Source organism: Scyliorhinus torazame, chromosome 1 (assembly GCF_047496885.1).
Source record: "Scyliorhinus torazame isolate Kashiwa2021f chromosome 1, sScyTor2.1, whole genome shotgun sequence".
Taxonomy (NCBI): domain Eukaryota; kingdom Metazoa; phylum Chordata; class Chondrichthyes; order Carcharhiniformes; family Scyliorhinidae; genus Scyliorhinus; species Scyliorhinus torazame.
The window spans coordinates 407,591,419-407,732,531 of NC_092707.1; the positions used below are offsets into that span (position 1 = coordinate 407,591,419).

Below are 141,113 nucleotides of genomic sequence, written 5' to 3' on the forward strand. Positions count from 1 at the left end.
GGGCCGTGGGCTTCTCTGCCGTGGCCGGGTTCCCCATGGTCCAGGGCGCGATCGATGGGATGCACTTCGCCGTGCGGCCACCTGCAGATAACAGGGCCATGTTCAATAGGAAGGGGACCTATTCGATGAACATACAGGTGGTCTGTGACCACCGCATGATGATCATGCACGTCTGCGCCCGTTACCCGGGCAGTGTACACGACTCATACATGCTGTCGCGGTCATACATCACCGGCATGTACGAGTGACGCCATCCCCGGCGGAGGGGAATCGGGTAGTGTGGCCACAGACCGCACACCATGGCAACAGCCGACCACCCACACCCCCCACCCATCCACCCACCCAGCACCCTCACCCCCCTCCCCAACCACCCCACCCGCATGCACACCACCCCCCCATTGCCGATCCACCTGCGGCACAACGGGCCGGGATCACACAGTTGCCGGTGGACGGGTGTCTATTGCAGGCCATGGAGGATGATGACAACCCGCCCTGCGGTGAGCTCCTGGCTCCACATCGTTGGACTATGTCTGACCCATGGCCACAGTGCCACCATCCACCCGGACCATCCCTGCATGCGGCTGTGACACTGCAGCGCACGGTCCCGTCCTCTGCCCGGGGGGGAATGTTGATGGCGACCCAGGGGGAAGGGGGCAGACTCACCTGGGGCGTGGTAAGACCACCCCTCACACACACACTTGTGCTCAACGTACATGACAACCCCGCATGCTTTGGACAGAGCACAAAGGCAGCTTCTGTAGGTGTAACATTGACTTTAATAACGAAAGGAGTTCATGCACGTGCCCTAGCCCCTAAAACTCATCTGTGCCCTGCACCCGTGCCAACTTACTCAGTGTCTAATTGTTTGGCCTTACGGACCCCATGACTACGTCTACGTGGTTCCCCAGACGGTAAAGCAGAACTGGAGGTGGACTCCTGTGATTCCTGCCCTCTGACACGGGATCCCTTTGGCGGCCGTTTCCTGGGGCGTCCTGGCCTAGATGGGCCAGGCTGCGGCCCGGGCGACTGGGATGGCGAGCTGCCAGCCTGTCCTGCCCGTTGCCCACCCGATGCACCTGGGACGGAAGGGGGGCGTGGGAGAGTCCGAGGTGTCGCGGTGTTCCCGGACCTCCCCTACAGGGGGACCCGGGACGGACCACAGCACCTCCACCTCCCTCGGGGTGCCCGATGGCCCCCAGGACTCTACATGGGTGGGGGATGCCAACGGACTGGCCATCCGACGCCCCCCCGACATCTGGCGCTGCCAGTCCTGGAGGCCCATGCTGGTATCGACAGGGGTCTGCAGGTTTGCTGCCATGGAGCCCAGGGGGTTGGCAAATCCTGTCTGTGACAGTGCAACGCCGGCTCGCACATGGCCACTGGCGCCGATGCCCTCAGCGATGGCCTGCAGAGACTGGGGCATGGCCTGCAGAGACTGGGGCATGGCCTGCAGAGACTGGGCCATGGACTGCAGAGACTGGGCCATGGACTGCAGAGACTGGGCCATGGACTGCAGAGACTGGGCCATGGACTGCAGAGACTGGGCCATGGACTGCAGAGACTGGGCCATGGACTGCAGAGACTGGGCCATGGACTGCAGAGACTGGGCCATGGACTGCAGAGACTGGGCCATGGACTGCAGAGACTGGGCCATGGACTGCAGAGACTGGGCCATGGACTGCAGAGACTGGGCCATGGACTGCAGAGACTGGGCCATGGACTGCAGAGACTGGGCCATGGACTGCAGAGACTGGGCCATGGACTGCAGAGACTGGGCCATGGACTGCAGAGACTGGGCCATGGACTGCAGAGACTGGGCCATGGACTGCAGAGACTGGGCCATGGACTGCAGAGACTGGGCCATGGACTGCAGAGACTGGGCCATGGACTGCAGAGACTGGGCCATGGACTGCAGAGACTGGGCTATGGACTGTTGAGACTGGGCCATGGCATTGAGCGCCTCTGCCATCTGGCGCTGGCACGGGCTCATGGCCTCCTGTGAGAGGGCAGCCATGTCCTGGGCCATAGACGCTGCCTGCACGGAAAGCCCCAGGCCTCGCAAACCGTTCCCCATGTCTGACACCGTCGTACCCATTGCCTCCACCGCGGACGCCACCCGTGCGGTGTCGGCCTGGGTGGCACGCATGACCAGCACCATTCCCAACTCCTGGACGCGGGTGGACTCCTCCACCTGCGACTGCAGCCGCCGCAAGCCGGCCATCACCCTCTTCGCTCGTCTCCGGTTCGGTGGTTGCATCAGATCTATGGGTGGGTGTGGAAACTCCAGGAACCTGGGATCCATCTGGTGGCAGATGTTCGCTTGGGCTGGGCTGCCCTCCGACCCCTCTGCTGCTCCTACCTCCACCTGCTGTACTGGGACGGCTGTGTTGTGCGCACCAGTGAGTGTACCAGACGCCTCATCACTAAAGTGCCCAACCGTGGTGAGTGTTTCTGCGATGGTGGAGGGTGTTGGTGACAGCAGTGGCGTTGTGTCGTGCGCATCGTCCCACTCTGAGTCCATGGCACTTTGGGGTGGCAGTTCGTCTCCGCCCATCCAATCTGTGTCACTGTCCTGTATTTCAGTTTCCTGGGTAGTGGTGTCCTGGGTAGTGGTTTCGTGGTTCGGCTGTGACGGGGGCCTGTGGCTGCCCCTCTCGTCGCTGGGTGGCACACGCCTGCGTCGTCGCACCCGCACGAGAAGTGGGCGTCGTCTCCCTGTTGCTCCAGGTCTCTCCATCTCCTGTGGTCTCCAAGGGGCATCCTGCGGGCGTCGCATGCCAGTGGGTCCGGGTCTCTCCATCTCCAGTGGTCTACGAGGGGCATCCTGCGGGCGTCGCATGCCGGAGGGTCCGGGTCTCTCCACCTTCAGTGGTCTCCAAGGGGCATCCTGCGGGCGTCGCATGCCAGTGGGTCCGCGTCTCTCCATCTCCAGTGGTCTCCAAGGGGCATCCTGCGGGCGTCGTATGCCAGAGGGTCCGGGTCTCTCCGTCCCCCATGGTCCCCGAGTGGCATCATGCGGGCGGTCTGCATCTGCGGGGGTGGATGCCTCGACGTTTGCTCCTGCGATACACAATGAAGCATGCATGGTTAGACACGCAGGCAGTGATCAGGTGATACGGGGGAGGGGGATATAGGGGAGGGGTGATATGGGGACGGGCTGTCTGGCTCACTTGCTAGTACGCCCCCGACCTCTGCATCAGCAACCTCCCGGTCGCCAGGTCCGCCAGCCAGTTCCAGGGCCCTTTCCTCATGTTCGGTCAGTGGCCTCTCATCAGTTGTGTGCACGTTTCTCCTGTGGCGGGGGGGGGGAGGGGGGGGTGGTGGTGGTGGCAGGGGTAAAAGGCAACAGTGTTAGACAGGTATATGAATGCACGCCATCGGTTGCACGTGCATTGCAGAGGTTAAGGTTAGGGCTGGATTCACTTGGGGAAATGGGGGAAGGCGGGATATGGGGGAAGGCGGGATATGGGGGAAGGGGGGATATGGGGGAAGGGGGGATATGGGGGAAGGGGGGATAATGGGAGATGGAGGATATGGATATCGGGCAGGGGGGGGGGGGGCTCACCCTGGCTGCTCTGACGAGGTCGTTCACCTTCTTGTGGCACTGGGTGCCTGTCCGTGGTGTCAGGGCCACAGCGGTGACGGCCTCTGCCACTTCCCTCCACAGACGCCGGCTGTGGCGTGGGGAACTCTGCGGCCGTGCCCGGGATACAGGGCCTCCCTCCTCTGCTCCACCGCGTCCAGGAGCGCCTCCACATCCCATGACTGGAACCTCGGGGCTGAGCGGCAGGCGGCCATCCGGTCGGGGGTTCTGGTCGGGTGGGGGGGGGGAGCAGCGCGTCCTTAATGAGCCGTCACGCCGTGCATGACGCCGCACGGCGTGAACCACGTGAGCCAGCGCGGATAGTGTCACGTCGCTGCTAGCCCATTCCGGGCCGGAGACTTTGCGACGTTTGGGGCGGCGTGATGCAGGTGGGATTTGCGCCGTTTTTGCCGCCGGTCGGCGGACTTTGCGCCGATAACGGAGAATTTCGTCCCAGATTAGGAAGCTAGAGGTCAGTAAAGAGGCAGCAACTAAAGCCAGTAAGGTACTAGATAATAAACTCATTGTGACTAAGGGGAAGAGTAGGCAGGGAGCAGATGATGAACGCAAAGGGACTGGTGGTCTGAGGTGCATTTATTTTAATGCGAGAAGTGTAGCAGGTAAGGCAGATGAATTTAGGGCTTGGATTAGTACCTGAGAATATGATGTTATTGGTATTACTGAAACTTGGTTAAGGGAAGGGCAAGATTGGCAACTAAATATCCCAGGGTATAGATGTTTCAGGAGGGATAGAGAGGGAGGTAAAAGGGGTGGAGGAGTTGCATTACTGGTCAGAGATGATATCACAGCTGTGATTAAGGAGGGCACTATGGAGGATTCGAGCACTGAGGCAATATGGGTAGAGCTAAGAAATAGGAAGGGTGCAGTAACATTGTTGGGACATTACTGCAGGCTTCCCAAAAGCGAGCGTGAAGTAGAGGTACAAATATGTAGACAGATGATAGAAAAATGTAGGAGCAATAGGGTGGTCGTAAAGGGAGATTTTAACTTCCCCAACATTGAATGGGACTCATGTAGTATTGGAGATGTAGATGGAGCAGAATTTGTAAAGAGCATCCAGTGGAGTTTTTTTTTAGAGCAGTATGTAAATAGTCCAACTCGGGAAGGGGCCATACTGGACCTGGTATTGGAGAATGAACCAGGCCAGGTGGTTGAAGTTTCAGTCGGTGATTACTTTGGGAATAGTGATCACAATTCCGTAAGTTTTAGAATACTCACGGACAAAGACGAGAGTGGTCCTAAAGGAAGAGTGCTAAACTGGAAAAAGGCCAAGTATAACAAAATTCGGCAGGAGCTAGGGAATGTGGATTGGGAGCAGCTGTTTAAGGGTAAATCCACATTTGATATGTGGGAGTCTTTTAAGGAAAGGTTGATTTAGAGTGCAGGACAGACATGTCTCTGTGAAAATGAGGGATAGAAATGGCAAGATTAGGGAACCATGGATGACAGGTGGAATTGCGAGACTAGCTAAGAGGAAAAAGGAAGCATACATAAGATCTAAGCGACTTAAAACTGATGAAGCTTTGGAGGAATATCGGGAAAGTAGGACAAATCTCAAAAGTGCAATAAAGACGGCTAGAAGGGGTCATGAAATATCTTTGGCTAACAGGGTGAAGGAAAATCCCAAAGCCTTTTATTCATATATAAGAGGGCAACTAGAGAAAGGATTGGCCCACTCAAAGACAAAAGAGGGAATTTATGCGTGGAGTCAGAGGAAATGGGTGAGATTCTTAATGAGTACTTTGCACCAGTATTCACCAAGGAGAGGGACATGACGGATGTTGAGGCTAGGGATGGATGTTTAAATACTCTAGGTCAAATCGGCATAAGGGGGAAGTTTTGGGTATTCTAAAAGGCATTAAGGTGGCCACGTCCCCAGGTCCGGATGGGATCTATCCCAGGTTACTGAGGGAAGCGAGGGACGAAATAGCTGGGGCCTTAACAGATATCTTTGCAGCATCCTTGAGCACGGGTGAGGTCCTGGAGGACTGGAGAATTGCTAATGTTGTCCCTTTGTTTAAGAAGGGTAGCAGGGATAATCCAGGGAATTATAGACCTGTGAGCTTGACGTCAGTGGCAGGCAAACTGTTGGAGAAGAGACTGAGGGATAGGATCTATTCACATTTGGAAGAAAATAGACTTATCAGTGATACGCAGCATGGTTTTGTGCAGGTAAGGTCATGTCTTACAAACCTAATAGAATTCTTTGAGGAAGTGACAAAGTTACTTGATGAGGGAAGAGCTGTAGATATCATATACATGGACTTCAGTAAGGTGTTTGATAAAGTTTCCCATGACAGGTTGATGGAAAAAGTGAAGTTGCATAGGGTTCAGGGTGTACTAGCTAGATGGATAAAGAACTGGCTGGGCAACAGGAGACAGAGAGTAGTGGTGGGAGTGTCTCAAAATGGAGGAAGGTGACTAGTGGTGTTCCACAGGGATCAGTGCTCGGACCACTGTTGTTTGTGATATACATAAATGATCTGGACGAAGGTATAGGAGATCTGATTAGCAGATGATACTAAGATTGGTGGAGTTGCAGATAGCGAGGGGGACTGTCAGAGAATACAGCAAAATATAGATAAACTGGAGAGTTGGGCAGAGAAATGGCAGATGGTGTTCAATCCAGGCAAATGCGAGGTGATGCATTTTGGAAGATCCAATTCAAGAGCGGACTATACGGTCAATGGAAGAGTCCTGGGGAAAATTGATGCACAGAGAGATCTGGGAGCTCAGGTCCATTGTACCCTGAAGGTGGCAACGCAGGTCGATAGAGCGGTCAAGAAGGCATACAGCATGCTTGCCTTCATCGGACGGGGTATTGAGTACAAGAGTCGGCAGGTCATGTTACAGTTGTATCGGACTTTGGGTAGGCCACATTTGGAATACTGCGTGCAGTTCTGGTCGTCACATTACCAGAAGGATGTGGATGCTTTAGAGAGGGTGCAGAGGAGGTTCACTAGGATGTTGCCTGGTATGGAGGGTGCTAGCTACGAAGAAAGGTTGAGTAGATTAGGATTGTTTTCGTTGGAAAGACGGAGGTTGAGGGGGGACCTGATTGAGGTCTACAAAATTATGAGAGGTATGGACAGGGTGGATAGCAACAAGCTTTTTCAAAGAGTGGGGGTGTCAATTACAAGGGTAATTTCAAGGTGAGAGGGGAAAAGTTTAAGGGAGATGTGAGTGGAAAGTTTTTTAAGCAGAGGGTGGTGGGTGCCTGGAACGCTTTGCCAGCGGAGGTGGTAGAGGCGGGCACGATAGCATCATTTAAGATGCATCTAGACAGATATATGAACGGGGGGGGAACAGAGGGAAGTAGATCCTTGGAAAATAGGTGACAGGTTTAGCTAAAGTATCTGGATCGGCGCAGGCTGGGAGGGCCGAAGGGCCTGATCCGGTGCTGTAATTTTCTTTGTTCATATCCCAGGGCTGAGATGATTATCCCCCAACAACCACCCTTCCTGGTATAACCTCAATTAATGGAGTTTTCCTGGATTCTCATAGAGTTTAATTTGATCAGGACACCTTTATGCCACACTCGGTCAAATTCTCATTAACCTCACGTCTGAAATTAATGTTGCTCACGTTCAGGGCAAAGGCTGCAATGTTGTCTGGAGCGGAGTGATTCTGGCAGGATCCAAACTGAACACTGACGAGCTGGTTATTGGTGATCAAGTCGATGATCCCTTCCGTCACTTTCATGATGATTGGGATTGGCTGAATTGGGTTTGTGTTGTTTTTGTGGGAACACCATACCTGAGCAATCTTTCACTTTGTTGAGTTGATGTCAGCGCTGTAGCTGCACTGAATCAGCTTGCATTGGGTGCTGCTCGCCCTGGAGCAGAGCATTACAGCTGCGATAATGTCTGCACCCTCAGCCTCAACATCATGTTGAATGAATTGGTTGGTGACTGGCGTCGGTGATGTTGGGAACCTTCGTAATATTGAGAGAATGACAGCACATCTGGATCACACAGCTGAAGGAAGGCATCGTCGACCCTCCAGAATTTTCCTGGAGTCTTTGGAAATTTAACATCTCCAGTACAATGCTGCAAGCAAAACCTCAGAGACATCAAAGGTATTAAGAACATTTATTTGGATGATTTTTGACTGTTGGTCAATCAGGTGAAGAAGGGTTTGCCAGTTTGCCAATTGCCAGTTTGGGGGGGGGGGGGGGGGGGGGGGGGTGGGTGGCGGATGGGTCAAACTGAGGGTTGATGCACCTGGTGTTCAATGACATGAGGCTGGGCCATTGGGGGAGGATGGTCATGGATTGGAGCCTTCTGGAATTCACCTCACTAAAGTCGACCAGCCTACCAGGAATTCAGGGACCAATCACAGTGAGACGCACCAGTCATGTGGTTTGTACAGAAGGTCTCATTTTTATACATGTTAAAAATGAATATTAACAATGAACATCAAAACAAGTATGTACAATAGTGAGGGTCAATATTTAACATTTTTCTGATAGCTTCACCTGAGCAAATAGCCAAATAGCCAGGCAACCGCGCTCTCCGACTAACCTGGGACATTGACAATGTCTGGGTTTTGGCGACTAAAACTAACTGAGTTAAATCTCAAGCTGAAAATTAACATGAAGCAATTAAATAATCAAATGTAAAACTGTACACTTAACACAATGGGTCAGTGGTGGAGATTGCGGCCAGCACACATTATTTCTGTTTGAAAAAAGAAAAGGAACTGGGTGAAGGTCTGTATTTGTTAGGAGGCTATTAACAAGGTAAATTCCACCAGGAACACCTCTCTGTGTGTAAATCAGTGCATCCCATTCACCCCATTCCCCATTTTCTGCTGCCTCCCTGGACTGTAAAATATATTGATACATACCACAGTTGAATTAATAGCCACACTCTCCCTATAAAAAGGATATCAAATGTCTTTGAGTGGTCAAAGTTTAAATTATAAACATGAGTCATGAAATTAACCTTAAGTTATGGAGTGAGACACAGATCATTGAATTGACCTACAGATAACAGAAATGGATTGGATGCGGTGTAGCCACAATTCAGTGCTGCGTTCACCGTTGTTCTCTCAAATGCCTGTATTTACAGAGCATTGGTAGAGACTCAGAACAAACCAAACCACTTCACAGCCAGTGAGGTTCTCTTGAAATCCAATCACTATTGCAATGTCAGGAACATGGAAGCCTAGTCGCACTCGGCAAGATCCCAGATCCAGAAATGTTACAACAGACCAGATAATGTGTGTTTAGAGAAGGTGATTGAGGGATAAATGTTGGCTAGAAAACTGGGGACAACTCTCCCAATTTTCTTCAAATCGCGCCTGGGATTATTTACGCTCGACTCGAGGTGCCGGGGGGGGGGGGGGGGGGGGGGGGAAAGAGGCAGGACCTTGGTTTAAAGTCTCACCCAAAAACTGGCCCCTTGCGCCAGGCAGCACTCCCTCAGTGCCGGGCTGGAGCATCAGCCTGGACTGTGTGCTCATAATGGGATTCAAACCCAAACCCTTTCTGTTTGCGAGGCAAGAATACGCTGAGCCACAGCTGAAAGCTATCGATGCAAGTTCTTTGTATAGGTGACTATTTGGATGTGATCATGGAAAATCATCTCAAAATTCTCAGATACACAAGTCGGAGGCTTGATAAAAACAGCGAGGTAGGCTGCGGAAAAATTTTAGGAAGACATGGACAGGTTAGTGGAATGGACAGACTGGTATAATATAGATTGCATAAGTATCGATGAATATACTTTAAGGAAAAGAATGGAATAGGAAGTGAAAATGCAATAGAATGACTTTGCAGATGTACAAATGCAGAAAGCTCTGAAAGTGATAGCGCTGATAGACCAATCTGAACAGCAGGCAATAGAATTTTTGGCTTCAAAATGAGTGGCATAGAGTACAGCAGTGTAGTGATTACACACTACTAGAATTTACAGTACAGGAGGCCATTCGGCCCATCGAGTCTGCACTGGCCCTTGGAAAGAGCATCCTGCTTAAACCCACTCCGCCACCCTATCCCCGTAACCACACCTCATCTTTTTGGACACGAAGGGCAATTTAGCATGGCCAGTCCACCCAACCTGCAGATCTGTGGACTGTGGCAGGAAAACGGTGCACCCGGAGGAAACCCACGCAGACACGGGGAGAACGTGCAGACGCCGCGCAGACAGTGACCCAAATCGGGAATCGAACCTGGGACCCTGGAAGTAACAGTGCTAACCACTGTCCTACTATGATGTCCACCATTAATCCAGGAAACAATTCGGAAACTTGACTTTTTTTTCTTCAAAATTAAATCTATAAATAACAAGTTACATGAGTAAAAGCAACCACAAAGTTCAGATTTCCACCCCCCCCCCCCCTCCCAAGTGATTTCCTCATGTTGCTTAGGGAAGAAACCTGCATCTCTGATCAGCCTGCCAATGTATGAATGCAGGCACAGAATGCGGTTTACTTAAATTGCCCTCTGAAGTACCCAAACGAGCCACTCAGCTGTACTAGAAACCCCACCGCCATCTTCTCATGGCAAATAGGGATGGCCTTGCCTACATCTCAAGAATAAATAATAATGTTCTGAAGTTAGTGATAAATTTGATAAATCACAGCTCAAGAACCGTATTTAACTTTGGAGGCCTCCTTGAGGTGGTGGGCAGTGTGATTCATGATGACGAAACACGATGGGGGGGGAACGATTGTAAAACGGAGAGACTTGAGATACAATACATGTTTCACTCATTTTAAAATATTACATATCATCTTTGGTTAACAAAAAGCAAAAAAAAATTAAAGATATCTCGGGAAAAGTCATTCTCGAGTTAACCATAACTGGATGAACGAGTGGAACGGACTCGAGAGGTTAAATGGAATACTCAGATTCCTTTATTCCTCATTTGATCATCACTGATCTACATCTTAACTAAGACCGGGTGGAGTTCTGTAAACCGCAGTGTGCCTACTTAGCAAAACAAATCAGCGCCAGTTTTGACATTTTCAATTGACACTCTACCCCAACCCAGCTCTAATTTTTGAGGATTTGTTCCCTTGCTCCCTCGAGCAAAAATAGAATCCGTTCCCTCTACCTGTTAGCCATCTTAAGCATTCACTTGAATCATTGCTTAATCTTCGATACTTAAGAGCACATAGGCCTCGTCCACGCAATCTGTCGCCATAATCACTGATCTGCCTCAGCCACACTGAACGACGGAACAGACAATGGCCTACTCCTGTCCCCGTGTCGGAACTGCAGAGGATATTGAATCCACTGTAAATTATAAAGAAAGGTTTTAATAAGGTCACGGGGCAGGGGGGGGGAGAAAAGAGAGAGAGACCGTTTCCATTGTTTGGGACGTTAGTTGAAATGATCACAGACAGCAAGAGGGATTCCTTGTTTGAGAGTGTGCTAAACCTGGTGGAGAACCGGATAAATATTAGAAGCAAAGAAGATACATGGCGAGGTGAGAGAGCAGGGAAGTGGGATTAGTTTTGGACTGAGCTACAAAACAGCTTGGTGGACAGAATGGGATTAATGGCCTCCTTCTGCACTGAGAGCTCCAAGGTTCCTGCAAAGTGCGGAACAGACTGATGCAGTTGGTGAATATAGCTTGCATAACATAATCCATGACTGTGCAGCCAGATAATACCCATTTATAAAAACAAAGTTCACAAGAATTCTCACTCCCGAAAGGTAGCAGAAATATATGAGACATATCAACCAGGAAAAACAGTGGGTAATTTGGCAAGTAAACTCCACAAACATAAAACATTTTGTACAGATTGGAGTGAAGGTTACAAGGGAGAGCGACACAGTGGCAAAGATAAATGATCGACTCAATTCCGGTCCTGGTGGAAATCCCGGGAACCATCCATGTCACTGATACAGATTCTGACATCCCAGCGGCATCTTGAGGAGTTTTGCTGGATGACCTAGAAGGATTGCACCAGTTTAACCTTCCCTCAGGGTATGAAATGAACTGGCTAGAATCCAGTGCAAACTGTTCATCGCCCCTTAGAAGTGGGTGACTCAATGGTATAAATAGACTTTCATTAGTGTACTTAACAACTGTTGTTTAAAGGGAATGCTAAAGCCATTGCTATATAGCATGCTAGGTATAAAGTGAGAATTCACCAGTTAAATTATACTCGATCTGCCGAATCCCTGATTGTAAAAGTCAAGTCAGTTTTTCTCGTTTGCAGCAATACACAGGTTTACCGTTGAACTCTGACACACAGCGCATGGACCACAGTGTAAAGTGCAAAAACAAACCCATTAAAAAGGAAACTGTTTTTTTTTTTGTTCCTTTCTCACAGCATCACAACCTGTGCAGAGCAAAATGTAGCAACTCCAGGAGGCTGAGTACTGGAACTCAGTTGGTTCTGGTGTCTAACAGGGAAGAGAATGAGTCCTTGTTGTATGCAGGGTGGAAAAAAGAAAGTCCTTTTCACCCATTCCAGCTCGTCTTGCCTTTACACCGTTAAACCAACAGAGTCTTCAGAGAGACAATCGCACAGGGGCAACCTGGCAATGAGAACAGAGTTTAATAGTCATTCCATTTCATGAGAGTAAAACACATGGTGGTTGGGCAGCATTGAATGTTCCCCTTACGTTCTGCAGTAATCAGAATTTGCTGCACAGGGAACAAATGGGTGATCCACAAGGAACGCTCCCTTTAGGATCTGTCGACAGTGCATATTGGTAATGTTAATAAATGGATAATTCAGGGACCCAGGCTAATGCCTTGGGGACAGACAGATAGAAGTTCAAACCCCACTGCAGCATTTAAACTCGATTAATTAAGAAATTCAATTCACCAATAATTGACCTACTCCTAATTTGTTCTTTCATTAAAAAAATCTGGAATTGAAAGCTAGCCAAGAGTATAGGTGGCTTGAAACTAACATCAGTTGTCATAAAAAAGAACCCATCTGGTTCACGAATGCTCTTTAAGGATGGAAATCTGCCTTCCTTACTTACTCTAGCCTACATGTGACTCCAGATGTGTTGACTCTTAAGTGCCCTCTGAAATGGCCTATTAAGCCAGTCAGTTGCTACAGAAAATTCTAAAAGCAATAAAACAGGGTGGGCCACCCAACATTGACTTGGGTGCGATAAATGACAACGTCACCATGGGTTCACCTGCACCAGGTAGACTGCAGCAGTTTAAGGCAGCAGCTCACCACAGATTTAAAACCAAGGTGAGGGGGAACTACTTCTCGCAGAGGGTGGTGCACTTGCGAAACTGACTGACCCATAGTGCGGTGGAGCCAGAATCATTAAATGGTTTCAAGAAGGAGACAGAAGATATATTTCTGATTTAAAAACGGGTGAAAGGGATGTGGGGAACAGGCAGGGTGGTGGATTTGGAACCAGGAAGAGATCAGCCATGATCTGATTGAATTGCGGAGCAGGCTCGAAGGGCTGAATTGACGACTTCTGCTCCTAATTCCTATGTTTCTATGAAGCCCACATCCCATAAAATATATATACTTTTTTTTTTTAAACCTTAAAATGGACTGCATAGTGCAACAAGCTGGCCACACACAGGAACCACATATTGGAAGGAACATTGCCAGCAACCTTAAATTAAGGAGTTATATAAATGGAAGTTGTTACAATCTCAAAGGATTGGAATACAAAAACGAGGATGTAAAGTTTCAGATGTGCAGGGCCTTGGGTTCCGTCTTAACTTCAGATCCGGGTACTGCAACTTGAAAGTCTACACTGGCCTCTGTGGGGTCACTTTGTCGATTCACTGGATGATACCAGGGCAGTGAATAGTTTAAAAATGATGAGGAAGAGACTGCACAAACGGGATTTGTATGCTCTGGAGTTTAGAGGTCGGACAGTGATCTGTCCAGGTCACAAGGGCTCATGAAAAGATTGACTGCCGGGTTTTCGGAATTCAATCCCTCTCTGGAATTTGGGGGAAGGAATTGAGGAGAACGTCCAGCACAAAGACAGCCCATTTGGGAAACCAGCATATGAATGAAAATCGCTCATTGTCACAAGTAGGCTTCAGATGACGTTACTGTGAAAAGTCCCTAGTCGCCACATTCCGGCGCCTGTTCGGGGAGGCTGGTACGGGAATTGAACCCGCGCTGCTGGCCTGCCTGGGTCTGCTTTAAAAGCCAGCTATTTAGCCCTGTGCTAAATCAGTCCCATGCCGGTATTTATGCTCCACTCAGCCTCGGGGAAGGACTTTCCACTCCCATTGTCGATGGGCTCAATCAGAAAATCCTGTGGGAGTCCCAAAACGCATCTTATGTAGCAGGATTTCCCATAGCAGTTGTCCCTACACACCCCTCCCCTCCCGTAGCAGTTGTCCCTACATCCCGCCTCCCCGACAATGACGTAATGGGAATCCCAATGTTTTATTTCCTAGCTTATTAGACCATCCCTCAGCCTTCTCTTTTGAACAGAAAAGAGATCAAAGTGGTTCACCCTTTCTCAACGAGAACTATCGTCTTTTTTATTATCCTTCCAAATGTATTTTCAGTCTTGGTTTTGGTCGCTAGCTGTGATCTCTGCTGGTCAGTGCCAATCGGCCAATCATTTGTCCGTGGTGCACCCCTCTGTCAAAATGTTTATCAGCATGCGGAGGAATTTTAACTTGACTTGGGTACTTGGGGAATTGGACTTCACTGTGAGCAGCCAGTGAACTGCAGGTCTCCAATCTTCCGTCAGGCCTGCTGAAAAGGCAGAATGGACAACCCCATCATACGCGTGGGACTGGGCCGTACAACATCAAAAACTGGACAATCACAGGCTCAGTCTTCAGTATGTTTGAGATAGCTGATGCCAGTGGGGTGAAAGAAGTGTTGTACCAACATTGGCTCCAATCTGTCTTGGAGAAGGGAAGGGGCAATTAAAAACAGGAGGTAGATAGAGTTCCAGCAACGGCAGTGACCATCACTAAACAGCCCATGGGTCAAAGCAAAACAGGATCAACTTTAGTAATCATTTTTTGGGGGTGGGGGGGCGCGGAAAGAGAGAGGATAGCAGAGGACACTCGCTCTTCATCCCCTAGATCCAGAGTACTGAACTCGGCCAGTGCCTTCGGGTGTAAGGGCGGAATGAAGGAACACCTGGTGATACCGGAAAAATGTTGGCCGAGGGAATTGGGAATCTTTGTATGTGAAACATAATCAATATGCATGTACACCTCACGGCACCGAGGGCACTCAGTGGTTAGCACTACTGCCTCACGGCGCTGAGGGCCCCGGGTCACTGTCCGTGTGGAGTTTGCACATTCTCCCCGTGTCAGCGTGGGTCTCACCCCCACAACCTAAAGATGTGCAGGGTAGGTGGATTGACCACACTAAATTGCCCCTTAATTGGCAAAGAATTGGTTACTCTAAATTTATATTAAAAAAAATAGAATGCTAGATTCCAAAAAAATATGGATGCTTAGTTGAGAAGTACATTTAAGATTGGGATCAATAGAGTTTTTGGTTACTAAGGAATCAAAGGTGTGGGGATAGGGCAGGAAGGTACAGTTACTGTAGAGGATCAACTATATTGAAAAGCAGAGAAAGCTCAAGTCTCTGTTGCTATTTATTATAATCTCAAAAGAGAGAATTTTTAAATGTTACACAGAATGAAGTAATTCTCCAAATACACAAACACAGAATGAGGAAAAAAGAATCTATGTTTTAAGCCCGGATTGTTAATGAAATCATCCATTTTCATAGCATTGAGATGGATCAGATACTTACCACAGAACCCCAATCGTATCCCTTGCTCATTACCACCAACTCCAACAGACGGCGACAATCAAAATGAAAGCACAAACACTGGCACCAGTCGCACCGATCACTGTACCCAATGGGACTCTGTGAACTGCAAAACAGTCAGACATTGCTATCCCATTCATGTGTAGTTTCAATACCCGAATCTCAGGATCATTTTCTGATCAGTACATCTAAAGAATCGGCTCTTTAAGCAACCACAATGCACTCTGCTGAAGGCCAACAGCAAGGATTCTCATCCTCATTGTGAAATCCATCCATGGTCCCCACCCCCCTCCCTCCCCCGCACCGCCACCCCCACATCTCTGTAACCTCCTCCAGCCCAACAACTCTGATCTCTGCGCTCCTCCAATTCTGGCAACTTATGCACCCCTGATTTAAATCGCTCCACCGCTGGTGACCTGGTCTTCAACTACCTGGGCACAGAACTCAGCAACTCCCTCCCTCGCAGCCTTCTCGCTCCCCCCCCCCTCAAAATCCACCCCCATCGCCTTGACCAGGCTTTGGGTCACTGGTCTGGATGTGTGTCAAAAGTTGCTTGATCATGCTCCTGTGAAGGCGCTATATAAATGCAAGTTACAGATGAACCAGGTATCCTGGAGTTCAGGCTCGGGACCTAGACCATCACAATCGTCTCACTGCTGCTGGAATCAGGCACGTCCGTCTGTGGCCTGGCTGCGAGGTGCAGCTCCTCGCGGTTGGAGAATGTCCTTCAGCCGGAGAGCAGGAAAGAGCATTTGATCTCATTCCTACCTCAAAGCTGATCACAAGTCAGGATCTCCGTTAACGGAGGGATCTGGGAAAATAATCGCTGATCCTTACTTTTTTCTTCCTCCCAAATGTTGCTGACATTGCTGCATCAGTCGAGGAAGTGAGGAGCAATCAATACTGCCCAAAAACAATGTAAAAGAAACAAACAGCTGGTTGTCGCTCCCCTGCGGAGGACCAAGCATGGCAGGATGTAGAACAAAGAATTTCACAACTGCATCAATGCCCCCACAAGAATGTTTTTAAACATGGCAGTTCTTTGGCCTCTGGTTCTTTCGGACATCAATAGCAGCTCCGAGATATGTAACTATCCAATGCAACCGGAGCTTAATTCAACTTCCACTGTTTTGGAATGGGATTATAGTTAATGTTCGATATTGGTCATACTCCAGACACCTCTCGTAAGAGGCTACTTATAATCAAGGCTGCCCGCTGAATAATGTCTTTCAACAGAACCGAAATAGATGCAATTCATTAGAATTACAGAGCAGGAGGCTATTCAGCCCCTCGTGTTGTCCTAACCCTTTAGAAGTGCTGTCCAATTGGTCCCACTCCTCATAGTTCTTTCCCCATTGTCCTGTGACTGTTTACGATTCAAGTATTTAACCAATTCAGTTTGCTTTCACTGCCATTCAGGCAGTATATTCCAGATCATCAGGGCGTGTCTCTAAATAAATGTAGCTTCTCACCCCTGTCCTTGCGGTCAACTATATTACAGCTGTGCAAATTGATCCTCCCCCAAAAAACAGGAGAAACGCATTGATCAAAAGCCAGAATCAAATTATTCAGGCATCATTAGACAGTGCCGCTCCACACCCCTTTATTGCAACATCGTTTGCCGTACTCACTCAAGATGAAAGACGATGACAATCCCTCATCCAGCTCCTGGTTCCATATCGAGCATGTGTAGTTCCCGCTGGGCCAGTTGTCCATTTCCAGCGTGCTCTTCACACAGACACTGCCACCCGTGCAGTTGGTCAGCTCTGTGTGCGAGTATCTGGTCAGGTTCTCCCCTAGTCCGTTTTCCCAGGACACGCTAGGAGCTGGGTACCACCCGGAGGACTCGCAGACCAGCACCACTAGGCCCAGGTCATCGGAAGGTGAATGAATGACGGGCGGCGTGCCGACAGCTGCAAAGCAAAAAGTAAACAATCTGAACGGCGTCACCAAGACAGATGGAACCTTACCTCGTTGGGTCTTCTCCTAACGCCAGCACTGCGGTTGATTTGAGGTTGTCGGGGAACAACTGCTTGGGGAACAATGACCCACTTTATGGCTGGATTGATGGAGTGGCAATAAGATCGGGAAGCTGAGGCGAGACATGGGTGGAGGCAGAATCTTGTTGAGGTTGAGGCTGCCTTCAGCAATGGCAGATTAACTGGGTTGTTGAAGTCAATATGATCTTGGGTTTCACACGCAGGGGCAAAATAAATGATGGTTAACGTTTATGAAACAAAAGATATAAGCCTCAATTCTGGCAATGTGTCCAATTCTGGCAATGACTCTTCAGGAAGGAGAAAGAGCTCAGAGAAAACGCAGAGGAAATGTATGCTAATGAGACCAGGGATGATCGACTTGAGTTATGTGGATATTGGAGAGGCTGCTGCTGTCAGAGAAGATCAATGCGTTCCCAAAATTATTTTGGAATAATTAATGAGATTCGGTATCCTGTGGCAGGATGTCAGACAACACCAATCTCAAATAATTGGCAAAGAATAAAAACAAAGATGAGGTGTTTTTTTAAATTAAAACAGGTCACCCCATCATGATATGGAACGTACTACCTGGATGGACGGTGGAAGCAACCTTCAAATTGGAAACTAGCCTATTATGGGATCTGGCCGCTGCTGGCTAGGTCCATAGAGACCTCGAAAGGGAGGAAATTTACAGGGCTATGGGGGAAAGAACAGGGGAGTGGGGCTCATTGGATGGTTTGTCAAAGAGCTGGAACATGCGTGATGGGACAAATGCATTCCTCCAGTGCTCTACGATTCAATACATAAAAGACAGTAACACTGGTGGGTGCATCAATTCAATGTTTCTAACACATGGCATCACAGGTTTGGCGGATCCTCCGGTCAAATTAAATTCCACGAGGTTTAAAACACCAGGCAGTCTGAAGCAGCAAACAAAAGGTTTAATAAGTAAGAAACCATTTTTTGTTGCACTTTCCAGCGAATGTCCAGCAAAAGAAATTTTTGATATTAAGACTTCCATTTATTGTTCAATAATGTTCTCTCGCCTAAGGTCCTGCCCTCTTAACCGTGCTCTGTAAACTGGTCTTTTGAACTTTTAAGGGCATCAGCCTTAGTCCAGGAACAATTCTCATCTCCAAGTCAGAAAACCAAGAGCCAGTGCAGAATGATCTGGACTAGAAACCAACCTTTGAAGTACACCCAACCACTTTCAATTCATTGATAGTAAATTGTTGATCTTAACAGAGCTAAACTTTCAGGGGAAACAAATTCCTTTTGGCTATAACCCGTGACTTTTTTTTATATACTTCATTGGCTGGCCTGACTGCACTGCCAGCAGAGAAGGCAGGCACAGTAAGTTCCCCTCCATCCCCCCCTTGTAATTCTCTCCTCCACTCTTTCCCCCAACCCCACCTCCTTCAATATGGGAAGTAGTATCAAGGATTTTTATAAAAGGCTCTCATTTAAGGGGAGTCATAGTTCGGTGGGCAACACTTCTGCTGCCCTCAGTCAGAAAATACTCCGGAGACCTGAGCACTCAAGTAGGCCCACAATCCCAGCGCAGTACTGAGGGAGTGCAACACTGTTGGGGGTGCTACCATTCAGATGAGACATTAAACATGGCCTTTGGGGTGGGTGTGAAGGGATTGTATGGCCACTATTTTTTGAAGGAGAGAAATTTTCCTTGGGTGTCTTGGCCAAAATCTCAACCCAACATCATACTGGTCAATATTACATTGCTGCTTGTGGGAGCTTGCTGTGCGTAAATTGACTGCTGCGTTTCCGCATTCCAACAATGACTACACTTCAAAAAAGTACTTCAGTGGCCGTGAAGTGCTTAGTTCATCATGAAAGATGCTGCAGCAATTCTTCCTCACTCTCGTCGCTGTGAAGGAATGAGGACAGTCTCTCTCCACGGGAGCAACACGGCTAACACACCTGGAGAAGCTCAGTGCTGCCAGGTAACTACTTGGCACTCATCCAGTAAACCTGCCCCTGCCTGGAAGCCTCTGATCAGCACCCAAGGCTATAAAAGGAGCCTGATCCATCGGAACTGCCGTCCTATATGCACAGCGTGAAGGAAGACTTGCAATATTCGGCCATTAGAAGGTGGGAACTAACAAGACTACAAGAGTGTTAAAGGATAGGTGGGCTGCAGAGATCTGATCCCAAGCTAAACTGACCTCAACATCCTCATGAATCGACAAGGTTGTCCTTTTCTGCCTCCACAATAGTTCCCATCTCCACCCCTTCGCTCAGCTTGCAAGGCAACTAGACTGTACTGCAGAACGATACCAATGACATGCTTGGAAGTGGAGTGGTGCCTCTCCAGTTGTCTAACCATTGGTTTCTAAACAAGGGGCTAGTTTAGCACAGGGCTAAATAGCTGGCTTTGAAAGCAGACCAAGGCAGGTCAGCAGCACGGTTCAATTCCTGTACCAGCCTCCCCGAACAGGCGCCAGAATATGGCGACTAGGGGCTTTTCACAGTAACTTCATTTGAAGCCTACTTGTGACAATAAGTGATTTTCATTTCATTTCTCGCTCTAACAGGGATATCCGTGCTCCCTCGTGGACTAAAACGAACTACACTTCCCCCGAATCCAGTCCATCTGCTCCTGAAACCTCACCCATGCTCTTGTTGCCTCCAGATTCAATTAGTCCAAGGCTATTCTCCCAACTTCCCTCAATTTCAGCATCCAAAGTTCTACTGGCCAAATCCTAACTTGAGGCCATGTCTTGTTCACCTCCTACCCCTTCAGAATGGGAAGCCTGGGCCAGACTCAGTCCCGCAGAAACAGGCCTAGCCATGACTGCCTCTGAAGAAAGTCAGTCACCAGCCCAACTACAGGGTAACGAGGGAATGGGAAATAAAGAGTCACCCTTGCCAGGGAAGTCCACATCCGAGAACGGAGAAGGCAATAAAAACAAAGTCTAGTCAGAGAACAGCCATATCCATGGACTCGGGCCGTAACAAGGGATTGATAACATTCTGCAACAAAAATCAAACCTTTCAGATCATATGTGCACCTCACAACAATCAACAGGACGATTATGGATTATACTTTACTTTTATCAGTCCAACGAGATGACAGACACAACGCATTCCAAGGCAGAGGCATCATACACATTTTAAATTACCTTGTCCAGATGGGAGCAGCAGTACTTCCAGTTGAAAGTACTCCTCTCCAGATCCCTTCTGCTTTTAAAAAGCATTGATGAATAAGGAGGCAGCAATGTGGCACATTGTGTTAGAGCTCTGACATACGACCACAAGTAATAGCAAAGAGTCTCAAGCCATGATCCCAATCCCACACACGATGATTTCCTGGACTCGCCTGGGCTGCTGTGGAAAGATGCTGGGCGCAGAGTGAGGGAAGGAACACAAACAAAGCCCAGGAGAGGATTTAATTTTGATTTTTAAAATATATATATATATCTGTATAATAAATGCTTTTAGTATCCAAGTTTAAACACTGCTTTTCTCCAATCATGATCAGACTGACACCTGTACAAGAGTTTCTGAAAGAAGCAATTAATCCATTTTATTTTAGTCAACGAAACGAGACTCCCCTATTCTTACCTCGTATACGGAGGAAGACTTGGGTCTGGATCCTTTGTGATCGGCTGGCGACAGAGAGGCTGTAGGTGCCAGAGTCGGATAGAGTCACGTTCCTCAATCTCAGGGACACGTTTCCTTTTGGGATCTCGTTGTCAAAGACCTGGGCCCTGTCTCGGTAGCTGGGGTTCTGCCCTCGGTTCCCGCGGCTGGCTGTATAATTGTAGATTATCTCCGCAGCATCCTCCTTCTTCCAAACGAAAGCCACACTGCCGACCTTATTTCTGGAATAAAGCTGACACTGGATGACGTCATCTTCTCCGGCCTTGGCCATGACCCGCTCCTCCTTACACTTCACTTTTAAACGACCTGCAAGCGACACATTCAAGAGAGGATTACCTCATTGCTATGGAGAACACATCATGAACGGCATTTCCCAATAGAAGCAATGTGCCCAAAACACATCCGAGTACCTTGAGCCGGTTCCATCATTCTTTCAGATTATAACAACAGATCTGCTCCTCCACCCCCCATCCCTCAAGAGATAACTACCCCTCTCGGGAAGTAGGATGATGCAGACAGTGTCCTTTCAAACCTTGGTACATGAATTGGGATTAAGCGTGGACTGAGGGCCAGAATGTGACTGCTGCTGAAGGGTCCAACTTGGTGTGGACCCCACATGAACAACGTTAACTAGCATCTCTGAGAAAGGAAATTGGTGCAGGACGATAGCTCCAAGGGGCTTCTGAACCTTGCAGAGAAATGGATTAAAACTGATCTGGGCAGCCTTGGAAGTTCAAGAAAACTTTAGGTTTCAGCTTTCAGCTAACCGTCGAATAAAACTGTGCCTGATGTGCACAGTCTGGCACTTTTATCAGTAATTGGAGAATGCAAAAATCATCAACAATAATCTTCACCAGAAGCCTCTTCCTCCATCTCCCACCCTGGGCTCTGTCATTACATACCCTGCCATGAAACAGCACTTGTAGTTCAAAGAGCAAACACAATGGGTATGATTGAATGGCCAGTGTGGCTGTAAAACAGCACGCTGCAGCGCAGCGTGGCCAATAGAAGCCGGGAGATCCCACTCCCGGGATCTACCCCAGCTTGCAAAACCGCGCAAGATCTAATGCGATCTCACGAGACGTTGCGATGAAAATGCCGTCCATTGTGGGCGGGATCGCTTTTTGAGGCAAATCTGCATATTGAATCGAGACAGCTGGTCTCACTTTAATGTGCCGATTCCCGAGGTACCCGAGGCGTTGGGATCGCCGATTCCAGAGGTACCCGAGGCGTTGGGATCGCCGATTCCAGAGGCGTTGGGACCTATCCCCTTCGCCTCAGAGACCTCCGGCGAGCGTCGTTTAACACTGGTCTTCATAAACAGGATAGGAGGACTTCGGATCCCCAGGGGAGACCCCCACGAGTGCTATTCCGTCAGGAATCTCTGAGAAAACTGATCTGGTCCATCTTGGAAGGTCGATAAAACGATAGGTTTCAGAATGGCGCTCGTGAGGGTCTCCCAGCAGATCGCAAGTCCTCATGTCTATGCCCTTTGGGCAAGGTGGTACCCTGGCACTGCTGGTGCCACCCGAGCACTGCCAGCCTGGGTGCCATACTGGCCCTGGTAAGGGCATTGCCAGATTGGCATTTCTAAGGTGGCAAGCTGGCATTTTGTGTGCAGCGGTGATCGGTATTGCCCTGCGAGCGCTGGGAAATACGCAGCTAAACGCGCTCGCTGTGGGAATTTGTTCCCATTTAGTTCAATCGCGCCCATCGTTTTGAAATGGTGAATTCCCCTTTTAGCATCCACCAGCTGATAAAGTGAAGTCAAAGATTGTCGGCTTTTGGAATGTTCAACTTAGTTTGGATCGAAATCAGAATGTTGATATCACATCATTGACTCCTTACAGGGGTGGGGAAATACAGAGCCAGTGGTGAGAACTGTTTGTTTCCACCTGCCACACCCTCCAATCAGAAAAAGGACAAATAGACAACAGGCCAGATGTCGAAACAACTTTCAGAGGGAAATAAAATGAACCTTCCACCCTTACCAATGTTTAATTTTTAAAAGATTCGCTCTTGTGGACATTAAAGTGTGTTGAACTCTAGGTGGTGCTCTAGACGAGGGGCTAGTGGCGTTGTCGGAATGACACTGGACTCATGATCCAGAGACCCAGGGTGATGATTATCATAGAATTTACGGTGCAGAAGGAGGCCATTCAGCCCATCGAGTCTGCGCCGGCTCTTGGAAAGAGCACCCCACCCAAGGTCAACACCCCCGCCCCATCCCCATAACCCAGTAACCCCACCCAACACTAAGGACAATTTTGGATACGAAGGGCAATTTATCATGGCCAATCCACCTAACCTGCACATCTTTGGACTGTGGGAGGAAACCGGAGCACCCGGAGGAAACCCACGCACACATGGGGAGGATGTGCAGACTCAGCACAGACAGTGACCCAAGCCGGAATCGAACCTGGGACCCTGGAGCTGTGAAGCAATTGTGCTATCCACAAGGCTACCGTGCTGCCCACTGCTCCATGATCTGGGGACATGGGTTCAAATCCCACCAAGGAAGCTGGCGAAATTTAAATTCAAAGCTAGTCTCAGTAATGGTGACCATGAAACCAGTGTCAATTGGTGCGAATACGCATCTGGTTCACTAATATCTTTTAGGGAAGGAAATCTGTCGTCCTTACCTGGCCTGGCCTACATGTGACTGTGGGCCAGATTATCAGAGTTGGCCAGACAGCTGGTTCGTGATGCAGAGCGAGGCCAGCAACGCGGGTTCAATTCCCCCAGGCTGAGGTTATTCATGAAGGCCCCGCCTTCTCAACCTTGTCTCTCGCCTGAGCTGTGGTGACCCTCAGGTTAAATCACCACCAGTCAGCTCTCCCCCTCAAAGGGGAAAGCAGCCTGTGGTCATCTGGGACTATGGGGACTTTACTCTTACATGTGACTCCAGACCGAGAACGATATCAATGGCCCTCTGAAAAGCTGTGATCAAAGGTAATTGGGGATGCTGGCCTTGTCAACATTAAATAATTTTTAAAAAATCTCTCACAATTTTATTCACACATATGCTGCCAAAATTGCACACTAAAAATCCGACTGGGTGAAAGGAATCTCGACAAAGACCGAGGTTTTAAATCATCTGTCCTAATATCTCGTTACGTGGCTCAATGTCAAATTTTAATTTGACTCTTTTGAACCACATTACAAGCTAACCATTGCTTTGAGAAATGCAACTTATTGCTGCCCAACGCTTTCTTTCTCATTTTATTCAGACTTAGAGAACAGCAATCTGACAGCCAATTCCTCCAGCTATTGATACTGGCGAAAAGAATGTCGTTAGCAGTCAAGAGATTGAGCCAAGATTCAAGGCATCACAGCCAAGCAACTGATTAAGAAATCACTGCTTATCTGGTTTGCAAACATAGAACTTTACCCACACAAGGTCACTCCAGCCATTGTGTCAATGCCAGCTCTCAAAAGAATCATCCACTGCTCTCGCCACCCCCCCACCATTTTCTGAAATGTTTATTTCCCAAGGATCTATCCACTTCATTTAATTAATTGTACACGCCAACAGAAAAGTTAATTAATGGTATGAAGGAATCTGGCTGTCGCGGTACACGTCAAAAAGTTAGTGTGCAGGCTGTGCAAGTAATTAGGAAGGCAAATGGGACGTTGGGAGTTTACTGCAGACAAAGGGGTAGATTATAAAAAGGAGGGAAGTTTTGCTGCGGCTGTACAGGACCTCGGTGAGACCACATCTGGAACACTGCTTTTGCTTCCTTATTTGAAAAAATACATAATTGCATCAGAAGTTCAGAGGAAGTTCACTTGACGCATTCCTGAGATAAAAGGCTGGTGTTATTGAGAAAGGTTCAACAGTTTGGGCCGAACCCGTTGGGAGTTTAGAACAATGAGAGGAGCTATTATTGCAACACACAACATCCCAAGGAGACTTGACAGGGTGAATACCGGAAAGATGTTTCCTCTTGTGATGATGGGGGGTGGGGGGGTGTGAGAGAGAGAGAGAGAGACATGAAAACTGGGACAGTAGGTTAAAAATAAGGGGTCTAAGATGAAGGAGAGGGGGATTTATTTTCCTCTCGGAGATGTAGAGTCTGTGGAGTTGTCTTCCCCAGGGAGCAGTGGGGGCTGGGTCCCTGCATTTATTCAAAGTGGAGTTTGATAGATCTTTGACAGACGAGCAAAGGGCTATGGAACCAGAAAGGAAAGTGGAATTGAGGCCACAACCAGATCGGCCATGATCTTATAGAATGGCGGAGCTGGCATTTTAACGTCCAAAGTAATCCGATTGCTTCCAATTTCCTACCAGCAGCTGGAGGACAGAAGGGAAACGAACACGAGAGAGAGCGATACGCACAAATGAGAAAAAACTGCACTCTCTGTATCGATCCCTATCGCTGCAAAGAGAATAGAAAGTGAAACTATTGAGTTCCCGGTTTTGCATTGTACAGATGACGATTTCTATCAGAACCACAGGATCTGTCAACGTGTTCCCTGCTGCGAGAAGTCTCCATTCAGCAAAGGGGATAAAAAAAACGTTGGGGAGCATTAGCAGGTTGCACAATCGGATGGCAAAATCAATGGACAGGCTTAGAAAAGGACAGGAGGGGAGAATGTTACATTGGCTAGGCAGTGGGTTCCGATCATTCATATGTATTAATTAATAAAAATGTACATCTTTATAAAAACATAGAAATTCACAGCTCGTGCTTCCATATCAGTCAATGCCCATCCTCGATAGCACAGTGAATATCTCTGGACAGCACGAGAATATCTTGTCCAAGTATCCGTAGTGCTGGACAGCACTGGCACAATGGTATTGGCCCTAGGCTGGTGATCCAGATACCCAGGGGAATTCTCTGGGAACCTGGTTTCTGAATCCCACCCACCATGGCAGATGGCGAAATAAGAGTTCAATTAATATCTGGAATTAAAAGTCTAAAAGGTGACCTTGAAACCATTGTCGATGGTCGTAACAACCCATCTGGTTCACTAATGTCCTTTAGGGAAGGAAATCTGCCGTCCTTACCTGATCAGGGAGACTGCAGACCCACAGAAATGTGATTGACTCTTAAAGACCCTCACATGAAGCAGGTCAGCAAGCAGTCCAGTTGAGGCTCTTTACAGGTCAGGGATTTAGGTCCCATTCCTGAAGTATGAAATCCAGACCAACACTCCCATTGCAGTAGGTCAAGAGTCTTTCGGACAAGAAGTTAATTCTGCTCAGGCACTATTTTGAAGAGTTCTTCCCAGTGTCCTGGTCAAAATCTATCCCTCAACCAACCTCATTAATGCAGATTATCTGATCATACACCATGACGGGAGCTTCCTGTGAGCGAATTGGCTGCTGCCTTTCCTGGGATTACAAGCGACCTCATTTCAAAAGAACTTAATTTGCTACAAAGCACTTTGGGATGGCCCAAGTCGGTGAAAGGGCATGATATTAAATGAAACTTCTTTCCTGTATTTGTGGCGGCCTAGTGAGCTTTGACCAAGCTTGATGGGCTGAATGGCCAACTCCTGCTCCTATTTCTCATGACCTTTATCTCCAGGAAGTGCTCCCTCCCTGACAGCATTGGAGTATCATGCAGTAGAGATACAGTCATTCACCTCCATTGTGTAAAGTCTACTCTGTGGAGCATCACAACGCAAGTTGAAAGTTAATTACCACTCGCGATTGCAACCTCATTAGCTAACCGCTCCCTGACAACAGAGTACGAGTTACATTCGTGCTTGGCAGGTCTCCGTTACTCTGCATCTTGGCTATGCTATTTTGATTTCAAGGCGACACTGCACTGCCCAGCTCAGAACATAAACCTATTTACATTGCTACAATTAGCAGTCAGCAACCTCCCCTATGCCCACGAGTCTAATCCTTGCGCCTATTTATGGACACTCAAAACCCACAACATAGTTACGGAAACTACACCACCCATCCGAATCGTATATCTCAAATAGCAACCAGAATGTGAGTGAACTCGATATTGAAAAGAGAACCAAGAATTAAAAACCAAATGTTAAGCTTGCAAGACAGCCTTTGAAGGGATGTGAAATAAATCGGTCTACAGTAAACCTGACTCAACAGTTAAAGAATATTGTAAACCTACAGGCAATGGGGAATATGTAAAGTAGTAAGAGTCAAACGCCCCACTGGTGTATTTAAATAACAATGTCAACAAACAAGGTCAGAGTCAGTAATTAAGCTAAAAGAAATGGATTTCACAAAAACAAGGTTGAGGACAAATCCTGGACTGTGAGAGTGATAGAAAGCAATAGGATCTAAAGAAGCAATAAAAGGGGCAAAAATTGAATAAGGTCTTAATGTCTTGCTGCAATTATACAGGGCCTTGGTGAGGCCACACCTGGAGCAGTGTGTCCAGTTTTGGTCTCCTTATCTGAAGAAGGATGTTGTTGCTCTAGAGGCAGTGCAGCAAAGGTTTACCAGGCCGATTCCTGGGATGGCGGGACTGATGTATGAGGAGAGATTGAGTCGGTTAGGATTATATTCGCTCGTGAGGGGCAGCATGGTGGCACAGTGGTTAGCACTGCAGCTTACGGCGCTGAGGACCCGGGTTCGAATCCCGGCCCTGGGTCACTGTCCGTGTGGAGTTTGCACATTCTCCCTGCGTCTGCGTGCGTTTCGCCCCCACAACCCAAAAAGATGTGCAGGATAGGTGGATTGGCCACGCTAAATTGCCCCTTAATTGGGGGAAAAAAAATACTCATGAGGAGGGAATCTCAGAAACCTATAAAATTCAAACAGGACTGAAAAGGGTAGCTAGATGCAAGAAGGATGTTCCCGATGGTGGGGGTGTCCAGAACCAGTGGTCATAGGATTCGGGGTAGACCTTTTAGGACAGAGATGAGGAGAAATGTCTTCACCCAGCGCAAATTGATAGCAAGTAGTGATATAGGATCGGAAGGCATAGAATCTCTGTGGTTGGAGATGAGGAATTGCAAAGAAAAAAGGACCCTGACGGGAGTTACATACAGCCCCCTAGCGGTTGTCAGGATGTAGGGCAGAAAATAAATCAGGAGATAGAAAAGGCACGTAAAAGAGGCAGTATTACAATAATCATTCAATAAGCAGGTGGACTGGGAGCATAACTCCAAGCTTGGAAGAGAAAAAAAACAGCTGAGGAATTAATTCGACAATTAGGAAAAGGTGAATTTATCCTGTTAAAGATTCCCTACCATAGGGAGCGTTTGAAGGAATCCAGATAAAGTCGAAGAGGAGAGGCATTGTGTTGATCAAGTGAGATGAAGTAAAACTAGCGTAGAGTGCGAACACTAGAATAGGCAAGTTAGCTCATGTAGAATGGTGCAGCACGGGAGGCAGCAATTTGGCCCGTTACAACTGTGCTGGCCTTGGAGAGAACTATCTCATTTGTCTCCGGGACCTGGGTCTTTCCCCAAACCCTTGCAAGACATTCCAATATATTATATATTTCTAATCATGTTATCTGATGCCGACTCTTTTGCAGACACGCGCGCACACACTACATCTGTGTACCCAGATCAGTCACCAACCACGTTGGGTGATGTTGGGGGGGGGGGGGGGGGGGGGGGGGGGGGTGGGGGGGGGAGAGGAGAGATATCAATCCACTTACCCGCTGCAGTCATTTCAGCAGCTGCCAGTAGAATGAGCGTGTGGAGCAGGTAATTCATTCTAAAGAAAAACACATCAACAAAAACAGTTACAAATTGCATTTTCCAGGAAACTAAATGACACTCACAACCAGAAAATGCTTCTTTACTTTTCTATATAGAGAGGCCTCACAACAGCATGCACACGTTTGTTAGAGCGATTGATATTCAGACCCTCACCCTCCTCGGACATCCCAGGTTGTGTACAATTCCCAGTGTGGCCAGGCCCTGGGGTGATTTGGCCTCCACAGCCTTCTGCGGCAAAGAGTTCCACAGATTCACCACCCTTCGGCTGAAGAAATTCCTCCTAGTTTAACAATAGACAACAACTGGCCCACCTGATCTGGTGTCAATATCGAAGTGGGCTGAGAGAGAAATTCTCAAGAGAATGGAGTTTAATTCTAGATAGTGAGGCAGTGAAGGATTGAACTGGGCCCAAAATACTTTATTTGCAGACACCAGCAAAACGTAGACCACCTAAGCCACCTCAGCTCGATTTAAACGTGGTGAATCTGTGGAACTCTTTGCTGCAGAAGGCTGTGGAGGCCAAATCACGGAGTGTCTTTAAGACAGAGATAGATAGGTTCTTGGTTAATAAGGGGATCAGGGGTTATGGGGAGAAGGCAGGAGAATGGGGATGAGAAAATATCAGCCATGATTGAATGGCGGAGTAGACTCGATGGGTCGAATGGCCTAATTCTGCTCCTATGTCTTATGGTCAGAATTCCTATCCCTTGCCTAACAATCTATCAACCCCAGTCAAGCCCTAATCGATTCCCAACATGCACAAACTTTTGCAGTGGCAACAAAGATCTCAGATTTGTGTGAATGAGTGTTTGCCCATTTCACTCCTGAACAGACCTGCTCTAATGTTAAAGAGCGAGCATGCCCACACTGCCTTCTGGGTAAAGAGCGAGCGTGCCCACACTGCCTTCTGGGTAAAGAGCGAGCGTGCCCACACTGCCTTCTGGGTAAAGAGCGAGCGTGCCCACACTGCCTTCTGGGTAAAGAGCGAGCGTGCCCACACTGCCTTCTGGGTAAAGAGCGAGCGTGCCCACACTGCCTTCTGGGTAAAGAGCGAGCGTGCCCACACTGCCTTCTGGGTAAAGAGCGAGCGTGCCCACACTGCCTTCTGGGTAAAGAGCGAGCGTGCCCACACTGCCTTCTGGGTAAAGAGCGAGCGTGTCCACACTGCCTTCTGGGTAAAGAGCGAGCGTGCCCACACTGCCTTCTGGGTAAAGAGCGAGCGTGCCCACACTGCCTTCTGGGTAAAGAGCGAGCATGCCCACACTGCCTTCTGGGTAAAGAGCGAGCATGCCCACACTGCCTTCTGGGTAAAGAGCGAGCATGCCCACACTGCCTTCTGGGTAAAGAGCGAGCATGCCCACACAGCCTTCTGGACTCTTTCCCCCTCCCCGTACAGGACGCTGTCACTGTAGCGGCTGCTGCCGGTTACACTGTAGCGGCTGCTGCCGGTTACACTGTAGCGGCTGCTGCCGGTTACACTGTAGCGGCTGCTGCCGGTTACACTGTAGCGGCTGCTGCCGGTTACACTGTAGCGGCTGCTGCCGGTTACACTGTAGCGGCTGCTGCCGGTTACACTGTAGCGGCTGCTGCCGGTTACACTGTAGCGGCTGCTGCCGGTTACACTGTAGCGGCTGCTGCCGGTTACACTGTAGCGGCTGCTGCCGGTTACACTGTAGCGGCTGCTGCCGGTTACACTGTAGCGGCTGCTGCCGGTTACACTGTAGCGGCTGCTGCCGGTTACACTGTAGCGGCTGCTGCCGGTTACACTGTAGAGGCTGCTGCCGGTTACACTGTAGCGGCTGCTGCCGGTTACACTGTAGCGGCTGCTGCCGGTTACACTGTAGAGGCTGCTGCCGGTTACACTGTAGAGGATGCTGCCGGTTACACTGTAGAGGATGCTGCCGGTTACACTGTAGCGGATGCTGCCGGTTACACTGTAGCGGATGCTGCCGGTTACACTGTAGAGGATGCTGCCGGTTACACTGTAGCGGCTGCTGCCGGTTACACTGTAGCGGCTGCTGCCGGTTACACTGTAGCGGCTGCTGCCGGTTACACTGTAGCGGCTGCTGCCGGTTACACTGTAGCGGCTGCTGCCGGTTACACTGTAGCGGCTGCTGCCGGTTACACTGTAGCGGCTGCTGCCGGTTACACTGTAGCGGCTGCTGCCGGTTACACTGTAGCGGCTGCTGCCGGTTACACTGTAGCGGCTGCAGCTGGTTGCACTGTAGCTGCTGCTGTTTCCAATCCTGAGACTTGTGAATGAGGCCAGTCATCCATCAATCACACTAATCTCAGTTCCCCATTGGTCAGCTGAGCCGTCAATTACCGTGGTGCCACCCTTAGAAGTGCGGAATCTTTCAAACCCGGCCCCAAGGCTAACTGAGGAGCCAGCTGCTTTTTGGTGGCTGGGCTGTTATCTGTGGTCTTTGATCAATGGAAGCATGATATTGTTCCCGTTAATCTTTAAAGAACTCGCCCTGTATTGAATCTGTCTGTGAAGTGGATTTGCATATTCCACAGGACCAACACTGGGCTGTAATTCTCCACATAATAGGCACCACCTGGGTTTGGTTTGCAGCAAATAATTTCTGTACGAAGCGGTCGAATAATGTATTGACCTTGAGGTAACCCCAGTTTTAAAAACACCACAGGGCCATCCAACTCGAGATCGCTCATGCAGGACACATCACAAAACAATCCAGGAACAGTACAGAAACAAAGAAAAATCTGCAGCCTGAAAGTATTAGAAGCTTTCTAGACCCTTAGGTTCCCCATTTATTGTTGAAATTCCGAAGAGTACATTTACAAATTAAATCTTCAAGGTTAATATTCTGCGGATGCTTGCTCAATAAACAAGTTGTGAAAAGTACTGCGGGGAAGAACATCAGAGGAAACTGACTCATGACTTTCAAACCCACGATTCAGTGTCCCTGTGGGCTGCTCACACAGAAATTGCCCCTCAGATTGTGTTACAGTGTGTGTGTATATATATATATATATATATATATATATAGTGTTGTTAGGAAAACAAAGGTAGTTTTAAGGGATTTATATTGATAACTATGAGAAAAGCTTTAAAAAAAAGCAATGGGGGGCTAATGTTAGAAAGACATTTTGAATTTGGTTTTAGCTGAATTTGTTTTGCTGTTGGTTTGGGGAGTTTGAGGGGGAATATCTCACTCAGCTTTGCTGGAAGAAACCCATACCATGGAATAATGGTTAAGGAAACAAGCGAGGAGAGCTAAAGTTCAGCTAGTTAAGGAAGTCAAAGAGCTGAAGAAAAGTTTCCAAGAAGCCGGATGATAAAAGTACTAGAACAGAGGACTGGTCAATATAGGCAGAGTTGAGAATAAACTGAGTTAAAGAGACAGTTGCTCTTTAAGATTTAAAGTGGGGAAAGCAGATTTCAGAAGCAAATCAAAAGTTTGATGCCACTTTAATACAGTCTGAGAATCGATAGTTAAAGCAATTGTGAGGACAAAGAAATGCTGAAGTGGGAAGGTGCAAAACCTGGAAGCAAATCCTTGATGGATGCCTCGGAGGGAAAGCCTTTTTAAACAAAGATTTGAAAATGTGTCTTTTTGAAAAGGGAATTTGAATTCACTCGTGTAGATGCCGTAGTTCAGTGAGACATGTCAGCTTCTGGGCATCAAGGCAGCATAGTGGTTAGCACTACGGCATCATAGCACCAGGTTCGATTCCCGCTTGGGCACTGTCTGTGCGGAGTCTGCACGTTCCCCCCGTGTCTGCGTGGGTTTCCTCCGGGTGCTCCGGTTTCCTCCCACAGTCCAAAGATGTGCAGGTTAGGCGGATTGGCAATGATGAATTGCCCTTAGGTTAGAGGTGGTTGTTGGGTTACAGGGATGGGGTGGAGGTGTGGACTTAGGTAGGGTGCTCTTTCCAAGTACTGGTGCAGACTCAGTGGCCGAATGGCCTCCTTCTGCACTGTAAATTCTATGATTCTGGTATAAAACTCATCTGGGGGGCATTTTGAGGATAAATCCACTAACTCGTGTTCAGAGCAGAGTGTGCATTTGACCATAGTCCGTAAGTGCACTGACTATCTACTAATACTACCTTTAGCTTAAGATATACTTTATAAACTAGTGTTAACCTTAAAATCAGTGTATATCAATGAAGCTAAGGGGGGAATAAAGGAGTATTGTACCGCAATCAAATGTTCAATAAATTATTTTTCCTTGTTAAAAGTAATTAGCAATCCTGCGACTCTGTTCCTCCATGTTTTGTAACAAAAAAGTAAAAGTTAGTCTTTCGAGCCAGGGCTCCACACTGGGATCTTCCTGTCCAGTTATAACATCAACTGGGATTGGAAATGTCTCGGTGTATATCGTGTTAGGAAATAGATAGTCACGTAATATTTTTATTTGTGTGTATTAGGAATAAGTTTTAGCTTCAAGTCAATTTACATTCTTTATTTTGGGACTTATAAGGTTAAACCTGGCTCTAGTTTCATTTCAGAGTGGAATCAGCGGGTCTGGAGCTCTTTGTCTGACTTGTATTTTTAATGAGGTTTTATGACTCTTGAAATAGCTTAGGGAAGTTAAAGACAAAGGCAAAGGAGGGGGGGGGGGGGGCTGTTTTGTTGCCTAGTAATGGAAATCCAGACAGGGGAACCCAGAGATAGGACTGCAATGTTAAATTCAGTTGATTATTATGTGCCAAGGTGAAGGCAGAAGTTCGAATCTAACTGGACACACGAGCAGACTGATGTGGAAAATAAGTTGAAGAATCTTAGATGAGTGGCTCTAAGTTTAAAGTAACACTGAATGGTGAGTAAGTTCTGGACCTCAAAAGGAGATATTAAGCTGTCATCAGTCGACTGGGAGAGGGAACAGCGAAACAGCAGATCCTAAAGGAAAAGGAAGGCACTCCAGTCCAAGAACAAGAGTCTGGAACAGATTCTGTTCACTGAGGTTAGGAGTGAGGAACACAGGAAGGTTCAAAGTCGGAAAGCTGCAGGAAGCAAACTTAAAGCAAATGAGTCTGTGAGAAGCCCGGGGTCCAAGGAGACAACTGAAGGTCTGTAACTCCTGACTATTGCCTGTGGAGCAGTGGTGTTCTGTTGGTACAGCTGAGTACCTGAGAGTGTGTGTGGAAGGCAAAGCCTGAATGCACATGGTGATCCAGGGGAGAGGAACATCAGAAGGAGAGATGGAAACCCTGGAGGTGGATCACTGTGGAAAGCACCTGAGGGAAAACATTGGTTGGGAGAAGATTCAAAAGCAAAGAGTAGAAACCCCCATGTGAAAGACAGTGAGACCAGTTCGTTCACTGAGAGAAATGTCTGGGGGAAGGGGGGGTTGATAAGAGATCCATAGCATCTGTTTGGAGTGACAGCTATCACTTGGTTTCAGAGTGTGGTGTGTCTGACCACAGGTCACCTATTGGTTTATTGGCCTGTGGGCTTACTGCGATTATTAAGAATACAAATTGGATTTTGTAACTTCTGTTATCCTTACAAATCTATAAAGGTATAGTTATGGGTGAAGCAGTAGTATATTATTTAATCTTTTGTTTAATAAATGTTTTCTTTTGTTACAAGTTCATTGGCCGATTTCTGTGACTGTAGCTGCCCACCCCGTTTGAAAACAACAAATAATAAAAGTTGGGATCTATCAAGCTGGGTTCCACCCTGAGATCTGACTTTTCCAGCGATACCATGAGCTGGGATCATTTCAATAGTGGGTGTGTGTTACAATATAAAAAGTGTAAATGTTCCCACAGTCCCAGAGGATCATAGGCTGCTTTCCCCTTTGAGGGGGGGCAAGCTGACTGGTGGTGATTTAACCTGAGGGTCACCACACCTCAGGCGAGGGGCAAGGTTGAGAAGGCGGGACCCTTCATGTGTAACCTCAGCTGGTACAGGAACTGAACCCACGCCTGGTGGCGATGCTCCACATTACAAAGCAGCCAATAATGCATGTAGTGAAGGAAGAACATACACTTCTATTCTCTTTTCTAAAACCTCTGGATCCCCCAAAGCACTTCACAGCCAATGAAGTACTTTTCAGGTGTAGCCCCTGTTGTAATGTAGGAAATGTGGCAGTCAATTTACACACAGCAAGATCCCACAAATAGAAACGAGATTTAAATTGATTACCTTATTAAATCGGGTTAATTTGTCTGCAATTCAGGATATGACATGGTTCACCCCAGATGAAGGACACCATTTGGCTTATGTAACTCATCCTTCTACAGAACCGTCCCATCACTGTATCCAATTATTTCCCGACTTACTCCATGACTTTTGTCATCTCTCATTCAGCCAGAGACCAATTCAAGCATTAATCAATCAGTTTGTATGAAAGGGAACTTTCTGATCTCGGATCAGAACTCGTCTTGCAGTTGGGTAGGGTGTAACTGAGAATAGTGATTTAAGCTTTGTCGTTCCATTTACTACCTATCCCACTTGGTGGACACAATAGCCTAGTGGTCGATTTTGGACTAATAATCCTAGAGAACAGAGTCAAATCCCACCGTGAGCAGTTGTTACATTTTGAAATTACACAGAACAAGGTTCATGATGTAGGGGTAACATATTAGCACGCATAGAGGATTTAATAGCTACCAGGAAGTAGAGATTAGACACAAAGTGGATGACGTTCAGGTTGGCAAAATGTAACAAATGGAGTGTTGGGGTCTCAACTGTTTTCAATTTAATCAACGAGTTGAATAAAGGCACCAAATGTATTATTTCTAAATTTGTTAATGACACAAAGTTATAAGTTGTGAAGAGGATGCAAGGAGTCTGCAGATGGATTTAGATAGGTTTTAGTGAGTTTTTTTCAGATAGGTTAAGTGAGTGGACAAAGATTTGGTAGAATGTGAACTTGTACATTTTGGCAGCAAGAATGGAAGAGCAGCAGATTATTTAAATCGAGAAAGATTGCAGAACCCGGAGGTACAAGGCACTAAACATTAGTCTGTAGGTACAGCAAGTGATTAGGAAGACAAATGTAATTTAGTGAAGGGAATGGAATAGATAAGTACGGATGTTTCACTACAGTTGTATAGGGCCTTGACCCATCTGGAGCAGTGTGTGACGTTTTAGTCATGTACTAGAAGAAAGGATACACATGCATTAGAAGCAGTTCAGACTTGCTTCACTCAATGTCCCTTTCCAGGGATCAGTCATTTAATATGAGGAAAGAGTTGAGAGAAATGAGGTGATCTTATTAAAACATACAAGATCTTGAGGGGTTGGACAGGGTAGATGCCGAGTGGGTGGCACGATGGAACAATGGTTAGCACTGCTGTCACACAGCGCCCGGGATTCCGGTTCAACTCCGGCCTCGGGTCACTGTCTGTGAGGAGTCTGCACATTCTCCCGTGTCTGCGTGGGTTTCCTCCGGGTGCTCCGGCTTCTTCCCACAGTCCAAAGATGCGCAGGTTAGGTGGGGCTCCAGGGTTCGGGTGGGGGAATGTGCCTAGGTAGGGCGCTCTTTTAGAGGGTCAGTGCAGATTCGATGGGCCGAATGGCCTCCTTCTGCTTTTAAGAATTCTATGGTTCTAAAAATAGGGAACACAAGTTTAAAAATAAGGGATCTCCCACACAAGTTGGATATGAAGTGAAAGTTTTTCTCGGAGTGTTGCGAGTCTGTGGAACTTGCTTCTCCCGAGAGCAGTAAGCGGCGGGTCACGGAATATCTTTAAAGGCAGGTATAGATGGATTCTTCACTGGGTGGTGTGGATGTGGAGTCGAGGCCATTGTCAGATCAGCCATGTAGCAGCTGAAGGGGACGAATGGCCTATTCCTGCTCACAATGTTCACAAGACCGTTTGGTAAATTTAATCTCATGGCAGCTGTTAGATTGTCGTCAGGACATTCAGAAACCTGATGTGATGATTAGGAGCTATTTTGTAACCTCGTTTATTTGCTTTCTCTGCAACTAATTGGTCTTGTGATATCAACTGAAGGATAAGCGGTGGCCAGAGAGAACTCCCCAGCTCTCCTTTCAAAAAAATGCCACGAATCCTTCACGTTCGCCTGCACCGGCAGACTGCAGCTTATTCAAACAAGATTTTTCAAACACTTCTACCAAAGGAAGGCACCTCTGACAGTGCCGCACTCCCTCAATACTACACTGGAAGTGTTAGTATGTGTTCATGTCTTTGACGTCGGGCTTGAACCCACAATCTTTCAAATCTGTGACCGCTGCCGTATGGAAGGACCATGTCCGCAGGTACCCGGGACCACCACCACCTGGAGGTTCCCCTCCATGCCACTCACCACCCTGACCTGGAAGTATGTCAATCGTTTCTTCACTGTCTTTGGGTCAAATTCCTGGAACTCCCTCCCTAACAGCATTGTACCTACACCACAGACTCTGGCAGTTCAAGGAGGCAATTGGGGATTGGCAATGAACGTTGTCCAAGCCAGTGGTGCTCAAGTCCATAATTTTGAAAAAAATAATCTTTATTGTCACAAGTAGGCTTACATTGACACTGCAATGACGTTACTGTGAAAAGCCCCTAGTCGCCACATTCCGGCGCCTGTTCGGGTACACAGAGGGAGAATTCAGAATGTCCAATTCACCTGACAGCACGTCTGTCGGGACTTATGGGAGGAAACCGGAGCACCCGGAGGAAACCCACACAAACACGGGAAGAACATGCAAACTCCGCACAGACAGTGACCCAAGCCGGGAATCGAACCTGGGTCCCTGGAGCTGTGAAGCAACAGCGCTAACCACTGTGCTACCCAATTATTTTTAAAGAAATCTTCCAACCCAGAGACGAGGGTGCTCTTCACTGACCCAGTCACATTTTCTGGATCGGGTAGATGTCCAACGCATCAAAGCGGGTTAATACAGTCTCTTGTGTTCAAAGGAACGATTTCCTGCAGGGAGCTTAAACAAATTATTTAAACTCCCCAACAAAGAACGAGCACTCATCTTTTCTCAAGTCTGGACCTGTTTTCCCCCCAACAAGGGAATCAAGAACTGGAACGCTTACTGTGTTCCACTCCCAGGCTGACACTACAATGCAGTTCTGAGGGTATGCTGTACTGTCAGAGGTGCCAGCATTGTGATGAGAGGTTAAACTGAGGCCATAGCTACTCTCTGTGTAAAAAGATCCGAGAGCCACTGTTTCTTAGAGCAGTTGGCGTTTTTCTTCATTGTCCTGGTCAACATGTAACCCTTAATCACAGAATTAAAACACATGATGACGCTGATGTTTGTGGGAGCTTGCTGTGCACATATTGGCTACCAGTCTTTCAAAAGCTCTTCTTTGACTGTAAAATGCTTTGGGATGTTCTGTCATAGAATTTACAGTGCAGAAGGAAGCCATTCGGCCCATACAGACTGCACCAGCTCTTGGAAAGAGCACCCTACTCAAGCCCACACCCCCACCCTATCCCCACAACCCAGTAACCCCACTTAACCTTTTTGGACACCAAGTATAATTTAGCATGGCCAATCCACCTAACCCGCACATCTTTGGACTGTGGGAGGAAACCGGAGCACCCGGAGGAAACCCACGCATACAACAGGGGGAAAACGTGCAGACTCTACACAGACAGTGAACCAAGCCGGGAATCAAACCTGGGACCCTGGAGCTGTAAAGAAATTGTGCTAACCACTGTGCTGTGCTGCCCTTGCGTATAAACATTCCACAAACATTCAAACCCTCCACCACCGACGAACAGTGACAGCCGTGTGTACCATCTACAAGATGCACTGCAGAAACTCACCAAGGTTCCTTAGACAGCACCTTCCAAACCCACGACCACTACCATCTAGAAGGTCAAGAGCAGCAGATACCTGGGAACCCCACCACCTGGAGGTTCCCCTCCAAGTCACTCACCATCCTGATTTAGAAATATATCACCAAACCATTCACTGTCGCTGGGACAACATCCTGGAACTCCCTCCCTAACAGCACTGTTGGTGTACCTACACCTCAAGGACTGCAGCGGGTTCAGAAGGTAACTCACCACCGCCTTCTGAAAGGCAACTTGAGATGGGCAATAAATGCAAGTACATCTTTTGAGGAATTAATTTATGGAGTTTCAAAAATATTAATCTAACCAGGATTAATTCCTCTTTATTTCCTGAAGGATATCTTCCTTCTTATCGAAAACCTGGTGAACGTTTCAAAAGAAAAACACTGTAGTTGCTGAAAATCGGAAATAAAAACAAAGAAAATGCTGGAAATACTCAGCAGTTTAAGCAATGTCGGGTTAATATTTCAGGCCAGCGACCTTTCACCTGCACTGCTCGAAACAAAAGGTGGTTGGCCTGAAATGTTATCTGATTTTCTCTCGCTTCAGACGATGCTATATCTTGCAAATATTTACTGTCTGCACGGCCTTTCCCAACTCTCTCTCTGCATCGTGAACTAGTTATCCCCATCTGTAACTGAAAGCAATCTAAAAAGTCTTCTGTTAGGAGTTGGAATGTGGTCACATTTGGAATGTTTGGTCAATTTAAATTAATCTTACCGAAGCACTTGGAATGTTATCAGGAAATTCAAAAATTTGCTCGATGAGCAGCTTTTTTCCAGCCTGGTTTGCTCGCTTTCTCCATAACCAACTTGAATCAGAGTTTAATTTGTCACAGTCTCGTTACAAAACCTGATCATCTTGTATATATCTTTTCATGAGATGGGTGGGCCGCTGGCTAGACTACCATTGATTGCCCATCCCCAATTGCCCTCGAGAAGGTGGCGGTGACTTGCCGTCTTGAACCGCTGCAGTCCTTGAGGTGTCGGTACACCCACTGTGCTGTTAGGGAGGGAGTTCCAGGATTTTGACCCAGCGACAGAAAGGCCGATATATTTCCAAACCAAGTTGGCGTTGGGCAGGAACTTGCAGGGGAACCTGTTGTGCTTTTAACCAAGGGATAATTTTGTTAAAACATTCCTTCTGGAGAACTGTATTCAGGTTAGAGTCATGGAATCATCATGGCCCAGGAGGAGGCCATTTGGCCCATTCAAATCCATGCCAGCTCTCAGTAGCAGTCCATTCAGTCCCATTGCCCCAATTTATCAGTGAAAAGAGAGAGCATTTAAGACGCATCTTAAAGAAAGAAAGAGAGGTAGAAAGAGTGAGGATGGGAGCGGGGATCGTTGCTGAGTTCCAGAGATTAGGACCTAGGCTGCTGAAGATGCACAATAGTCCAGGTTTGAAGGACTATAGATGTCTTGGAAGATTGGGTGGGATTATCAAAATAGGGAGCAGCGACGCATGGGGAAATTAAGCAGGGAATTAAGCAGGGTCCCAGGTTCGATTCCCAGCTTGGGTCACCGTCTGTGCGGAGTCTGCACGTTCTTCCTGTGTCTGCATGGGTTTCCTCCCACAACTCCCGAAAGATGTGCTTGTTAGGTAATTTGGACATTCTGAATTCTTCTTATGTGTGCCCGAACAGGCGCCGGAGTGTGGCGACTGGGGTTTTTTCCACACTAACTTCATTGCAGTATTAATGTAAGCCTACTTGTGATAATAAAGCGTAACAGCCTCCCCAAACAGGCGCCGGAATGTGGCGACTAGGGGCTTTTCACAGTAACTTCATTTGAAGCCTACTTGTGACAATAAGCGATTTTCATTTTCATTTCATTTCATTCATTAAAGATTATAATTAAGGATGTGAATTTTAAAATTGAGATGTTGCTGAACAGGATTTGTTACAAGTCTGGGAATTCAGAGTGAGTTTTAGATTCTGGAACATGGCAAGGCTGGCCAGGAGTGCATTGTTACAACCATGTTGCCATACCAATCCAGCTTAGGATCATTAGCAAAGCTAGCAACATCTACTGTTGTTTTTCCCATTCTAAGTGCGAGCGAGTTTAAAGTTCTGTAACAATTGTGTGACCTTCTGTACATTACTTGGCTACTGCTTATTTGTTACTTTTAATAGATGTTACTTTTAATAACGTCAAAACAACAGTTTGGTAAGAGTGTTATTCTTCCCATTATCTGAAGTTTAGATGATCACAAGGGGGAGTGGGTCACATCCTACATGCTAATTAAACCAACAAGGGTTTTTGTGTTGGCTCAAACTGCACAAAGTCAGCCAATCTATTGGGCTCCCCGTGATCTTTGAACTTCCCTCCCCAGTCAATCAAAAGATATCCAATTCCCTATTTGAGCAAATCCCATCAACAGCTGACTATGATTCGTTTCCTTTTATCTTCAACTACAATTAGCTCGGTCAAAGAGCTGGCACACACACCGTGAGACACATCTCTTTCTGTGTTGCATTGTTCTATGAAGTTGTGTATTTTTCATCCATGCTTCAGAAAAAATGTCTGCAGATTAAGCAGCATCCAGATTGTTAATGAGTTTTAATATTCAACCTCTCTTTTTAATGCTGGCGTGATCAAAACTCTAGACAAAGGGAGCAGCCATTCCTCCTCGCCATGCTCACTGATCCCAGGAGACCATTGCATGTGCACAGTCTCTCCGAATGAGCAGTTCACTTTTCTCCAGCCCTTTTCCCCATAACTCTGTACATTCTTCCTTTTCAGATAAGTTTATTTTCCCTTCAATTGAACGTGTCCCCACTGCACCTTGACACAGTGCATTCCAGACCTTAGGCTTCTGCTTAAATTACATTAAATCTGCACCCTCTGATTTTTCAGTCCTTTCAGGAGAGCAAAGTTTCTCTGTCCAGAACCCTCAGGATCCACATATACTGCTCACAGCACAGCAACGCCTCAAATTCAAATCTCTTATCCTCGTGTTCGAATCCCTAAATGGCCACATCCGCCCGATCTTAATTACCACCTCCAGCATTCAATCCTACAAGATCTCTGCGCTCTTCCCTTTGTTCACCATTGCAGGCTGTCACTGCTCTGGAATATCCCCTCCAGGTCCCTGAAAACCTACCCCAAACATTAGGTCATCCACTCTGGCATCATCTTTGGTGGCTCATTTGTCAAATATTGCCTGATAATGCACCTGTGGGTGACGTTTTATCAAATTAAAAATGCAAGTTGTTATTGTTGAAAAAGCTCAGGTTAGTTTGTTTGCAATTCATGGATAGGACATGGTTCATTCAGCTGGTGTAACTCATCCTTCTACAGAACCGTCCCATCACTGTCTCCAATTATTTCCTTTCTCCATAGCTTTTGCCATCCCTCATTCAGCCAGAGGCCAATTTATGTATTAATCAGTTTGTATCAAAAAGAACTTTCTGATCTTAGATCAGAACTTGTCTTGCAGTTAGGGTTGTAACGGAGAATAGCGATTAAGCTTTGTTGTTCCAATTAATATCTATCCCACTATCTAACCTAGTGGTTGTTTTTGGGCTAATAATAATAATCTTTATTGTCATAAATAGGCTTACATTAACACTGCAATGAAGTTACTGTGAAAAGCCCCTAGTCACCACATTCCGGCACCTGTTCGGGTACACCGAGGGAGAATTCCGAATGTCCAAATTACCCAACAGCATGTCTTTCGGGACTTGTGGGAGGAAACCCACGCAGACACGGGAAGAACGTGTAGACTCCGCACAGACAGTGACCCAAGCCGGGAATCGAACCTGGGACCCTGGAGCTGTGAAGCAACAGTGCCAACCATTTGTAGGAGAAGAGGAGTTTAAATCACTCCGTGGACTGTTTTGAGAATTTAATTTAGTCTCAGGAATTTCAAAATAAATAGCTGGCTAAGAAACTGAACTGTTGTAACTAAACTACGACTTCACTCTTGTCCTGACCCAGCTTGAGCTCAAGTACCCAGGAAATAGGAACAGGAGGGAATCATATAGATAATGGCTGAACTTTCATTGTCACCCCTTTCCTGCACAATGCCCACAACCCCCGATTCACACGGTGCAATTTTTTGGCACCATCATGGTGGGGGCACGAGCTCACTGGTGGGAGGGGCCACAAAATTCACTCCTTGGCCTCCGCCCTCAAGTTTCCAAAAATCTATCGATCTCGGGCTTGAATATATACATTGTGTAAACGTCCACAGCTCTCTGGGATGGATAACTCCCACGGTTCACAACTTCCCCCATCTCAATCCTAAATGGCCAACCCCTTATCCTTAAACTACGGCCGCGCTCCCCCCCCTCTCCCTCCAAACCTGCACTCCGCAGCATAGAATCAGCCTTTCAGCATCTGTATGAATGTGGTGGCTTCCAACTGCTAGACAGGCCACTCAACACTGCTACAAAGATCGAGACTAGATGCCAGGTTTGCCAGCAATGCCCACTCCCCGAGAACCATGCTCTCTTTCTCATCGGCTGAGAAGAACAATCTCAGCTGCTCCAACCTCACAGAACTAAAGTTTCTCAGCCCTGATACTGCTCGAATAAATCTCTCCAAAACCCTTATCAAGGCCTTCACATTTTTCCTCCAGCGCCTTGCCCATGATTGATTACATTTCTCCAGCCGTTTTCTAACGGATTAGAACAACTTTGTTTTTATGTACTCTATGCTTCGAGTGATAAAGCTAAGATTCCCACAGTCTCCTCAACTTGCCCCACTGCCTTCAGAGATTCGTGGACATTTGCCCCAATGTCTCTCCATCTCTGCACCCCCTTTAAAATTGTACCATTTCATTTTTATATCTTTTCTCCTCGTCCCTTCGACCAAAACACATCACTTCACACTTCTCCTCGTCACGTTTCATCTTGTCTTGAGTTTGACTGTTTTCATCAATCCCGAAGGCCGTTTCTCTCCTCCGCATTGTTTATCCCAAAGCTAGAAACCAAAACTCTCACCCACACAAACGTGCACCTGCGCATAGATCTGCAGGACCATTAACATGGTTTTAAACTTGAAATAACTGGAAAACTTGCAATCAGAAGCTGGGACCCGAACACTTTCTTTCAAAATGATTTGAAGCAACAAAACATCTCAGCCTGTGCTGTGTATATAAATAAAACCAACAAAGAAAACTGGAAATAAACAGGTGAGTCAGTGTGTATAAAGAGAAGTGGTCTATAATTAACACTCCCCAGCGGCAGCTTGAACTTGTCCTCCAGTGCCTTTAGACTGGGAAAACTCCCGTCTATGAATAGATCTCCCGTCCGCCTAATTCCTGCTCTCTGCCAGCTCCAGAACTCGCCATCTATCCTGCCCGGCGCGAACCTGTCGTTATTGCAAATCGGGGTCCAGACTGACGCAACCTCTACCTTCTTATACCTCCTCCATTGCCCCCAGATCCTCAATGCTGCCACCACCACCGGGCTAGTGGAGTAACGGGCCGGCGAGAACGGCAGAGCTGCCGTTACCAGTGCTCCCAAACTGGTGCCTTTGCATGACGCCGCCTTCATCCGCTCCCATGCCGACCCCTCCCCCATTGCCCACTTCCTAATCATCGCTATATTCGCCGCCCAGTTGCAGAGGTTAGGCAGCGCCAACCCACCCTCCCCCCAACAACATTTTCTTCACCCGCAGGGTTTTATTCGCCCACACAAAGCCCGAAATAACCTTGTTTACCCGCTTCAAAAAGGCCTTGGGGAAGAAGATGGGGAGGCACTGGAAGACGAACAAAAATCTGGGGAGGACCGTCATTTTCATGGTCTGTACCCTCCCTGCCAACGATAACGGGAGCATATCCCATCTTTTAAAGTCCCCCTCCATTTGCTCCACCAGCCAGGTTAGGTTGAGTCTGTGTAATGCCTCCCATTTCCGAGCCACCTGTATTCCCAGGTAGCGAAAGCTCCTCTCTACCACCCCGAGTGGCAGCTCCTTCAGTCTCCTCTCCTGCCCCCTTGCCTGGATCACAAACAATTCACTTTTTTCCATGTTCAATTCGTACCCCGAGAACCTGCCAAATTCCTCCAAGATCTGCATAACTTCCCCCATCCCCTCCACCAGGTCCGAAATGTACAAGAGCAGATCGTCCGCGTACAGCGAAACCCGGTGCTCCACCCCACCCCGAACCAGCCCCTGCCACTTCCTTGATGCTCTCAGCGCCATGGCCAGCGGCTCTATAGCCAGAGCGAACAGCAACGGAGAGGGGGCACCCCTGCCTCGTCCCTCGGTGTAGCGTAAAGTACCCCAACCTCAGCCGGTTCGTGCACACACTCGCTACTGGCGCCTGGTAGGGCAATCGCACCCAGTCGATGAAGCCCTCACCAAACCTTCCCAGCGTCTCCCAAAGATACTCCCACTCCACCCGATCAAAAGCCTTCTCCACGTCCATCGCAACCACCACCTCCGCCTCCTCTCCTTCTGAGGGCATCATAATTACATTCAAAAGCCTCCGAACGATAGCATTGAGCTGTCTACCCTTAACAAATCTGGTTTGGTCCTCCCCTATCACCCCCGGGACACAGTCTTCTATCCTAGTGGCCAAAATCTTAGCCAGCAGCTTGGCATCTACGTTCAAAAGCGAGATTGGCCTAGATGACCCATATTGCTCCAGGTCCTTCTCTCGTTTAAGGCTGGGCGAAATCAAGGCCTGCGACATCGTTGGGGAGAGGATTCCTCTCTCTTTAGCCTCATTAAAGGTCCTCATCAGCAGCGGGCACAACACCTCTGAGAACTTCTTATAGAATTCTACCGGGTAACCATCCGGCCCCAGTGCCTTGCCTGACTGCATGCCCTCCAGTCCTTTAACAATTTCCTCTGCTTCAATCGGGGCCCCCAGCCCCTCGACCAGGTCCTCTTCCACCCTCGGAAACCTCAACTGATCAAGGAACTGCCTCATCCCTTCTACACCAGGCGGGGGTTCTGACTCATATAATTTGCTCTAAAATTCTTTAAAAACGTTGTTCACCCCCCTTGGGTCAAAGACCACGTTGCCCTCCCTATTCCTTACTCCCCCAATCTCCCTGGCCGCTTCTCTCTTCCTAAGCTGGTGCGCCAACATCCTGCTCGCCTTTTCCCCATATTTGTAGACCGCCCCCTTGCCTTCCTCAACTGCTCCACTGCCCTCCCCGTGGTCAACCACTCAAACTCTGCGTGTAGTTTCCGACGCTCCCTCAGTAGCCCTGCGTCCGGGGCCTCCGCATATCTCCTATCCACTCGAAGTATCTCCCCCACTAATCTCTCCCTCTCTGCTCGTTCCAAATTTTCTCTATGGGATCGAAATTAGTTCCCCTCTTACAACTGCTTTCAGAGCCTCCCAAACCACCGGTGCTGATACCTCACCCGTATCGTTTGTATTCAGGTAATTCTGAATGGACTTATTCACCCGCCCGCAGACCGCTTCGTCCGCTAACAACCCCACATCCAGTCTCCAGAGCGGGCGCTGCCCTCTCTCCTCACTCAACCGCAAATCCACCCAATGCGGGGCATGATCAGAGACTGCAATTGCCGAACATTCCTTCCCCACCACCTTCGGAATTAGCACTGCTTAGAACAAAAAAATCAATGCGGGAGTAAAAAACGAAAACTCCATTGCCCTCGGCCGTTCGAATCTCCACGGGTCTACACCCCCCCCCCCCCACACACAATCTGCTCCATAAAACCCCTCGACTCCTTCGCAGGCCTCCTTCCAGTCCTGGATTTTGACCGGTCCAGATCGGGATCAATGACCGTGTTAAAGTCCCCTCTCATGATCAAGCCATGAGACTCTAGGTCTGGGATCTTGCCTAACACCCGTCTCATAAATCCCACATCGTCCCAGTTCGGAGCATATACGTTTACAAGCACCACCCGTACACCCTCCAGCTTCCCACTCACCATAATATATCTACCACAATTCTTACAGCCTCAAACGCCACCCGCTTGCTGATTAATATTGCTACCCCCCTGGTCTTGGAGTCCAGCCCCGAGTGAAACACCAGACCAACCCACCCCTTTCTCAATCTCGTCTGATCAATAATCTTTAGATGTGTCTCCTGAAGCATTGCTACGTCTGCTTCAGCCCTTTAGATGCCCTCCCGACATGCATAAACCATTTGATTATTATTATGCCTCACAGCTCCAGGGTCCCGGGTTCAATTCCGGCGACTATCTGTATGGAGTTTGCACATTCTCCCCGTGTCTGTGTGGGCTTCCTCCGGGTGCTCCGGTTTCCTCCCACAGTCCAAAGATGTGCAGGTTAGGTGGATTGGCCACGCTAACTTTCCCCTTAGTGTCCAAAAAGGTTAGATGGGATTACTGGGATAGGGTGGAGATGTGGGCTTAAGTTGGGTGCTCTTTCTAAGCGCCGGTGCAGACTCGACGGGCCGAATGGCCTCCTTCTGCATTGTAAATTCTATGATTTCACCGCTCTTAATTAGATAACTGCTGATCTGTCTTCACTCGAGAGGAGGGTGTTGCCGAGGTCTCAGTGGAGAAATTGGATAGGATAGAAATAGAGGAGGCACTTAATTAGGAACTGCTAACAGGAGCCTTTTTGAGGACAAGGTGTCAGCTGTGGGTGAATGGATAGCTCTCTCCCCTCCGAGCCAGACGGCTATGGGTTCAAGCCCCACGCCAGGGATTTGAGCACACAATCTAGATGGGCAATCAGAGCGCAGGAAATAGGGTGCTCCCCATTGACAGGGCCGCCATCTCTCAGAAGAAACATTAAACTGAGGCCGTCTGTGCTCGTGGATGAACGGGAACGATCCCATGGTTACTTTATTGAAGAAGAGCAGGGGAATTCGCCTGGCTAATATTCATCCTTCAATCAACATCAATAAAACAGATTATCCGTACCTTACTACAGTGCTGCTGTGATGTGCAAGTTGGTTGCTGTGCTTCCTACATTGTGTCACTGGCTGTAAAGTAAAACAAAGCAGGAGCGGTATGGTGGCACAGTGGTTAGCACTGCTACCTCACAGCGACAGGGATCCGGGTTCAATTCCGGCCTCGGGTGACTGTCCGCGTGGAGTCTGCACACTCAGAGGCCGGTGAAGCCATTTTGCATCCCGTTAATAGAATGCAGGTGAAAGCCAGACCGGAACTGTCCCACGATGCCAGCGGGATATTACACCGGGATATTACCATGCCTGGGTAACGTGGCATGGACATGTCGGCACTCACCCAGGGGATGGCCTGAGGCAGCTACCAGAGATCAAAAGATGGAGGGCTCCAGCGAGCATGAATCACCACATGCGGCAGTGGGTTGAAGGGGGACTGTGGGAGCCAGTAGGATGGGAGAGGGTTCAGCAATGACAGTAAGGGGGTGCTGAGGGTTGTTGGGGCAGGGTCCAGCAGAACGAGTGGTGGCTAATGCACTGTTTGAGGTGGTGAGCCTCTGGGGCAGGTATGGGGTGTGGAAATTCCTCTGCATGGGACAGAGGGTGTTGGGGACAGGTTAAAGAGAAGGTCAAATGTTACACCGGGGGGTGGGGGCGCAGGGGTAAAAGTATTTGACGACACATTAAATGTTAAATGAACCATGGCCGCTTGCAGATATGAAGAGCCTTGTGGATGGAGATCTCAAGATGCTGGGTCAGCAGGAGAGGGCAGGGTGGCAGGTCATCTCAACTGGACAAGTGAAAGGGGTCCCCAGCTCCTGCTACTTGTAATGCTGGTGCCTTGGGCCAGATGAGTGTGATGAACAAAGGCTCAGTGTGTGTAGGAGACTCCTTGCACATGGATCACACGTGTCCTGAACATGCCGGATTCCTGGGACAGACCCAGCCTGGGCTGTCTGAAGATGCTGGGGTGAGGGGTACAAAGGCTTAAGGAATAGGAATCACAAGTAAGCCACTTCAGACCTCATTAAAGTACAAGTGCACGCTATAAAAGTGTCATAGCATGATTAAAGCACACCCATGCAATCACACACAACATCAAAACTTGTTGATCTTGCATTCTCTACCACTTCTTCTAGGTGCTCCCCTGATATCTGCAGCAGGGGTGGACAGAGCCTGCTGACCAGTTTGCCCTGCTGCTTTTGATGACCTTGCCAGCCAACCCCTGGAGACGCGAGGGTTGAAGAGCCTGGCTTGCTTCAGCTGTCCTGTTGTGGGTGCAGCTGCTCCCTCGGTGGTCACAGAGGATGAAGCTGAAGGGGTTTCACAAGGGCCACACACTCTCGAGAATCCGAACTGGAGGTCCCAGGGTGTCGAACCGCCACTCCTCATTCCCTTTGGGTGCTCGAGCGTCCCTGCCTGACCCCACCTCTCACAGCCATTGCGAAAGCTACAGGTATCTTAATGTGTGTGGAGATCAGCACCACTTCCTCAGCCATCAACAACACGGACTCCTCTGTCTCACAGGGTACCCTGGTAGAGGGCCTCCGACACCTCTGCCTGATGTGCTTCCCCGCCCCCCACCAACTCTTGCCGTTTCCCAGCATCTAGCGCAGGCCTATCCCAGAGGCTCATCATCCGACTTGGATGTCTCAGATGCCGCCTCCCCAGCAGTCCTCCCACATGCCGGTCAGCTTGGCTGACCCTGCAACTCCCTGCCGCGGCCACTTGCCCGTGGCGTGACCACCAGAATGTGAGACCTGCCTGAACTGGATCTAGGAGCCACCAAGGTGTGTGTCTCTGTGCTGGAGGGTACATGTGACTGTTGCGATATGGTCTTTCTCCTGCTCCCACTCTTACAAATAGCCCATTGGATTGTGTGCCATCCGATTGATAGCAGGTTGTCCACAGGGGTTCGGGGGTATCACCCCCAGAGAGAGGAGCACATGCACATGGAAGGATAAGGCTCAGAGAGGCACCTCATTAGCACGTTTGCTGGTGCCCTCCAGTGCCTCACCCCCTTACCCACCTCCCCAGACAGCACCTGTGCTCTGTGGAGAACGATCAGGAACCCAGTCCGCCAGACCACGCAGTAGGCCAGGAAACCCTCAGCAGCATAATTAACTGCATAAGGTCAGTATCAGATGGTTCGGTGCAGATTTCCACCGCCCTCCACAGCGAGAAACACTGCCAGTTCCTGCCCCGTGACTTAGACTGGGCATTGGCCGTGGATAATTCCACCCAACAAATCAATAAAAAAGGGTGGCAACAGTTCCAAACGCAGGGGGCGGGGCCGGAGAATCCCCGCAAACGGGCCACGCCGTCGGCACGCGATCGCGGTGCGGAGAATCGCGCCATCGATGCAGGCGTGGTTGCCGTTCTCTGCTGCCGCCCCCCCCCCCCCCCCCCCCCCTCCCCGATTCCCAGGCCCAGATGGGCCGAGCGGCTGTAGGTAAAGGGCCGAGTCCCATCTAACCTGCTCTGGGCCGGCAGGGACCTCGGCGCGTAAGGGTCGGGAGGTGGCCTGTGGGGGGGCCTCCGATGTGGCCTGGCCCGCGATTGGGACCCACCGATCGGCGGGCCGGCCTCTGTGGCCGGGGTCCTCCTTTCCTCCGCGCCGGCCCCTGTAGCCCTGCGCCATGTTGCGTCGGGGCCGGCGCGTTGAAGGAGGCCACTGTGCATGCACGCATGTCCTCATTGGCGTCGGCGCAACTGCGCATGCTCCGATGCCGCGGCGTGCAGTTGGCGCCGGGATCTGGAGCTGGAGCTGCGCGAACCGCCCCAGCGCCGTGCTGGCCCCCTGGAGGGGCCAGAATTAGACGTGGGAGGGGTCCGTTCACGCCGTCGTAAAACGTAACGGCATTTACAATGGCGTGTAGACTCTGCCGCGGGATTGGAGAATACAGCCCAGGGCTTAACTTCCTGCCTTGGAGGAGGTGAGTGCAAGTCACAAAATCTTTGTCATTAGCTGACTAATGACGATGACCTGGTGTATATCTAAAATATAATTCTGGGGACGTGAGCATCATTGCAAGGCCAGCTTCTTGATTGTCCGCCCCTAGCTACCTGGAAAAGGTGATGGCAGGCCTTCTTCTTAACACTGATGGTGGATTTTGTTAATAGCTGAATGCCTTGCTGGGCAATGCCAGCGGGGAGTTAAGAATCAACCACATTTTTGTGGGGCTGGAGTCACATTTAGACACGGACTGGCCAGACGTGACAGAATTCCTTCCCACAGGGCATTCGTGTGGATCTGTTTTTATCATCTTGGTGAACAGACCCTCTCGCCGCCCACCTCCAACTCCCTGTATATTTCTAAAGATTGTAATTTTAGCTGTCTAGCTTTAAAATGCCATGTCTAGATTTTCAATTACACCTCTAATGAAAGGGTTCAATACTCAAAAAAAAAACCTGTTTCCTTCTCGTGACAAACACTGACTCACCTGCTGTGTGCGTATTTTTATTTCGGAGCCTCAGTATTTTTGGTGTTTTATTTCAATTTTACAACACATTTAAATAGGAGGCCTTGTGGCGTAATGGGTAATGCCCCTGACTCGGAGCCAGAAGCGGTGTTCTTTTTTTATAAATTCATTTACAGGATGTGGGCACATCGCTGGTTAGGCCGGCATTTATTGCCCATCCCTAGTTGCCCTTCAGAAGGTGGTGGTGAGTTGCCTTCGGGAACAGCTGCAGTCCTTGAGGTGTAGGTACACCCACTGTGCTGTTAGGGAGGGAGTTCCAGGATTTTGTCCCAGAGACAATGAAGGAACGGCCGATATATTTCCAAGTCAGGATGGTGAGTGACTTGGAGGGGAACCTCCAGCTGGTGGGGTTCCCAGGTATCTGCTGCTCTTGACCTTCTAGATGGTAGTTGTCATGGGTTTGGAAGGTGTTGTCTAAGGAACCTTGCAGTGCAGCTTGTAGATGGTACACGCGGCTGCCACTGTGCATCGGTGGTGGAGGGAGTGAATGTTTGTGGGAGGAGGAGCAATCAAGTGGGCTGCTTTGTCCTGGATGGTGTTGAGCTTCCTGAGTGTTGTTGGAGCTGCACTCATCCAGGCAAGTGGAGAGCATTGGATTTGTTTATTGTCACTTGTACCGAGGTACAGTGAAAAGTATTTTTCTGCGAGCAGCTCAACAGATCATTAAGTACATGGGAAGAAAAGGGAATAAAAGAAAATTCATAATAGGGCAACACAAGGTTTACAATGTAACTACATAAGCACTGGCATCGGAAGAAGCATACAGGGTGTAGAGTTAATGAGGTCAGTCCATAAGAGGGTCATTTAGGAGTCTGGTGACAGTGGGGGAGAAGCTGTTTTTGAGTCTGTTTGTGCGTGTTCTCAGACTTCTGTATCTGCTGCCCGATGGAAGAAGTTGGAAGAGTGAGTAAGCCGGGTGGGAGGGGTCTTTGATTATGCTGCCCGCTTTCCTCAGGCAGCGGGAGGTGTAGATGGAGTCAATGGATGGGAGGCAGGTTTGTGTGATGGGCTGGGCTGTGTTCACGACTCTCTGTGCATTCCATTGCACTCCTGACTTAGGGTAGACAGGCTTTGGGGGATCAGGAGGTGAGTTACTCGCCGTAGTATTCCTAGCCTTTGACCTGCTCTGGTAGCCACAGTATTAGTATGGCTAGTCCAGTTCAGTTTCTGATCAATGGTAACCCCCAGGATTGTGGGGGATTCCGCGGTGGTGTTGCCATTGAATGTCAAGGGGCGATGGTTACATCCTCTCTTGTAGAAGATGGTCATTGCCTGGCATTTGTGTGGGGCGAATGGAAGTAAAGTCCCACCCTAGGACTTGACGGGCAAGGTGGGTACGTTCATAATGCGGCCAAACAGGTTGATTATCGACCTGCAAATTCCTTCCAAACTCACCAGGGCTGGCGCTCAGAGCGGGGGAGACTCTCCTGGTCAGCCATGTGATGGAAAGAACGTTGGAGACTCCACCAACACTATCCATACCACAACACGCATGTAAAAGTGCATGTTCCACAGCAATCGGACTCCCTCAATGATCAGCAACACACTGACACCACACCCAAATGTTTCATTTCACAGTCAGTCTCTGTGCTGAGCTTGTATTATCCGGTGCAATGATACAAGGTATTGTGAGATCACTTACCAGAGCACGGGATCTCTCAGAAACTTTACCGACACTGGATTATATTTCATGCATTATTTCATGTTCAAAAAAGTCAGAACCTTTTTAAAATTCCCCATGACACCACGATAATGTAAAAAAACGCAGTATTACTTAGTTAACGCCATTAACACAGTAAGCAGATACAGCTGTTGAGCCAGAAAGAGAATAGATTAGCCAAAAGCTCGGTCTAAGAGGCGGGTTTGAGGGGCTAGAAGGAGAAGAGGAAGAGAGTTTGGGAGGCAGAGAGATGAAGGGTGGTGATTCCAGCGTTGGGCCAGGTTTGCTGAAATCAAGAACAATTTAGCGCCCGAATTGGAGAAATGCAAAGATCTCAGAAGGTGAGATGAGGTGGTTTCAGAGATGGGGAGGGGCAAGGCGGTGAAAAGATTTGAAAACAAGGAAGAGAATTGTAAAATGGAGGCACTGTTTGACCACAAGCCAATTTAAGTTGATGAGTCAGTGGAACAGGAAATAGAGGATTAGCATCAACAACAGAGCTTCAAATGATGCAAAGATTATGGAGAGGAGAATGGGGGAGAACTGGAAGGCCTGCTTTAGAATAGCAACAATGGTATGGACAAAGGTATCAGCAGGAGATGAACTGAGGTAAGGATGAAGTCGGACTGTCATCTGAGATGGAAATAGAGTCTTAAGAACGGCATGAGTATGTGGCTGACAGATCATTGCAGGGCCGAGTCTAACACCAAGTAAATGATGGTGGGGAGGCAGAGCTGGGTGTCAGGCTTCAGGATTTTCAGTGCAGAAAGAGGTCATTCGGCCCATCGAGTCTGCACAGGTTCTTGAAAAGAGCACCCAACCTAAGGCCACACCTTCGCCCTATCCCCATATACCAGTAACCCCACTTAACCTTTTTTTGTGGACACCAAGGGCAATTTAGCATGGCCAATCCACCTAACCGGCACATCTTTGGACTGTGGGAGGAAACCGGAGCACCTGGAGGAAACCCACGCACACACGGGGACAACGTGCAGACTCCGCACAGACAGTGACCCAGCCGGGAATCGAACCCGGGACCCTGGATCTGTGAAGCAACTGTGCTAACCACTGTGCTAACGAAATGGTGGCAGACCTGGGTGTCAGGGTTGAAATGGTGGCAGAGTTCGGTGTCGGGGGTGAAATGGCCTGGAGCCGGGTTTCGGGTTTGAAATGATGGTAGAGCTGGGTGTCGGGTTTTAAATGGCCTGGAGCTGGGTGTCGGTGGAGCTGGGAGTCGGGGTTCAAATGGCGGTGGAGCTGGGTGTCGGGGTTGAAATGGCGGTGGAGCTGGGTGTCGGGGTTGAAATGGCGGTGGAGCTGGGTGTCGGGGTTGAAATGGCGATGGAGCTGGGTGTCGGGGTTGAGATGGCGGTGGAGCTGGGTGTCGGGGTTGAGATGGCGGTGGAGCTGGATGTCGGGGTTGAAATGGCGGTGGAGCTGGGAGTCGGGGTTCAAATGGCGGTGGAGCTGGGTGTCGGGGTTGAAATGGCGATGGAGCTGGGTGTCGGGGTTGAAATGGCGATGGAGCTGGGTGTCAGGGTTGAAATGGCGATGGAGCTGGGTGTCGGGGTTGAGATGGCGGTGGAGCTGGGTGTCGGGGTTGAGATGGCGGTGGAGCTGGGTGTCGGGGTTGAGATGGCGGTGGAGCTGGGTGTCGGGGTTGAAATGGCGATGGAGCTGGGCGTCGGGGTTGAAATGGCGGTGGAGCTGGGTGTCGGGGTTGAAATGGCGGTGGAGCTGGGTGTCGGGGTTGAAATGGTGGTGGAGCTGGGTGTCGGGGTTGAAATGGCGGTGGAGCTGGGTGTCGGGGTTGAAATGGCGGTGGAGCTGGGTGTCGGGGTTGATATGACGGTGGGGCTGGGTGTCGGTGGAGCTGGGAGTCGATGGAGCTGGGTGTCTGGGTTGAAATGGCGGTTGGGCTGGGTGTCGGTGGAGCTGGGTGTCGGTGTTGAAATGGCGATGGAGCTGGGTGTCGGGGGTGAAATGGCGGTGGGGCTGGGTGTCGGTGGAGCTGGGAGTCGGTGGAGCTGGGAGCCGGGGTTGAAATGACGGTGGAGGTGGGTGTCGGGGTTGAAATGGCGATGGAGCTGGGTGTCGGTGGAGCTGGGCGTCGGGGTTGAAATGGTGGTGGAGCTGGGTGTCGGGTTGAAATGGCGGTGGAGCTGGGTGTCGGTGTGGAAATGGCGGTGGAGCTGGGCGTCGGGGTTGAAATGGCGATGGAGCTGGGTGTCGGGGTTGCAATGGCGGTGGAGCTGGGTGTCGGTGGAGCTGGGTGTCGGGGTTGAAATGGCGGTGGAGCTGGGTGTCGTGGTTGCAATGGCGGCGGAGTTGGTGTCGGGGCTGAAATGGCGGCCACGCGGAGTGTCTGGTTGAAATGGCGGTGGAGCTGGGTGTAGGGGGTGAAATGGCGATGGAGCAGGGTGTCAGGGTTGAAATGGCGGTGGAGCTGGGCGTCGCGGTTGAAATGGCGACGGAGCTGGGCGTCGGGGTTGAAATGGCGGTGGAGCTGGGCGTCGCGGTTGAAATGGCGGTGGAGCTGGGCGTCGCGGTTGAAATGGCGACGGAGCTGGGCGTCGGGGTCGAAATGGCGGTGGAGCTGGGCGTCGGGGTCGAAATGGCGGTGGAGCTGGGCGTCGGGGTCGAAATGGCGGTGGAGGTGGGTGTCGGGGTCGAAATGGCGGTGGAGGTGGGTGTCGGGGTCGAAATGGCGGTGGAGGTGGGTGTCGGGGTCGAAATGGCGATGGAGCTGGGTGTCGGGGTCCAAATGGCGGTGGAGCTGGGTGTCGGGGTTCAAATGGCGGTGGAGCTGGGTGTCGGGGTTCAAATGGCGGTGGAGCTGGGTGTCGGGGTTCAAATGGCGGCGGAGCCGGGCGTGGGCGGGGCCGGGCGGGGCCGGGCGTGGGCGGGCGTGGGCGGGGCCGGGCGTGGGCGGGGCCGGGCGTGGGTGGAGCCGGGAGTGGGTGGAGCTGGGAGTGGGTGGAGCTGGGTGTGGGTGGAGCTGGGTGTGGGTGGAGCTGGGAGTCTGGGTGTCGGGGTTGAAATGGTGGCGGAGCTGGGTGTCGGGGCTGAAATGGCGGCGAAGCTGGGTGTCGGGGTTGAAATGGCGGCGGAGCCGGGTGTCGGGGTTGGAATGGCGGCGGAGCTGGGATTCGGGGTTGAAATGGCGGTGGAGCTGGGTGTGGGGATTGAAATGGCGGTGGAGCTGGGTGTAGGAGGGGCCGGGAGACGGGGGTGAAACGGCGGCGGGGCCGGGAGTTGAAACGGCGGCGGGGCCGGGCGCCGGGGGTTGAAACGGCGGCGGGGCCGGGCGCCGGGGGTTGAAACGGCGGCGGGGCCGGGCGCCGGGGGTTGAAACGGCGGCGGAGCCGGGCGCCGGGGTTGAAACGGCGGCGGAGCCGGGCGCCGGGGTTGAAGCGGCGCCGGAGCCGGGCGTGGGCGGAGCCGGGCGTGGGCGGAGCCGGGCGTGGGCGGAGCCGGGCGTGGGCGGAGCCGGGCGTGGGCGGAGCCGGGCGTGGGCGGAGCCGGGCGTGGGCGGAGCCGGGCGTGGGCGGAGCCGGGCGTGGGCGGAGCCGGGCGTGGGCGGAGCCGGGCGTGGGCGGAGCCGGGCGTGGGCGGAGCCGGGCGTGGGCGGAGCCGGGCGTGGGCGGAGCCGGGCGTGGGCGGAGCCGGGCGTGGGCGGAGCCGGGCGTGGGCGGAGCCGGGCGTGGGCGGAGCCGGGCGTGTGCGGAGCTGGGCGTGGGCGGAGCTGGGTGTCGGCGGAGCTGGGTGTCGGTGGAGCTGGGTGTCGGGGCTGAAATGGCGCCGGAGCCGGGTGTCGGGGTTGGAATGGCGGTGGAGCTGGGATTCAGGGTTGAAATAGCGGTGGAGCTGGGTGTCGGGGTTGAAATGGCGACGGAGCTGAATGTCGGGGTTGAAATGGCGATGGAGCTGTGTGTCGGTGGAGCTGGGTGTCGGTGGAGCTGGGTGTCGGGGTTGAAATGGCGATGGAGCTGTGTGTCGGTGGAGCTGGGTGTCGGTGGAGCTGGGTGTCGGGGTTGAAATGGCGGTGGAGCTGGATGTCGGGGTTGAAATGGCGGTGGAGCTGGGTGTCGGGGTTGAAATGGCGACGGAGCTGGGCGTCGGGGTTGAAATGGCGGTGGAGCTGGGTGTCGGGGTTGAAATGGCGGTGGAGCTGAATGTCGGGGTTGAAATGGCGGTGGAGCTGAATGTCGGGGTTGAAATGGCGACGGAGCTGAATGTCGGGGTTGAAATGGCGGCGGAGCTGGGTGTCGGTGGAGCTGGGTGTCGGGGTTGAAATGGCGGTGGAGCTGGATGTCGGGGTTGAAATGGCGGTGGAGCTGGGTGTCGGTGGAGCTGGGTGTCGGGGTTGAAATGACGGTGGAGCTGGGTGTCGGGGTTGAAATGACGGTGGAGCTGGGTGTCGGTGGAGCTGGGTGTCGGGGTTGAAATGGCGGTGGAGCTGGGTGTCGGGGTTGAAATGGCGGTGGAGCTGGGTGTCGGGGTTGAAATGGCGGTGGAGCTGGGTGTCGGTGGAGCTGGGTGTCGGTGGAGCTGGATGTCGGGGTTGAAATGGCGGTGGAGCTGGGTGTCGGTGGAGCTGGGTGTCGGTGGAGCTGGATGTCGGGGCTGAAATGGCGGTGGAGCTGGGTGTCGGGGTAGAAATGGCGGTGGAGCTGGTCGTCGGGGTTGAAATGGCGGTGGAGCTGGGCGTCGGGGTTGAAATGGCGGTGGAGCTGGGTGTCGGTGGAGCTGGGAGTCGGGGTTGAAATGGCGGTGGAGCTGGGTGTCGGTGGAGCTGGGTGTCGGTGGAGCTGGATGTCGGGGTTGAAATGGCGGTGGAGCTGGGTGTCGGGGTTGAAATGGCGGTGGAGCTGGTCGTCGGGGTTGAAATGGCGGTGGAGCTGGGCGTCGGGGTTGAAATGGCGGTGGAGCTGGGTGTCGGGGTTGAAATGGCGGTGGAGCTGGGTGTCGGGGTCGAAATGGCGGTGGAGCTGGGTGTCGGGGTCGAAATGGCGACGGAGCTGGATGTCGGGGTTGAAATGGCGGTGGAGCTGGGTGTCGGGGTTGAAATGGCGGTGGAGCTGGGTGTCGGGGTTGAAATGGCGGTGGAGCTGGGTGTCGGGATTGAAATGGCGGTGGATCTGGGTGTCGGGGTTTCAAATGGCGATGGAGTTGGATGTCGGGGTTGAAATGGCGATGGATTTGGATGTCGGGGTTGAAATGGCGGTGGAGCTGGATGTCGGGGTTGAAATGGCCGTGGAGCTGGGTGTCGGGGTTGAAATGGCGGTGGAGCTGGGTGTCGGGGTTGAAATGGCGGTGGAGCTGGATGTCGGGGTTGAAATGGCGGTGGAGCTGGGTGTCGGGGTTGAAATGGCGATGGAGCTGGGTGTCGGGGCTGAAATGGCGATGGAGCTGGGTGTCGGTGGAGCTGGGTGTCGGGGTTGAAATGGCGGTGGAGCTGGGTGTCGGGGTTGAAATGGCGGTGGAGCTGGGTGTCGGGGTTGAAATGGCGATGGAGCTGGGTGTCGGGGCTGAAATGGCGATGGAGCTGGGTGTCGGTGGAGCTGGGTGTCGGGGTTGAAATGGCGATGGAGCTGGGTGTCAGGGTTGAAGTGGCGGTGGAGCTGGGTGTCGGGGTTGAAATGGCGGTGGAGCTGGGTGTCGGGGTTGAAATGGCCGTGGAGCTGGGTGTCGGGGTTGAAATGGCGGTGGAGCTGGGTGTCGGGGTTGAAATGGCGGTGGAGCTGGGTGTCGGGGTTGAAATGGCGGTGGAGCTGGATGTCGGGGTTGAAATGGCGATGGAGCTGGGTGTCGGGGTTGAAATGGCGGTGGAGCTGGGTGTCGGGGTTGAAATGGCGGTGGAGCTGGATGTCGGTGGAGCTGGGTGTCGGGGTTGAAATGGCGATGGAGCTGGGTGTCGGGGTTGAAATGGCGGTGGAGCTGGATGTCGGGGTTTCAAATGGCGATGGAGTTGGATGTCGGGGTTGAAATGGCGGTGGAGCTGGGTGTCAGGGTTGAAATGGCGATGGATTTGGATGTCGGGGTTTAAATGGCGGTGGAGCTGGATGTCGGGGTTTAAATGGCGGTGGAGCTGGGTGTCGGGGTTGAAATGGCGATGGAGCTGGGTGTCGGGGTTGAAATGGCGATGGAGCTGGGTGTCAGGGTTGAAGTGGCGATGGAGCTGGGTGTCGGGGATGAAATGGCGGTGGAGCTGGGTGTCAGGGTTGAAGTGGCGATGGAGCTGGGTGTCGGGGTTGAAATGGCGATGGAGCTGGGTGTCGGTGGAGCTGGGTGTCGGTGGAGCTGGGTGTCGGGGTTGAAATGGTGGTGGAGCTGGGTGTCGGGGTTGAAATGGCGGTGGAGCTGGGTGTCGGGGTTGAAATGGTGGTGGAGCTGGGTGTCGGGGTTGAAATGGCGGTGGAGCTGGGTGTCGGTGGAGCTGGGTGTCAGGGTTGAAGTGGCGATGGAGCTGGGTGTCAGGGTTGAAATGGCGGTGGAGCTGGGTGTCAGGGTTGAAGTGGCGATGGAGCTGGGTGTCGGGGTTGAAATGGCGGCTGAGCTGGGTGTCGGGTTGAAATGGCGATGGAGTTGGATGTCGGGGTTCAAATGGCGGTGGAGCTGGGTGTCGGGGTTCAAATGGCGGTGGAGCTGGGTGTCGGGGTTGAAATGGCGATGGAGCTGGGTGTCGGGGTTGAAATGGCGATGGAGCTGGGCGTCGCGGTTGAAATGGCAACGGAGCTGGATGTCGGGGTTGAAATGGCGGTGGAGCTGGGTGTCGGGGTTCAAATGGCGGTGGAGCTGGGTGTCGGGGTTGAAATGGCGGCGGAGCTGGGTGTCGGGGTTGAAATGGCGGCGGAGCTTGGTGTCGGGGGTGAAATGGCGGTGGAGCTGGGTGTCGGGGTTGAAATGGCGGTGGAGCTGGGTGTCGGGGTTGAAATGGCGGTGGAGCTGGGTGTCGGGGGCGAAATGGCGGTGGAGCTGGGTGTCGGGGTTGAAATGGCGGCGGAGCTTGGTGTCGGGGGTGAAATGGCGGTGGAGCTGGGTGTCGGGTTGAAATGGCGGCGGAGCTGGGTGTCGGGGTTGAAATGGCGGTGGAGCTGGGTGTCGGGGTTGAAATGGCGGTGGAGCTGGGTGTCGGGGTTGAAATGGCGGTGGAGCAGGGTGTCGGGGGTGAAATGGCGGTGGAGCTGGGTGTCGGGGTTGAAATGGCGGCGGAGCTGGGTTTCGGTGGAGCTGGATGTCGGGGTTTCAAATGGCGATGGAGCTGGATGTCGGGGTTTCAAATGGCGATGGAGTTGGATGTCGGGGTTGAAATGGCGGTGGAGCTGGGTGTCAGGGTTGAAGTGGCGATGGAGCTGGGTGTCGGGGGTTGAAATGGCGGTGGAGCTGTGTGTCAGGGTTGAAGTGGCGGTGGAGCTGGGTGTCGGGGTTGAAATGGCGATGGAGCTGGGTGTCGGGGTTGAAATGGCGGTGGAGCTGGGTGTCGGGGTTGAAATGGCGGTGGAGCTGGGTGTCGGGGTTGAAATGGCGGTGGAGCTGGGTGTCGGGGTTGAAATGGCGGTGGAGCTGGGTGTCGGGGGTGAAATGGCGGCGGAGCTGGGTGTCGGTGGAGCTGGGTGTCAGGGTTGAAATGGCGTTGGAGCTGGGTGTCGGTGGAGCTGGGTGTCGGGGTTGAAATGGCGTTGGAGCTGGGTGTCGGTGGAGCTGGGTGTCAGGGTTGAAATGGCGGTGGAGCTGGGTGTCGGCGGAGCTGGGTGTCGGCGGAGCTGGGTGTCGGGGTTGAAATGGCGATGGAGCTGGGTGTCGGTGGAGCTGGGTGTCGGGGTTGAAATGGCGGTGGAGCTGGGTGTCGGGGTTGAAATGGCGGTGGAGCTGGGTGTCGGGGTTGAAATGGCGGTGGAGCTGCGTGTCGGGGTTGAAATGGCGGTGGAGCTGGGTGTCGGGGTTGAAATGGCGATGGAGCTGCGTGTCGGGGTTGAAATGGCGGTGGAGCTGGGTGTCGGGGTTGAAATGGCGGTGGAGCTGGGTGTCGGGGTTGAAATGGCGATGGAGCTGGGTGTCGGTGGAGCTGGGTGTCGGGGTTGAAATGGCGGTGGAGCTGGATGTCGGGGTTGAAATGGCGGTGGAGCTGGGTGTCGGGGTTGAAATGGCGATGGAGCTGGGTGTCAGGGTTGAAATGGCGGTGGAGCTGGGTGTCGGGGTTGAAATGGCGGTGGAGCTGGGTGCCGGGGTTGAAATGGCGGTGGAGCTGGGTGCCGGGGTTGAAATGGCGATGGAGCTGGGTGCCGGGGTTGAAATGGCGATGGAGCTGGGTGTCGGGGTTGAAATGGCGATGGAGCTGGGTGCCGGGGTTGAAATGGCGGTGGAGCTGGGTGTCGGGGTTGAAATGGCGGTGGAGCTGGGTGCCGGGGTTGAAATGGCGGTGGAGCTGGGTGTCGGGGTTGAAATGGCCGTGGAGCTGGGTGTCGGGTTTGAAATGGCGATGGAGCTGGGTGTCGGGGTTGAAATGGCCGTGGAGCTGGGTGTCGGGGTTGAAATGGCGGCGGAGACGAGTGTCGGGGTTGCAATTGTGGTGGAGCTGGGTGTCGGGGTTGAAATGGCGGTGGAGCTGCGTGTCGGGGTTGAAATGGCAGTGGAGCTGCGTGTCGGGGTTGAAATGGCGGTGGAGCTGGGTGTCGGGGTTGAAATGGCGGTGGAGCTGGGTGTCGGGGTTGAAATGGCGATGGAGCTGGGTGTCGGTGGAGCTGGTTGTCGGGGTTGAAATGGCGGTGGAGCTGGGCGTCGCGGTTGAAATGGCAACGGAGCTGGGTGTCGGGGTTGAAATGGCGGTGGAGCTGGGTGTCGGGGTTGAAATGGCGATGGAGCTGGGTGTCGGTGGAGCTGGTTGTCGGGGTTGAAATGGCGGCGGAGCTGGGTGTCGGTGGAGCTAGGAGTCGGGGTTGAAATGGCGGTGGAGCTGGGTGTCGGTGGAGCTGGTTGTCGGGGTTGAAATGGCGGTGGAGCTGGGTGTCGGGGTTGAAATGGCGGCTGAGCTGGGTGTCGGGGGTGAAATGGCGGCTGAGCTGGGTGTCGGGGGTGAAATGGCGGCTGAGCTGGGTGTCGGGGGCGAAATGGCGGAGGAGCTGGGTGTCGGGGGTGAAATGGCGGTGGAGCTGGGTGTCGGTGGAGCTGGGTGTCGGGGTTGAAATGACGGTGGAGCTGGGTGTCGGGGTTGAAATGACGGTGGAGCTGGGTGTCGGTGGAGCTGGGTGTCGGGGTTGAAATGGCGGTGGAGCTGGGTGTCGGGGTTGAAATGGCGGTGGAGCTGGGTGTCGGTGGAGCTGGGTGTCGGGGTTGAAATGGCGGTGGAGCTGGGTGTCGGTGGAGCTGGGTGTCGGTGGAGCTGGATGTCGGGGTTGAAATGGCGGTGGAGCTGGGTGTCGGTGGAGCTGGGTGTCGGTGGAGCTGGATGTCGGGGTTGAAATGGCGGTGGAGCTGGGTGTCGGGGTAGAAATGGCGGTGGAGCTGGTCGTCGGGGTTGAAATGGCGGTGGAGCTGGGCGTCGGGGTTGAAATGGCGGTGGAGCTGGGTGTCGGTGGAGCTGGGAGTCGGGGTTGAAATGGCGGTGGAGCTGGGTGTCGGTGGAGCTGGGTGTCGGTGGAGCTGGTCGTCGGGGTTGAAATGGCGGTGGAGCTGGGCGTCGGGGTTGAAATGGCGGTGGAGCTGGGCGTCGGGGTCGAAATGGCGGTGGAGCTGGGTGTCGGGGTCGAAATGGCGGTGGAGCTGGGTGTCGGGGTCGAAATGGCGACGGAGCTGGATGTCGGGGTTGAAATGGCGGTGGAGCTGGGTGTCGGGGTTGAAATGGCGGTGGAGCTGGGTGTCGGGGTTGAAATGGCGGTGGAGCTGGGTGTCGGGATTGAAATGGCGGTGGATCTGGGTGTCGGGGTTTCAAATGGCGATGGAGTTGGATGTCGGGGTTGAAATGGCGATGGATTTGGATGTCGGGGTTGAAATGGCGGTGGAGCTGGATGTCGGGGTTGAAATGGCCGTGGAGCTGGGTGTCGGGGTTGAAATGGCGGTGGAGCTGGGTGTCGGGGTTGAAATGGCGGTGGAGCTGGATGTCGGGGTTGAAATGGCGGTGGAGCTGGGTGTCGGGGTTGAAATGGCGATGGAGCTGGGTGTCGGGGCTGAAATGGCGATGGAGCTGGGTGTCGGTGGAGCTGGGTGTCGGGGTTGAAATGGCGGTGGAGCTGGGTGTCGGGGTTGAAATGGCGGTGGAGCTGGGTGTCGGGGTTGAAATGGCGATGGAGCTGGGTGTCGGGGCTGAAATGGCGATGGAGCTGGGTGTCGGTGGAGCTGGGTGTCGGGGTTGAAATGGCGATGGAGCTGGGTGTCAGGGTTGAAGTGGCGGTGGAGCTGGGTGTCGGGGTTGAAATGGCGGTGGAGCTGGGTGTCGGGGTTGAAATGGCCGTGGAGCTGGGTGTCGGGGTTGAAATGGCGGTGGAGCTGGGTGTCGGGGTTGAAATGGCGGTGGAGCTGGGTGTCGGGGTTGAAATGGCGGTGGAGCTGGATGTCGGGGTTGAAATGGCGATGGAGCTGGGTGTCGGGGTTGAAATGGCGGTGGAGCTGGGTGTCGGGGTTGAAATGGCGGTGGAGCTGGATGTCGGTGGAGCTGGGTGTCGGGGTTGAAATGGCGGTGGAGCTGGATGTCGGGGTTTCAAATGGCGATGGAGTTGGATGTCGGGGTTGAAATGGCGGTGGAGCTGGGTGTCAGGGTTGAAATGGCGATGGATTTGGATGTCGGGGTTTAAATGGCGGTGGAGCTGGATGTCGGGGTTTAAATGGCGGTGGAGCTGGGTGTCGGGGTTGAAATGGCGATGGAGCTGGGTGTCGGGGTTGAAATGGCGATGGAGCTGGGTGTCAGGGTTGAAGTGGCGATGGAGCTGGGTGTCGGGGATGAAATGGCGGTGGAGCTGGGTGTCAGGGTTGAAGTGGCGATGGAGCTGGGTGTCGGGGTTGAAATGGCGATGGAGCTGGGTGTCGGTGGAGCTGGGTGTCGGTGGAGCTGGGTGTCGGGGTTGAAATGGCGGTGGAGCTGGGTGTCGGGGTTGAAATGGCGGTGGAGCTGGGTGTCGGGGTTGAAATGGCGGTGGAGCTGGGTGTCGGGGTTGAAATGGCGGCGGAGCTTGGTGTCGGGGTTGAAATGGCGGTGGAGCTGGGTGTCGGTGGAGCTGGGTGTCGGGGTTGAAATGGCGGTGGAGCTGGGTGTCGGGGTTGAAATGGCGGTGGAGCTGGGTGTCGGGGGTGAAATGGCGGTGGAGCTGGGTGTCGGGGTTGAAATGGCGGCGGAGCTTGGTGTCGGGGGTGAAATGGCGGTGGAGCTGGGTGTCGGGTTGAAATGGCGGCGGAGCTGGGTGTCGGGGTTGAAATGGCGGTGGAGCTGGGTGTCGGGGTTGAAATGGCGGTGGAGCAGGGTGTCGGGGGTGAAATGGCGGTGGAGCTGGGTGTCGGGGTTGAAATGGCGGCGGAGCTGGGTTTCGGTGGAGCTGGATGTCGGGGTTTCAAATGGCGATGGAGCTGGATGTCGGGGTTTCAAATGGCGATGGAGTTGGATGTCGGGGTTGAAATGGCGATGGAGCTGGGTGTCGGGGTTGAAATGGCGATGGAGCTGGGTGTCGGGGTTGAAATGGCGATGGAGCTGGGTGTCGGGCTTGAAATGGCGATGGAGCTGGGTGTCGGGGTTGAAATGGCGATGGATTTGGATGTCGGGGTTGAAATGGCGATGGAGCTGGATGTCGGGGTTGAAATGGCGATGGAGCTGGGTGTCGGGGTTGAAATGGCGGTGGAGCTGGGTGTCGGGGTTGAAATGGCGATGGATTTGGATGTCGGGGTTTAAATGGCGATGGAGCTGGGTGTCGGGGTTGAAATGGCGGTGGAGCTGGATGTCGGGGTTGAAATGGCGATGGAGCTGGATGTCGGGGTTGAAATGGCGGTGGAGCTGGGTGTCGGGGTTGAAATGGCGATGGAGCTGGGTGTCGGGGTTGAAATGGCGACGGAGCTGGGTGTCGGGGTTGAAATGGCGATGGAGCTGGGTGTCGGGGTTGAAATGGCGATGGAGCTGGGTGTCGGGGTTGAAATGGCGGTGGAGCTGGGTGTCGGGGTTGAAATGGCGGTGGAGCTGGGTGTCGGGGTTGAAATGGCGATGGAGCTGGGTGTCGGGGTTGAAATGGCGATGGAGCTGGGTGTCGGGGTTGAAATGGCGATGGAGCTGGGTGTCGGGGTTGAAGTGGCGGTGGAGCTGGGTGTCGGGGTTGAAATGGCGGTGGAGCTGGGTGTCAGGGTTGAAGTGGCGATGGAGCTGGGTGTCAGGGTTGAAGTGGCGATGGAGCTGGGTGTCGGGGGTTGAAATGGCGGTGGAGCTGGGTGTCAGGGTTGAAGTGGCGGTGGAGCTGGGTGTCGGGGTTGAAATGGCGATGGAGCTGGGTGTCGGGGTTGAAATGGCGGTGGAGCTGGGTGTCGGGGTTGAAATGGCGGTGGAGCTGGGTGTCGGGGTTGAAATGGCGGTGGAGCTGGGAGTCGGGGTTGAAATGGCGGTGGAGCTGGGTGTCGGGGGTGAAATGGCGGCGGAGCTGGGTGTCGGTGGAGCTGGGTGTCAGGGTTGAAATGGCGTTGGAGCTGGGTGTCGGGGTTGAAATGGCGGTGGAGCTGGGTGTCGGGGTTGAAATGGCGGTGGAGCTGGGTGTCGGCGGAGCTGGGTGTCGGGGTTGAAATGGCGTTGGAGCTGGGTGTCGGTGGAGCTGGGTGTCAGGGTTGAAATGGCGGTGGAGCTGGGTGTCGGCGGAGCTGGGTGTCGGCGGAGCTGGGTGTCGGGGTTGAAATGGCGATGGAGCTGGGTGTCGGTGGAGCTGGGTGTCGGGGTTGAAATGGCGGTGGAGCTGGGTGTCGGGGTTGAAATGGCGGTGGAGCTGGGTGTCGGGGTTGAAATGGCGGTGGAGCTGGGTGTCGGGGTTGAAATGGCGGTGGAGCTGGGTGTCGGGGTTGAAATGGCGGTGGAGCTGGGTGCCGGGGTTGAAATGGCGGTGGAGCTGGGTGTCGGGGTTGAAATGGCCGTGGAGCTGGGTGTCGGGGTTGAAATGGCGATGGAGCTGGGTGTCGGGGTTGAAATGGCCGTGGAGCTGGGTGTCGGGGTTGAAATGGCGGCGGAGACGAGTGTCGGGGTTGCAATTGTGGTGGAGCTGGGTGTCGGGGTTGAAATGGCGGTGGAGCTGGGTGTCGGGGTTGAAATGGCGGTGGAGCTGGGTGTCGGGGTTGAAATGGCGGTGGAGCTGGGTGCCGGGGTTGAAATGGCGGTGGAGCTGGGTGTCGGGGTTGAAATGGCGGTGGAGCTGGGTGTCGGGGTTGAAATGGCGGTGGAGCTGGGTGTCGGGGTTGAAATGGCGGTGGAGCTGGGTGTCGGGGTTGAAATGGCGGTGGAGCTGGGTGTCGGGGTTGAAATGGCCGTGGAGCTGGGTGTCGGGGTTGAAATGGCGATGGAGCTGGGTGTCGGGGTTGAAATGGCCGTGGAGCTGGGTGTCGGGGTTGAAATGGCGGCGGAGACGAGTGTCGGGGTTGCAATTGTGGTGGAGCTGGGTGTCGGGGTTGAAATGGCGGTGGAGCTGCGTGTCGGGGTTGAAATGGCAGTGGAGCTGCGTGTCGGGGTTGAAATGGCGGTGGAGCTGGGTGTCGGGGTTGAAATGGCGGTGGAGCTGGGTGTCGGGGTTGAAATGGCGATGGAGCTGGGTGTCGGTGGAGCTGGTTGTCGGGGTTGAAATGGCGGTGGAGCTGGGCGTCGCGGTTGAAATGGCAACGGAGCTGGGTGTCGGGGTTGAAATGGCGGTGGAGCTGGGTGTCGGGGTTGAAATGGCGATGGAGCTGGGTGTCGGTGGAGCTGGTTGTCGGGGTTGAAATGGCGGCGGAGCTGGGTGTCGGTGGAGCTAGGAGTCGGGGTTGAAATGGCGGTGGAGCTGGGTGTCAGGGCTGAAATGGCGGTGGAGCTGGGTGTCGGGGTTGAAATGGCGACGGAGCTGGGTGTCGGGGTTGAAATGGCGGTGGAGCTGGGTGTCAGGGCTGAAATGGCGGTGGAGCTGGGTGTCGGGGCTGAAATGGCGGTGGAGCTGGGTGTCGGTGGAGCTGGGAGTCTGGGTGTTGGGGTTGAAATGGTGGTGGAGCTGGGTGTCGGGGCTGAAATGGCGGTGGAGTTGGATGTCGGGGTTGAAATGGCGGTGGAGCTGGGCGTCGCGGTTGAAATGGCAACGGAGCTGGGTGTCGGGGTTGAAATGGCGGCGGAGCTGGATGTCGGGGTTGAAATGGCGGCGGAGCTGGGTGTCGGTGGAGCTAGGAGTCGGGGTTGAAATGGCGGTGGAGCTGGGTGTCGGTGGAGCTGGGTGTCAGGGGTGAAATGGCGACGGAGCTGGGTGTCGGGGTTGAAATGGCGGTAGAGCTGGGTGTCGGGGTTGAAATGGCGGTGGAGCTGGGTGTCGGGGTTGAAATGGCGGTGGAGCTGGGTGTCGGGGTTGAAATGGCGGTAGAGCTGGGTGTCGGGGTTGAAATGGCGGCGGAGCTGGGTGTCGGGGTTGAAATGGCGGTGAAGCTGGATGTCGGGGTTGAAATGGCGCCGGAGCCGGGTGTCGGGGTTGGAATGGCGGTGGAGCTGGGATTCAGGGTTGAAATAGCGGTGGAGCTGGGTGTCGGGGTTGAAATGGCGACGGAGCTGAATGTCGGGGTTGAAATGGCGATGGAGCTGTGTGTCGGTGGAGCTGGGTGTCGGTGGAGCTGGGTGTCGGGGTTGAAATGGCGATGGAGCTGTGTGTCGGTGGAGCTGGGTGTCGGTGGAGCTGGGTGTCGGGGTTGAAATGGCGGTGGAGCTGGATGTCGGGGTTGAAATGGCGGTGGAGCTGGGTGTCGGGGTTGAAATGGCGACGGAGCTGGGCGTCGGGGTTGAAATGGCGGTGGAGCTGGGTGTCGGGGTTGAAATGGCGGTGGAGCTGAATGTCGGGGTTGAAATGGCGACGGAGCTGAATGTCGGGGTTGAAATGGCGGCGGAGCTGGGTGTCGGTGGAGCTGGGTGTCGGGGTTGAAATGGCGGTGGAGCTGGGTGTCGGTGGAGCTGGGTGTCGGGGTTGAAATGGCGGTGGAGCTGGATGTCGGGGTTGAAATGGCGGTGGAGCTGGGTGTCGGTGGAGCTGGGTGTCGGGGTTGAAATGGCGGTGGAGCTGGGTGTCGGGGTTGAAATGGCGGTGGAGCTGGGTGTCGGTGGAGCTGGGTGTCGGGGTTGAAATGGCGGTGGAGCTGGGTGTCGGTGGAGCTGGGTGTCGGTGGAGCTGGATGTCGGGGTTGAAATGGCGGTGGAGCTGGGTGTCGGGGTTGAAATGGCGGTGGAGCTGGGCGTCGGGGTTGAAATGGCGGTGGAGCTGGGTGTCGGGGTTGAAATGGCGGTGGAGCTGGGTGTCGGGGTCGAAATGGCGGTGGAGCTGGGTGTCGGGGTCGAAATGGCGACGGAGCTGGATGTCGGGGTTGAAATGGCGGTGGAGCTGGGTGTCGGGGTTGAAATGGCGGTGGAGCTGGGTGTCGGGGTTGAAATGGCGGTGGAGCTGGGTGTCGGGATTGAAATGGCGGTGGATCTGGGTGTCGGGGTTTCAAATGGCGATGGAGTTGGATGTCGGGGTTGAAATGGCGATGGATTTGGATGTCGGGGTTGAAATGGCGGTGGAGCTGGATGTCGGGGTTGAAATGGCCGTGGAGCTGGGTGTCGGGGTTGAAATGGCGGTGGAGCTGGATGTCGGGGTTGAAATGGCGGTGGAGCTGGGTGTCGGGGTTGAAATGGCGATGGAGCTGGGTGTCGGGGCTGAAATGGCGATGGAGCTGGGTGTCGGTGGAGCTGGGTGTCGGGGTTGAAATGGCGGTGGAGCTGGGTGTCGGGGTTGAAATGGCGGTGGAGCTGGGTGTCGGGGTTGAAATGGCGATGGAGCTGGGTGTCGGGGCTGAAATGGCGATGGAGCTGGGTGTCGGTGGAGCTGGGTGTCGGGGTTGAAATGGCGATGGAGCTGGGTGTCAGGGTTGAAGTGGCGGTGGAGCTGGGTGTCGGGGTTGAAATGGCGGTGGAGCTGGGTGTCGGGGTTGAAATGGCCGTGGAGCTGGGTGTCGGGGTTGAAATGGCGGTGGAGCTGGGTGTCGGGGTTGAAATGGCGGTGGAGCTGGGTGTCGGGGTTGAAATGGCGGTGGAGCTGGATGTCGGGGTTGAAATGGCGATGGAGCTGGGTGTCGGGGTTGAAATGGCGGTGGAGCTGGGTGTCGGGGTTGAAATGGCGGTGGAGCTGGATGTCGGTGGAGCTGGGTGTCGGGGTTGAAATGGCGATGGAGCTGGGTGTCGGGGTTGAAATGGCGGTGGAGCTGGATGTCGGGGTTTCAAATGGCGATGGAGTTGGATGTCGGGGTTGAAATGGCGGTGGAGCTGGGTGTCAGGGTTGAAATGGCGATGGATTTGGATGTCGGGGTTTAAATGGCGGTGGAGCTGGATGTCGGGGTTTAAATGGCGGTGGAGCTGGGTGTCGGTGGAGCTGGGTGTCGGTGGAGCTGAGTGTCGGGGTTGAAATGGCGGTGGAGCTGGGTGTCGGGGTTGAAATGGTGGTGGAGCTGGGTGTCGGGGTTGAAATGGCGGTGGAGCTGGGTGTCGGTGGAGCTGGGTGTCAGGGTTGAAGTGGCGATGGAGCTGGGTGTCAGGGTTGAAATGGCGGTGGAGCTGGGTGTCGGGGTTTAAATGGCGATGGAGCTGGGTGTCGGTGGAGCTGGGTGTCAGGGTTGAAGTGGCGATGGAGCTGGGTGTCGGGGTTGAAATGGCGGCTGAGCTGGGTGTCGGGTTGAAATGGCGATGGAGTTGGATGTCGGGGTTCAAATGGCGGTGGAGCTGGGTGTCGGGGTTCAAATGGCGGTGGAGCTGGGTGTCGGGGTTGAAATGGCGATGGAGCTGGGTGTCGGGGTTGAAATGGCGATGGAGCTGGGCGTCGCGGTTGAAATGGCAACGGAGCTGGATGTCGGGGTTGAAATGGCGGTGGAGCTGGGTGTCGGGGTTCAAATGGCGGTGGAGCTGGGTGTCGGGGTTGAAATGGCGGCGGAGCTGGGTGTCGGGGTTGAAATGGCGGCGGAGCTTGGTGTCGGGGGTGAAATGGCGGTGGAGCTGGGTGTCGGGGTTGAAATGGCGGTGGAGCTGGGTGTCGGGGGCGAAATGGCGGTGGAGCTGGGTGTCGGGGGCGAAATGGCGGTGGAGCTGGGTGTCAGGGTTGAAATGGCGGCGGAGCTTGGTGTCGGGGGTGAAATGGCGGTGGAGCTGGGATCCGGGGTTGAAATGGCGGTGGAGCTGGGTGTCGGGTTGAAATGGCGGCGGAGCTGGGTGTCGGGGTTGAAATGGCGGTGGAGCTGGGTGTCGGGGTTGAAATGGCGGTGGAGCTGGGTGTCGGGGTTGAAATGGCGGTGGAGCAGGGTGTCGGGGGTGAAATGGCGGTGGAGCTGGGTGTCGGGGTTGAAATGGCGGCGGAGCTGGGTTTCGGTGGAGCTGGATGTCGGGGTTTCAAATGGCGATGGAGCTGGATGTCGGGGTTTCAAATGGCGATGGAGTTGGATGTCGGGGTTGAAATGGCGGTGGAGCTGGGTGTCAGGGTTGAAGTGGCGATGGAGCTGGGTGTCAGGGTTGAAGTGGCGATGGAGCTGGGTGTCGGGGGTTGAAATGGCGGTGGAGCTGTGTGTCAGGGTTGAAGTGGCGGTGGAGCTGGGTGTCGGGGTTGAAATGGCGATGGAGCTGGGTGTCGGGGTTGAAATGGCGGTGGAGCTGGGTGTCGGGGTTGAAATGGCGGTGGAGCTGGGTGTCGGGGTTGAAATGGCGGTGGAGCTGGGTGTCGGGGTTGAAATGGCGGTGGAGCTGGGTGTCGGGGTTGAAATGGCGGTGGAGCTGGGTGTCGGGGGTGAAATGGCGGCGGAGCTGGGTGTCGGTGGAGCTGGGTGTCAGGGTTGAAATGGCGTTGGAGCTGGGTGTCGGTGGAGCTGGGTGTCGGGGTTGAAATGGCGTTGGAGCTGGGTGTCGGTGGAGCTGGGTGTCAGGGTTGAAATGGCGGTGGAGCTGGGTGTCGGCGGAGCTGGGTGTCGGCGGAGCTGGGTGTCGGGGTTGAAATGGCGATGGAGCTGGGTGTCGGTGGAGCTGGGTGTCGGGGTTGAAATGGCGGTGGAGCTGGGTGTCGGGGTTGAAATGGCGGTGGAGCTGGGTGTCGGGGTTGAAATGGCGGTGGAGCTGCGTGTCGGGGTTGAAATGGCGGTGGAGCTGGGTGTCGGGGTTGAAATGGCGATGGAGCTGCGTGTCGGGGTTGAAATGGCGGTGGAGCTGGGTGTCGGGGTTGAAATGGCGGTGGAGCTGGGTGTCGGGGTTGAAATGGCGATGGAGCTGGGTGTCGGTGGAGCTGGGTGTCGGGGTTGAAATGGCGGTGGAGCTGGATGTCGGGGTTGAAATGGCGGTGGAGCTGGGTGTCGGGGTTGAAATGGCGATGGAGCTGGGTGTCAGGGTTGAAATGGCGGTGGAGCTGGGTGTCGGGGTTGAAATGGCGGTGGAGCTGGGTGCCGGGGTTGAAATGGCGGTGGAGCTGGGTGCCGGGGTTGAAATGGCGATGGAGCTGGGTGCCGGGGTTGAAATGGCGATGGAGCTGGGTGTCGGTGGAGCTGGGTGTCGGGGTTGAAATGGCGGTGGAGCTGGGTGTCGGGGTTGAAATGGCGATGGAGCTGGGTGCCGGGGTTGAAATGGCGGTGGAGCTGGGTGTCGGGGTTGAAATGGCGGTGGAGCTGGGTGCCGGGGTTGAAATGGCGGTGGAGCTGGGTGTCGGGGTTGAAATGGCCGTGGAGCTGGGTGTCGGGTTTGAAATGGCGATGGAGCTGGGTGTCGGGGTTGAAATGGCCGTGGAGCTGGGTGTCGGGGTTGAAATGGCGGCGGAGACGAGTGTCGGGGTTGCAATTGTGGTGGAGCTGGGTGTCGGGGTTGAAATGGCGGTGGAGCTGCGTGTCGGGGTTGAAATGGCAGTGGAGCTGCGTGTCGGGGTTGAAATGGCGGTGGAGCTGGGTGTCGGGGTTGAAATGGCGGTGGAGCTGGGTGTCGGGGTTGAAATGGCGATGGAGCTGGGTGTCGGTGGAGCTGGTTGTCGGGGTTGAAATGGCGGTGGAGCTGGGCGTCGCGGTTGAAATGGCAACGGAGCTGGGTGTCGGGGTTGAAATGGCGGTGGAGCTGGGTGTCGGGGTTGAAATGGCGATGGAGCTGGGTGTCGGTGGAGCTGGTTGTCGGGGTTGAAATGGCGGCGGAGCTGGGTGTCGGTGGAGCTAGGAGTCGGGGTTGAAATGGCGGTGGAGCTGGGTGTCGGTGGAGCTGGTTGTCGGGGTTGAAATGGCGGTGGAGCTGGGTGTCGGGGTTGAAATGGCGGCTGAGCTGGGTGTCGGGGGTGAAATGGCGGCTGAGCTGGGTGTCGGGGGTGAAATGGCGGCTGAGCTGGGTGTCGGGGGTGAAATGGCGGAGGAGCTGGGTGTCGGGGGTGAAATGGCGGTGGAGCTGGGTGTCGGTGGAGCTGGGTGTCGGGGTTGAAATGACGGTGGAGCTGGGTGTCGGGGTTGAAATGACGGTGGAGCTGGGTGTCGGTGGAGCTGGGTGTCGGGGTTGAAATGGCGGTGGAGCTGGGTGTCGGGGTTGAAATGGCGGTGGAGCTGGGTGTCGGTGGAGCTGGGTGTCGGGGTTGAAATGGCGGTGGAGCTGGGTGTCGGTGGAGCTGGGTGTCGGTGGAGCTGGATGTCGGGGTTGAAATGGCGGTGGAGCTGGGTGTCGGTGGAGCTGGGTGTCGGTGGAGCTGGATGTCGGGGTTGAAATGGCGGTGGAGCTGGGTGTCGGGGTAGAAATGGCGGTGGAGCTGGTCGTCGGGGTTGAAATGGCGGTGGAGCTGGGCGTCGGGGTTGAAATGGCGGTGGAGCTGGGTGTCGGTGGAGCTGGGAGTCGGGGTTGAAATGGCGGTGGAGCTGGGTGTCGGTGGAGCTGGGTGTCGGTGGAGCTGGATGTCGGGGTTGAAATGGCGGTGGAGCTGGGTGTCGGGGTTGAAATGGCGGTGGAGCTGGTCGTCGGGGTTGAAATGGCGGTGGAGCTGGGCGTCGGGGTTGAAATGGCGGTGGAGCTGGGCGTCGGGGTCGAAATGGCGGTGGAGCTGGGTGTCGGGGTCGAAATGGCGGTGGAGCTGGGTGTCGGGGTCGAAATGGCGACGGAGCTGGATGTCGGGGTTGAAATGGCGGTGGAGCTGGGTGTCGGGGTTGAAATGGCGGTGGAGCTGGGTGTCGGGGTTGAAATGGCGGTGGAGCTGGGTGTCGGGATTGAAATGGCGGTGGATCTGGGTGTCGGGGTTTCAAATGGCGATGGAGTTGGATGTCGGGGTTGAAATGGCGATGGATTTGGATGTCGGGGTTGAAATGGCGGTGGAGCTGGATGTCGGGGTTGAAATGGCCGTGGAGCTGGGTGTCGGGGTTGAAATGGCGGTGGAGCTGGGTGTCGGGGTTGAAATGGCGGTGGAGCTGGATGTCGGGGTTGAAATGGCGGTGGAGCTGGGTGTCGGGGTTGAAATGGCGATGGAGCTGGGTGTCGGGGCTGAAATGGCGATGGAGCTGGGTGTCGGTGGAGCTGGGTGTCGGGGTTGAAATGGCGGTGGAGCTGGGTGTCGGGGTTGAAATGGCGGTGGAGCTGGGTGTCGGGGTTGAAATGGCGATGGAGCTGGGTGTCGGGGCTGAAATGGCGATGGAGCTGGGTGTCGGTGGAGCTGGGTGTCGGGGTTGAAATGGCGATGGAGCTGGGTGTCAGGGTTGAAGTGGCGGTGGAGCTGGGTGTCGGGGTTGAAATGGCGGTGGAGCTGGGTGTCGGGGTTGAAATGGCCGTGGAGCTGGGTGTCGGGGTTGAAATGGCGGTGGAGCTGGGTGTCGGGGTTGAAATGGCGGTGGAGCTGGGTGTCGGGGTTGAAATGGCGGTGGAGCTGGATGTCGGGGTTGAAATGGCGATGGAGCTGGGTGTCGGGGTTGAAATGGCGGTGGAGCTGGGTGTCGGGGTTGAAATGGCGGTGGAGCTGGATGTCGGTGGAGCTGGGTGTCGGGGTTGAAATGGCGATGGAGCTGGGTGTCGGGGTTGAAATGGCGGTGGAGCTGGATGTCGGGGTTTCAAATGGCGATGGAGTTGGATGTCGGGGTTGAAATGGCGGTGGAGCTGGGTGTCAGGGTTGAAATGGCGATGGATTTGGATGTCGGGGTTTAAATGGCGGTGGAGCTGGATGTCGGGGTTTAAATGGCGGTGGAGCTGGGTGTCGGGGTTGAAATGGCGATGGAGCTGGGTGTCGGGGTTGAAATGGCGATGGAGCTGGGTGTCAGGGTTGAAGTGGCGATGGAGCTGGGTGTCGGGGATGAAATGGCGGTGGAGCTGGGTGTCAGGGTTGAAGTGGCGATGGAGCTGGGTGTCGGGGTTGAAATGGCGATGGAGCTGGGTGTCGGTGGAGCTGGGTGTCGGTGGAGCTGGGTGTCGGGGTTGAAATGGCGGTGGAGCTGGGTGTCGGGGTTGAAATGGTGGTGGAGCTGGGTGTCGGGGTTGAAATGGCGATGGAGCTGGGTGTCGGTGGAGCTGGGTGTCAGGGTTGAAGTGGCGATGGAGCTGGGTGTCGGGGTTGAAATGGCGGTGGAGCTGGGTGTCGGGGTTGAAATGGCGGTGGAGCTGGGTGTCAGGGTTGAAATGGCGGTGGAGCTGGGTGTCAGGGTTGAAATGGCGGTGGAGCTGGGTGTCGGGGTTTAAATGGCGATGGAGCTGGGTGTCGGTGGAGCTGGGTGTCGGGGTTGAAATGGCGGCTGAGCTGGGTGTCGGGTTGAAATGGCGATGGAGTTGGATGTCGGGGTTCAAATGGCGGTGGAGCTGGGTGTCGGGGTTCAAATGGCGGTGGAGCTGGGTGTCGGGGTTGAAATGGCGGTGGAGCTGGGTGTCGGGGTTGAAATGGCGGCGGAGCTTGGTGTCGGGGTTGAAATGGCGGTGGAGCTGGGTGTCGGTGGAGCTGGGTGTCGGGGTTGAAATGGCGGTGGAGCTGGGTGTCGGGGTTGAAATGGCGGTGGAGCTGGGTGTCGGGGGTGAAATGGCGGTGGAGCTGGGTGTCGGGGTTGAAATGGCGGCGGAGCTTGGTGTCGGGGGTGAAATGGCGGTGGAGCTGGGTGTCGGGTTGAAATGGCGGCGGAGCTGGGTGTCGGGGTTGAAATGGCGGTGGAGCTGGGTGTCGGGGTTGAAATGGCGGTGGAGCAGGGTGTCGGGGGTGAAATGGCGGTGGAGCTGGGTGTCGGGGTTGAAATGGCGGCGGAGCTGGGTTTCGGTGGAGCTGGATGTCGGGGTTTCAAATGGCGATGGAGCTGGATGTCGGGGTTTCAAATGGCGATGGAGTTGGATGTCGGGGTTGAAATGGCGATGGAGCTGGGTGTCGGGGTTGAAATGGCGATGGAGCTGGGTGTCGGGGTTGAAATGGCGATGGAGCTGGGTGTCGGGCTTGAAATGGCGATGGAGCTGGGTGTCGGGGTTGAAATGGCGATGGATTTGGATGTCGGGGTTGAAATGGCGATGGAGCTGGATGTCGGGGTTGAAATGGCGATGGAGCTGGGTGTCGGGGTTGAAATGGCGGTGGAGCTGGGTGTCGGGGTTGAAATGGCGATGGATTTGGATGTCGGGGTTTAAATGGCGATGGAGCTGGGTGTCGGGGTTGAAATGGCGGTGGAGCTGGATGTCGGGGTTGAAATGGCGATGGAGCTGGATGTCGGGGTTGAAATGGCGGTGGAGCTGGGTGTCGGGGTTGAAATGGCGATGGAGCTGGGTGTCGGGGTTGAAATGGCGACGGAGCTGGGTGTCGGGGTTGAAATGGCGATGGAGCTGGGTGTCGGGGTTGAAATGGCGATGGAGCTGGGTGTCGGGGTTGAAATGGCGGTGGAGCTGGGTGTCGGGGTTGAAATGGCGGTGGAGCTGGGTGTCGGGGTTGAAATGGCGATGGAGCTGGGTGTCGGGGTTGAAATGGCGATGGAGCTGGGTGTCGGGGTTGAAATGGCGATGGAGCTGGGTGTCGGGGTTGAAGTGGCGGTGGAGCTGGGTGTCGGGGTTGAAATGGCGGTGGAGCTGGGTGTCAGGGTTGAAGTGGCGATGGAGCTGGGTGTCAGGGTTGAAGTGGCGATGGAGCTGGGTGTCGGGGGTTGAAATGGCGGTGGAGCTGGGTGTCAGGGTTGAAGTGGCGGTGGAGCTGGGTGTTGGGGTTGAAATGGCGATGGAGCTGGGTGTCGGGGTTGAAATGGCGGTGGAGCTGGGTGTCGGGGTTGAAATGGCGGTGGAGCTGGGTGTCGGGGTTGAAATGGCGGTGGAGCTGGGTGTCGGGGTTGAAATGGCGGTGGAGCTGGGTGTCGGGGGTGAAATGGCGGCGGAGCTGGGTGTCGGTGGAGCTGGGTGTCAGGGTTGAAATGGCGTTGGAGCTGGGTGTCGGGGTTGAAATGGCGGTGGAGCTGGGTGTCGGGGTTGAAATGGCGGTGGAGCTGGGTGTCGGCGGAGCTGGGTGTCGGGGTTGAAATGGCGTTGGAGCTGGGTGTCGGTGGAGCTGGGTGTCAGGGTTGAAATGGCGGTGGAGCTGGGTGTCGGCGGAGCTGGGTGTCGGCGGAGCTGGGTGTCGGGGTTGAAATGGCGATGGAGCTGGGTGTCGGTGGAGCTGGGTGTCGGGGTTGAAATGGCGGTGGAGCTGGGTGTCGGGGTTGAAATGGCGGTGGAGCTGGGTGTCGGGGTTGAAATGGCGGTGGAGCTGGGTGTCGGGGTTGAAATGGCGGTGGAGCTGGGTGCCGGGGTTGAAATGGCGGTGGAGCTGGGTGTCGGGGTTGAAATGGCCGTGGAGCTGGGTGTCGGGGTTGAAATGGCGATGGAGCTGGGTGTCGGGGTTGAAATGGCCGTGGAGCTGGGTGTCGGGGTTGAAATGGCGGCGGAGACGAGTGTCGGGGTTGCAATTGTGGTGGAGCTGGGTGTCGGGGTTGAAATGGCGGTGGAGCTGGGTGTCGGGGTTGAAATGGCGGTGGAGCTGGATGTCGGGGTTGAAATGGCGGTGGAGCTGGGTGTCGGGGTTGAAATGGCGATGGAGCTGGGTGTCAGGGTTGAAATGGCGGTGGAGCTGGGTGTCGGGGTTGAAATGGCGGTGGAGCTGGGTGCCGGGGTTGAAATGGCGGTGGAGCTGGGTGTCGGGGTTGAAATGGCGGTGGAGCTGGGTGTCGGGGTTGAAATGGCCGTGGAGCTGGGTGTCGGGTTTGAAATGGCGATGGAGCTGGGTGTCGGGGTTGAAATGGCCGTGGAGCTGGGTGTCGGGGTTGAAATGGCGGCGGAGACGAGTGTCGGGGTTGCAATTGTGATGGAGCTGGGTGTCGGGGTTGAAATGGCGGTGGAGCTGCGTGTCGGGGTTGAAATGGCGGTGGAGCTGGGTGTCGGGGTTGAAATGGCGGTGGAGCTGGGTGTCGGGGTTGAAATGGCGATGGAGCTGGGTGTCGGTGGAGCTGGTTGTCGGGGTTGAAATGGCGGTGGAGCTGGGCGTCGCGGTTGAAATGGCAACGGAGCTGGGTGTCGGGGTTGAAATGGCGGTGGAGCTGGGTGTCGGGGTTGAAATGGCGATGGAGCTGGGTGTCGGTGGAGCTGGTTGTCGGGGTTGAAATGGCGGCGGAGCTGGGTGTCGGTGGAGCTAGGAGTCGGGGTTGAAATGGCGGTGGAGCTGGGTGTCGGTGGAGCTGGTTGTCGGGGTTGAAATGGCGGTGGAGCTGGGTGTCGGGGTTGAAATGGCGGCTGAGCTGGGTGTCGGGGGTGAAATGGCGGCTGAGCTGGGTGTCGGGGGTGAAATGGCGGCTGAGCTGGGTGTCGGGGGTGAAATGGCGGAGGAGCTGGGTGTCGGGGGTGAAATGGCGGAGGAGCTGGGTGTCGGGGGTGAAATGGCGGAGGAGCTGGGAGTCGGGGTTGAAATGGCGGTGGAGCTGGGTGTCGGGGTTGAAATGGCGGTGGAGCTGTGCGTCGGGGTTGAAATGGCGACGGAGCTGGGTGTCGGGGATGAAATGGCGGTGGAGCTGGGTGTCGGGGTTGAAATGGCGGTGGAGCTGGATGTCGGGGTTGAAATGGCGATGGAGCTGGGTGTCGGGGTTGAAATGGCGATGGAGCTGGGTGTCGGGGTTGAAATGGCGGTGGAGCTGGATGTCGGGGTTGAAATGGCGATGGAGCTGGGTGTCGGGGTTGAAATGGCGGTGGAGCTGGGTGTCGGGGTTGAAATGGCGGTGGAGCTGTGCGTCGGGGTTGAAATGGCGACGGAGCTGGGTGTCGGGGTTGAAATGGCGGTGGAGCTGGGTGTCAGGGCTGAAATGGCGGTGGAGCTGGGTGTCGGGGCTGAAATGGCGGTGGAGCTGGGTGTCGGTGGAGCTGGGAGTCTGGGTGTTGGGGTTGAAATGGTGGTGGAGCTGGGTGTCGGGGCTGAAATGGCGGTGGAGTTGGATGTCGGGGTTGAAATGGCGGTGGAGCTGGGCGTCGCGGTTGAAATGGCAACGGAGCTGGGTGTCGGGGTTGAAATGGCGGCGGAGCTGGATGTCGGGGTTGAAATGGCGGCGGAGCTGGGTGTCGGTGGAGCTAGGAGTCGGGGTTGAAATGGCGGTGGAGCTGGGTGTCGGTGGAGCTGGGTGTCAGGGGTGAAATGGCGACGGAGCTGGGTGTCGGGGTTGAAATGGCGGTAGAGCTGGGTGTCGGGGTTGAAATGGCGGTGGAGCTGGGTGTCGGGGTTGAAATGGCGGTGGAGCTGGGTGTCGGGGTTGAAATGGCGGTGGAGCTGGGTGTCGGGGTTGAAATGGCGGTAGAGCTGGGTGTCGGGGTTGAAATGGCGGCGGAGCTGGGTGTCGGGGTTGAAATGGCGGCGGAGCTGGGTGTCGGGGGTGAAATGGCGGTGGAGCTGGGTGTCGGTGGAGCTGGGTGTCAGGGTTGAAATGGCGTTGGAGCTGGCTGTCGGTGGAGCTGGGTGTCAGGGTTGAAATGGCGGTGGAGCTGGGTGTCGGCGGAGCTGGGTGTCAGGGGTGAAATGGCGACGGAGCTGGGTGTCGGCGGAGCTGGGTGTCAGGGGTGAAATGGCGACGGAGCTGGGTGTCGGGGTTGAAATGGCGGTGGAGCTGGGTGTCGGGGTTGAAATGGCGGTGGAGCTGGGTGTCGGGGTCGAAATGGCGACGGAGCTGGGCGTCGGGGTTGAAATGGCGGTGGAGCTGGGCGTCGGGGTTGAAATGGCGATGGAGCTGGGTGTCGGGGGTGAAATGGCGGTGGAGCTGGGCGTCGGGGTTGAAATGGCGGTGGAGCTGGGTGTCGGGGTTGAAATGGCGGTGGAGCTGGGTGTCGGGGTTGAAATGGCGGCTGAGCTGGGTGTCGGGGTTGAAATAGCGGTGGAGCTGGGTGTCGGGGGTGAAATGGCGGCGGAGCTGGGTGTCGGTGGAGCTGGGTGTCGGTGGAGCTGGGTGTCAGGGTTGAAATGGCGGTGGAGCTGGGTGTCGGGGTTGAAATGGCGGTGGAGCTGGGTGTCGGGGTTGAAATGGCGGTGGAGCTGGGTGTCGGGGTTGAAATGGCGGTGGAGCTGAGTGTCGGGGTTGAAATGGCGGTGGAGCTGGGTGTCGGGGGTGAAATGGCGGTGGAGCTGGGTGTCGGGGTTGAAATGGCGATGGAGCTGGGTGTCGGGGCTGAAATGGCGATGGAGCTGGGTGTCGGGGCTGAAATGGCGATGGAGCTGGGCGTCGGGGTTGAAATGGCGATGGAGCTGGGTGTCGGGGTTGAAATGGTGGTGAAGCTGGGCGTCGGGGTTGAAATGGCGGCGGAGCTGGGTGTCGGGGTTGAAATGGCGGTGGAGCTGGGATCCGGGGTTGAAATGGCGGTGGAGCTGGGTGTCGGGGTTGAAATGGCGGTGGAGCTGGGTGTCGGGGTTGAAATGGCGGTGCAGCTGGGTGTCGGGGTTGAAATGGCGGTGGAGCTGGGTGTCGGGGTTGAAATGGCGGTGGAGCTGGGTGTCGGGATTTAAATGGCGGTGGAGCTGAGCGTCGGGGTTGAAAAGGCAATGGAGCTGGCTGTCGGGGTTTAAATGGCGGTGGAGCTGTGCGTCGGTGTTGAAATGGCGATGGAGCTGGGTGTCGGTGGAGCTGGGAGTCGGGGCTGAAATGGCGGTGGAGCTGGGTGTCGGGTTGAAATGGCGGTGGAGCTGGTCGTCGGGGATGAAATGGCGGTGGAGCTGTATGTCGGGGGTGAAATGGCGGTGGAGCTGGGTGTCGGGGGTGAAATGGCGGTGGAGCTGGGTGTCGGTGGAGCTGGGTGTCGGTGTTGAAATGGCAGCGGAGCTGGGTGTCGGGGTTGAAATGGCGGTGGAGCTGGGTGTCGGGGTTGAAATGGCAGCGGAGCTGGGTGTCGGGGTTGAAATGGCGGCAGAGCTGGGTGTCGGTGGAGCTAGGAGTCGGGGTTGAAATGGCGGTGGAGCTGGGTGTCGGGGTTGAAATGGCGGCTGAGCTGGGTGTCGGTGGAGCTGGTTGTCGGGGTTGAAATGGCGGCTGAGCTGGGTGTCGGGGTTGAAATGGCGGTGGAGCTGGGTGTCGGGGTTGAAATGGCGATGGAGCTGGGTGTCGGGGTTGAAATGGCGGTGGAGCTGGGTGTCGGGGTTGAAATGGCAATGGAGCTGGCTGTCGGGGTTTAAATGGCGGTGGAGCTGTGCGTCGGTGTTGAAATGGCGATGGAGCTGGGTGTCGGTGGAGCTGGGAGTCGGGGCTGAAATGGCGGTGGAGCTGGGAGTCGGGGCTGAAATGGCGGTGGAGCTGGCTGTCGGGGTTTAAATGGCGGTGGAGCTGTGCGTCGGTGTTGAAATGGCGATGGAGCTGGGTGTCGGTGGAGCTGGTCGTCGGGGATGAAATGGCGGTGGAGCTGTATGTCGGGGGTGAAATGGCGGTGGAGCTGGGTGTCGGGGGTGAAATGGCGGTGGAGCTGGGTGTCGGTGGAGCTGGGTGTCGGTGTTGAAATGGCAGCGGAGCTGGGTGTCGGGGTTGAAATGGCGGTGGAGCTGGGTGTCGGGGTTGAAATGGCAGCGGAGCTGGGTGTCGGGGTTGAAATGGCGGCAGAGCTGGGTGTCGGTGGAGCTAGGAGTCGGGGTTGAAATGGCGGTGGAGCTGGGTGTCGGGGTTGAAATGGCGGCTGAGCTGGGTGTCGGTGGAGCTGGTTGTCGGGGTTGAAATGGCGGCTGAGCTGGGTGTCGGGGTTGAAATGGCGGTGGAGCTGGGTGTCGGGGTTGAAATGGCGATGGAGCTGGGTGTCGGGGTTGAAATGGCGGTGGAGCTGGGTGTCGGGGTTGAAATGGCGATGGAGCTGGGTGTCGGTGGAGCTGGGTGTCAGGGTTGAAATGGCGGTGGAGCTGGGTGTCGGGGTTGAAATGGCGGTGGAGCTGGGTGTCGGGGTTGAAATGGCGGTGGAGCTGGATGTCGGGGTTAAAATGGCGGTGGAGCTGGGTGTCGGGGTTGAAATGGCGGTGGAGCTGGGTGTCGGGGTTGAAATGGCGGTGGAGCTGGGTGTCGGGGTTGAAATGGCGGTGGAGCTGAGTGTCGGGGTTGAAATGGCGGTGGAGCTGGGTGTCGGGGTTGAAATGGCGGTGGAGCTGAGTGTCGGGGTTGAAATGGCGGTGGAGCTGGGTGTCGGGGTTGAAATGGCGGTGGAGCTGGGTGTCGGGGCTGAAATGGCAATGGAGCTGGGTGTCGGGGCTGAAATGGCGATGGAGCTGGGCGTCGGGGTTGAAATGGCGATGGAGCTGGGTGTCGGGGTTGAACTGGTGGTGGAGCTGGGTGTCGGGGCTGAAATGGCAGTGGAGTTGGATGTCGGGGTTCAAATGGCGGTGGAGCTGGGTGTCGGTGGAGCTGGGTGTCGGGTTGAAATGGCGATGGAGCTGGGTGTCGGTGGAGCTGGGTGTCGGTGGAGCTGGATGTCGGGGTTGAAATGGCGGCGGAGCTGGGTGTCGGTGGAGCTGGGTGTCGGGGGTGAAATGGCGGTGGAGCTGGGTGTCGGTGGAGCTGGGTGTCAGGGTTGAAATGGCTGTGGAGCTGGGTGTCGGGGTTGAAATGGCGGTGGAGATAGGTGTCGGGGTTGAAATGGCGGTGGAGCTGGGTGTCGGGGTTGAAATGGCGGTGGAGCTGGGTGTCGGGGTTGAAATGGCGGTGGAGCTGGGTGTCGGGGTTGAAATGGCGGTGGAGCTGGGTGTCGGGGTTGAAATGGCGGTGGAGCTGGGTGTCGGGGTTGAAATGGCGGTGGAGCTGGGTGTCGGGGTTGAAATGGCGGTGGAGCTGGGTGTCGGGGTTGAAATGGCGGTGGAGCTGAGTGTCGGGGTTGAAATGGCGGTGGAGCTGGGTGTCGGGGTTGAAATGGCGACGGAGCTGGGTGTCGGGGTTGAAATGGCGGTGGAGCTGGGTGTCGGGGTTGAAATGGCGACGGAGCAAAGTGTCGGGGTTGAAATGGCGGTGGAGCTGGGCGTCGGGGTTGAAATGGCGATGGAGCTGGGTGTCGGGGGTGAAATGGCGGTGGAGCTGGGCGTCGGGGTTGAAATGGCGGTGGAGCTGGGTGTCGGGGTTGAAATGGCGGTGGAGCTGGGTGTCGGGGTTGAAATGGCGGCTGAGCTGGGTGTCGGGGTTGAAATGGCGGTGGAGCTGGGTGTCGGGGGTGAAATGGCGGCGGAGCTGGGTGTCGGTGGAGCTGGGTGTCGGTGGAGCTGGGTGTCAGGGTTGAAATGGCGGTGGAGCTGGGTGTCGGGGTTGAAATGGCGGTGGAGCTGGGTGTCGGGGTTGAAATGGCGGTGGAGCTGGGTGTCGGGGTTGAAATGGCGGTGGAGCTGAGTGTCGGGGTTGAAATGGCGGTGGAGCTGGGTGTCGGGGGTGAAATGGCGGTGGAGCTGGGTGTCGGGGTTGAAATGGCGGTGGAGCTGGGTGTCGGGGTTGAAATGGCGATGGAGCTGGGTGTCGGGGCTGAAATGGCGATGGAGCTGGGTGTCGGGGCTGAAATGGCGATGGAGCTGGGCGTCGGGGTTGAAATGGCGATGGAGCTGGGTGTCGGGGTTGAAATGGTGGTGAAGCTGGGCGTCGGGGTTGAAATGGCGGCGGAGCTGGGTGTCGGGGTTGAAATGGCGGTGGAGCTGGGATCCGGGGTTGAAATGGCGGTGGAGCTGGGTGTCGGGGTTGAAATGGCGGTGGAGCTGGGTGTCGGGGTTGAAATGGCGGTGCAGCTGGGTGTCGGGGTTGAAATGGCGGTGGAGCTGGGTGTCGGGGTTGAAATGGCGGTGGAGCTGGGTGTCGGGGTTGAAATGGCGGTGGAGCTGGGTGTCGGGGTTGAAATGGCGGTAGAGCTGGGTGTCGGGGTTGAAATGGCGGCGGAGCTGGGTGTCGGGGTTGAAATGGCGGCGGAGCTGGGTGTCGGGGGTGAAATGGCGGTGGAGCTGGGTGTCGGTGGAGCTGGGTGTCAGGGTTGAAATGGCGTTGGAGCTGGGTGTCGGTGGAGCTGGGTGTCAGGGTTGAAATGGCGGTGGAGCTGGGTGTCGGCGGAGCTGGGTGTCAGGGGTGAAATGGCGACGGAGCTGGGTGTCGGCGGAGCTGGGTGTCGGGGTTGAAATGGCGGTGGAGCTGGGTGTCGGGGTCGAAATGGCGACGGAGCTGGGCGTCGGGGTTGAAATGGCGGTGGAGCTGGGCGTCGGGGTTGAAATGGCGATGGAGCTGGGTGTCGGGGGTGAAATGGCGGTGGAGCTGGGTGTCGGGGTTGAAATGGCGGTGGAGCTGGGTGTCGGGGTTGAAATGGCGGCTGAGCTGGGTGTCGGGGTTGAAATAGCGGTGGAGCTGGGTGTCGGGGGTGAAATGGCGGCGGAGCTGGGTGTCGGTGGAGCTGGGTGTCGGTGGAGCTGGGTGTCAGGGTTGAAATGGCGGTGGAGCTGGGTGTCGGGGTTGAAATGGCGGTGGAGCTGGGTGTCGGGGTTGAAATGGCGGTGGAGCTGGGTGTCGGGGTTGAAATGGCGGTGGAGCTGAGTGTCGGGGTTGAAATGGCGGTGGAGCTGGGTGTCGGGGGTGAAATGGCGGTGGAGCTGGGTGTCGGGGTTGAAATGGCGATGGAGCTGGGTGTCGGGGCTGAAATGGCGATGGAGCTGGGTGTCGGGGCTGAAATGGCGATGGAGCTGGGCGTCGGGGTTGAAATGGCGATGGAGCTGGGTGTCGGGGTTGAAATGGTGGTGAAGCTGGGCGTCGGGGTTGAAATGGCGGCGGAGCTGGGTGTCGGGGTTGAAATGGCGGTGGAGCTGGGATCCGGGGTTGAAATGGCGGTGGAGCTGGGTGTCGGGGTTGAAATGGCGGTGGAGCTGGGTGTCGGGGTTGAAATGGCGGTGCAGCTGGGTGTCGGGGTTGAAATGGCGGTGGAGCTGGGTGTCGGGGTTGAAATGGCGGTGGAGCTGGGTGTCGGGATTTAAATGGCGGTGGAGCTGAGCGTCGGGGTTGAAAAGGCGGTGGAGCTGGGTGTCGGGGTTGAAATGGCAATGGAGCTGGCTGTCGGGGTTTAAATGGCGGTGGAGCTGTGCGTCGGTGTTGAAATGGCGATGGAGCTGGGTGTCGGTGGAGCTGGGAGTCGGGGCTGAAATGGCGGTGGAGCTGGGTGTCGGGTTGAAATGGCGGTGGAGCTGGTCGTCGGGGATGAAATGGCGGTGGAGCTGTATGTCGGGGGTGAAATGGCGGTGGAGCTGGGGGTCGGGGGTGAAATGGCGGTGGAGCTGGGTGTCGGTGGAGCTGGGTGTCGGTGTTGAAATGGCAGCGGAGCTGGGTGTCGGGGTTGAAATGGCGGTGGAGCTGGGTGTCGGGGTCGAAATGGCAGCGGAGCTGGGTGTCGGGGTTGAAATGGCGGCAGAGCTGGGTGTCGGTGGAGCTAGGAGTCGGGGTTGAAATGGCGGTGGAGCTGGGTGTCGGGGTTGAAATGGCGGCTGAGCTGGGTGTCGGTGGAGCTGGTTGTCGGGGTTGAAATGGCGGCTGAGCTGGGTGTCGGGGTTGAAATGGCGGTGGAGCTGGGTGTCGGGGTTGAAATGGCGATGGAGCTGGGTGTCGGGGTTGAAATGGCGGTGGAGCTGGGTGTCGGGGTTGAAATGGCGATGGAGCTGGGTGTCGGTGGAGCTGGGTGTCAGGGTTGAAATGGCGGTGGAGCTGGGTGTCGGGGTTGAAATGGCGGTGGAGCTGGGTGTCGGTGGAGCTGGGTGTCGGTGGAGCTGGATGTCGGGGTTGAAATGGCGGCGGAGCTGGGTGTCGGTGGAGCTGGGTGTCGGGGGTGAAATGGCGGTGGAGCTGGGTGTCGGTGGAGCTGGGTGTCAGGGTTGAAATGGCTGTGGAGCTGGGTGTCGGGGTTGAAATGGCGGTGGAGATAGGTGTCGGGGTTGAAATGGCGGTGGAGCTGGGTGTCGGGGTTGAAATGGCGGTGGAGCTGGGTGTCGGGGTTGAAATGGCGGTGGAGCTGGGTGTCGGGGTTGAAATGGCGGTGGAGCTGGGTGTCGGGGTTGAAATGGCGGTGGAGCTGGGTGTCGGGGTTGAAATGGCGGTGGAGCTGGGTGTCGGGGTTGAAATAGCGGTGGAGCTGAGTGTCGGGGTTGAAATGGCGGTGGAGCTGGGTGTCGGGGTTGAAATGGCGGTGGAGCTGAGTGTCGGGGTTGAAATGGCGGTGGAGCTGGGTGTCGGGGTTGAAATGGCGACGGAGCTGGGTGTCGGGGTTGAAATGGCGGTGGAGCTGGGTGTCGGGGTTGAAATGGCGACGGAGCTGGGTGTCGGGGTTGAAATGGCGGTGGAGCTGGGCGTCGGGGTTGAAATGGCGATGGAGCTGGGTGTCGGGGGTGAAATGGCCGTGGAGCTGGGCGTCGGGGTTGAAATGGCGGTGGAGCTGGGTGTCGGGGTTGAAATGGCGGTGGAGCTGGGTGTCGGGGTTGAAATGGCGGCTGAGCTGGGTGTCGGGGTTGAAATGGCGGTGGAGCTGGGTGTCGGGGGTGAAATGGCGGCGGAGCTGGGTGTCGGTGGAGCTGGGTGTCGGTGGAGCTGGGTGTCAGGGTTGAAATGGCGGTGGAGCTGGGTGTCGGGGTTGAAATGGCGGTGGAGCTGGGTGTCGGGGTTGAAATGGCGGTGGAGCTGGGTGTCGGGGTTGAAATGGCGGTGGAGCTGAGTGTCGGGGTTGAAATGGCGGTGGAGCTGGGTGTCGGGGGTGAAATGGCGGTGGAGCTGGGTGTCGGGGTTGAAATGGCGGTGGAGCTGGGTGTCGGGGTTGAAATGGCGATGGAGCTGGGTGTCGGGGCTGAAATGGCGATGGAGCTGGGTGTCGGGGCTGAAATGGCGATGGAGCTGGGCGTCGGGGTTGAAATGGCGATGGAGCTGGGTGTCGGGGTTGAAATGGTGGTGAAGCTGGGCGTCGGGGTTGAAATGGCGGCGGAGCTGGGTGTCGGGGTTGAAATGGCGGTGGAGCTGGGATCCGGGGTTGAAATGGCGGTGGAGCTGGGTGTCGGGGTTGAAATGGCGGTGGAGCTGGGTGTCGGGGTTGAAATGGCGGTGCAGCTGGGTGTCGGGGTTGAAATGGCGGTGGAGCTGGGTGTCGGGGTTGAAATGGCGGTGGAGCTGGGTGTCGGGATTTAAATGGCGGTGGAGCTGAGCGTCGGGGTTGAAAAGGCGGTGGAGCTGGGTGTCGGGGTTGAAATGGCAATGGAGCTGGATGTCGGGGTTTAAATGGCGGTGGAGCTGTGCGTCGGTGTTGAAATGGCGATGGAGCTGGGTGTCGGTGGAGCTGGGAGTCGGGGCTGAAATGGCGGTGGAGCTGGGTGTCGGGTTGAAATGGCGGTGGAGCTGGTCGTCGGGGATGAAATGGCGGTGGAGCTGTATGTCGGGGGTGAAATGGCGGTGGAGCTGGGTGTCGGGGGTGAAATGGCGGTGGAGCTGGGTGTCGGTGGAGCTGGGTGTCGGTGTTGAAATGGCAGCGGAGCTGGGTGTCGGGGTTGAAATGGCGGTGGAGCTGGGTGTCGGGGTTGAAATGGCAGCGGAGCTGGGTTTCGGGGTTGAAATGGCGGCAGAGCTGGGTGTCGGTGGAGCTAGGAGTCGGGGTTGAAATGGCGGTGGAGCTGGGTGTCGGGGTTGAAATGGCGGTGGAGCTGGGTGTCGGGGTTGAAATGGCGGCTGAGCTGGGTGTCGGTGGAGCTGGTTGTCGGGGTTGAAATGGCGGCTGAGCTGGGTGTCGGGGTTGAAATGGCGGTGGAGCTGGGTGTCGGGGTTGAAATGGCGATGGAGCTGGGTGTCGGGGTTGAAATGGCGGTGGAGCTGGGTGTCGGGGTTGAAATGGCGATGGAGCTGGGTGTCGGTGGAGCTGGGTGTCAGGGTTGAAATGGCGGTGGAGCTGGGTGTCGGGGTTGAAATGGCGGTGGAGCTGGGTGTCGGGGTTGAAATGGCGGTGGAGCTGGGTGTCGGGGTTGAAATGGCGGTGGAGCTGGGTGTCGGGGTTGAAATGGCGGTGGAGCTGGGTGTCGGGGTTGAAATGGCGGTGGAGCTGGGTGTCGGGGTTGAAATGGCGGTGGAGCTGAGTGTCGGGGTTGAAATGGCGGTGGAGCTGGGTGTCGGGGTTGAAATGGCGGTGGAGCTGAGTGTCGGGGTTGAAATGGCGGTGGAGCTGGGTGTCGGGGTTGAAATGGCGGTGGAGCTGGGTGTCGGGGCTGAAATGGCAATGGAGCTGGGTGTCGGGGCTGAAATGGCGATGGAGCTGGGCGTCGGGGTTGAAATGGCGATGGAGCTGGGTGTCGGGGTTGAAATGGTGGTGGAGCTGGGTGTCGGGGCTGAAATGGCGGTGGAGCTGAGTGTCGGGGTTGAAATGGCGGTGGAGCTGGGCGTCGGGGTTGAAATGGTGGTGAAGCTGGGCGTCGGGGTTGAAATGGCGGTGGAGCTGGGATCCGGGGTTGAAATAGCGGTGGAGCTCGGTGTCGGGGTTGAAATGGAGGTGGAGCTGGGTGTCGGTGGAGCTGGGTGTCGGGTTGAAATGGCGATGGAGCTGGGTGTCGGTGGAGCTGGGTGTCGGTGGAGCTGGATGTCGGGGTTGAAATGGCGGCGGAGCTGGGTGTCGGTGGAGCTGGGTGTCGGGGGTGAAATGGCGGTGGAGCTGGGTGTCGGTGGAGCTGGGTGTCAGGGTTGAAATGGCGGTGGAGCTGGGTGTCGGGGTTGAAATGGCGGTGGAGATAGGTGTCGGGGTTGAAATGGCGGTGGAGCTGGGTGTCGGGGTTGAAATGGCGGTGGAGCTGAGTGTCGGGGTTGAAATGGCGGTGGAGCTGGGTGTCGGGGGTGAAATGGCGGTGGAGCTGGGTGTCGGGGTTGAAATGGCGGTGGAGCTGGGTGTCGGGGTTGAAATGGCGATGGAGCTGGGTGTCGGGGCTGAAATGGCGATGGAGCTGGGTGTCGGGGCTGAAATGGCGATGGAGCTGGGCGTCGGGGTTGAAATGGCGATGGAGCTGGGTGTCGGGGTTGAAATGGTGGTGAAGCTGGGCGTCGGGGTTGAAATGGCGGTGGAGCTGGGTGTCGGGGTTGAAATGGCGGTGGAGCTGGGTGTCGGGGTTGAAATGGCGGTGCAGCTGGGTGTCGGGGTTGAAATGGCGGTGGAGCTGGGTGTCGGGGTTGAAATGGCGGTGGAGCTGGGTGTCGGGATTTAAATGGCGGTGGAGCTGAGCGTCGGGGTTGAAAAGGCGGTGGAGCTGGGTGTCGGGGTTGAAATGGCAATGGAGCTGGATGTCGGGGTTTAAATGGCGGTGGAGCTGTGCGTCGGTGTTGAAATGGCGATGGAGCTGGGTGTCGGTGGAGCTGGGAGTCGGGGCTGAAATGGCGGTGGAGCTGTGTGTCGGTGGAGCTGGGAGTCGGGGCTGAAATGGCGGTGGAGCTGGGTGTCGGGTTGAAATGGCGGTGGAGCTGGTCGTCGGGGATGAAATGGCGGTGGAGCTGTATGTCGGGGGTGAAATGGCGGTGGAGCTGGGTGTCGGGGGTGAAATGGCGGTGGAGCTGGGTGTCGGTGGAGCTGGGTGTCGGTGTTGAAATGGCAGCGGAGCTGGGTGTCGGGGTTGAAATGGCGGTGGAGCTGGGTGTCGGGGTTGAAATGGCAGCGGAGCTGGGTGTCGGGGTTGAAATGGCGGCAGAGCTGGGTGTCGGTGGAGCTAGGAGTCGGGGTTGAAATGGCGGTGGAGCTGGGTGTCGGGGTTGAAATGGCGGCTGAGCTGGGTGTCGGTGGAGCTGGTTGTCGGGGTTGAAATGGTGGCTGAGCTGGGTGTCGGGGTTGAAATGGCGGTGGAGCTGGGTGTCGGGGTTGAAATGGCGATGGAGCTGGGTGTCGGGGTTGAAATGGCGGTGGAGCTGGGTGTCGGGGTTGAAATGGCGATGGAGCTGGGTGTCGGGGTTGAAATGGCGGTGGAGCTGGGTGTCGGGGTTGAAATGGCGGTGGAGCTGGGTGTCGGGGTTGAAATGGCGGTGGAGCTGGGTGTCGGGGTTGAAATGGCGGTGGAGCTGGGTGTCGGGGTTGAAATGGCGGTGGAGCTGAGTGTCGGGGTTGAAATGGCGGTGGAGCTGGGTGTCGGGGTTGAAATGGCGGTGGAGCTGAGTGTCGGGGTTGAAATGGCGGTGGAGCTGGGTGTCGGGGTTGAAATGGCGACGGAGCTGGGTGTCGGGGTTGAAATGGCGGTGGAGCTGGGTGTCGGGGTTGAAATGGCGACGGAGCTGGGTGTCGGGGTTGAAATGGCGGTGGAGCTGGGCGTCGGGGTTGAAATGGCGATGGAGCTGGGTGTCGGGGGTGAAATGGCGGTGGAGCTGGGCGTCGGGGTTGAAATGGCGGTGGAGCTGGGTGTCGGGGTTGAAATGGCGGTGGAGCTGGGTGTCGGGGTTGAAATGGCGGCGGAGCTGGGTGTCGGGGTTGAAATGGCGGCTGAGCTGGGTGTCGGGGTTGAAATGGCGGTGGAGCTGGGTGTCGGGGGTGAAATGGCGGCGGAGCTGGGTGTCGGTGGAGCTGGGTGTCGGTGGAGCTGGGTGTCGGTGGAGCTGGGTGTCAGGGTTGAAATGGCGGTGGAGCTGGGTGTCGGGGTTGAAATGGCGGTGGAGCTGGGTGTCGGGGTTGAAATGGCGGTGGAGCTGGGTGTCGGGGTTGAAATGGCGGTGGAGCTGAGTGTCGGGGTTGAAATGGCGGTGGAGCTGGGTGTCGGGGGTGAAATGGCGGTGGAGCTGGGTGTCGGGGTTGAAATGGCGGTGGAGCTGGGTGTCGGGGTTGAAATGGCGATGGAGCTGGGTGTCGGGGCTGAAATGGCGATGGAGCTGGGTGTCGGGGCTGAAATGGCGATGGAGCTGGGCGTCGGGGTTGAAATGGCGATGGAGCTGGGTGTCGGGGTTGAAATGGTGGTGAAGCTGGGCGTCGGGGTTGAAATGGCGGTGGAGCTGGGTGTCGGGGTTGAAATGGCGGTGGAGCTGGGTGTCGGGGTTGAAATGGCGGTGCAGCTGGGTGTCGGGGTTGAAATGGCGGTGGAGCTGGGTGTCGGGGTTGAAATGGCGGTGGAGCTGGGTGTCGGGATTTAAATGGCGGTGGAGCTGAGCGTCGGGGTTGAAAAGGCGGTGGAGCTGGGTGTCGGGGTTGAAATGGCAATGGAGCTGGATGTCGGGGTTTAAATGGCGGTGGAGCTGTGCGTCGGTGTTGAAATGGCGATGGAGCTGGGTGTCGGTGGAGCTGGGAGTCGGGGCTGAAATGGCGGTGGAGCTGTGTGTCGGTGGAGCTGGGAGTCGGGGCTGAAATGGCGGTGGAGCTGGGTGTCGGGTTGAAATGGCGGTGGAGCTGGTCGTCGGGGATGAAATGGCGGTGGAGCTGTATGTCGGGGGTGAAATGGCGGTGGAGCTGGGTGTCGGGGGTGAAATGGCGGTGGAGCTGGGTGTCGGTGGAGCTGGGTGTCGGTGTTGAAATGGCAGCGGAGCTGGGTGTCGGGGTTGAAATGGCGGTGGAGCTGGGTGTCGGGGTTGAAATGGCAGCGGAGCTGGGTGTCGGGGTTGAAATGGCGGCAGAGCTGGGTGTCGGTGGAGCTAGGAGTCGGGGTTGAAATGGCGGTGGAGCTGGGTGTCGGGGTTGAAATGGCGGCTGAGCTGGGTGTCGGTGGAGCTGGTTGTCGGGGTTGAAATGGCGGCTGAGCTGGGTGTCGGTGGAGCTGGGTGTCAGGGTTGAAATGGCGGTGGAGCTGGGTGTCGGGGTTGAAATGGCGGTGGAGCTGGGTGTCGGGGTTGAAATGGCGGTGGAGCTGGGTGTCGGGGTTGAAATGGCGGTGGAGCTGGGTGTCGGGGTTGAAATGGCGGTGGAGCTGGGTGTCGGGGTTGAAATGGCGGTGGAGCTGGGTGTCGGGGTTGAAATGGCGGTGGAGCTGGGTGTCGGGGTTGAAATGGCGGTGGAGCTGGGTGTCGGGGTTGAAATGGCGGTGGAGCTGAGTGTCGGGGTTGAAATGGCGGTGGAGCTGGGTGTCGGGGTTGAAATGGCGGTGGAGCTGAGTGTCGGGGTTGAAATGGCGGTGGAGCTGGGTGTCGGGGTTGAAATGGCGGTGGAGCTGGGTGTCGGGGCTAAATGGCAATGGAGCTGGGTGTCGGGGCTGAAATGGCGATGGAGCTGGGCGTCGGGGTTGAAATGGCGATGGAGCTGGGTGTCGGGGTTGAAATGGTGGTGGAGTTGGATGTCGGGGTTCAAATGGCGGTGGAGCTGGGCGTCGGGGTTGAAATGGTGGTGAAGCTGGGCGTCGGGGCTGAAATGGCGGTGGAGCTGGGATCCGGGGTTGAAATGGCGGTGGAGCTGGGTGTCGGGGTTGAAATGGAGGTGGAGCTGGGTGTCGGGGTTGAAATGGAGGTGGAGCTGGGTGTCGGTGGAGCTGGGTGTCGGGTTGAAATGGAGGTGGAGCTGGGTGTCGGGGTTGAAATGGAGGTGGAGCTGGGTGTCGGTGGAGCTGGGCGTCGGTGGAGCTGGATGTCGGGGTTGAAATGGCGGCGGAGCTGGGTGTCGGTGGAGCTGGGTGTCGGGGGTGAAATGGCGGTGGAGCTGGGTGTCAGGGTTGAAATGGCGGTGGAGCTGGGTGTCGGGGTTGAAATGGCAGTGGAGATAGGTGTCGGGGTTGAAATGGCGGTGGAGCTGGGTGTCGGGGTTGAAATGGCGGTGGAGCTGGGTGTCGGGGTTGAAATGGCGGTGGAGCTGGGTGTCGGGGTTGAAATGGCGGTGGAGCTGGGTGTCGGGGTTGAAATGGCGGTGGAGCTGGGTGTCGGGGTTGAAATGGCGGTGGAGCTGGGTGTCGGGGTTGAAATGGCGGTGGAGCTGGGTGTCGGGGTTGAAATGGCGGTGGAGCTGGGTGTCGGGGTTGAAATGGCGGTGGAGCTGAGTGTCGGGGTTGAAATGGCGGTGGAGCTGGGTGTCGGGGTTGAAATGGCGGTGGAGCTGAGTGTCGGGGTTGAAATGGCGGTGGAGCTGGGTGTCGGGGTTGAAATGGCGATGGAGCTGGGTGTCGGGGCTGAAATGGCGATGGAGCTGGGTGTCGGGGCTGAAATGGCGATGGAGCTGGGCGTCGGGGTTGAAATGGCGATGGAGCTGGGTGTCGGGGTTGAAATGGTGGTGGAGCTGGGTGTCGGGGTTGAAATGGCGGCGGAGCTGGGTGTCGGGGCTGAAATGGCAGTGGAGTTGGATGTCGGGGTTCAAATGGCGGTGGAGCTGGGCGTCGGGGTTGAAATGGTGGTGAAGCTGGGCGTCGGGGTTGAAATGGCGGTGGAGCTGGGATCCGGGGTTGAAATGGCGGTGGAGCTGGGTGTCGGGGTTGAAATGGCGGTGGAGCTGGGTGTCGGGGTTGAAATGGCCGTGGAGCTGGGTGTCGGGGTTGAAATGGCCGTGGAGCTGGGTGTCGGGGTTGAAAAGGCGACGGAGCTGGGTGTCGGGGTTGAAATGGCGATGGAGCTGGGTGTCGGGGTTGAAATGGCGGTGGAGCTGGGTGTCGGGGTTGAAATGGCGGTGGAGCTGGGTGTCGGGTTGAAATGGCGGTGGAGCTGTGCGTCGGTGTTGAAATGGCGATGGAGCTGGGTGTCGGTGGAGCTGGGAGTCGGGGCTGAAATGGCGGTGGAGCTGGGTGTCAGTGGAGCTGGGCGTCGGGGTTGAAATGGCGGTGGAGCTGGGTGTCGGTGGAGCTGGGTGTCGGGGCAGAAATGGCGACGGAGCTGGGTGTCGGGTTGAAGTGGCGGTGGAGCTGGGTGTCGGTGGAGCTGGGTGTCGGGGTTGAAATGGCGGTGGAGCTGGGTGTCGGTGGAGCTGGGTGTCGGTGGAGCCGGGGTTGAAATGGAGGTGGAGCTGGGTGTCGGTGGAGTTGGATATCGGGGTTGAAATGGCGGTGGAGCTGGGTGTCGGTGTGGAAATGGCGGCGGAGCTGGGTGTCGGGGGTGAAATGGCGGTGGAGCTGGGTGTCGGTGGAGCTGTGTGTCGGTGGAGCTGGATGTCGGGGTTGAAATGGCGGTGGAGCTGGGTGTCGGGGTTGAAATGGCGATGGAGCTGGGTGTCGGGTTTGAAATGGCGATGGAGCTGGGTGTCGGTGGAGCTGGGTGTCGGGTTTGAAATGGCGATGGAGCTGGGTGTCGGTGGAGCTGGGTGTCGGTGGAGCTGGGTGTCGGTGGAGCTGGGTAGAAATGGCGGTGGAGCTGGGCGTCGGGGTTGAAATGGCGATGGAGCTGGGTGTCGGGGTTGAAATGGCGATGGAGCTGGGTGTCGGTGGAGCTGGGTGTCGGTGGAGCTGGGTGTCGGTGGAGCTGTGTGTCGGTGGAGCTGGGTGTCGGGGTTGAAATGGCGGTGGAGCTGGGCGTCGGGGTTGAAATGGCGATGGAGCTGGGTGTCGGGGTTGAAATGGCGATGGAGCTGGGTGTCGGTGGAGCTGGGTGTCGGGGTTGAAATGGCGGTGGAGCTGGGTGTCGGGGTTGAAATGGCCGTGGAGCTGGGTGTCGGGATTGAAATCGCGACGGAGCTGGGTGTCGGGGTTGAAATGGCGATGGAGCTGGGTGTCGGGGTTGAAATGGCGGTGGAGCTGGGTGTCGGGGTTGAAATGGCGGTGGAGCTGGGTGTCGGTGGTGCTGGGTGTCGGGGTTGAAATGGCGGTGGAGCTGGGTGTCGGTGGAGCTGTGTGTCGGTGGAGCTGGATGTCGGGGTTGAAATGGCGGTGGAGCTGGGTGTCGGGGTTGAAATGGCGATGGAGCTGGGTGTCGGGGTTGAAATGGCGATGGAGCTGGGTGTCGGTGGAGCTGGGTGTCGGGTTTGAAATGGCGATGGAGCTGGGTGTCGGTGGAGCTGGGTGTCGGGGTTGAAATGGCGATGGAGCTGGGTGTCGGTGGAGCTGGGTGTCGGTGGAGCTGTGTGTCGGTGGAGCTGGGTGTCGGGGTTGAAATGGCGGTGGAGCTGGGCGTCGGGGTTGAAATGGCGATGGAGCTGGGTGTCGGGGTTGAAATGGCGATGGAGCTGGGTGTCGGGGTTGAAATGGCGGTGGAGCTGGGCGTCGGGGTTGAAATGGCGATGGAGCTGGGTGTCGGGGTTGAAATGGCGATGGAGCTGGGTGTCGGGGTTGAAATGGCGGTGGAGCTGGGTGTCGGGGTTGAAATGGCGGTGGAGCTGGGCGTCTGGGTTGAAATGGCGGTGAAGCTGGATGTCGGGGTTGAAATGGTGTTGGAGCAGGGTGTCGGGGATGAAATGGCAGCGGAGCTGGGTGTCGGGGTTGAAATGGCGGCGGAGTTGGGTGTCGGGGGTGAAATGACGGTGGAGGTGGGTGTCGGGGTTGAAATGGCGGTGGAGCTGGGTGTCGGGGATGAAATGGCAGCGGAGCTGGGTGTCGGGGTTGAAATGGCGGCGGAGCTGGGTGTCGGGGGTGAAATGGCGGTGCAGCTGGGATTCGGGGGTGAAATGGCGGTGGAGCTGGGTTTCGGGATTGAAATGGCGGTGGAGCTGGGCGTCGGTGTTGAAATGGCGATGGAGCTGGGTGTCGGGGTTGAAATGGCGATGGAGCTGGGTGTCGGGGAGCTGGGTGTCGGGGTTGAAATGGCGATGGAGCTGGGTGTCGGGGGTGAAATGGCGGTGGAGCTGGGTGTCGGGGGTGAAATGGCGGTGGAGCTGGATGTCGGGGTTGAAATGGCGATGGAGCTGGGTGTCGGGGTTGAAATGGCCGTGGAGCTGGGTGTCGGTGGAGCTGGGTGTCGGTGGAGCTGGGTGTCGGGTTTGAAATGGCGATGGAGCTGGGTGTCGGGTTTGAAATGGCGATGGAGCTGGGTGTCGGGTTTGAAATGGCGATGGAGCTGGGTGTCGGTGGAGCTGTGTGTCGGTGGAGCTGGATGTCGGGGTTGAAATGGCGGTGGAGCTGGGTGTCGGGGTTGAAATGGCGATGGAGCTGGGTGTCGGGTTTGAAATGGCGATGGAGCTGGGTGTCGGTGGAGCTGGGTGTCGGGTTTGAAATGGCGATGGAGCTGGGTGTCGGTGGAGCTGGGTGTCGGGGTTGAAATGGCGATGGAGCTGGGTGTCGGTGGAGCTGGGTGTCGGTGGAGCTGGGTGTCGGTGGAGCTGGGTGTCGGTGGAGCTGGGTGTCTGGGTTGAAATGGCGGTGGAGCTGGGCGTCGGGGTTGAAATGGCGATGGAGCTGGGTGTCGGTGGAGCTGGGTGTCGGGGTTGAAATGGCGATGGAGCTGGGTGTCGGTGGAGCTGGGTGTCGGTGGAGCTGGGTGTCGGGGTTGAAATGACAGTGGAGCTGGGTGTCGGGTGGAAATGGCGATGGAGCTGGGTGTCGGGGTTGAAATGGCGATGGAGCTGGGTGTCGGGTGGAAATGGCGATGGAGCTGGGTGTCGGGGTTGAAATCGCGACGGAGCTGGGTGTCGGGGTTGAAATGGCGATGGAGTTGGATGTCGGGGTTGAAATGGCGGTGGAGCTGGATGTCGGGGTTGAAATGGCGATGGAGCTGGGTGTCGGGGTTGAAATGGCGGTGGAGCTGGGTGTCAGGGTTGAAATGGCGATGGAGCTGGGTGTCGGGTGGAAATGGCGATGGAGCTGGGTGTCGGGGTTGAAATCGCGACGGAGCTGGGTGTCGGGGTTGAAATGGCGATGGAGTTGGATGTCGGGGTTGAAATGGCGGTGGAGCTGGATGTCGGGGTTGAAATGGCGGTGGAGCTGGATGTCGGGGTTGAAATGGCGGTGGAGCTGGGTGTCGGTGGAGCTGGGCGTCGGGGTTGAAATGGCGATGGAGCTGGGTGTCGGGGTTGAAATGGCGGTGGAGCTGGGTGTCGGGGTTGAAATGGCGATGGAGCTGGGTGTCGGGATTGAAATCGCGACGGAGCTGGGTGTCGGGATTAAAATGGCGGTGGAGCTGGGCGTCGGGGTTGAAATGGCGGTGGAGCTGGGTGTCGGGGTTGAAATGGCGGTGGAGCTGGGTGTCGGGGTTGAAATGGCGATGGAGCTGGGTGTCGGGATTGAAATGGCGATGGAGCTGGGTGTCGGGATTGAAATGGCGATGGAGCTGGGTGTCGGGGTTGAAATGGCGGTGGAGCTGGGTGTCGGGGTTGAAATGGCGATGGAGCTGGGTGTCGGGATTGAAATCGCGACGGAGCTGGGTGTCGGGGTTGAAATGGCGATGGAGCTGGGTGTCGGGATTGAAATGGCGATGGAGCTGGGTGTCGGGGTTGAAATGGCGGTGGAGCTGGGTGTCGGGATTGAAATGGCGATGGAGCTGGGTGTCGGGATTGAAATGGCCGTGGAGCTGGGTGTCGGTGGGGAAATGGCGGTGGAGCTGGGTGTCGGGGTTGAAATGGCGGTGGAGCTGGGTGTCGGGGTTGAAATGGCGATGGAGCTGGGTGTCGGGGTTGAAATGGCAACGGAGCTGGGTGTCGGGGTTGAAATGGCGGTGGAGCTGGGTGTCGGGGTTGAAATGGCGGTGGAGCTGGGTGTCGGGGTTGAAATGGCGACGGAGCTGGGTGTCGGGGTTGAAATGGCGGTGGAGCTGGATGTCGGGGTTGAAATGGCGATGGAGCTGGATGTCGGGGTTTAAATGGCGGTGGAGCTGGGCGTCTGGGTTGAAATGGCGGTGAAGCTGGATGTCGGGGTTGAAATGGTGTTGGAGCTGGGAGTCGGGGATGAAATGGCAGCGGAGCTGGGTGTCGGGGTTGAAATGGCGGCGGAGTTGGGTGTCGGGGGTGAAATGACGGTGGAGGTGGGTGTCGGGGTTGAAATGGCGGTGGAGCTGGGTGTCGGGGATGAAATGGCAGCGGAGCTGGGTGTCGGGGTTGAAATGGCGGCGGAGCTGGGTGTCGGGGGTGAAATGGCGGTGCAGCTGGGATTCGGGGGTGAAATGGCGGTGGAGCTGGGTTTCGGGATTGAAATGGCGGTGGAGCTGGGTGTCGGTGGAGCTGGGTGTCGGGGTTGAAATGGCGGTGGAGCTGGGCGTCGGGGTTGAAATGGCGGTGGAGCTGGGTGTCGGTGGAGCTGGGCGTCGGGGTTGAAATGGCGGTGGAGCTGGGTGTCGGGGTTGAAATGGCGGTGGAGCTGGGTGTCGGTGTGGAAATGGCGGTGGAGCTGGGTGTCGGGGTTGAAATGGCGGTGGAGCTGGGTGTCGGGGTTGAAATGGCGGTGGAGCTGGGTGTCGGGGTTGAAATGGCGGTGGAGCTGGGTGTCGGGGTTGAAATGGCGGTGGAGCTGGGTGTCGGGGTTGAAATGGCGGTGGAGCTGGTTGTCGGGGGCGAAATGGCGGTGGAGCTGGATGTCGGGGTTTAAATGGCGGTGGAGCTGGGTGTCGGGGTTGAAATGGCGGTGGAGCTGGTTGTCGGGGGCGAAATGGCGGTGGAGCTGGATGTCGGGGTTTAAATGGCGGTGGAGCTGGGTGTCGGGGTTGAAATGGCGGCGGAGTTGGGTGTCGGGGGTGAAATGGCGGTGGAGCTGGGTGTCGGGGGTGAAATGGCGGTGGAGCTGGTTGTCGGGGGCGAAATGGCGGTGGAGCTGGATGTCGGGGTTTAAATGGCGGTGGAGCTGGGTGTCGGGGTTGAAATGGCGGCGGAGTTGGGTGTCGGGGGTGAAATGGCGGTGGAGCTGGGTGTCGGGGGTGAAATGGCGGTGGAGCTGGTTGTCGGGGGCGAAATGGCGGTGGAGCTGGATGTCGGGGTTTAAATGGCGGTGGAGCTGGGTGTCGGGGTTGAAATGGCGGCGGAGTTGGGTGTCGGGGGTGAAATGGCGGTGGAGCTGGGTGTCGGGGGTGAAATGGCGGTGGAGCTGGTTGTCGGGGGTGAAATGGCGGTGGAGCTGGTTGTCGGGGGTGAAATGGCGGTGGAGCTGGGTGTCGGTGTGGAAATGGCGGTGGGGCTGGGTGTCGGTGGAGCTGGGTGTCGGGGTTGAAATGGCGGCGGAGTTGGGTGTTGGGGTTTAAATGGCGGTGGAGCTGGGTGTCGGGGTTGAAATGGCGCTGGAGCTGGGTGTCGGGGTTGAAATGGCGATGGAGCTGGGTGTCGGTGTTGAAATGGCGACGGAGCTGGGTGTCGGGGTTTAAATGGCGGTGGAGCTGTGTGTCGGTGGAGCTGGGTGTTGGGGTTGAAATGGCGATGGAGCTGGGTGTCGGGGTTGAAATGGCGGTGGAGCTGGGTGTCGGTGGAGCTGGGAGTCGGGTTTGAAATGGCGATGGAGCTGGGTGTCAGGGTTGAAATGGCGGCGGAGCTGGGTGTCGGTGTTTAAATGGCGGCGGAGCTGGGTGTCGGGGTTGAAATGGCGATGGAGCTGTGTGTCGGTGGAGCTGGGTTTCGGGGTTGAAATGGCGATGGAGCTGGGTGTCGGGGGTGAAATGGCGGTGGAGCTGGGTGTCGGTGTGGAAATGGCGGTGGAGCTGGATGTCGGGGTTGAAATGGCGGTGGAGCTGGGTGTCGGGGTTGAAATGGCGGTGGAGCTGGGTGTCGGGGTTGAAATGGCGGTGGAGCTGGGTGTCGGGGTTGAAATGGCGGTGGAGCTGGGTGTTGGGGTTGAAATGGCGGTGGAGCTGGGTGTCGGGGTTGAAATGGCGGTGGAGCTGGGTGTCGGGGTTTAAATGGCGGTGGAGCTGGGTGTCGGGGTTGAAATGGCGGTGGAGCTGGGTGTCGGGGTTGAAATGGCGGTGGAGCTGGGTGTCGGGGTTGAAATGGCGGTGGAGCTGGGTGTCGGGGTTGAAATGGCGGTGGAGCTGGTTGTCGGGGGTGAAATGGCGGTGGAGCTGGGTGTCGGTGTGGAAATGGCGGTGGGGCTGGGTGTCGGTGGAGCTGGGTGTCGGGGTTGAAATGGCGGCGGAATTGGGTGTCGGGGTTGAAATGGCGGTGGAGTTGGGTGTCGGGGTTGAAATGGCGGTGGAGCTGGGTGTAGGGGTTTAAATGGCGGTGGAGCTGGGTGTCGGGGTTGAAATGGCGGTGGAGCAGGCTGTCGGGGTTGAAATGGCGGCGGAGTTGGGTGTCGGGGGTGAAATGGCGGTGGAGCTGGGTGTCGGGGGTGAAATGGCAGTGGAGCTGGTTGTCGGGGGTGAAATGGCGTTGGAGCTGTGTGTCGGTGGAGCTGGGTGTCGGGGTTGAAATGGCGACGGAGCTGGTTGTCGGGGGTGAAATGGCGGTGGAGCTGGGTGTCGGTGTGGAAATGGCGGTGGGGCTGGGTGTCGGTGGAGCTGGGTGTCGGGGTTGAAATGGCGACGGAGCTGGGTGTTGAGGTTTAAATGGCGGTGGAGCTGTGTGTCGGTGGAGCTGGGTGTCGGGGTTGAAATGGCGATGGAGCTGGGTGTCGGGGTTGAAATGGCGGTGGAGCTGGGTGTCGGGGTTGAAATGGCGGTGGAGCTGGGTGTTGGGGTTGAAATGGCGGTGGAGCTGGGTGTCGGGGTTGAAATGGCGGTGGAGCTGGGTGTTGGGGTTTAAATGGCGGTGGAGCTGGGTGTCGGGGTTGAAATGGCGGTGGAGCTGGGTGTCGGGGTTTAAATGGCGGTGGAGCTGGGTGTCGGTGGAGATGGGTGTCGGGGTTGAAATGGCGATGGAGCTGGGTGTCGGGGTTGAAATGGCGGTGGAGCTGGGTGTCGGTGGAGCTGGGTGTCGGGGTTGAAATGGCGGTGGAGCTGGGTGTCGGTGTGGAAATGGCGGTGGAGCTGGATGTCGGGGTTGAAATGGCGGTGGAGCTGGGTGTCGGGGTTGAAATGGCGGTGGAGCTGGGTGTCGGGGTTGAAATGGCGGTGGAGCTGGGTGTCGGGGTTGAAATGGCGGTGGAGCTGGGTGTCGGGGTTGAAATGGCGGTGGAGCTGGGTGTCGGGGTTGAAATGGCGGTGGAGCTGGGTGTCGGGGTTGAAATGGCGGTGGAGCTGGGTGTCGGGGTTGAAATGGCGGCGGAGTTCGGTGTCGTGGGTGAAATGGCGGTGGAGCTGGGTGTCGGGGGTGAAATGGCAGTGGTGCTGGTTGTCGGGGGTGAAATGGCGTTGGAGCTGGGTGTCGGTGGAGCTGGGTGTCGGGGTTGAAATGGCGGCGGAGTTGGGTGTCGGGGTTGAAATGGCGGTGGAGCTGGGTGTCGGGGTTGAAATGGCGGTGGAGCTGGGTGTCGGGGTTGAAATGGCGGTGGAGCTGGGTGTCGAGGTTGAAATGGCGACGGAGCTGTGTGTCGGTGGAGCTGGGTGTCAGGGTTGAAATGGCGGTGGAGCTGGGTGTCGGTGGAGCTGGGTGTCGGGGTTGAAATGGCGGTGGAGCTGGGTGTCGGGGTTGAAATGGCGACGGAGCTGTGTGTCGGTGGAGCTGGGTGTCAGGGTTGAAATGGCGGTGGAGCTGGGTGTCGGTGGAGCTGGGTGTCGGGGTTGAAATGGCGGTGGAGCTGGGTGTCAGGGTTGAAATGGCGGCGGAGCTGGGTGTCGGTGTTGAAATGGCGGTGGAGCTGGGTGTCGGGGTTGAAATGGCGGTGGAGCTGGGTGTCGGTGGAGCTGGGTGTCGGGGTTGAAATGGCGGTGGAGCTGGGTGTCGGGGTTGAAATGGCGATGGAGCTGGGCGTCGGGGTTGAAATGGCGGTGGAGCTGGGCGTCGGGTTGAAATGGCGATGGAGCTGGGTGTCGGGGTTGAAATGGCGGTGGAGCTGGGTGTCGGGGTTGAAATGGCGGTGGAGCTGGGCGTCGGGGTTGAAATGGCGGCGGAGCTGGGTGTTGGGGTTGAAATGGCGGTGGAGCTGGGTGTCGGGGTTGAAATGGCAATGGAGATGGGTGTCGGGGTTGAAACGGCGATGGAGCTGGGCGTTGGGGTTGAAATGGCGGTGGAGCTGGGTGTCGGGGTTGAAATGTCGGTGGAGTTGGATGTCAGGGTTGAAATGACGGTGAAGCTGAATTTCGGGGTTGAAATGGCGGTGGAGCTGGGTGTCGGGGTTGAAATGGCGGTGGAGCTGGGTGTCGGGGTTGAAATGGCGGTGGAGCTGGGTGTCGGTGTGGAAATGGCGGTGGAGCTGGGTGTCGGGGTTGAAATGGCGGTGGAGCTGGGTGTCGGGGTTGAAATGGCGGTGGAGCTGGGTGTCGGGATTGAAATGGCGGTGGAGCTGGGTGTCGGGGTTGAAATGGCGGTGGAGCTGGGTGTTGGGGTTGAAATGGCGGTGGAGCTGGGTGTCGGGGTTGAAATGGCAATGGAGATGGGTGTCGGGGTTGAAACGGCGATGGAGCTGGGCGTTGGGGTTGAAATGGCGGTGGAGCTGGGTGTTGGGGTTGAAATGGCGGTGGAGCTGGGTGTCGGGGTTGAAATGGCAATGGAGATGGGTGTCGGGGTTGAAACGGCGATGGAGCTGGGCGTCGGGGTTGAAATGGCGGTGGAGCTGGGCGTCGGGTTGAAATGGCGATGGAGCTGGGTGTTGGGGTTGAAATGGCGGTGGAGCTGGGCGTTGGGGTTGAAATGGCGGTGGAGCTGGGTGTTGGGGTTGAAATGGCGGTGGAGCTGGGCGTCGGGGTTGAAATGGCGCTGGAGATGGGTGTCGGGGTTGAAATGGCGGTGGAGCTGGGCGTCGGGGTTGAAATGGCGGTGGAGCTGGGTGTCGGGGTTGAAATGTCGGTGGAGTTGGATGTCAGGGTTGAAATGGCGGTGAAGCTGAATTTCGGGGTTGAAATGGCGGTGGAGCTGGGTGTCGGTGGAGCTGGGTGTCGGGGTTGAAATGGCGATGGAGCTGGGTGTCCGGGGTGAAATGGCGGTGGAGCTGGGTGTCGGGGTTGAAATGGCGGTGGAGCTGGGTGTCGGGATTGAAATGGCGGTGGAGCTGGGTGTCGGTGGAGCTGGATGTCGGGGTTGAAATGGCGGTGGAGCTGGGTGTCGGGGTTGAAATGGCGGTGGAGCTGGGTGTCGGTGGAGCTGGGTGTCGGGGTTGAAATGGCGGTGGAGTTGGGTGTCGGGGTTGAAATGACGGTGGAGCTGGGTGTCGGGGTTGAAATGGCGATGGAGCTGGGTGTCGGTGTTGAAATGGCGATGGAGCTAGGTGTCGGTGTTGAAATGGTGACGGAGCTGGGTGTCGGGGTTTAAATGGCGGTGGAGCTGTGTGTCGGTGGAGCTGGGTGTCGGGGTTGAAATGGCGATGGAGCTGGGTGTCGGGGTTGAAATGGCGGTGGAGCTGGGTGTCGGTGGAGCTGGGTGTCGGGGTTGAAATGGCGGTGGAGCTGGGTGTCAGGGTTGAAATGGCGGCGGAGCTGGGTGTCGGTGTTTAAATGGCGGTGGAGCTGTGTGTCGGTGGAGCTGGGTTTCGGGGTTGAAATGGCGATGGAGCTGGGTGTCGGGGGTGAAATGGCGGTGGAGCTGGGTGTCGGTGTGGAAATGGCGGTGGAGCTGGATGTCGGTGTTGAAATGGCGGTGGAGCTGGGTGTCGGGGTTGAAATGGCGGTGGAGCTGGGTGTCGGGGTTGAAATGGCGGTGGAGTTGGATGTCAGGGTTGAAATGACGGTGAAGCTGAATTTCGGGGTTGAAATGGCGGTGGAGCTGGGTGTCGGGGTTGAAATGGCGGTGGAGCTGGGTGTCGGGGTTGAAATGGCGGTGGAGCTGGATGTCGGGGTTTAAATGGCGGTGGAGCTGGGTGTCGGGGTTGAAATGGCACTGGAGCTGGTTGTCGGGGGTGAAATGGCGGTGGAGCTGGGTGTCGGTGTGGAAATGGCGGTGGGGCTGGGTGTCGGTGGAGCTGGGTGTCGGGGTTGAAATGGCGGCGGAGTTGGGTGTCGGGGTTGAAATGGCGGTGGAGTTGGGTGTCGGGGTTGAAATGGCGGTGGAGCTGGGTGTAGGGGTTTAAATGGCGGTGGAGCTGGGTGTCGGGGTTGAAATGGCGGTGGAGCTGGCTGTCGGGGTTGAAATGGCGGCGGAGTTGGGTGTCGGGGGTGAAATGGCGGTGGAGCTGGGTGTCGGGGGTGAAATGGCAGTGGAGCTGGTTGTCGGGGGTGAAATGGCGTTGGAGCTGGGTGTCGGTGGAGCTGGGTGTCGGGGTTGAAATGGCGGCGGAGTTGGGTGTCGGGGTTGAAATGGCGCTGGAGCTGGTTGTCGGGGGTGAAATGGCGGTGGAGCTGGGTGTCGGTGTGGAAATGGCGGTGGGGCTGGGTGTCGGTGGAGCTGGGTGTCGGGGTTGAAATGGCGACGGAGCTGGGTGTTGAGGTTTAAATGGCGGTGGAGCTGTGTGTCGGTGGAGCTGGGTGTCGGGGTTGTAATGGCGATGGAGCTGGGTGTCGGGGTTGAAATGGCGGTGGAGCTGGGTGTCGGGGTTGAAATGGCGGTGGAGCTGGGTGTCGGGGTTGAAATGGCGGTGGAGCTGGGTGTTGGGGTTTAAATGGCGGTGGAGCTGGGTGTCGGGGTTGAAATGGCGGTGGAGCTGGGTGTCGGGGTTTAAATGGCGGTGGAGCTGTGTGTCGGTGGAGCAAGGTGTCGGGGTTGAAATGGCGATGGAGCTGGGTGTCGGGGTTGAAATGGCGGTGGAGCTGGGTGTCGGTGGAGCTGGGTGTCGGGGTTGAAATGGCGGTGGAGCTGGGTGTCGGTGTGGAAATGGCGGTGGAGCTGGATGTCGGGGTTGAAATGGCGGTGGAGCTGGGTGTCGGGGTTGAAATGGCGATGGAGCTGGGTGTCGGGGTTGAAATGGCGGTGGAGCTGGGTGTCGGGGTTGAAATGGCGGTGGAGCTGGGTGTCGGGGTTGAAATGGCGGCGGAGTTGGGTGTCGTGGGTGAAATGGCGGTGGAGCTGGGTGTCGGGGGTGAAATGGTAGTGGAGCTGGTTGTCGGGGGTGAAATGGCGTTGGAGCTGGGTGTCGGTGGAGCTGGGTGTCGGTGTGGAAATGGCGGTGGGGCTGGGTGTCGGTGGAGCTGGGTGTCGGGGTTGAAATGGCGGCGGAGTTGGGTGTCGGGGTTGAAATGGCGACGGAGCTGGGTGTCGGGGTTGAAATGGCGACGGAGCTGGGTGTCGGGGTTGAAATGGCGGTGGAGCTGGGTGTTGGGGTTGAAATGGCGGTGGAGCTGGGTGTCGGGGTTGAAATGGCAATGGAGATGGGTGTCGGGGTTGAAACGGCAATGGAGCTGGGCGTTGGGGTTGAAATGGCGGTGGAGCTGGGCGTCGGGTTGAAATGGCGATGGAGCTGGGTGTTGGGGTTGAAATGGCGGTGGAGCTGGGCGTTGGGGTTGAAATGGCGGTGGAGCTGGGTGTCGGGGTTGAAATGGCGGTGGAGCTGGGTGTTGGGGTTGAAATGGCGGTGGAGCTGGGCGTCGGGGTTGAAATGGCGCTGGAGATGGGTGTCGGGGTTGAAATGGCGGTGGAGCTGGGCGTCGGGGTTGAAATGGCGGTGGAGCTGGGTGTCGGGGTTGAAATGTCGGTGGAGTTGGATGTCAGGGTTGAAATGGCGGTGAAGCTGAATTTCGGGGTTGAAATGGCGGTGGAGCTGGGTGTCGGGGTTGAAATGACGGTGGAGATGGGTGTCGGGGTTGAAATGGCGGTGGAGCTGGGCGTCTGGGTTGAAATGGCGGTGGAGATGGGTGTCTGGGTTGAAATGGCGGTGGAGATGGGTGTCGGTGGAGCTGGGTGTCGGGGTTGAAATGGCGATGGAGCTGGGTGTCCGGGGTGAAATGGCGGTGGAGCTGGGTGTTGGTGGAGCTGGGTGTCGGGGTTGAAATGGCGGTGGAGTTCGGTGTCGGGGGTGAAATGGCGGTGGAGCTGGGTGTCGGGGTTGAAATGGCTGTAGAGATGGGCGTCGGGTGTGAAATGGCGGTGGAGTTGGGTGTCGGGGTTGAAATGACGGTGGAGTTGGGTGTCGGGGTTGAAATGGCGACGGAGCTGTGTGTCGGGGGTGAAATGGCGGTGGAGCTGGGTGTCGGGGTTGAAATGGCGATGGAGCTGGGTGTCGGGTTGAAATGGCGATGGAGCTGGGTGTCGGGGGTGAAATGGCGGTGGAGCTGGGTGTCGGGGTTGAAATGGCGGTGGAGTTGGGTGTCGGGGTTGAAATGGCGACGGAGCTGTGTGTCGGGGGTGAAATGGCGGTGGAGCTGGGTGTCGGGGTTGAAATGGCGGTGGAGCTGGGTGTCGGGGTTGAAATGGCGGTGGAGCTGGGTGTCGGGGTTGAAATGGCGGTGGAGTTGGGTGTCGGGGTTGAAATGGCGGTGGAGCTGGGTGTCGGGGTTGAAATGGCGGTGGAGCTGGGTGTCGGGGTTGAAATGGCTGTAGAGATGGGCGTCGGGGGTGAAATGGCGGTAGAGCGGAGTGTCATCAGTGATGCGAAGGTTTTCGAATGTCTTTGCCAAGGGTCAGCATGTAGATGAGAACTAGGAGACATCAAGGACAGATCCCAGAGGCAAATGTGGGGTAGCTAGAAGAGAAACCATTTCAGGTGATTCTCGGTGAAAAATTAGACACAGGTTTGGGGCCAGGCGACCCATTAATGTCTCCAGCATTATTTTTCTAATAATACTAATTTACTACAATTCATCCTTCTCACTAGACCAGTGATTCGTTAGCATTTCCTGAAATAAAGTAGCAGTTTAATTGCTCTGCCATTTCCTTGTTCTCGATCATAAATTCTCCTGTTTTGGACTGTAACGGACCTACATTTGTCTTCCTAATCTTTTTTTATTTTTAGACACCTCTCGAAGTCTTTACAGTCCACTTTTATTCTCCTTGCACGTTTACTTTCATGCTCTATTTTTCACCTCTTAAATCAATCTCTCTGACCATCTTTGCTGAATACCGAACTGCTCCCAATCCTCAAGACTTGCTCCTTTTTCTAGTCACTTTAGAAGACTCCACTTTAGATCTAATTCTCCCCTTAGTTTCTTCTTCTAACCATGGTTGGGACACTTTTCTTGTGTTTCTGCGCCAGAAAGGAAAGTATAACTATTGCAATGTACATGTTTGTCCCTTGATTATTAGCCATTGGCTATCCACCATCAGGCCCTTAACAAAACTCCTCAATCTATTTGAGCCAACTCATGCCACAAACCTTCAAAGTTTCCTTTTAAATTTTAGGACCCTAGTTTCAGATCTGACTCCTTTACTTTCCATCCTAATGAAGATTTCTATCACGTTATGGTCACTGTTCCCTAAAGGACACCACAATAAGATTGTTAATCCCTTCTCAGTGCACATCAAATCTAGGATAGCCTGCTCCCTCGTTCCTCAACTATTGGTCTAAAAAAAGTCTCGTACACAATCCAGAAATTCACTTGTCACAGTATTGTTGCTAATTTGGTTTCCCCAATCTCTCTGTCGATTCAAGCCATCCATAATTACTGTAGTACCCTTGTTACACACATCTCAAATTTCCTGTTTAAGGTCAATCCCTACCTTACCATTACTGCTTGGAGGACTATCTCCCCAAATGTTTTCCACCCCTTGTTGCTTCTTAGCCCCATCCAGACTGATTGTACATCTAGATTTTGAGCCGGTATCCCCTCTCACTTTCCATTTTTTTCTGTCCTTCCTAAATATCGAATACCTTGGAAATTCAGTTCTCTCCCTTGGTTACCCTTCAGCCATGTCCTCGTAACCACCATTATATTGTACCTGCTTATATCAATTTGCACTGTTAATTTTCTACCTTATCGCAAATTCGCTGTACATTCAGATACAGTGCCTTTATCTACGTGTTTTTTTTTGTATTGTGGCCCTATTTGCTGCTTGCGCCTCGTTTCCTCTGCCTTGCACTTTTGCTTTCTACTTATGTGACCTTCATTTCCACCTTTGTTTCTCTCTTGTTTTTCCCAGGCCAGGTTCCCCACCTTGCTGTCAGTCCTGCTGGGGTGCAAGGTGCCCAGCTTGTCCAGGTCCCACCTTCCCCAGAATCGGTCCTATTTTCCTACTCCTGATCTCGCTAGCACGTGGCACTGGAAATAATCCTGAGATTATGAGTCAGCCTAGATTCTGGGCTCATGTCCATTAAATGCAACTTGGACCCACAACCTTGTGACTCAGAGGAAAGAGTGCTACCCACTGAACTATTATTATTACTCAATCCTTTTTGTCTTTCCTCAATTTCTTAATCCAGTCTTCCCTATGGAAATAAAAAGTCAAAAGTAATTGAAAAGCATGGTGTGTGAGTCATCCGAGAATGTGAAATGTCATCAAATGAGCAATCAACTGAACAGACAGAATGTTTCCTCCTGAAAGACAGAGAACAGAAAATTAAGAACAACAATTCAGGGAGATAAGGAAGCTCGTCAGGGAATTGATTCGAAAGTTTTCTGAAGTTGTGTTTTCAACCGCCTGGGCCCCACAAGCAAGATCTCGACTTCCCCTCACAAACCTCTTAATCTCTTTCCTTCCTTTAAGACACTCCTTAAACCTTCCTCTTTGACCAAACCTTGGAGCCACAGTGGGTCAATGTCGTATTTTGTTTTATAAGATTTCCTGTGGGATGCTTAATGAGCTAATCAAATTGCTGCATCAAACCTGCCTTCAGTGTATGCCTGTCCCATTTTGCCTGACGACATCATTCTTTTGTCATTTACCCTGCTTGCCACATCTTCCTTTTTGTCTTTACACTGACTTACAAGCTGCAACATGGCTCACATTTTGAAGAAAAGTAAGGGTGGCCAATATTTAGCTCGCAATCGATGTGACCAGAATGAAACATTTTCCAGCTGTGAGGGAAAGCCAGGGGCAGGGTGAAAGCTGAACTTGCCAGCAAGGCTGGCACTCCAGCTCGCTGGGCAGCCTCGGGAGGTGCCATCTTCCCCACAGACATTAAAACACAAGACACCATTTTTCCCCCTCCAGTGGATGCTGACAAAAGATCAACACCATTTTGAGAGGAGAGAAGGCAAGCAAGCGGCGCTCGGCCCAGCGCTCTCTTCTGGGGCACGTTTACCCCACAACCCCCAAACGGGACAGAAATTAAAAGATGGATGCACCGCTTGCCATTGCTGTTTGCGGAAATCTCGTCGCTGTCGTTGTTGTGAGATCTGCACGACCACGACAACACCCCCCCCCCCCCCCCCCCCCAAGAGAGCTGGCACATCCCGTCAACACCAACGCTTCAAAACGCTGGTCCGCCCTCCAATTTAAAAAACACAAGAATAACCATTTGCTTTTCCTCTGCACAGCGATTGCTGGGTTTGTGCAGCAGCAGCTTTTACAGAGTATTGATCAGAGTGTGTGTGAGAGGGGTTTAGTGGAGCAGCCAGTGTGAACAGGCTGGAACCAGTTAGGCAGAGAGAAACAGAGAGAGAGACAAAGAGAGAGACAGAGAGAGAGACAGGGAGAGAGACAGAGAGAGAGAGAGAGAAACAGAGACAGAGAGAGAAACCGAGAGAGAGACAGAGAAAGAGAGAGAAACAGAGACAGAGAGAGACACAGAGAGACAGAGAAACAGAGAGAGACACAGAGACAGAGAAAGACACAGAGACAGAGAGAGACAGAGAAAGAGAGAGACACAGAGAGAGAGAGACAGAGAAACAGAGAGAGACAGAGACAGAGAGAGACACAGAAACAGAGAGAGACACAGAGACAGAGAGAGACACAGAGACAGAGAGAGAAACAGAGAGAGACAGACACAGAGTGTGTGCTGACTGATCAATACACACCCCCCCCCCAACCCCAACCCCAACCCCACAATCCCCCATCGAGACAGAGTTTCCAATGGCTGGGAGCTGCCCACCCTCTCTCTGATCAATACTCAATATAAACCCCTCACACACTCATGAAGCTGCGGAGAGGAATGGGAAGGACTTTACCTGGCTGTGTGGACGCGGTGTTGCTGAGCACAGTCAGAGCAGAGTGAGGAGCAGCTCTGTGAGGGACACACACTCAGAGGGGCTGGGGGGGGCGGGTCCGGCCTCAGCCCAGCATTCCGACTGGTCCCTCCCCGCTGTGACGGACGGCCGGCTGGACCAATGGCCTTGCGACGATTTAAACAATGACGCGGCACTGGGGGAGGGGGCGGGGCCGGTACGCAGGTGACCCCCTTCCGGCGGCGCTGATTGGCCGGGGGTGGGGCGCGCGCGGAGCGGCGCGGGCACGAGGGGCCGGGTCCAGGTGAGTGGCGGCGCGGAGTGCGGCGGTGCAGCCCGGGCGTGGGGAGTGCAGCCCGGGGGTCTCATCCCCCCCCCACAACACGCTGCATTTATATATCCACGGCGGCGTCCCCCGGCGCGGCTTGTTGGAGTGGCTGCGGGGAAGCCGGGTGGCTGGGCTGTCTGCAGCTCCCCCTCCCCCAGTGCTCCGCATCAGGCGCCATGTATCCTTGAGTTGTTGCTGTGCCGGGAGAAACACAGTAACACCTCTGTCCCCAAGGACACAATGTGAATGGGCTGAGCTCAAGGCTGCAGAGTGGCAGCACCATGGGCTGGGAGGGTGGGGTGAACAAGGCTACATTGCCGTCTGCTCCTGGCAACAATTCCCTTCTCAATGTCACTGACCCGGGGCACAGTCATTGTCCCCAAAGGCAGGGGCCAGGAAGGAGGCTTCCTTGCACCGGGGGAAAGGGGGGGGGGGGGTGATCACACCCCCCCCCCCCCCCCCAGGGTCAGGTTAGAAGCTTCACTGAGGAGGTGGGGGTGTGATCACTCCCAGGGTCAGGTTAGATGCTTCATTGAGGAGGTGGGGGTGTGATCACCCCCAGGGTCAGGTTAGAGGCTTCATCGAGGAGGTGGGGGTGTGATCACCCCCAGGGTCAGGTTAGAGGCTTCATCGAGGAGGTGGGGGTGTGATCACCCCCAGGATCAGGTTAGAGTCTTCATTGAGGAGGTGGGGGTGTGATCACCCCCCAGGGTCAGGTGGTCAGAAGCTTCATTGAGGAGGTGGGGGTGTGATCACCCCCAGGGTCAGGTTAGAAGCTTCATTGAGGAGGTGGGGTGTGATCACCCCCAGGGTCAGGTTAGATGCTTCATTGAGGAGGTGGGGGTGTGATCACCCCCAGGGTCAGGCTTCATTGGGGAGGTGGGGATGTGATCACCCCCAGGGCCAGGAAGAAGGCGTCGCTGCACCGGGGGAGGTGGTGATGTGATCACCCCCAGGGTCAGGTTAGAGGCTTCATTGAGGAGGTGGGGTGTGATCACCCCCAGGGTCAGGTTAGAGGCTTCATTGAGGAGGTGGGGTGTGATCACCCCCAGGGTCAGGATAGAGGCTTCGCTGTACTGGGGGAGGTGGCGATATGTTCACCCCCAGGGTCAGGTTGGAGGCTTCATTGTGTGGACTGTGGGATGGGATGCATCATCATTCTGGGAATTATCACATGGCAACCATGAGGAAACATCAGGCAAAAACCAGACCGGCCTACAACACCGAGTGGGACAGACAGCACGAAAATAAAGTGTTAGTTATACATCTCCTGTTAGAATCAAGGAGAAAGTAATAAGTAAATCAGAAAAATTAGAGAGATGCAAAAACTACAGACTAATTCTAATGGAAGACATTTATCCAAATATAGGTAAGGTAAAGTCGCCATAGGCCCAGATGACCATCGGCGGCTTCCCATTTTAATAGTAATAATCTTTATTATTGTCACAAGCAGGCTTACATTAACACTGCAATGAAGTTACTGTGGAAAGCCCCTAGTCGCCACATTCCGGTGCCTGTTCACTGACAGAGAATTCAGAATGTCCAATTCACCAAACAGCACACCTTTGGGGACTTGTGGGAGGAAACCAGAGCATCCGGAGGAGTCCCACGCAGTCACGGGGAAAACGTGCAGACTCCGCACAGACAGCGACCCCGAGCCAGGAATTGAACCTGGGACCCTGGTGCTGTGAAACAACAGTGCTAACCACTGTGCTACCATACCGCCCTATCTTCATCCTATTTGTCACTGGAGGGGTTCGTCAGCTACCCACTGAATTGACTTCTCCCACAATCCTCTTCTGCTGCCTCGGCTGGAGGGCGAGAGATGACTGGTGGTTGTTTAACCTGAGGATCTCCAAACCTCAGGCAAAAGGGGCAAGGTTGAGAAGGTGGGGCCTTCATGAATAACCTCAGCCTTGGTGGCGCACTGCTGCCTGGGCACCGAGGACCCGGGTTTGATCCCGGCCCCGGGTCACTGTCGGTGTGGAGGTCATGTCTGACAAATCTGTTCTTTGAGGAGGTAACAAGGAAGTTAGACAAAGGAAAACCAGTGGACGTGATTTATTTAGATTTCCGGAAGGCCTTTGACAAGGTGCCACATAGGAGACAGTTAAATAAGGTAAGAGCCCATGATGTTATGGGTAAGATCCTTGCATGGATAGAGGATTGGCTGACTGGCAGAAGGCAGAGAGTGGGGGAAAAGGGGTCTTTTTCAGGATGGCAGCCGGTGACTAGTGGTGTGCCTCATGGTCTGTGCTGGGACCACAACTTTTCACAACATGTATTAACGATCTGGAAGAAGGAACTGAAGGCACTGTTGCTAAGTTTGCAGATGATACAAAGATCTGTAGAGGGACAGGTAGTATTGAGGAAGCAGGTGGGCTGCAGAAGGATTTGGAGAGGTGAGGAGAGTGGGCAAAGAAGTGGCAAATGAAATACAATGTGGAAAAGTGTGAGGTTATGCACTTTGGAAGGAGGAATGGAGGCATAGACTATTTTCTAAATGAGGAAATGCTTAGGAAATCAGAAGCACAAAGGGACTTGGGAGTCCTTGTTCACGATTCTCTTGCGGTTAATGTGCAAGTTCAGTCAGCAGTCTACAAGAGCAGGGGTGTACCTCTGAGGCTGTATAAGGCTCTGGTCAGACCCCATTTGGAGTATTGTCAGCAGTTTTGGTCCCCGTATCTAAGGAAGGGTGTGCTGGCCTCGGAAAGGGTCCAGAGGAGGTTCACAAGAATGATCCCTGGAATGAAGAACGTGTTGTATGAGGAACGGTTGAGGACTCTGGGGATGTACTCGTTGGAGTTTAGAAGGATGAGGGGGGACCTTATTGAAATTTACAGGATACTGCGAGGCCTGGATAGAGTGGATGTGGAGAGGATGTTTCCACTTGTAGGAACAACTAGAACCAGAGGACACAATCTCAGACTACAGGGACGATCCTTTAAAACAGAGATGAGGAATTTCTTCAGCTAGAGGGTGGTGAATCTGTGGAACTCTTTGCCGCAGAAGGCTGTGGAGGCCAATTCACTGAGTGTCTTTAAGACTGAGATAGATAGGTTATTGATGAATAAGGGGATCAGGGGTTATGGGGAGAAGGCAGGAGAATGGCGATGATTGAATGGCTGAGCAGACTCGATGGGCCGAGTGGTCTAATTCTGCTCCTATGTCTTATGGTCTTAAAGGGGAGCGTGTCTGTGCACAATGAGGTTCCAATTCAGAATCTGGCACGGAATCGCGCCATTCTAGCCATTGGAGCGGCCCGCCACCTCACTGAGTCGAGTGAGGGAGCGAATGGACTGCGAAACAAGAGAACAGCAAAGTGAGAAGTCATTTAAAGCAGGAAGTAAGATGGGAGAAAATAAAAACACTCAATGATCAAACAGAAAAGTTGGAAATAGATTAAATAAGTATGGAAGTACAAATAAATTAGTAAAACAAATATGTAGCATAAAGAAGGAATACCGGTATTGGAAGAGGGACATCACATCATAATGGGGTCAGAATAAATTCTGGGTCCGATTCTCCGGCCTCGTTACTCTCTTGCTCGAGTGAAACGAGGTCGGTGAATAGCGGGAGAGGCGGAAAACGAGAACCGTGTCAGGCGCCAAACAGTTTGCGATGCAACCGGCCCGTTCCCGGAGGCGAAATCGGGAACATGCCGTAGCATGGCGAGATACCAATTATCATCACTGAAGCCCTTTTTCAATACAATTAACGGGGAGACCCCATATCCAATGGCCTCCCGTGATTCATCAGCCACTCCAGCGAGTGGTCACGCAGGCGCCGATTAGTACTCCTTTTGAACAACGTGAACCTGGTGGAAGTGCTTCTTGTGTTCGCAGGCAAAGAGCCAGGGGGTGCTGGGCTTGCAACCTCAGTGCTCGACATGGGCTGGGGGACCCTTGACTGGGAGTGTGGGACCCTCCGCAGAGTGGGCCGCCATGGGAGGGTGGGGGGTAGGCGTTGGGGGGGCAACCGGGGTACAACTGCGCACGGCACCACCATGCCAACCTCTGGATCATGTGTACCAGTTCCCAAATCAAACCTTGTCCTTGCATATCTGCCCCATCGACCACCCATAACCCCCACCGACTGCCGAAGCCTCTGCCCGTGCGACTGAAGGCTATTGCTAATCGGGAATTAGAGCACTTCACACAACCAAGTGGATTCCCGTGGGTGGGTGGGCCATGTAGCATGTGGGAGTCATTGCCTTGCAATCAGACATCAATGTCTGTACACTGTGCCTGGACACTGCGAGAGGCAACACCACACACAACTCAGCCAACATCTAAACACTCAGGGGATGGGACATGTCCACGGCCAGAGGATGGATCCCTCTGGCGGGCGTCCTCTGGGGGCACTGAGGCCGGCAGGCCCCGGCTCACTTGTCGGTGGCACATGCGCAGCCGTGCTGCCCTGTCCCGGGTGCTGACTGATGCGGCCTCATCAGAGGGTAGAACTTGGGGAAGCTGGTGGCAACAGTCGCCACTTCATCGGACGGGTTCAGGTTGGCACCCAGCGCCCCCTCCTCCCGCTCAGTGTCCACAGGGCCCTGGGTTCACCTTGGGACGGAGGTGCTGCAAGTTGGAACCACCGGCTGCCCCTGCATCACCTGGCTCTGCCAGCCCTGATGGTTCCCCATGGTCCGCACCATGATGTTGATGCCCTCGGTAATGCTCCTCAGTGACTGGGCCATGCTCTCCAGTGTCTCAGCAATGCCCACCTACGACTGGGACAAGCTCCGCAGCGCCTCGGCCATTCCCATCTGAGAGTGGGGCGCAGAACCACATTAAGGTCGGCCTGATACTGGGTGACATCCCCCAGCGAGCCGGACATTCTGCCGAGACCCTCGGCCACGGCCGTCACTGACTGCGCGATGCCTTGGACACCTTCACTCATGGTGATGACGTCGTGCACCAGGCTCTCCACTGCGGTCGCCACCCTAGCAGTGTTGGCCTCGGTGCCGTGCATCGCCAGTGACATCTGCACCTGTAGCCTCTCCACTCCAATCGACTATGGACCTGCTGGCATCTCCCTCCGAATGTCCTGGCCGCACTTCCATCCGTTCCGGTATTACCACTTCCAGAGGCTCAGCATCAGGCTGGGAGCCAGCAGACCTCCGACTGCTGTCTCGCCTGGGGGGGGGTTCCTGCCTCCACCAGATGTACATCAGCAGCTGTGTGGTGCTCACCAGGTTGTGCCCCAGATGCCCGACCACTAACATTTCCCACCGAGGTGCGTGTCTCTGCGCTGGTGGAGGGTGGGGATGACAGCTGTGATGACTCAATCGTATCTTCCTCGGAGCTCCCCTCCGAGGTGTCAGGAGGGGGGGCCGCCCGGGATAGGCCGGCGCCATCGGCTGGAAGACCTACTGGAGAATGGACATGTGGTCAATGGGAGGGATGGGTCAGTCAGTGAGGCAACAATAACTCACATTTGACAGGTCCTCCGGGTGGAGCCTGGTGGTCCCTCACCTTTTTGGCATCCACCGGCCTCCGCGTGGGTGACTGCTTCGCCCTTGGTCACGCCGTCACCTCCAGGGCCCACTCCTCGAAGGTGGTGAGGATTCTTATGTCCAGCACTCCACTGCCTGTCTGGGCCCTCTCCCGGCGATTGTGACAGAGCTCTTCCTGTGGAGACACAGAGAGGGCATCATTAGCCACACGCGTGGTTCACAGTGCTGGGAGGGGGTTGCGAAGGAAGGATTGAGAGGGGGATTGAAGTGAGGGAGGGTTGGAGTCGCATGGAGAGTTGGGGAGGTGGATGCTCGTGCCTGGGTGGAAATATCTCGAGGTGGGGGGGTCCCTGGTGCTTGTTCATTCATTTTCCGGCACTGGAGCCCAGTCCTCCTGGTCACACTCCCCGAGCTGACAGCTGCCGCAATCTCGTCCCAGGCAGCACTGGCTGCCTTGTGGCTCACCCTCCGGGACCCTCCGGGGAACAGGACATCCCTCCTGGCCGCCATTGCTTCTTGCAGCCTGGCCAGATCTGCATCCCCGAATCTTGGGGCCGGTATGCTGGACGGCACTGTTGCGAGCTGGCCGGGGTTAGTTGTGCCTCCGCTGTTTAAGTGCTGCTCGACCTCGTTAGCGGGGGTGGGAGCGTGGTGCCGGCGAATCAGCTGGCGAGCCTTCATTTGCGGCGCGAAGCTTATGGGGCCTCGTTAAGTGTACTAATTAACGTTGAATAATGTTGCCGGCCTCACTGGGCCGAGCGCCGGGAAGCTACCGGCATTTCCTGCTCGCTACAGCACTTCGAAATCTTTCCGGAGAATCATGCCCGTAATGTTCAGTGTGAGAAATGAACAGGACAATAAGAAGCAATTATGTCACGTGGCATAGAAATAAATAATAATAGAACTAATCTTTACATGATTACTAACTGAGGAGGAGTGGAAATAATTGTAACAGGTTAGAATATATTTTAAAGGGTACAGAGTAGAGAGTGATTGTGGTGATATCACCAAAAGAGTAAATATCTAAAATTATAGAATGGATTGGGCACAGAAGGAGGCCATTCTGTCCCTCAGGTTTGTGCTAGCTGTCAGCAAGAGCAACTCAACTGGTACTTTTCCTTGTAGTCCTGCAATATTTTTATGTTCATGTAATTATGTAATTTTATTTTGAGTGCCTCGATTGCCTCCACCACACTCTCGGGCAGTAAATTCCAGATCCTAACCACCCACTAAGTTCATCTGTCTCCACCACACTCTCGGGCAGTCAATTCCAAATCCGACCCACTCGCTCCGTGAATCTTCCTCCACACATTGTCGGGCAGTAAATTCCAGGTCCTAACCACACGCTTGTGAAAAAATGTTTTCCCTTGTGTCATCATTGCTTCTTTTTGCAATCACCTTCAATCTGTGTCCCCCGGTTCTCAATCCTTCCACCATTGGGAAAAGTTTCTCCCTATCCACTCTGTCCGGACCCTTCAACTCTCTTCCCAACCTTCCCTTCTGCATGGAGAACAGTCCCAACTTCTCCAAACTATCCCCCACCTTTCTGTCCATTCCACAATCTGTCTATGTTCTTTGGATGCACGAGCATCCAACCAAGTCAGTTAACAACAGTAGAACAAAGAACAGTACATCATAGGAACAGGCCCTTCGGCCCTCCAAGCCTGTGCTGACCATGCTGCCTGTCTAACCTAAAATCGTCTACACTTCCGGGGTCCGTATCCCTCTATTCCCATCCTATTCATGTATTTGTTAAGATGCCTCTTAAACGCCACTATCGTCCCTGCTTCCACCACCTCCTCTGGCAGCGAGTTCCAGGCACTCGCTACCTTCTGTGTAAAAAACTCTGCCTTGCACATCTCTTCTAAACTTTGCCCATCGCACCTTAAACCTACATCCCCATGTAATAGACTTTTCCACCCTGGGAAAAGCTTCTGACTATCTACTCTGTCCATACCCCTCATAATTTTGTGGACTTCTGTCAGGTTGGCCCTCAACCTCTGTCATTCCAATGAGAACAAGCTGAGTTTATCCAGCCTCTCTTCATAGCTAATGCCCTCCATACCACGCAACATCCTGGTAAACGTCTTCTGTACCCTCTCCAAAGCATTAACATCCTTCTGGTAGTGTGGCGACCAGAGTTGAACACTGTATTCCAACTGTGGCCTAACTAAGGTTCTGTACAGTTGCAACATGACTTGCCAATTTTTAGACTCCATGCCCGACCGATTAAGGCAAGCATGCCTTATGCCTTTTACCTGAGGAAGGAGCAGCGCTCCGAAAGCTAGTGACATCGAAACAAACCTGTTGGACTTTAACCTGGTGTTGTAAAACTTCTTACCAAGCTCACCCCAGTCCAACGCCGGCATCTCCACATTATGCCTTCTTGATTACCTTCTCCACCTGTGTTGCCACTTTCAGTGACCTGTGTACCTGTACAACCAGATCTCTCTGCCTGTCAATACTCCTCAGAGTTCTGCCATTTACTGTATAATTCCCCCCTGTATTAGATCTTCCAAAATGCATTACCTCACATTTGTCTGGATTAAACTTCATCTGCCACCTCTCCGCCCAGGTCTCCAACCGATCTGTACTTCCCAAGTTTTTTTGTCATCTGCAAATTTTGAAGTTTTGCCTGTCTATCCAAGTCTACATCATTGACACACATCAGGAAAAGCAAGGGGCCTAACACTTACCCAAGGGGAGCCCACCTATCTCAGTCCAAAGAACATTCATTCTGTTCCCTGTCAATCAGTCATTTTCATATCCACGCTGCTGTTACTCTCCCTTTTATTTCCTGGTCTCTAATGTTTAGCTCAGTGGGCTAGACAGCTGTTTTTTGATGCAGAACGAGGCCAGCAGCGCGCGTTCAATTCCCGTATCAGCGTACCTGAACAGGCGCCGTTCGACAAGGGGCTTTTCACAGTAACTTCATACTTGTGACAATAAAAGATTATTATATTATTATTATGTGGTGAACAAGAGTTATGTGGCACTTTTTCAAAATACCTTTTGGAAGTCCACGTAAACCACATCAGCTACATTACCCACATCTGCCCCCTGTTACATCATCAAAAAACTCAGCAAATCAGTTAAACACAATTTTCTCTGAAGTGACCCATGCTGGCTTTTCTCAATTAAGTTGCATTTTCCCAAATGACTGTTAATTTTATGCTGTATTGTTTCTGAGAAGTTTCCCCATATAATGGTGAAAACGTAGAGGCGACGAGTAAGACCACAGTTCGAACATTGTGGAGCCCAAAGTCAAACATCATCTATTTTCAATGGTTCAGAGGTGGAGACTGAAGCGTCACTGATATAAGATGAAATGTAATATTTGGGGCAGGGAGTGGGGAGAACAATTTCAATACCAAAAGGTTGTGTGGAGTTGGTGGTGTGGTCAATATTTAAGATTAGATTATATCGATGGTCGTGAACATAAAGTGGAAGGAATTTTGAATGCTGTTGAGTTGAAGATGAGCAGCAAAGATGGATGACTTTGACCCAGTGACCTGTATCATGTTGTAGTTTCTGTTCCAAGTCTGGAACGAATCAGTGATGCCCAAACATATTGTCTGAAAATGTCCCATTTGTTTTCTCAGTAACTAAGAGACAATACCATTTCTAACATAGCAACTGGAAAAAGAATTGCCATTGTTCTGCTTCCTGCACATTCTCGCAGGGGACAGTGTATTGTCACCGATTTGGGTTAGTTTTCTGTTTCATTCTAGTCACTTTTCATGTGTTATGGGCGAGGCATTTCCAGAACCCCAAAATGTATCATGGAGTTCAACCAACCTCTCCCTTTAATGGATTTGTTGCTTTTGAAGCACGCGGCTTTTCCCCTAGGAGTGGGATTACAATTATGGACACGTGGGTTTTTAAACACAAAACGCTGTTTATTCCATGAACTCAACTTAACATCTTAAATAAACATTGGATCTCTTAACACCCCTTACTTCAAAGATAACTCAGAAAATATTGCAACAGTAAATACTTCCTTAAAATGTTCCTTCAAACTTCCAAGAGACTTAACACCTTTAAACAGTATCACTTCAGGTTAAAGGCTTCACTATTATAAGTTTAAATCACCCAAATGATCCAGAGATGGTCTTTTATGGCAGACATCACAGCTCACTGCAAAACAGACACACACCCAGCTCTTTTCAAAACTTGCAGCTCTCTGGAAACACACAGACACACACACTGCTTTTTAAACTGAAACTAAAAACCTGCCAAATGGCTGACCTAAAGCCCAGCCCTCTCTCTGACATCACTGTTTCCTTAAAGGTACATTGCTTAAACATCCATGTCTTAAAAGTACTCTTACATGACACCTCCCCCCAAGAAAAAAAAACCATCAACTTCAAGATGGTTTCATTTTTCACGTTTGCACCATCCACTAAGAAATGTACACAGTAAATATGCCTTTTTGTTTTTTAAAAAAAAACAACACATGCAAACAGGTATAATAATATAGTCCATTTTTCTTTGTTCTTCTTCCTCCAACCGAAATTCTTCTCGATTGACAGTCTGTTTGAACAAAGTCTGCACGATCCATCCATTCCTCGGCATTTCTCTTCAGAATCAGATAATTTAGTTCAATCTGACCACAGAGTCCCTTGCAATTCTCCAAAACAGGAATATTGGTGATCACAGCTTTCAGGCAGTCAAATGCCTGTTGAAAGTCCGCTGTCCATTGAAATATTTTACGTTTCTTCAGCAATTCCATCAGTGGAGTAATCATGCCACAAAACATTTGCACAACTGTTCGATCAAATCCACTCATGCTAAGAAATCGCATTATTTCCCTTCATCTTGAGGGGATCGGAAACTCCTCAAGGAAAGTGATTCGAGCTTCTCCAAATTCACTTTCGGCTAGGTTCATCACCAAACCCGCCACCTGAAGTCGATCGAAGAACTCCATACGATGTTTTAAATGTTTTTTCCATGTCTGGAAGTTGGAAATAAAAACAGATTGTCCCACTTTCTCAATGCAATCCTTCAATGGTGGGACAGGATAAGAGTCCGTTCTTGTAACTGCATTCACCTTTCTATAGTCCACACACAACCGTTGGGCACCGTCTGGTTTAGGTACCATCACTATGGGTGAGCTCCATTGGCTGCAACCCACTTCAATTATGCCATTCTTCAGCATATTCTCAATCTCTCGGTTAATCTGTGCCAATTTTAAAGGATTAAGTTTGTATGGATGTTGTTTAATAGGAACAGCATTTCCCACACCTACATCATGTATAGCCATTTCAGTACTTCCCAATCTATCTCCACAAACTTGCCCATGTGATATCAATAACTCTTTCAGGTCAGTTTGTTTTTCCTCTGGAAGGTAACTGAACAATTCATCCCAATTTTTAAGAACATCCTCATTTTCCAATTTAATTTGAGGTATGTCAAATTTACAGTCATCTGGATTTAGTTTGTCACTTTGAGTTAGAATCATTAAAACCTCCTTTTTCTCTCCTTCCCTTTCAAAGTACCTTTTAAGCATATTCACATGACACACTCGGTGAGTCTTCCTTATATCTGGTGTTTTTACCACATAATTCACCTCACCTAATTTCCTTTCAATCTGATACGGTCCACAAAACCTAGCTTTTAAAGGCTCCCCTACCACTGGTAACAACACAAAAACGTTATCCCCACTTGACAAATGTTGAATTCTTTACCCGTCAGTCTGGCCTCAATAAAACTCAAGATGGATTTGTAGGCATAGTATTATTTATTTTTAACCAACTTGCAAGTCTGACTCACTTCTCAGGGACACAGAATCAGTCTCCTGGACCCCTTGGAACCGAATGAGGTCCGAGACAAAGGGATCTCTGCAAATACATTCAAATGGCATCAAGTTTCACATACCCGATTCCCATAGGTCATCCTATACCCCTCTTGACCTGGCCATACATCCTAATTGGCTCACTTCGCATTCCTTATCCCTGGGCCTCTTGTTACCCAGCATCCTTTTCCCATCCTCTACCAGACACCCCTCCCCCTTCCTTGCCATGCTTGCTGAAATCCTTTGTCCTTTGTGAACTCACTAGAATTAAACTGGCCTACATCTACATTTCTGTAACTAATATTTAAACTAACTATTTTATATCACATTCGTCATTCCCTCCTTTTATCATTTCATGATAACCTAGCTATTCAATCCATAGCTACGGCCCCTCATCTAAAAAGATTTGTCGCTGCATTTCCAATTCCTGTTGCAGCCTCCCTTCATCCGCTGCACCCTCGTGGATCCTAACAACCAAGATAGGGGCGTCTATCTGTTCCAGTGCACCCCGCATTCTACCCATCATGCATTTAAGGATGGCCTGGCCCACAAAGGTGCAGCCGAGTGCCACTGCTAAATACATGGCCATATTTATCAACCAGTCCTTCCAACCTCCAAATCCACAGTTACCCCAACAGCCAGGGTCCTGCATTCCGTCCAGGTGATCCCGTATGCGATCCATAAATTTAGTGATGTTAGCGGTTAGGTCTTGAACTCCCATGATACACTTGCCCTGCACTATGGCGCATACCCCACCCTCACGGGCCAGAAGATAGTCAAGAGCATACCGGTTCTGCATTGCAAACAACCGCAGCTGAGACAATTCCTTGGTTATTGCCCCGAGGGCTCCCAAGGTTTCGTTTCCCAGGATGGTAAGGCCACAAATAAAATAATTCCTATCGCTAACCGCCAAGGAACCCCCCACCTCCCAGTTTATCCAGCTTTGGAACACCCATTCAAGCCTCCCAGCAATGCAGAAAGCCCTAGTCCCAACAGTGATATGAGAGACATTCGCCCAGCCGCAAAGGAGCTGGAGGCCGGCGTTCAATGGAATGCAGGTGGTGTTGTAACAAACGCATTGGCCAGACGCCTGGGTGATATGACACCTGCTGTCTATACAGGTGGGGAACAGACATGTTACATTCGTTTCCACCTCTACCAGCAAACAGCCGTACCCGTCACTGCCGAAACAATTCTCGTACGACCGGGAGTCTCTGTTGGGAGTGAAGTGGCTAGGCATGTACGCCCTCCACCGTCGCAGCCTATCATACTGTGAGTGGGAATTATCCCGAGGAAGGGGAAGGCAAATAGCCGGTGGTGCTGAACCCGGATCGTAAGGAAGAGTGACTTGCTCGGGCGGTGGCTCGGAACGCTGACAATGAACCACCGTTTGGGGAGTACCCCAAAGCGGTGAAACAGAAAATAACCAGACACCACTGCGGGGTTCGGGTAGCAGACAACCCGTCCCTGGCCATATAAGTGGTGGTAAATCTGGTAGAAGAGATTCATACTACCCGGGTTTTCCTCAGTCTGGGCCCTAAATGAATTAAGTGTATCTCCTGATAACCTACGTTCTAGTTGTACTATTCTCCTTACACGCCCCATCCTCTCTCTAGTCCCCCTCTCTCTCACAACCTCTTTCTACCCTCTCCTGACGGTCTGATTTTACCTTTATGGCACCAATCTTAACACATCCAAAATCAAATTTACATGTACTCCAAAAACAAGGCAATGTCCATGTAAAGTTCCCTTCCCATCGCCGGGACCGGTGCAATTGCTTCATGAGTCCTGCGTTGTCCGTTAACCTGATGACCTTCCATGAGTCGATACCATGTCCTCGTATATGGGGGCATCAAAGAACATCACCTCTGCATAAAGGAAATGTCCTTGTAGTTTGGTTGCGGTCCATCCAAGCGAGGTGAGGCCATAGATCACACAGGTGGTGCGCAGCCACCCCATCATGCCTCACACCTGTAAAACAGCGCTGGGGAAGGGAGGCAGGTTAGTAGCCGACCTTTTTACAGTGGTGGAGGTGGACCCAAGCACTCCGCCCCTCCACTTTAACTGCCGCGGGGGCGGTAAGGAGAACTTGGAAGGGCTCCTCCCATCGCGGCTCCGACCCTTTCCGAGTCCAATTTTTGACCATGACATAACTACCGGGCTGCACTGAAAGTGAGCTAGGTAATGGGGGCGGTGGCGGGTGAGCCGCGCGGACCTGGCCATGGAGCTCCTTGAGGACCTGAGTGACGGCTAGAACACAGGTGGTCATTTCTTCAGTCATATGGTGAAACTAAACCAGTCTGGGAACATGCAGGTTCCAGGGAGCTCTAAGGGGCCTGCCATAATGGATCTCGGCAGGAGAGAGCCGGGCCGGTCCCGCAGGTGTAACCCGCAGCTGGAAGAGGGCAACGGGGAGCAACTTAAGCCATGTCAGTCCCGTGTCTGCTCTTAATTTAGCCAATTTAGTTTTGAGAGTCGAATTGTGTGTCTCAACCAACCCGGCCGCCTGCGGTCTATAAGCACAGTGTAACTGCTGGCGTATGCCCAACTGTGAGCAGAACTCCTTGTTAATCTGTCCAATAAAATGAGGCCCATTGTCAGAACTTAACTGAGCTGGTATGCCGTACCGGGGAATGATTTCCCGAATCAGAACTTTAACCACAGTAGCAGCTTTATTATCTATAGTCGGATACGCCTCGACCCATCTGCTGAACACATCCACAATGACCAAAACATATTTATAATATTGACATCTTTCCAACTCAATGTAATCCATTTGGAGCGTCTCAAAGGGACCACTGGGTAACGGGGTTTGCCCCATACCACAAGGGGTACCTTTGCCGGTGTTATTTTGCTGACAAATCAAACACCGATTACTGATACTCTGGGCCAACCCCTGCATTTTAGGGTGCCACCAAGTGTCCAGCAACAAATCACTAGTCCCCCGAGCCCCACAATGAGTTGCAAAGTGTACACATTCGATGACCCATAAAGCCAGTACATCAGACATACAAGTCTGTGCTGGCGTGGTCCATAAAGAGGAAACAGAATCATATGTACAACCTAACCGTTTCCACATTTGTTTATCACTCTCAGGAGCGTCCTCCTGTCACCTTATGACGTATTGGATGGTTGGCATTGGCTTGTCAGAAGCAGACCTATTTATAGCAGATCGTTTAGTCTGACTTAACATTTTAGGCGCCATCACTTGCTGAATTTGCGCGGCTGTCCGCGGTGCGCAATCTGCTTGTTCATTACCAACGTCAACTGGGGTCAGAAATCTGCGCGGGCATAAGGAGGGCCTGCAGTAAGTCATTAACTAAACCCCGGTGGGATATTTCCGTGCCGGCCGAGATAAGGAATCCCCTATTCATCCAGAGCTGTGGGTTGGCTGAAGTCGAATGTTACTCGTTTCAGGGACCTCAAAATATTTTATGGAAGTGCCGTCTGGCATGACTTGAAGTGCATGCTCTGTTGGATCTGAATGATCCACTGCCCTCCTTACCATAGGCTCCAGATCCTTGGCATGGTACTGGTCGTGGACCTGACGTGTAATATGAGGGCTTACCGAAGCTGACTGTGGCCATAAATGTGGTGGTATTGTCACAAAATCGGCTGTACCTTCTTTTCCCGTGACTGTGGCTGTAACTTTGACTGGCCATTCGGTCCCAATTAACGGCCGGTATTTGTACTCCAACTCCCTGTTTTGTCCGGTTCTGTCATAGGCCAGGGTAACGTGGTGCAGATAACGTCCACCACTGGGGAGTGATAGAAATATAGCACTGTTGTCTCATCCTCTATGATTGAACCATTGCCCCTTCGTCTCCGCACTCTAGCTGTAGCTGGAAGATACACAGTAAATCTCGGGCCAACAAGTTACAGTCCAATCCAGTAGTCACCACAAACTGATGATCCGCAGACTTATTCTCGTAAGTGACTGTCACAGGTTCAGAAATAGGATACTCACACACCTGCCCTTGGAACCTCGACACGTGCTGGGTGTGGTCGGATAGTGGTAGTCGAAGTTCTGATTGCATCGAAGACATGGCTGCTCCAGTGTTGATTACAAATGGGCAGTGTTGATCTCCTATCTGCAGAGAAGTAATAGGTTCCCTGTCCGATTGGAGAGTCCTTATGACTAAATTAGCTCGTCAATCTTGTGTTGGGAAAGGGTTTGCCTGGGAGAAGTCAGTGTACCTCGTCTGTCCTCCCCTTGGTGGGTACCCCCTCCTTTGGGTCGGGTAGTCTCCTTCTGTCCGTATTTTAAAGGGGCATTCCTGTTGCCAGTGATCTGCACGGCCGCAATTAAAACATGTATTGTTCCCTCTATATCTGCCCCGTTCTCTTTTCCCAGTAGACCAATTGGCCCCTCAGAGGGGGCGGCGGTTGTAAAGCTGTTGGTGCATACGGTGGGCCATAAAGAGGAGCTGAGGTTCCATTTGGGTGGGTTTGATATCCTCCCCCTCGCTGATCCACCCACCCAAAGTCACAATATTGGGGTTCCAGCTGGTAAGCCACCGTATCTGCTGCTGGTTGGGGGTCTCAGATCATCCTTTTTCATTACATACTCAGTCTTAATCTTTGTAACTGAGCCTCCTTCCTGGCCTACACCCTCCTTCCAATAAATTCTGACTGCCCTGGCCATCTGAGAAGGGTCGTTCTCTGTCCAATTCATGTTATTACATTTCACAGCAGTAGCCACGGAAGGTGGTAGGCAATGCATTAACATAGCACAATATTGAGGGGAATTCTGACCATTTTGGTATGGCAAGTCGCCTGACTGCCCACGGTAGATTTCATTAAAACCTTCCAGAAATTCCTCTGGCTCTTCAGTCTTTTTAGGTTTGAGGTAGCATGATAGCAGAAATGTTTATGGGCTTTTGAAATGTGACATTCAATGCATTCAGGATTTGTGCCCGTCTATCATCATCCAAAGCATGGGCCTGCTGAAGTGCGGCGTGGCTAGCATAATTCAAGTGGTTGAGGTGACTGCTGTACTCTGCTGGGGTTAAACCCTGCTGGACTAGGGCCCAGAGGTCCCTAGAATCAGCTTGATAAACTGAGATGGTAGTTCTCAGATAATCCATGAAAGCAGCAGGCGATTTCTTCCTGTCTGGGATTGCAGCCAGAATAGCCATCATCTCACTGGGTCTCCATGGGAAATAAACGTCTATCGTGGGCTGGGCGGCTGCTGTTACAGCATCAGGATTTGTTATTTTCCTAATCGGCAACTGTCTCAGAGTCTCACTACGGGGCGCTCTAGCGGATTCCTCTGGCTCTTCAAAGACTTCAACGTCCTTCCCTTCCACTAGGGGGAGCTCCAGCTCCTCAGAAACATTCCCATCCTCTTTCTTTGTTCTCATACTTTTCTGTCCTACCATACCGGTCTGAAGGGATCTAGGTGGTATGCGTGATTGTTCTGGATAGGATCAGGCCCCTTTCTCATTGTTCGAGATCGGGTCCTAGAGCTAACTGGGCTTGTTGAACAGAGCTCCCCTTCTCTAACAAACGGTGAAGGTGCTGAAATAGGACCCAAGCTATCAACCGAAGGGGCTGGAGAGGCTGGTATGATTTGAATCCGGGGTGCAGTGACTGGATATAAATTATGATACCATGGTGGTTCCGGAATTAGTGCAGACAATGCTACTGGTGCAGTCGGGACTCTGGCCGACATTGTCCAATTCTCTGGGTCCTCATCTCCTGTCAATGCAAGGCCAGCCATTGAACTACGTAGCTCTTCTTTGTTTACTCGAGTCCACCCTCTCTTTACTTGCGCGAATGTTTTTGAATGCACACTCCTTTTTCAAGATCTCCAGAGTTTTCTGGTTCCCCCTTTCACTAATTGGAATCCCCATTTTAAGGGCATTTTCTTGCCAACTTAATAACATGATCTTATCCCTCTCATGTTGACAATTTTGTCTCCATAATCTAATTAACTCTTTAACTTTCATACTTTGGCTCTCTTTTTAAAAATTTATTTGCCTATTTATAACCAATGGCAATTTTTGCTACTTGGCAAAATTATTTACAAGGTTTAACAGTGTTTTTTTAAAACTTAAAATGTTTGAAAATTCAAATTGAATTACTGCAAATTGCAAGCTTAGCTCTGATCTCAACTCAGAACTGAATTTATGATTTGCTTAACACAAACTTGTATAACTTTTACAACTTAATTAATTCTTTATCTTAACAATTTTTCTTTCAACAAGTTTTTCTTACATTCTCAAAAATGTTGGCTGCCATCAATGAGGGAGCAGTTAGCTGCGGTGATTTATACCGGAGCAAAGTCAACTGTCATCTCCAGATTTACGCTTTTAAAAATGGTGTCAGTGAGTTTCTTTCAGTTTCTATTAATTCACAAATAAAATGAAATAAACATTATTTCAAGTGATTCAAACTGAAGATTCTGGCAATTTCACTCAATTGCTTGCTAAAATAATTAACTTTTATCAAAGAGGTGGAGAAATCCACTGGTTTCCTTTAATTAATTCAAAACGTAAGTTTGCTGGAGTTTCACTGACTCGAAAGAAAGGTATCCGATTATACCACAGGCTGCTGCTGTTATCTCAAGGCCCGTGTGAGAAGCACTCTCTGTAGTCGTTAACTTTGGCTGCTGTTAACCCTTTGAGAGACTTCTGCTTTAACTAACATGCAGCATCCAGTTCTATGGATGTTCTTTTGTTTTGAAATTTATCCAAACATTTCCCCATAATCTCTAACTAGTCCTCAAGACTGTGTTTCTTGCCACTACAGTCCAAGGATACAATTTTAGCTTAATCAACTATAGATTTAAAAACACCCATGGAACTGAGCCCTCCTTTCTGAGGTCCCATCAGTTCATCAAAAACACTCACACATGGAATTAAACCATCATCCGATGTCACATCAATTCCAAAACACACACACATGGAATTAAACCATCAATTCGATGTCCCATCAACTGAACCCTCCTTTCTGAGGTCCCATCAGTTAAATTTTCTAATCCCCAGACTGACATTTGATTTCGTCGAGACAATTTTCCGTACCAACCGCGAGTGACCAGACCAATCAGACCATGAGAAGAGGGGAAAACCAATGTGGGTCATTTTCCAGCTACACACATTGTGGGCCCGTTTCCACTTTCCTTGTCCAAAATCAGTCTAATTCTGATTTCGCAGTTGGTCCACAACCGTCTGGAGAAATCCCGGGTTTTCGGCACCAAATGACAAATGTTGAATTCTTTACCCGTCAGTCTGGCCTCAATAAAACTCGAGATGGATTTGTAGGCATAGTATTATTTATTTTTAACCAACTTGCAAGTCTGACTCGCTTCTCAGGGACACAGAACTAGTCTCCTGGACCCCTTGGAAACAAATGAGATCCAAGACAAAGGGATCTCTGCAAATACATTCAAATGGCATCAAGTTTCACATACACGATTCCCATAGGTCATCCTATACCCCTCCTGACCTGGCCATACTTCCTAATTGGCTCACTTCTCATTCCTTAACCCTGGGCCTCTTGTTACCCAGCATCCTTTTCCCATCCTCTACCAGACACCCTTCCCCCCTTCCTTGCCATGCTTGCTGAAATCCTTTGTCCTTTGTGAACTCACTAGAATTAAACTGGCCTACATCTACATTACTGTAACTAATATTTAAACTAACTATTTTATATCACATTCGTCACACTGGCAAAACTACGAACTTTGGATTTCTTGTCCATTACCCGTTTCATCACCTTTTGTGCAACTTTCAAATGTTGTCTAGCCAATTCACCTGCTCTATTTAATCGTTCCCTAAAATTTGACACGGAATCCAATAGTGTAATTTCAGATTTCTCACCAACCAATTTTTCCTTAATCAATTTAAGTGGCCCACTTACCTCATGACCAAAAATTAGTTCAAAAGGACTAAATTTGGTAGACTCATTCGGTGCATCCCTAATGCAAACAATATAAATGGGATTCCTTCATCCCAATCCTCTGGATAATCTTGACAATACGCCCTCAACATTGTCTTTAATGTCTAATGCCACCTTTCTAACGCTCCCTGCGATTCTGGATGGTACGCAGTTGATTTAAATTATTTTATTCCTAAGCTATCCATAACTTCTTTGAATAACTTTGAAGTAAAATTTGATCCTTGATCCGATTGAATTTCTGTGGGTAGTCCATATCCAGTAAAGAATTTAAGTAACTCCTCCACAATCCTTTTAGCTGTAATATTACATACTGGAATGGCCTCTGGAAACCTAGTAGACACATCCATTACAGTCAAAAGATATTGATTCCCACTTTTTGTTTTCGGAAGCGGTCCTACACAATCGATTAGGACCCTTGTAAAAGGGTCCTCAAATGCTGGAATGGGTATTAAGGGCGCTGGTTTTATCACTGCTTGAGGTTTCCCTATCACTTGACATGTGTGACATGATTGACAAAATTTAACTACATCTTTATGTAGTCCAGGCCAATAAAAATGTTTCTGGATTTTAGCTTGCGTTTTCCTTATTCCCAAATGACCTCCCACTGGTACCTCATGTGCAACTCGCAACACCTCCTTTCTATACCCTACCGGCAATACAACTTGATGAACTTCTGCCCACTTTTCATCCGCCTGCATATGTACAGGTCTCCATTTCCTCATCAAGACATTACTTTTATGGTAATAACACTCTGGTATACTGTCCGATTCCTCCTCCGTATATGCTTTCTGATATATCCGTTTTATTTCTACATCTTTCTGTTGTAACTCCGCCAATTTTCCTGAACTAAAAATATCCACCTCATCCTCCACCTGTTCTTGTTCTTTTTCAACCATCTGATCAACAATCGTTTCTGATAATTGCACTTCAACTTCATCTTCACTCTTTGATTTCTCCTCTTGTCTTAACTTGTGACTTTGCGACCTTGTTACTGCAGAATCCGGAAAAATTCCAGGATATTCGTCCTTCAATACTTCAGTTGACTGATATTCCACTGGCTAATCAACCACAGTAAGCATCACTCCCACCTGCGATCCAGCTATATCATTACCCAAGATAAACTGTATTCCTGGACAAGATAGTTTCTCTATTACTCCTACTACCACTTCACCACTCTTCACTGGACTTTCCAACCTTACCTTATATCATGGAACGCTACTCCTCTCACCCTGAAATCCACATATCACCACCTTTTCTGGCAACATTCTTCCCAAACTACATAATTCCTCGTCTCTTACCATTAAAGATTGACTAGCCCCTGTATCTCTTAAAATTGTGACTTCTTTACCTGCTCCTCCTGATACACACGAGTAAACTTTACCCACACAAGTAAATTCTTGAAAGACATCTGGCACCTTCTTAACAATTACTTCTTGAACAGGCTGTACAATCGTTTGCACCTCCTTCGCTTTCCTTGGGCTTTCCTTTACCACTCTAACAAACCCCACTGTCTTATCCTGTTTTACCACATCAGTGCTTTTCTTCAACCACCAACACTGTGACTTTACATGGCCTAGTTTATTACAGTGGATCACCTTCCTCACTGTCTACACTACCACCTATTTTAGTGTCATCTGCAAACTTACTGATCATGCCTTGTAGATTCTCATCCAAATTGTTAATATAGATAACAAACAGCAATGGGCCAGCACTGCCCCCTGAGGCACACCACTCGTCACAGGCCTCCTGTCCAACAAGCATCCTTCCACCATTACCCTCTGCTTCCGGCCTTCAAGCCAATTGTATATCCAATTTGCCATTGGATTAGATTTTACGGGCGCCATGATCCCCCACTCCCACATTAAAAAATTATTTGAGTCACGTCCACAAAGAAGCGGGCTGCCCCCTGCAGGCTCAAGGTGAGACCTGCAGGCCCATTGGGAGTGAAAGTCTCACCTTCGAGCCGCTAGCCATTTGGATGGGTTGTCCCAGCAGCGCTAGGTTTGCAGTGACCATGATAGGGATGACGGGCAGTGCCCGAAGAAGCAGGAGTTATGGACGGTCGGTCTGTTGGTGTATCAGCAGGGCCTGGCCCCAGCGAGGGGGTGGAGGGTTAAATGGGGAGAGGGGTTGGTGCCTCCAATGGGAATCTGCAAAGGAGATTCCACCCCCCCCCTCCCAAATTGCCCAACACCAGTCTGCATGTTGAAAGCTGCCAGGCGACCTTGGCATGGGCCGTCCCCTGCCGCGGGTAAAGTAGCAGCAGTGACCGTTTACTAACTTCAATAGCCACAAGGCCGCTGGACACCTTCACGACCCTCCATGGCTGGCCTGAGACTGAGAGACAGATCAAGGGAATGTGGGAAGGCTGGGCAGGCCCTATGCTGTATTTTAGGAGTACTGCTGTCCGAGGGTGTAAAGTCCAGCCGATTGATAAGATGGAGGTACCAGGTTAGATCAGGCTAAAGGTCTGATTTGATTAATTTGTCGGTGAGCGTTTGTAAAACCTGAGCTCAAATCAGACTGTGCCTATTCATTGAGGGGCCTTATTAAATGTAAATGATTTTCAGAAGAGGGCAGAGAGAATTATGAGGCTGCGTAGTGGCTTCCATCGCCATCAATATGCCAGCATGCCAGAGTGGATTTGGTAGAATGATGAGGGGGATATGGCAATAGGACAGATTAACCTGCTTTGCACTGTTTTCTCATGTGGAGGCCAAAAGTGACAAAGATTGCGCAGTTTTAGAGAGTGCAGGGTCAGAGGTGCCTGTGCGTTCATGTACATCGACCTGTGAGAGTGACGGCATGTTGAGATATTAATTAGCAAAACATATTGCATCTTGGGCTGGATAAATACAGGCATTGAGTCCAGAAGCAGGGAAGTTATGCTGAACCTTTATCAGATTTAGATTTATTGTCTCGTGCACCGAAGTACAGTGAAAAGTATTGTTCTGCGTACAATCCAGACAGATCGTTCCATACTTGAAACAACGTAGGGCATACGATAGACGCACAATGTAAATACATAGACATCGGGTGAAGCATGCGGAGTATAGTGCTACTCAGCAGAGAAGATGCGTGGAGATATCAGTTCAGTCCATAAGAGGGCCAGTTAGGAGTCTGGTAAGAGCGGGGAAGAAGTTGTTTTTGAGTCTGTTCATTCGTGTTCTTCGACTTTTGTATCTCCTGCCCGGTGGAAGAAGTTGGAAGAGTGAGTAAGCCGGGTGGGAGGCGTCTTTGCTTATGCTGTCCACTTTTCCCAGGAAGCGGGAGGTGTAGACAGAGTCAATGAATGAAAGGCAGGTTCGTGTGATGGACTGGGCTGTGTTCACGACTCTCTGTAGTTTCTTACAGTCTTGGGCCGCGCAGTTGCCGTATCAGGCTGCGATGCAACCAGACAGGATGCTTTCTGGCAGCACAGTAGCATAGTGGTTAGCATATTTGCTTCACATCTCCAGGGTCCTAGGTTCGATTCCCGGCTGTGTCACTGTCTGTGCGGAGTCTGCATGTTCTCCCCTTGTCTGCGTGGGTTTCCTCCGGGTGCTCCGGTTTCCTCCCACAGTCGTGCGGGTTAGGTGGATTGGCCATACTAAATTGCCCTTAGTGTCCAAAAAATAAGTGGGGGTTACGGGGATGGGGTAGATATGTGGGCTTCAGTAGGGTGCTCTTTGTAAGTGCTGGTGCAGACTCGATGGGCCGAATGGCCTCCTTCTGCACTGCAAATTCTATGATTTCTATGGTGCATCTGTAAAAGTTGGTAAGAGTCAATGTGGACATGCCGAATTTCCTTAGTTTCCTGAGGAAGTATAGGCGCTGTTGTGCTTTCTTGGTCGTACCGTCGACGTGGGTGGACCAGGACAGATTTTTGGTGATGTGCACCCCTAGGAGACTAAAGCTGGCAACCATCTCCACCTTGACACCAAAGTTCTGGTTAGGCTACAACTTGGTTACTGCACCACCACACTGAGGGTTCCTCGCATCCTTCCGAAAGACGGTGTGGGGGAGATTTATCAGAATGGTTCCGGGAATTCTGTATTTTAGCCACAGGGTTCCATTGGAGACGCTGGAGTTGTTCTCCTTTGAGCGAAGGAGAATTATGGGGAGATTTGATAGACAGCATTGCCAGACAGCACGGATCTGGTTGAATACGGCAATGCGATTCCTTGGGTTGAAATATGAAATACGCTGCAGCCCTCGGACAGATCCCGTACTGAAGGAGAGCAAGTTAAGCGAGAGGAGGAGTTTTTTTTAGGGGGAAGAAAAAGGTATTAAGAGGGAGCTCCCTGTAAAGGGCAGGCTGGCTTTGTGTGTGTGTGTGTGTGGGAGGGGGGGGGAGCTGATTGACAAATGAATGCGTTCCTCCCTGAACGTTTCGCTATTTAGCGCTCGCTGTAGCGACTGGTCTCCTCAGCGACGACTGCTGCTGGAAGATGGAGGGCCCTGCCCAGGGGCTGCGTGCCCTCATCACCCCTCTCCCGCACTCGCTACAGACCATGCGTGTGATCCTTCACGCGGTCTCGCATCGCGGTGCCAGTACAACCCCTTATTGGGATTTTTAAAAATCACATCGGGGGTCGGCTACACAATCGCACGTCTCGACTATCCACATTCTCGAAAGCCTGGACAGCATTGAAAATTGCCTGGTGTGATGTGATGCAATTTTAAAATGTTTGCTAGTTGTTCAGGTAGGTAGCCTTTTGTTCTATTGTGCTCTCTGGGCATCAGGAATCCATCCGTAATCATTTAAAAACACAGGAATGGGTAATTTAAACCCTGTTGCCTTGTTCTCTGTGCAGTATTATAGAATTTTTCATTGTTAGATTTAGTGAATGTTTGGAACTTAATTTGAAAACACCCACTCATTGATGTACATCGATGTAACAGCGTTAGAGTCGCTTTTTCCATTCAGATTTTAGATTTGTACTTCAGATTAGTGGGCATTTTTTCTTCGAAATGAAAATACCGATTTTACTGTCAAAATCCTGATTTTTGGTATCTGGAATACTGATCTGTGTTGGAAAAGGCTGGCAACTCTGGATAGAAGTGTGCCTGATTATGACAGATTTAGGTCAGATCGAGAAACACTGGGCGCGATTCTCCGCTCCCGCGCCGGTTGGGAGAATCGTCTGGGTCGCCAGATTTTCCCGCGACGCCGGTCCGACGGCCTCCCGCGATTCTCCCAAGCGGCGAGAACGGCCCCGTCGAGTTCCGCGCGGCGCAGGCCGGAGAACCGCCCGAGACACCCAAACTGGCGATTCTCCGGCGCCCCCGCCATTCTCGGGCCCGGATGGGCCGAAGACCCGACGGCGTGACCCCAGTTCCCGCCGACGCCCTTCACAACTGCTATTTAAAGTCGTCAGCCAGTCGTGCTGGCTGACACTGACCAGTGAGGAGGTGAGCGGACTGTTCCACAGCGCCTGGAGACCGGGTCGGCTTACCCGAGAAGGCTGCGGCCAATGGGTGGGAGGGGGGGTGAGAGAGAGTGTGCAGGTGGGGGGGATGAGGGGGAGTGTGCAGGTGGGAGGGGGGTTGAGGGAGGGTGTGCAGGTGGGAGGGGGGTGTGGGAGAGTGTGCAGGTGGGAGGGGGTGTGGGAGAGTGTGCAGGTGGGAGGGGGGTGTGGGAGAGTGTGCAGGTGGGAGGGGGGTGAGGGGGACTGTGCAGGTGGGAGGGGGGTGTGGGAGAGTGTGCAGGTGGGAGGGGGGTGAGGGGGAGTGTGCAGGTGGGAGGGGGGTGAGGGGGAGTGTGCAGGTGGGAGGGGGGGTGTGGGAGAGTGTGCAGGTGGGAGGGGGGTGTGGGAGAGTGTGCAGGTGGGAGGGGGGTGAGGGGGAGTGTGCAGGAGGGAGGGGGGTGAGGGGGAGTGTGCAGGTGGGAGGGGGGTTAGGGAGAGTGTGCAGGTGGGAGGGGGTGAGGGAGAGTGTGCAGGTGGGAGGGGGGTGAGGGAGAGTGTGCAGGTGGGAGGGGGTGAGGGGGAGTGTGCAGGTGGGAGGGGTGGTGAGGGAGAGTGTGCAGGTGGGAGTGGGGGTGAGGGGGAGTGTGCAGGTGGGCGGGGGGGTTAGGGAGAGTGTGCAGGTGGGAGGGGGGGTGAGGGACAGTGCAGGTGGGAGGGTGTGTGAGGGACAGTGTGCAGGTGGGAGGGGGTGTGGGAGAGTGTGCAGGTGGGAGGGGGGGTGAGGGAGAGTGTGCAAGTGGGGGTGAGGGGGAGTGTGCAGGTGGGAGGGGGGGTGAGGGAGAGTGCAGGTGGGGGGGGTGCAGGAGAGTGCAGGTGGGAGGGGGTGCGGGAGAGTGTGCAGGTGGGAGGGGGGGTGAGGGAGAGTGTGCAGGTGGGTGGGGGGATGAGGGAGAGTGCAGGTGGGGGGGTGCGGGAGAGTGCAGGTGGGAGGGGGTGCGAGAGAGTGTGCAGGTGGGAGGGGGGGGTGAGGGAGAGTGTGCAGGTGGGAGGGGGGGTGAGGGAGAATGTGCAGGTGGGGGTGAGGGAGAGTATGCAGGTGGGAGTGGGGGTGAGGGGGAGTGTGCAGGTGGGAGGGGGGTGAGGGAGAGTGCAGGTGGGGGGGGGGTGCGGGAGAGTGCAGGTGGGAGGGGGTGCGGGAGAGTGTGCAGGTAGGAGGGGGGGTGAGGGAGAGTGTGCAGGAGGGAGGGGGGATGAGGGAGAGTGCAGGTGGGGGGGTGCGGGAGAGTGCAGGTGGGAGGGGGTGCGGGAGAGTGTGCAGGTGGGAGGTGGGGTGAGGGAGAGTGTGCAGGTGGGAGGGGGGTGAGGGAGAGTGTGCAGGTAGGGGGGGGGTGCGGGAGAGTGCAGGTGGGAGGGGGGGTGAGGGAGAATGTGCAGGTGGGGGGGTGCGGGAGAGTGCAGGTGGGAGGGGGGTGCGGGAGAGTGCAGGTGGGAGTGGGGATGAGGGAGAGTGTGCAGGTGGGGATGAGGGAGAGTGTGCAGGTGGGGATGAGGGAGAGTGTGCAGGTGGGAGTGGGGATGAGGGAGAGTGTGCAGGTGGGAGTGGGGATGAGGGAGAGTGTGCAGGTGGGAGGGGGGGTGAGGGAGAGTGTGCAGGTGGGGGGGTGCGGGAGAGTGCAGGTGGGAGGAGGGTGAGGGAGAGTGTGCAGGTGGGAGGGGGGGTGAGGGAGAGTATGCAGGTGGGAGTGGGGGTGAGAGAGAGTGTGCAGGTGGGAGTGGGAGTGAGAGAGAGTGTGCAGGTGGGAGGGGGGGTGAGGGAGAGTGTGCAGGTGGGAGGGGGGGTGAGGGAGAGTGTGCAGGTGGGGGGGTGAGGGAGAGTGTGCAGGTGGGAGGGGGGGTGAGGGAGAGTGTGCAGGTGGGAGGGGGGGTGAGGGAGAGTGTGCAGGTGGGGGGGTGAGGGAGAGTGTGGATGGTATCGTCCATCCGCGGATGCCACATGTCAGCCGACCTGATATGGCAGGACGGTGACGAGGACACGGCCACAGGGTGCCGTGTGGCTGATGGGCACAGGCGAGTGGCACACTGGTGAGGAGTATGGTGTGAACTGACCGTTGGACGCAGACCGTGACCAGATGTTAGGCTGGGTGCGTATCTGCAGCGCGACCAGGCCACCGGGGCACACAGGTCTCCCATGCAGCCGGCTGGCGAGGTGTGGAAGAACCTCCGTGTAACATGCCATTTCTCTGCCCCCCACCACCCTCCTGCAGGTCACCATGTATGCCAACCAGACAGCGATGTTCACTGCCGTGGTTGGAGCCGCAGCTCTGGAGTTTGCCATCCGGCAGCGTAGACTGCGATGGCCCACAGTGGCTGCACAGGCAGCGGTTGCCGGTGCAGCAGAGGGGATGGCCGCGGAGTGGCCCGTCGTCGACGCGCAGGCCGCAGGCGCTCAGGACCCGAATGTACAGGGGGATGTCGAGGGCAACATTGACCTCCTGACGGCGAGGAATGCAGAGGAAGTGCTTGGGGGGGAGCAGGAGGAGGAGGAGGCACTGATGGTGGTGCCAGGGCGCCACAGGCGTCCAGCAAGGCCGAGGGTGTACCGTGACAGAATGTCGTTCGAGGCCCTACCGGACATTACATGCAGGAGGAGACTACGGTTCAGCAGGGAGATGATCGCACATATATGCCAGCTCGTGGTGCTCCTCGCACCACGTGGAACGGGTGGAGGACACGCTATACCGGTGTCCGTCAAGGTGACGGTGACCCTAAACTTTAATGCGACCAGTTCCTTCCAGGCGCTGAGCGGGGACCTCTCCGGGATCTCACAGGCATCGGTCCACAGGTGCATCAGGGCCGTCACCGACGCCTTGTACGCCATCGCGGACAGGTACATTCAATTCCCCGAGGACCGAGCACAGCAGGAAGCACGGGCACGTGGATTCTCCAAGGTGGCTGGGATACCGATGGTCCAGGGTGGCATCGATGGTGCGCACGTCCCCATGCGCCCGCCTGCAGACAACAGGGACGTGTTCAGGAACAGAAAGGGCGCGTACTCCATGAACATTCAGGTGGTGTGTGACCCCCACGTGAAGATCATGCACGTGTGCGCAAGGTACCCCGGGAGTGTGCATGACGCCTACATTCTGGCACAGTCGTTCATCCCCGCAATGTTCGATGGATGCCCCCCCCGGCTGAGGGGCTGGTTGCTGGGCGACAGGGGCTATCCATTGAGGTCATGGCTGCTGACGCCAATACGGAGGCCTCAGACCAACGCGGAGAGCCTATACAACGAGGCACATGCAGCAATCAGGGGTGTGGTGGAGCGGTGCTTCGGGCTGCTGAAGGTGCGATCCAGATGCCTGGACCGCTCCGGAGGGGCCCTGCAGTACCGGCCCGACAGGGTCGGTCGCATGGTTGTGGTCTGCTGTGCGATGCACAACATTGCCATGCAGAGGGGAGATGACCTGGTGGAGGAGTCGGAGGGAGGACCCGACGGCAGCGGAGCTAACACAGACGAGGGGGATGGGGAAGAGGAGGAGGAGGAGGATGATGGCGTGCATCAGGGTGGGGGGGAGGGGCGCAGGACGCAGACACTGCTCGGGTGCTCGTTACGTCCAGGAGGCTGCGCGACGGCACCGCCGCGGACAGCAGGCACGCGACGCGTTGGTGGCCGAACGGTTCACGGTCTGTGGGGATGGGATTCGCTGTACACTGCCACTTGCACCGTCACTCCTGCACAGGGGAACCACACAGCACCCACCACCCCCCGCACCGCGTTCACGGCACCAATTCCACATCACCTTACCATTGCGGCACTACGGGATTGCACTACATTGATGATTGTGTAAGCGGGTGTGATCAGTGCCATGTTGAATGATGACAACCCGCTCTGCGATGAGCTGTGAGCTCAGATTCACCAGCCGAGGTCTGACTCATGGCTATAGCTGAACCATCCGCCCCGGTGGTCACGGACACTTCATCACGTGCCTGTGTGGGGTGGCTGGCGTCGGTGTGCCGAGGACAACGGTGTCCGATTATGGGAGGCAGGGGGGAAAGGGTCAGCACATCCGGAACAGACCTTGAACGGCTCGTCTACCACTACGCCACTCGGGCACCCTCAGAGTCCCCTGGCACCGGACATAGCACACAGTCTTACAAGTCAAATTCAACAGTGAGTTTATTTGTGTGATTAACATAGGTGCCCTACCCCCTACAAGTAAACTGTGCCCTGCACCCGTGCCAACTTCTTACGTGCCTAACTTCTTTGCCTTACGGGCCCTACCACTACGTCTAGGTGTGTTCCCAGGTGGTGCAGCAGGAGTGGAGGCAGACTGCTGAGAATCACGCCCTTCAACATGGCTCCCCGTCGGCACGTGTTTCCTGTGGCAGCCCGGCTTCGATGGGCCAGACTGCTCGGCGGGCGTGCTGGATGGCGTGGTGCCACCCTGACCTGCCCACCAGATGCGCCAGGGACGGAACGGGGGGAGGCCAAATGTTCAGGAATGCCCCTTGCTGGAGCTACCGGGACGGGCCCCAGAACCTCCTCCTCCCTCGGGGAGCCCGGTGGCCCCCGGGTCTCACTGTGGGACGGAGATGCGATCGGAGACATGCCCCGTCGCACCACCGACACCTGGCGCTGCCAGTCCTGGAGGCCTGCAGCGGGATCGACCACGGTCCGAATGTTCGCCGAGACGGAGCCCAGGGAGTGCGACATTCCTGCCAAGGACTGTGCGATTGCAACCTGTGAGTGCGCCACGTCATCCATCACGTGCGCCAGGCGGTCAATGCTCTCAGCGACTGACTGCTGGGACTGTGCCATCACCTGCTGGGACCGGGCCATGGCATGGTGAGACTCGGCCAGGGCCCTGAGAGCGGCGGCAATGTCCTGTTGGCTCTGTGAGGTGGCTACCTGTGAGAGGGCAGCCCTCTCCTGGGTCATGGATGACGCGTGCATGTGAAGCCCAATGCCTTGCAGAACCTGACCAATGGCCGAAACCGTTTCACCCATTGCCTCCACCGCGGACGCCACCCGTGCGGTGTCAGCCTGGGCGGCTGCGATGAGCGGCACCACTCCCTGCTCCTGAACGCGGATGGACTCCTCCAACTGCGTGTGCAGGTCCTGGAAGATGGCCCTCATCCTGTTATTCAGTCCCTGGGTGTCCATACGCATCGGTTGTCCGGGTGGGTCAAGTACATCCAGGAACCCGGGAGCCGTCTGGGTGGCAGCTGTTTGCTGGGCCTGGGCTGCCCTCCTACCGTCCAGCCCCTCGGCTGCTCCAAACTCCAGCTGCTGTACCGGCTCGGCTGTCGGGTGCGCACCAGACCGTGACCCGGGAGCCTCATCACTCATATGCCCAACCGAGGTGAGTGTCTCTGTGATGGTGTATGGTGTGGGAGACAGCAGTGCCGCAAGCTCGAGGTCATCATCCGTTAGGAATTCTTGTCTGTTCTCCTCCCACTCATGGCCTGGCGCAAGCTGCATGCGGGCTCTGGCGTGCTGACCTCCAGGTGATTCCACCGAGTGTGTGGCCGTGATGTGCGATTCTTCATGAATGTCCGCCCTGTGCCCCTCACTATTGTCTCTCTCGGTGGTGTGAGCGTCCCGGTCCTGCGTCCCATACTGAGAGGTTTGCCCTCCTGTCCGACCGACTGCCAACCTCTGGCGTGCGTCCCTGGGTGCACTTGTGGTTGGCGATGTTCCGCTGTATCTTGGCCGCGACGTCCCAGGACGTTCAGCGGCTGGCCCTGGGGAACATAAAGATTCGGGGTTCGTTAGACACGCTGTCCCGGGTGTATGGTGGTGGTGGGTGCACAGTGTGAGGGTGGAGGGGAGCGAGGAAGCAGTGACATGAGTGTGAGAGGTGAGGGGATCGAGGCTGCAGTGGGCAATGTGTGAGGGAGACGATGATGGGTTGGGGGGGGGGGGGTGAGGACATGCAGGGTCGTCTCACTTGCTTCTGCGCCTCTGAGCTGGCATGTCGCGACCTCCCGGGTGGCGGATCCCCCAGTGAGGTCCAGGGCCCTCTGCTCGTGAATGTATAGGAGGTGCAGCACAGGAGAACCCCCTCCGGTTCTCAAACGCTCACGCTGGTTGTGAGCTGTCTTGTCCTGGGGTGGGGGTTGGATAAAGCATCACAATTAGGCGGGTATCATCACGGCGTGCAGATATAAACTACATTTTTGCTGGTTCAGGAGACAGCACGCCATGGCAACGCTCCGGGTGGGGGGGTCCCGGGGCTCATGTGGGTCTAGTAAATCGTTGGGCACCCTGACCCCCCCCCAAACCCCCCTGATGCCCCAACCCCCGTTTGACCCCCCCTGACGCCCCCAAACCCCCCCTGATGCCCCAACCCCCCCCTGATGCACCAATCTCCCCCTGACCCCCCCGACCCCCCACCACTGCCCCTGATGCCCCAACGCCCCCCCTGACCACCCCCCAACCTCCCCTGATCCCCCACCACTGCACCTGATGCCCCAACCCCCCCATGACTCCCCAACCCCACCACCCCACTTCCCCCCCCCCCCCCCCCTCGTGCCGGGGGAGGTGGGGGGGGGTCCTGGGGGCACCCTCATGGCACTTACCCTGGCAGCCCGAGTGAGGTCGTGCAGCTTCTGCCGACACTGCTCCCCCGTCCGGGGGGTCTGCCCCACAGCACTGACAGCGGTGCCAACCTCACGCCAACCGCGCCTCACCGCGCTGGATGGCTGGCGATGCCCACGTCTTGGGCAGAGGGTGTCCCTTCTCTGCTCGACCTCATCCAGCAGGGATTCCAGGTCCGTGTCCTGGAACCTCGGTGCAGCTCGTCGGGGCTCAGCCATCTCTTCCTCTCTCCTCCTCCGGGTCCTTCTGTGCGCGGATCACGCCATTTATGACGCAGCGCCGCGTCATCCGGGCGGCGCGCGGTGACGATGCGGCTTTCGCGACCCCCCCCCCCGAGTTTCTCACGGCCCCGATCCTAGCCCATTTTCGGGCCCTGAATCGGTCGGGATCGGGGCCATTTCACGCCGTCGTGAACCTCAACGCCATTCACGACGGCGTGGGCACTTAGTCGCGGGAGCGGTGAATCGCGCCCACTATCCCCATTAAGCTGATGCTGCAAGGTCTCCGGGAAACAGGCTTACAGTTTTCAGCGAGCGATACCAGAGGAATGTGAGCGATTGGGAATAGGAACATGGGAATTAGGATCTGGAGACGGCGATTCAACCCCTCCAGCCTGCTCCCACCTTCAGTCAGATCATGGCTGTTCTCGTCCTGGTCTCAAATCCACCTGTTCCCCATTTCCCTTCAACCCGTTTTTTATCAGAAATATATCTGTCTCCTTCTTGAAACTATTTACTGACTCCGATTCCGCCGCACTGTGGGGCAGCGAATTCTACAAATTCGCCACCCTCAGCGAGAAGTAGTTCCTCCTCGTCTCAGTTTTAAATCTACCGCCTCTGGACCTGTATCCGTGACCTCTCGTTCCAGATTGCTCGTGTGGGGTGTTTGGTCTGCGTTTAATTTATCAATCCTCTTAGTATTTTATACATCTCAATCAGATCCCCTCTCATCCTTCGAAACTCCAGCGCGTATAATCCCAAATTGTTTAATCTCTCTTCATACACCAACCCTCTCATCCCTGGAATCAATCTGGTGAACATGATCTGGAACATGCTC

General features: G+C 54.4%; 1 protein-coding gene across 1 annotated transcript; it reads right to left on the bottom strand.

The window, feature by feature from the left end:
* Positions 1-7,966: 7,966 nt before the first annotated feature.
* LOC140428227 (butyrophilin-like protein 2) lies at positions 7,967-108,689 on the bottom strand. The gene is made up of 6 exons (XM_072514471.1): positions 108,588-108,689; positions 28,509-28,567; positions 20,878-21,222; positions 16,948-17,229; positions 15,299-15,422; positions 7,967-12,101 (listed from the first exon to the last, which is right to left on the bottom strand). Exons 2-5 carry the CDS (start codon positions 28,564-28,566, stop codon positions 15,328-15,330), a joined length of 780 nt encoding a protein of 259 aa, XP_072370572.1. The 5' UTR covers position 28,567; positions 108,588-108,689; the 3' UTR covers positions 7,967-12,101; positions 15,299-15,327.
* Between the last annotated feature and the right edge of the window lie 32,424 nt (positions 108,690-141,113).

Bases quoted from the DNA above. Each gene is read 5' to 3' on its own strand.
- LOC140428227 (XM_072514471.1), bottom strand. From the start codon at position 28,566: ATGAATTACCTGCTCCACACGCTCATTCTACTGGCAGCTGCTGAAATG. The intron at 17,230-20,877 runs GTAAGAATAGGG...TTTGCTTTGCAG, and splicing joins AGTCTTCCTCCGTATACGAG to CTGTCGGCACGCCGCCCGTC. The intron at 15,423-16,947 runs GTGAGTACGGCA...ACTGTTTTGCAG, and splicing joins GTCATCGTCTTTCATCTTGA to TTCACAGAGTCCCATTGGGT.